Source organism: Candoia aspera, chromosome 7 (genome assembly GCF_035149785.1).
Source record: "Candoia aspera isolate rCanAsp1 chromosome 7, rCanAsp1.hap2, whole genome shotgun sequence".
NCBI lineage: Eukaryota > Metazoa > Chordata > Lepidosauria > Squamata > Boidae > Candoia > Candoia aspera.
The window spans coordinates 30,215,176-30,359,354 of NC_086159.1; the positions used below are offsets into that span (position 1 = coordinate 30,215,176).

The window sequence follows — 144,179 nt, forward strand, 5'->3', positions numbered from 1 at the left end:
AAAATAGCAAGATGAAAACTGCATCTAAAAGGTTTCAGGAAACTGAAAAAATCTTTGCTACAAACGTAAATGTCAGTTAAATCTCTCTCAAGAAAACACTTTACACTTCAGGCTCTAGCCACTGAGAATGTTTCCTTCACCATAGGCATTTGATTTAGCCCAAGTGGTGGGAGCCAACACAAATTACCTTTGGGGGAGCAGGAACAGGACTCAGTTGCCTTGACTGCTGACTTGCAATATACTAATTCCTTCTAGGCATAACTCTTGGGAATAAAGAACAATCCTACTATTTAAATGGGATAGCTGAGATTATTTTGAGATCTATTCTTCATAAAGGACTTAATTATATTGTGGGACATTGCATAAGAGGAAATTCTGTAAAGGAAATCACAGAACATGTTGCAATCCTGGGCGTAAAGAAATTTCTCAGTCTCACAAGACTGCAAAATAATGTATCACTTGACTGTCAAAAAAGGAAAAAAGAAAACCACAACTGTTAATGAAGCCTATACCCAGCACTTGAGTTCTTCCATGACTTGTGGTTTTCATCTTAATCGTATGATTGGCGGAAGCTTAAGGTGGAGGGGAACATCAGTGATAAAAGCCTAGTGTAATCATGAATGATTCTCAAAGTTATTGGTCTAAGGAGAGAAAGTTTTCTCATGTGTTATGGAACACAACCCCAATATAATTTGATATCTTGAATTCTGTGCATGTGGGATCTAATAAAGAGAAACAAATCAGAGATCTTTATTCGCCTAGACTCTTCTAAAGGTACGTGATCAACATTTGTGTAACTTCTTTAAAAATAGAACAAGTGGGACTTAATGAAATACTGCAGTATGGAGGGTCTTTGTTTGTTGTTTTACCCAGCCAGCCATTCCTTCTTTTAGAATAAGGTTCTAGAAGAAGTACTTGCAGGTTAGGACTCAAGCTTAACCTTGGTGACTACCTAGATACATCTATCCTATTTTCCTAGCAACAATATGGAAGTGGCTTCCCATTGCCTTCTTCCAGGATGTTTCTCTTTGTTCTGAATCATTTCTGTTATTTTACTTTCCTGTCTAATCCACAGCTTGAGATCTCCTGGTAATTTCCTATCCAAATCTGACTAAATCTGTTAAACATGTTTGAGATCAGCTAAAATCAAGACGCTATGTACTTTTCTCTTTCCCCAATTCTCCAACCCACAAACATTCAGTTTTCTGTGACTTTGAAATGATTTGGGGGCCGATATTACCCCTGTTTTCCTCTGAACATTTTTGTACTAAAGCAAAACTTAGGGCTTCCCTCAAATATGCTAATTCTCATCTCTTGCTTTTTAGTAGCCATGCTTTGGCCACAGAGAAGACATAATTTAGCACCTGAATTTGGGATTACTCTATAAACAAAGCCAGTTCAAGATATACGCAGGAAATGTTACTTCATTTGTAACTGGAACATCTATGACAAATTTCAAAGCATGGTATATACGGCACATTCTGAGAGGGGAAGGCAACTTCACTCTAATTTTCCTCACTTTGTTCTCATTTTGCACATCATGAGAAGATTTTTCTATTCTGTACCAAAAGCTGATACTCTTTAAACAGAAAAACAAATCCAAGTTAATTTCGATTGTGTGTGTGTGTGCACGCATATACAAGCAATGGTTCAAGGGTATACTTTGTATACTACAAAGGAAGAAAAAAGAACTAAAAAGGTGAACACAGATTATATTTTGAGCACCAGTGGGATTTATTTATTTATCATATTTTTCCACTGCCCATCTCAAAAAAGACTCTGGGCGGTTTACAAATTAAAACAGTAAGAATTAAATATCAATTAAAAAGATACATTATAAAAATATAAATATACAAATATAATAAAAACTCTGAAATATAAAATATAAAACCCAAGATGGCAAAATAACAGTCTTGTTAAAATTTCCTGGGGCCGCGTCAAGGTGCCAGCCACCCTGACAAGCTATCCCCCCTCCCACCCCAAGCAAGGTGGCACAGCCACATCTTGAGCCGCTTTCGGAAGGCCAGGAGGGTGGGGGCTTGCCTTATCTCGGGGGGTAGCTTATTCCAAAGGGCGAGAGCTATGGCAGAGAAGGGATGCTCTGTGTTTTCACTTTATTCCCAGCACTCTACATCATTAGAGGGGAATGTAACTCCCCTACCTCCTACTTCCCACCTAAAAACTCTTTATCTTTGCTTTATATATATATATATATATATATATATATATATATATATATATATTCGGGGGAGTTTACCAAATATTTATTTATTTATTTTGGTAAATTTATATAGCCACCCATCTCACATACATAACTCTAGGTGGCGAACAAAGTTTTAAAAAGAGTAAAACAAATAATGGAAAAACATAACAAAAAGTAACAAAAACATTAAAAGCAGTAAAAGCAGTAAAACCATAAATTTGCAGGAGATTGCAGTTGGTTTCCCTAACAATATAACCACCTTACAGTCTCCATACCCACTTTGCAGGATCCCCAGGCCAGATGGCAAAACCATGTTTTCAGGCCCTTCCTGAAGGCTAGCAAGGTCAGGGCCAACCTGACCTCAGGGGGAAGGATGTTCCAAAGGGATGCCACAGCAGAAAAGGCTCTCCTCCTGAATCCCATCAGATGACATTCTTCGTGGATGGGACCCGCAACATGCCCTTTCTGCCAGACCTGATGGGATGGGTAGATGTGATTGGGAAGAGGCGCTCCCTCAGATAACCTGGCCAATTCAACTGGTCTTCTAATTAGATTACCTAGTATTTTATTCTGCTTCTCTTCTCCATTGGATTGTAACAGCATCCCACCTCACCTTCCATTATCTTGCATTATTTGTCAAATTTATGTTTGGGGGCTGCTGCTATTTTTTGTCAGAATAAATATAACCTTCCTCTGTTCAAACCATTTTCTCTTGGATGACATGGTCATTCCAGAAATTAAAAGAGGACTTAGAGCAAATGGCTACCAACCATGGGAAGCAAAAGCTTCAGGATCTACTTGAAACAGAAAGATCAGAAGGCAGCATCCAGTGTTTGAGATTCTTATCTAAGCATTCATTTGCCCTCCGTTTCCTTCAAATAAAATCCAAGGTAGACATTCACACTCTATTATTAGTCCCCAACAAACTAGCCACATATTAATTGCTACTGTTATTTCTCCTCTTCCTCCTCCCCAGTTTTATAGAGTTTAAAGAAAAGGGGAGCAACTTTGAACATCTAGACTCACTAATGATTAACTAATGAGCTCACACACTGCCTAACTCCTGTCCAACTCTCTGAAGCTATTCAAGAGGTTTATCTGTTCTTTAGAAACTTCATGCCAATGCACCCAAGGAGATTTGCAGCCTCATTTTTTTTAAAGAAAAGTCAGTACAAAACCTAGAATTCTTGTTGGTCATTTGCTGTATTTCTTTCTAATTCTAGAAAGTCAAAGAAGGAAAGATTTTGGTACCTTTCTGATTTCTGCACTGGTGCAGTCTCATTATCATGATCCATTAGCCTTAATGAATTAAAGAGTATGTCATACTTTCATCTTCCTCTACTTTATGCTACACATTAGCAGTGAGAACAATTAATACTAGTTATTTTTTTCTGGTGTGTGTTTGAAGGCATTATGTGATACAACACATTCATAGAGTAAACAAGTAATTGCTCTAAATTCAAACTGCTAGACAGCATTCTGTATTTTATACTCATATTGTATGGTTTGGTATGTTTGAAAATCAGTTGTGCATTCCATGATGTTTGCATCTTACAAGGCATAGAGATAAGTCAGACATATTCCTCTTCTATGACTTATTTGAAGGAGCAGGAAAGGTTTTCTTTCTGCTTCCAGTTTTAATGGCTGATCTTCCCCATTATTTCTGCCATGGGAGCACCCAGGCCCTCTCTTGGCAAGAGCCTTTTTCTTCCCACCTCCATTTATACCTCCACTGTTAATATTATGGGTCTTTACATAGTCTGAAATGGAAAAAAAACCAATATAAAAGTTGTTTATATTAAATGGAACAATGACATAGAATAGCTAACAGCTTAGAAGCATGAGAATAGAGACTTACTCAGATAATACAAAATGTAAAGGTCTTGAAAGAAATGATTTGCAGCGCACATAAGTACGAACCAAGTACCTCTCTCTGAAACATTAGTCATGCCTTTTGCAAGGACTCCCCAGGTAAACAAAGTTAGGGGCAGTTTGCAAAGTGACCTTGCAAGCCTTACAAATGACAGAAAGGTGGTATATCACTCACAAGATAAATTAAGTTAGAGTGATGAAGTAACTTATTCAAATCAGGAATAAGCAGACTATGCTTCCTGCTGGGACCCAGAGACCTAGGATGCCCAGTTTAGTCTATAATATCATGTCCATGAAGGAAAAAAATGAGTCTGAGTAATTCATGCTTAAAGTTCATTATGGAAAGATATTCACTGAGCAGAGCCATATAATTTGCTTAGAATATATGTGCATTGGGGAATTAGGACTACCCATACCAAGCCTCCAATATGATTACTATACGAAATTTTAATGTTTAATTAAAAGCTATTTGCTGCCTTCAGGTAGGCCATTTAGTTTGTTTTTATGAGGAAAAGTCTGTGAGCATGTATTTGCTGAATAAGGTTCTTCCTCTTCCCCCCAGCCCCTGCTTTCCTCTTTAGTGGGGAAGTGAATGTTTTTTGCTAATGCAACATCTAGGCTATAATACTGTATGTTTGATTGGAAATTTTCTTCTGATGAGCTATCACTGGCCAAGAAGCTGTCAGTCAGATTCTGCTGATCAGCACACTGTACTTTGAATTAGGGACAACCAACCTTGTCAAAGGGTTCACGCTGAAATGTACTCTAGCTTGATTATAGTTTTATTGCTTTATTATAGTTGGCAATTACCCTGAAATCTATTTTACACATTGCTTTGAAGCAAGCTTAGAAGGTTGCATCTGGTGCAAAATGCAGCAGGCTAGATGATCATATAAGAATTAACCAATGCTGGTCATATTAGTTGTCAGGAGAACTCTGGATCCATTTCAGATTTCTAATATTTAAAGCCCAAATTTGTACCTTATAATTGGCCATGGAGAGTCTCTTCATATCTCTACCAATGAGAGGCATGAGACAGGCTAACAAGGAAAATGGTATTTTGGTGGTGCCACAACATTGTGGAAGACTTTCTGGGTTCCTTGTTTACAGAAAACATTAACATTTGATTGTCTGAATATTTTTAACTGAAATCAGTTTCAGTTGATTAACTGATGCAAGTCAAGATAGCATTTGCAATCTAACAGTTGAAGCCCTGCCCCTTTTTTAACATGTGTTGCTTAGAGGCAGGGTTTTGATTGCATTGTCACAGATGCCCTTGGTGGGCTCTCCTCCACTGGATGGGTTCAGGAAGAGCTCAGGCAACCATCTGGCTCAGGGGTTTTAATCTGAATTCCTGCGCTGAGCAGAATGTTAGGCTTGATGGCCCAGATGGCCATTCCCAGTTCTATGATTCTATGACTCTATGTCACTGTAATGAAAAAGACTAGAAAAACAAAGCTTTTAAATGAATTGATCTGTTAATAAAATAGCTGAAGATGCTCTGGCTTGTTAAAATTAGAATTAAAAACAAAAACAAAACAGTGAAAAGGCCTCACTGTTAGTAGCACAAAAAATGACAAAACAAAGTTGCTATTATGTTTGAGGGCATGGTAGAAATTTCTATTGGCTTAATTTCATACTGGAGAGAATACAATTTTAGAATTAATATATAAATGTTTAGTGCATGATTCATGCCCTGTAAGAATACAATGAGGTCAGATATGTATGTAGGAGGGGGTTCCTGTTACAAGTTTATATTGGGAATCTCCAAGATGATGCTTGAAGCCTTTCTAGGATAGGTTTCTATCTTGTGGCTACAATGTGAAATAGGGTCTGATAAATAAAACAGCTGCAGTTCAATTTCTTTTGCAGAAAATCATCATCATTAATAAACCAGAGTCATTGCAAAATTGTGATCCTGCAGTATCTTTAAATACCTGTAGAAGTGATTGATGATTCTTGCAGCAATTCATCATTTTTGAAAGTGTAATTGTAATCAGATTAGACAGGCATTCTGGGAACTATTTAAAGATAGCAGCAGAAGAGGTTAATCTCACAGGATTGTTGAAAAAGATGCCTTCTTCTGGTACTAAGATCACAGAGCAGCTCTTTTAAAACTATGAGAACAGATTAGTAGATTGTCCAAATCCCACTGCTGAGAAAATACATCAGTCTCTGGATACCAAACACATGTTGTTTGCAAATAGCCTTTAACATTTTATAGAGTGCTGTCTTTTCTAGACACTGCAGACTAAAAAAAGAATGGGTTTCTTTTCTTGCAGTGCCAGATGTTTCTTTTCCAATGCTTCTTTCTTAACTGCTAATATAAAGCCATTTTGAATGTCAGCTTCTCATAAAATAAACATGTATCCTATCTTTAAATCTGTACAAATTATTTCCACTGCAACAAACTATTCTTGCCATATACAGTGTATATAGAGAACCTCTCCCACAACCCCAGGGAATACAGTAAGTGCAGGGGACAATATGAATAACACATTCTTTATTGCAAATAGCTTCTTTGGGGGTTATCTATAGTAACTGTTCAGATTACTTGCTCCAAAAATAATAATGTAGGGCCAAATCAGATTGATGGAATTTGCAGTCCGTCCTTCACTGCTTGTTAAAAAAAAAAAAAACAGCTGCAGAAGGAGCCAGATTGAAAGAGTGTTTACCTACCTTCTACCCTCCAATACCCTAGTAAGAGGATCAGAATTACAAAGGAACTTTCCACATCCTTAAGAGGAAGACTAGGGATATCAATTCCATGGATCAAGATCACCCTCATTAACTAACCTCTAGTTTCCTGCAGCAACAAGCTTTTTGCAACCTCTTAGATGAGAAGTTTCTCCAAGACTGTTGACAGGCAGGAAAAAGCATGACAATGGGGTGATGGGATTTCCCGCTTCCCCATTTGCCAGAATCTTACAAGCTGCTGGTATGAATATTTTTTGTGGGGATGTACATAGCTCAGTGGAGACAAACTTGTCCATGGAGCAGGGTCAATTTCTGACGGATTGCTAAACCCCTGGGTCAAGACATTTGCCAAAACTGTCACCAGTCATAGCAGATGTGTTTTTTGCCAGCTGGTGATGTTGAGAATGGGGGAAGCAACCAAACGAAAATGATCCACCAATCTCTTTCCTTAGTATACTCTGAATGGGAAATGAGGATTCTGTCCTCCAGAACAGTGGCAATTGGGCTTGGCAGTGGTTTAATTTTCTGCTCACGCACAGATAGGTGGAGAGCACCTTAACTGAGCTATGAAGAAGATCCCTGTGTCAATTTTATATTTTTTAATACTAAACTGGCCCCTCGTTGTAGCCAGTCCTACAGTCTGCAACTGTCTAAATAAATTGAAGATTACTTAAACTGCTCAGACATGCTTGGGAGATAAGTTGGTATAAGGTTGCCGTTGGTATAAACAAGAAAACTTTTACAAGCTCTTGCCTAATTCTTTCAGCCCTCTACAGCAGCTTCTTGACAGTAGCCAAGTGTTGCTACTCCTGACCTCCATCCTTTCACGGAGCCAGCCAGTGCTTCCTTCAACTTGTCAATGTTCCAGCTTGCCAATGGAATAGGGCAAAACCAGCACCTTGCTGGCACCCCATGCCCATACTCTTGCTTCCCTGGAATGCTGGACTAGGAGTGGGGAGACCAGGTTCTAGTCCTCCCTTTGGTGCAGAAGCTGATTGGGGGGACTTTAAGGCAATCATCTCTCTCAGCCCTAGACTGGGAAGTCAAAAAACAGCTTTCTTTCAACCCACACTGGACCAGCCTAGTAGATTATAGACCATAACCTTCAATGAAGAGGACTTCATCCTACAGTGGACTGATATGAGGCAAGCCAAATGATGCTTTGTGCAGAATCTAGTGATATATTTGGCAGATTTTGAAATACTAACTTCAAAATAGTTATTTCCCTATTGCCTGTTTATACTTCTGAATGTCAAAGTACACATTTTTATCACACATTTCTATTACACTTTTCATTTCTCTGCCAAATTCTGCACAATCTAGAAAAACTCTATGCTTTCAAAGAGGAGTAGATTCTTTGCATTTACATACATACATACATAATTATTAAAGATTATTATTACCACAGTTAAAAACCAATACAAACTGAAAAAAGATAATAAAAAGAGTAGAAGGTACAGAAAATAAAAAGGAAAAAAGAGAAATAGAAATAGAAAAAAAAAAGAATAAAGAAAAGTTATATATAAAGAAGTGACTTCCCACCTTCATCACAACAAGTATAGATAATTTTAGTAACTTATCACCTTCTCTTAAAATACAACAAATTATCTCTTCTTCCATATCTCATCTCTTATCTATAAACAAATCCATAAACCTTGTCATTTCAGTCCAGCAAAAGTCCATTAAGGGTTATCAGAAATAAGAACATATCTATTTTAACCTTGATCAAATAAACAAACTTTATATTTGTTCCTTTTACTTCTAAGAATCTTAATCTTTAGTCCATTCAAGTAATGTTGTAGTACTTGATTTCTTTTCATTTGTCCCTTCTCACGAGATTCTTCAAAATTTTAACAAGCCTCTTTTATAAATCCAATATAGGAAAATTATCCAGGTCACTCTCTTAGTTTATTGTTTGTGTATCCCTTTTAATTATTAAAACATCAGCCTGTTTCTTTTGTATGTCCAGTGTAACAACTTTTTCCAGGTCATTCTTGCAGCCTGTCATTTTTAAATTCACCTTCAAATCAGTCTTGATCTTGTCAGGTGAAACTTGTTCCTCTTCCATAACATCTCTCATTGAGGCAGATATCTCCGTTGACATGTTAATATTAATTTCTGAGTCCATTTTTCAAAAATATTCAAAAATATCCTTCAATATGTCCAATGCTGGAATTTCCAAAAGGCACCCCCTTGTTTCATTTTCTTCAAGTTTTTGAGCTTTACACTTATGATTTTCAGCCCCAGACTTTTTTTTTCTTTTCTCACACAACTTCATCCAGTTTACACTGTGAAATTATATTTAACCCTTGAGTGGGGGCGCTGTTACTGCTTTTTGCTTTTTTATTATATTTTTCAGAATATTTTCAATTTTGGTGCCCCCTAAAATTTGGCACCCCTAAGCCAATGCCTACTCGACCTTAGCCTAGAGCCAGCCCTGTTTATTTATATACTTACAGTGTTCAGCATTAATTAAGGATTATTTTTGTATTGTTGGAACATATACAAAGAAAATAAATTTTAAAATCAGTATTATAGATTACCAAATACTATTACTTGGAAGGACCTACAGTATAAAGCCTCAAGACCATTTTAAATGATACACCCAACTGTTTTGTCTTACTCTTATACTCCTAAAGTAATCAACACTGTAGCATGCTGGTTACTTTTCTGTATATCCTCTTAATTCTCTATTTATCCATTTTATATCCAGCTATATTGTGTAGAGGCTTCCAGGCAAACCAGAATCCTCAGCTGTTAGCTGTGTGAAGGCCCCATTCTGCAGATGTTAACATTATACATGCATGCATTAAATGGCATACATGACGACAAGAGTGGAGCTATTTACTAAGGCCTTGCTCCCTGCTTGTTTAAATATCTTTAAACAAAAGATCTTAAAAGGGTTTTGAAGAAAATTTCTATGACTTTGTGAGCTGGCACCTGACTTTGATTTTTTCTCCCTCCTCTTCTCCTCCCTTGTTTTTCCTCTGACCCATGTTTCGGATTATAAGCCTGAGAACATGCATTATCTTGTTTTCCATTGGCCTGTAAACTTTTCTGGAATGGATCATGAATGTCTTTCCTTTTTTCCCTGGAACTCCATGCCATCATTTAAAACATACAGCTAATAATCTGTAAAACACCCTTGTGATGCTGGTGACCAAGTGATTGCACTGGCAAGTAGAGTACAAGGACCCTTCTCCCAGCACAATTACCGAAGCATCAAAGCAGAGAAGTGAAAGGTGGCAGTAAAGTGGGGTCTTGCAGGGGTTTTGTGTGTTTCAGATTGTTTACTGGGTATTCAGAGTAGGGAGTTAAAGCACAAGGTGAGATGCAAATGGACTGGCTATTTTCTCCAGGCTTTTTTCCAGGCTTTTTCTCTAACAATCTACTATTTGCAGCCACTTCTCCCAATCTCAATAGCTTGACTCTTGCTGAGAAACAAAGCAATTTAGAGACAGATATAGAGAGAAGCATGGCATCGTGGAGACCCAGGTTCAAGTTCATTCACAGGATGGAAGTTTATTGGGTGATTTTTGATCAGTCATGTCACTTGGTGCAATCTACCTCCCAGGGTTGTTATTGGGAGGAAAAATTGGAGGACGGAGTTCAATATATGCTGTCTAGCTTCATCAACCAGAACTTGAAAGTAATTCACAAATCTCCTCACCCTACGTAGCTGAGCTCCTTGGCTTGACTTGATAGAAGACTCACAAATGTGGTTCGGCTAGATAAGAATCTTTATTGCCGATGGGAATGAAGCCATACAAAACATAAGCTGTCTGGAGGAATATTCTGGAGGGAGGGTGAATTATAAATCTAATAAATAAATAAACTTATGTTCTTCTTCCTTTGCAAAATTTGGAAATCCAACACGTGAAATACAAGCCATTTTCCATGCCTAGTTATAGAGAAACATGTCTCTCAAGAGCTAAACATCTGGATGAATTTTGTGTCCTCAATGTTCTGAAATGTCTTATATTATAGTCCATATAATGAGGTATTGCTTCCTCATCTTCCTAGTTTTTCTCAGTTCACTGTCATCTCTTCTTGTTCTTTTCCCATTCTGGCACATTGTACATTGACAAGAAGAAGAATCTTTTCAGGTTTTTTTATTTTTGGGTGCTGAGATAGTTTAGTAGAGGCTTTTTTTCATTTGATGAAAATGGGGCCAAAGTTTCAGAAAGGACCACAGATGTAACAAAAAAAATATTAAAACTATCAAACTGTTACTTTTCAAGAATAACTTTATAAATTACAATCAAAACTAGCCATGATTTCTAATCATATTTGACTGGGAAAGCAAAAGCAGCAGGTGCAGCTATTGAATATTCATAGCCTAAATGCAGGCAACTAACTTATTTCAAGCCATGCACTCTAACTCATGCACTCGATATGTTGGACTTCAAGTCTTCTAATGCCAACCTACTAGGGTATAAAGTCATGCTGACAGGCAAATTATGAGAGTTGAAACCCAACGGGTCAGAATAGTATCAGTTGGGGAAAGGCTGACCTAACACAATGGGGTCAAAAAGTATATAAAATTTCAGTGTTCACAAATTTATGAAACCATAAAAAATGCCTGAGATGATAATAATATCCAGATCCAGATATATATGTATGTATGTAAGTATGTATGTATAAAATATGGTATATAACAACATTCTGGGTTCAAATTTTCATAGGAGTACTGGGGGGAAAAAAGCCTCAAACACAAAAGTGTTCAAATTGCACTCAGATTGGACATCTAGCAGTGTATAGGTTATTAGTGCAGATCATTAAAAAGGTTACAAAGCACAAATTAAAATCCAATTAATAGTTTTTGAATCAATATGCATAAAATGCTTTTGCAAATATATTACATATCCCACCAGATCTACAAATAATCAATCTTCCGAAGAAGTGCCATCTCTATTTGTTGGACTTCATATTTATTTTATTATTTATTTATTATTCAAATTTTGTTACTGCCCATCTCCCCCAAAAGAGGGACTCTGGGTGGTATAATCCACACTGGTTAAAATCCCTTTCTCACCATTACCTAAGAAACAGTTTCAAGTTAATCATGTTCATCCTCTCTATTGCCAACACTGAATCAATAATACCAATACAAGCTAGGATTTCTAGTCTGGAGGCTAGTTTGTAAGCTACTGTTGCCCAGATAGATAGATAATATTTATTATATTGTTGCCCAGACATTCCCAACTCAGAAGTTAAAGCAGTGTTCTGACTAAACTAGCTCATTACTCTTTACTTTGTTCTGGCAAAATAATTCAGTTAACATATAGATTTAGTAACTGTTTTCCAATGTGAATTGGTAAAGAGGTATTGAAACTTTTCAGAACTACTGTGTCTTTGATTAAAAGTTTGTTGCCTGTATATCCTGCCTATTGTATTTTATTCCTGCACATACAGGAGCATTACCAACGAATCATCTATAAACAGTCCTTCAAGGAGTTCCTTTCACTGATCCTTAATTTCTCTGTTAATTATTAGTTTCCTATTTTTTTTTCATTTTTAAGAAATAATGGTATTCCATGGTAAAAAAAAAATAATAATAACAGCAACTAGACAAACTAGTAAATAAAACAGGGACACACATGCGCACACACACAATGTCATTAAAGGTAACAATAGACTACAGGTATTCACCCCAACCACGTTCAACAAGAAAAAATAAAACAGTCCGGCATTTCAGCTTGCACAAATGAACTTACTTGAAGGAAATCTTATAAAAGGATGTTAGTCATGGCAGGGAGAACATTTTTATATAACAATAGCTCTATATTAAGCAATGCATATAACCATCCATTTAATTCTACTTCCAACTGATTGAATAAAAGCAGTATTTCAATAGCAGTGGTGTGGAAGGAACTATTAAGAAAGATGATACTCTTAAGGCAGACATTGATATTATTTTACATTCCCCACTTCTGTATGCAATAGGCTGTTCTAAAACAACTGACTATGCCTGTATTAACTGGTTCCCATCATCATGTAAACTCAAAATATTTACTCCGCCCAAATTCAAATTGTGTTTTTTAGATTCTACCACCTCAATTGGTCAGATCATGTAGCCCACAAGCATTAGAGCTTGTGTGTATCTCATCAGAATCATCCTATTATGAAGCATAGAGCTACCATATCTGGGCTGCAAAAATCTAGATGACCACTAGAAATTTTTGTATCTCTTTGCTGCTATCTACTGATCATCTGGAATTTTGCAGCCCAGATGTGTAAGCCATAACATATCACCTGGGTTGTAGTTGTATAAAGACTCAGAAAGAGAGAAACTAACAGAATAAATTTGCACTGTAATACAAATAAATAAGCAAAGAAAACTAAAAGCAAAATACAGCCACAGCTCTGATAGCTCTCTATGGTACATTCTTTACTAGGGTTGGGAATCAGGCAATATCTTTTAACAGATACATTTCTGGATCCACCTACCAACATTTTTATCATACTGTTTTTACCAAGCTCAATCTCTTTTTCTGTGTTAAATTTGGTTCAAGAAAAGGATTGAAAGTAAATAAATATCTTTGTGAAAGGAAGTGGCTCAGGTAGGAAAATATTTACACTAACTTGTTAATAATTGTTATATACATTTGTGTAAGAGTTGACTGGAAAAGTGATGAAATACATTTTGTTACAGTTTAATCTTAAGCAGCTCTAGAATGGTGGTCTAGTGCCAAAATTCAGTACATAACACAATTCAATTTTATCTAGCCTTACATTAACAAAAAACTAGTTGGGGAAGTGGATATAATTCAACCAGATAACATTTATGTTTGATTTTTGTGACTGAGTGTTAAATATGTACTTTACAACAGAATCTTATGCATGTATGTTCAGGAAAATGTCTCATAGAGCTTATTTCCGGTTTACCACCATTGCTTGCAATCCTGTGTACCCTTTCTTCATACTGAAAGTAATTCCCATCAGCAAAATTGAATTTACTTTTGAATAAGCATGCCTAAAATGCATGGTTTAATTTCTCATTATTGCTAAATAAATACATCTTAAAAGTTTTTCATCTTTGGCTGAATTGTGGTCAGTATTAACACAGGTAAAAACAATGACGAAATTCGAAATATAAATAAATAAAATGCCCAGTCCAGGGTTTATAGTAAATTGTCTGTATATAGATTGGAATTCCTTTGCTAACATTTTTTTTAAAAATGCTTGATTGTTTTTATTGATTTCCAAAAGAATGAAGGGGAAGCAGCTTTTTTAAAATTCCCATTTCAGTTTCTAAAAAATGAACATGACTACAGTTTGTGGCAGTTCATGCAAATACTACCCTTGGCATCCATACTGTGTGTTTATTTATTTACACTTTAGAACCTGCTTTCCAGTGTAATGTTTTCTAACATGACTAACAGCATGAATTGAAATAGTCAGGCAGACCTATGAATAAAAATGGGTGGAATGGATCACAGTTGCCCAGCTTGATGTACTAATACAGAAAACAATTTTATTTTGTTAGATTTAATTCATAGCACTTTAAGTTGAAAATCAAATGTTACTTAAAAGAAAAAATAAATCTGATATAACATGCTACAAAATGACAATGTATCAAAGGCAATGGAAGAAATACTACTATATTTAACACCCTAAACTTTCCAGACTTACCCTTCTGACAAGTCTCATTTCCCAAATACAGTTAAAGCTTGGTAATTTCAACTAACTCAACTAAGGCTGATGAGTTTTTATTTAAAAATAGTTCCTGCTTCCTTAAATAATTCGCAAGAATGGAGCCAGCTTCTTTACTGGTGCATTTGCCCATCACTATCCCATCATGAATAATTTGGGTAAAGTTAGCCAAGACCAGCAAAAAGGAAGGTTGAGGGGGAAAGTGATGGCTACAGCAAAAGGAGAGACTTCCTGACATAATCTTTCTTTATATATTTATTTTGAACCTTTATTACAGATGGCAGGGAATGAATTGCCACAGCAAGAGGTAGGAGGAGTTGGGCTGACTGTTCCAGGAAGAGGGGGAATCAGCACTTTCCTAGCCCAACTGCCTCTCCCTGGATCCATAAGATTAGATAGCTGAGTGCTTTGGTTTCAGGCTGTGTTGGTGAATGCTAGATCCATAGGTAATAAAGCCATTTTCATCCATGACCTTGTTGTGGATAAGCACATGGACTTGTCAAACTTAAGAGAGACATGGTTAGGTGAGGGTGAGTATGTGGCAGTATCCTAAATTTGTCCTCCTGGTTTGAGGTGCTTCAGCAACCACAACTCCAAGCATGATGGAATTCTCTGACCATGGGAATGAAATATTGTAGAACAAGAACAGATGGACATTTTTTGGAAATGTCCCATTTTCATTCCCAGGATCAGAGAATTCCATCACACCAAGTCTGGGGAGGAGGGATAACAATGATTCTGAGTGAGACTATGGTAGGATCAGTGTTATTGGTAGCACTATGGTACCAGTATGGTACCAGTATAGACTATGGTAGTGTTGCTTCATGGGAGACTAGATATAAGTGGCCTCTATTTGAACTTAGACTGTACCAACAAGTTAAGGAAAATGCTGGTGTACTATCCACCCTGCTGCCAAGCACTGTCCCTTCCTGAGCAACTAGATCTCATTGCAGAGCTGCTAGTTGTTAGTACTGGGGAATTTCAAACTCCGTGCCCTGAAGGTGGGATCTGGATAGGCTCAGGAATTCATGGGCTCCATGATGACCGTGGGCTAGGCAGTCATTATCTGGCTTCGGCAGTGTGACTTCTATTTTGCAGGTGCTGCATTAATTGCTAATAGGTTTCTGGGTACAATTTTACTCAACTTCACTGGTTTTTTTGGGGTTTTGTTATTATTGTTGTGAGCCACCCAGAATTGTTTTTCATATGATGGGCAGCCATATAAATCTTTTAAATAAATAAATACATTCAAAGTGCTAGTATTAGTTTTTAAATCTGTATGTGGTTTGGCTATCTGTGACCTTCAGGACCAACAGAATCTGTGTTGCCCAGAACGAATGCTTTCTATTCCCCCATCCTACTCTTGAGAGGTGAGATTGATGGGAACCTATAGACAGCTTCTCTCAGTGATATCTCAGCATTAGGAAATAGTTGGCCCCCAGAGGCCCAACTAGATCCCATCTTACCTATTTTAAGGAAGGCAATGAAGACAGTTTTATTTTGCTGGGTGGTCCAGGCTACTTGATTCTTGACTTGGAGACTTTATTTTTTATTCCTATATTCCATTCTTTCTTTATCTCTGTATTTCTATATTTCTGTATATATATTTATATTCATATATTTATGTATTTCATTCTTTTCTTTCATTTAACTAGAGTCCTTGGGAATTTTTTAAAGTTATAGGCTGTTTTACATGTACTTTTTATTCTTTATGAACCACCCAGAGACTATTGATTGAGGGTGGAATATAAATACTGTAATTAATAATCTGGCCACATAGTTTCTGTGACTAATAATATACTCAAAGTACAGCAAAAATGACTACATATTACTTGGGATGGCTAAAGGGCCTTTTAAGTTTTCACTTGAGTGCTGCCCTTTTATTCTGAATTGTGAATTTGTCACAATTAATCTTCCTGGGATTATCTGAGCCAGAAAGGGCCCAAAGAACTAACAGAGGTATCAGCCTTACTCTCTACAGAGGAAACCAGATATCAGACCAGAGGGTGGGGGCTTCCTCATCAAGTCTGATACTGTAGCTTATGGTTCCTGATAGCAGACTCTGTGGGATGAGAGCATGTGGCAACTGAACAGTTTGAGTACATTTTTAACAAGTAACTCCCTCTCAACTTATAATAATAAACTCATGTGCTTTGCCATGCAAATACTAAAATGCATCTAGGGGCATAACCAGATGACCATATTAAACTGCTAGATTTCTGTCTATGAGCTAGCAGAAAACTTTGCTAGCATAAATTGTGCTGCCCTGATAGCCAATGCCTAGTCTACCATAGCCACAAGGCTGATGATGGGTGTTTTGCCACAGGGCAAGTTAAGGAAAGTGATTGGTGGATTTCCCTGGCTTTGCATCATCTCTCACCAAGTGATCACAGTAAAACGTATAGCTGTGGGAAACTCCTTGTCATGAGAGCAGTAGCCTTGTTTTTTAAACAAGGGTCTATCTTTCATAAGATTAAATGTGTTAAATACATGTTTTAAAAATATCTATCGCTCTTTCAAAAGTGCATTAACACATGTATATAAGGAGCCTAAGAAAGACCTGATATGCACTTTGACAATACCAGTCTAGGATTATGGAGGCAGATGCAGTCCAAGCAAAAATGGCTATGGAGAACACTGCTCTGCAGCAACCTGGGCAGTTGCAAGCCCCTGACTGCCTCATCAGCTAAGTTGATGAAGCATGCTAGATGATTTCCATGGCAAGAATTGTGTCAGGAGAAAAGGAAAAACACTACTATAAAACTGGAGCAGCTAAAGATGAATTTAAGTTGCCTCCTCTGCAGGTTGTAGGGGAGACAAAAGCAACATCATGTAGATTTGGCATAAAAAAAACCAGTTACTGGGGATGTTCCTGCTGTGGTTACGGGGATGTGAGGAAGTTCCATAATGCTATTGCAATGTTAAGATCTGCAGTTTGCTGACCTCTGATTCTTTTACTTCTCGCAATCTTTCTGTCTTTCACAGCAATTTGTGCTAGTCAGTCTGAAGACTCTGTATGGCATGTTAAATTTAAACGCTACCTTTCTTTTGGAAGTTTAAGATGGCAAACCCAGTGCTCCGAATTCTCCCAGAATGTCAACCCCATGGGATACACTGGGCCAAGGGAGGAGTAACTTGTCCAGTAAAACTTGTTCCTCTTCCATAACATCTTTTAAACACAATGGCAGACACTCTTAAAGTTAACTTCTGGGTCCACTGTTCACAAATATCCTACAATACATCCAACATTGAAATATTTTGCTCCATTCGGTATTAGTAAATCAAATTTAAGTGTTCTTCTTTAATTGTAATCTTTAGTTCCTTCTGGTTCCCTCTAGTGTCTAACCTTCAAGGGTCCCATCCTATCATGTTTTTTTAAGAAAAACCCTTTTGCTGTTTATTCCAAAAAAAGAATTTTTTTAAGTCCTTAAATTTGTATTTAAAACTTCTTTCACTGAGGACTGAAGGAAACTTAGCCAGCACTATAAAACTTGTCGTTCCAAAGATTCCTAATAGCTGAAAAGCTATTAAGAAGCCATTTCCAAAAGTGATTAAGAAATGAGGCTCGGTGAACCTTATGTCCATATAGGCTGCATTATGGCTGCGAGCTTGACTGGAAGCTCTCAACTCCCAGCTGTTTGATTCATGAGCTGGCCACAAAAACCTCAGGTCCTGCAGTCTACTCGTGAGGAGCAGCTGTTCAGAGTACAAGTGGGTGATTTCACAATCCCTCCTTTTTTAGGAGAGACTTTGCTGGCTGGCCACCAGTCTCCACCACAATGCCATCCCTGCTCCTTCAGGGATGTCTAGTTCACCATGAATCCTCACCAGAAGTCTCCAAAAGGCAACATTTAACATTGTGCACTCTTTTCTATCTAGCTTTTCTTTCCAGAAAAACCAGTAGAGAGAAGCCCTGGAAACTATTTCCCAAAGAGAGCTAACAACACATATTTCCTTCCAGCGGCATCTTCTTCCATGCAGAATGTGCAGGTATCCCCCATCCTTCTGCTGTGCTTCCTTTTGTCCCTTACTAAATTATACTGTATTTGAAAACAGTAAATGCTCATCTGGTTAAATATGAGAACTTATATTTAACTTATAATTATTTTCATGATAAGCCTTCTATAGCCAGTTGTCTAACTATATTAAGTGTCAAGTATAGCAGGAAAGGTAACAAATGCTGATTTATGAGAAAGAGTGAGAGAGAGAGAGAGAGAGAACAGTATCAGCAAGTCATTATAATTATATGCAAAATGAATGAAATAATAAAGTCTAAGACAAAGTAATGAGAATTACAAGAAGATCTTGCAAACTTTTGTGATTGAGCAATAAGATGTTGAAATTGAATGTTGGTAACTACAAAGCAACTTATATTAGAAAAAATAACGAGGCATATGCACACTGAGTTCCAAACTTTCTCTTACAATTGACAGAGAAATCTTCATCTTCATTACAGATAGTTCACTGTTTTGTATGCACAGGGCAAATTATTACCAGGGGTGGCGGGGGGGGGAGGAAGACTGAAATGGCTGGATATTTCATCTGTGAGTTTTCTCTCAACATTACTAGTTTGATGATTCAGGATGTCCCATATAGTTAAGCTTTACAATACTGTTACTGCACAAATGTATTGTTTGCTTGTTTTTGTATTGTATACACAGAGTCCTTGTCTTTTATAATATTTATTATTTGTTTTCCATTGGTGAAAATAAGCAAAACCCCAGCAGGGTATTGACAGTCTTTGTCTGGGCTCAGAAACTAAGCAGGGTTGGACTTGGTTGGTCCTTGAATGGGAGATGTCCAGAGATGAGTTCTCCTTGGAGGACATTTTCCCTTGAACTAAGTTTCCTGACCAAGTTGTTAATCCCTCAGCCTTATTAGTTTGTCTATAAAATGGGTATGGGAACTGAAAACTATAGACTCAAAAGGAGAAAATTTGGAACTCCAACTCCGCCTTTGGACAACCTTCTTTTCCAACCTTTTATTTTGTGAAAACACTCTCTCAAAATCCCAAATGTACCTGTTTGGAACTAGATAACACAGGTTGGAAGCTCTTCAGCTTTTTGTATATTAATAGTATGCAGTAGAGTTTCTTCCTGCGGTACTGAATATGTGAAGAGTATTGCGTTTAGAAATAAATGTAGCAGAATTATTTCAGTCAACCTGAAAATGTCAAATGACTCATTCATACGCTTTGCACAAAGCTCCAATTTTTGTTACATGCATTCTAACAAATAGGTCAGAAGATTTTGTGGCTCCCCACTGTAGATCCTCATCAGACAAAATTCTCACAAAAGTGGTTGATTAATGGTTACTTTTGCAGCATCTGCTTCAGTTACACAATGAAGCTGCAGCTAGCTGAGCTAGTAGATGACAGCCAGACCACCACTGTCTTCGTTGTTGCCAGGCAATTGCAAACCATACCATGAATGCTAAGAAAAAAAGATCTATTGTCCTCAGGTCTGTTTGCTTTTTCTTCTAGCCCTGTGCAGTAGATTTTAAACTATTTTATAGTTTTAAGTTAATTTTCAGTTAACATTATTTGGTCTGCGTAGAGATGTAGGTTGAAACTAAAACTCATTTAAACATCTGAGCAGATTTTTAGTTGAATAAATAACCAGGCACTTGAAAAATAGAACCATGAACAAAGTGAACAGTGACTCGAAACAATGACAAAGTTGGGGGAGAGTCTGCCTGCAATCAGCTTCTTTCTTCATAATATATGTATGTTAGTAGTTGTCATGAGCACTGATGGTGAGCAGGAGGGGGCCCCTATCCAAGGGGGAAAACGCATGCGTAGTAGCGAGGAATTGAGCAGTCATTCAAAGAGACACAGAACAGACCTGCTTGGACTTTTGGGGTTTATCTGTATGGGTTTTCTCATGCTTCTTCAATTTGTTAGGATTTTCTGTCTAATGTAGCAGTAATAAAACACTAGAGACCTGTTCCTCATCTTGGCGTGGTTCCTGCTTGTTAGGACATCAGTCCTAACAAACTGAAGAAGCGTGAGAAAACCCATACAGATAAACCCCAAAAGTCAAGGCAGGTCTGTTCTGTGTCTCTTTGAATGACAGCTCAAATTCTCGCTACTATGCATGCGTTTTCCCCCCTGGATAGGGGCCCCCTCCTGCTCACCATCAGTGCTCATGACAGTAGTAAAGGAAAAGTGTGGGGGCGGGGGGGGGTTAGAAAGTAGAGATCATTCCAAGTGACAACCCAAAAAAACTCCCATATCCCTTTCTGTATACATCTGCACACAGATCAAATAATGTTAACTTAAAATATTCTCTGTCCTCTTCTCAGTCAAAACTTTAAACAAACATTATTTGAATATTTTTGTATATAAAGTGTGTGTATAAAGAAACTTTTCAGTTTGCCAAGGAAAAAAGTTATTTTAAGGAAATTTACTATTGGAAGATTTATTTATTTCTGTAATTATTTATGGACTGCCCACTTCCACAAAGGACTTGAAGCAGTTTGCAGTCAAGACATTAAAAACAATAGTCCATCAAATCTAATCTCACTAGTCCTAGGCAGTGCTTGTACCATCAGTGCCCATATGATCTGGGCAGCAAGAGAGTTCAGGGCCTTTTTGAAGGCCAGAAGACAGGGGACATTCCTTATCTCAGGAGGCAACAGATTCCAAAAATGAGGCCTTCACCAAGAAGGCATGTTCTCAAACCCCCACCCCCTCACCTCTTCCACAGTGGGTACATGGCCTGTTCAGACTATGAGGTGGCCAGACAGCAGTATTATCAAACTCTTTATTAAAAACAACTATTTATAACAAGAAAGTCTGTGAATGATTAGGCAAGCAATTTCAATCAAGACCACCCAGGCAATGGCGGATGAACAGGCAAGGCTGTGGTGTCAGACTGAGGCAGAACTGCAAGGCAGAATTCAGCTAACTCTCTGATTGAAGCTGTCAGACTTGATGATGCTAAAGTGCAAGGCAAGGAGGAAACAGAGGCAAGGTTCCAGGGACTGGCACACAGGAAGGATCAGACTGGAGCATGGAGGCTAGGCAAGACTGGGCTGGAACTTGTAGACGAGGCTTGGCTTTGGAGGCTTGGCTAGATTGGGCTGGAGAGTCAAGGCGACATTGATCTCTGGAAATGAGGCTGGGCTGGGCTGGAGGTTCTAGGCGAGGCTGAGAGTTGGAAGCAAGACTGAACTGGACTGGAGATTCTAGGCAAGGCTGAGAGCTGGAAGCAAGGCTGGACTGGACTGGAGATCCAAGGCAAGGCTGAGAGCTGGAAGCAAGACTGAACTGGACTGAAGATTCTAGGCAAGGCTGAGAGCTAAAGGCAAGGCTGGATGCACACCTAGATTGCTTTGGAACACGGCGACGAGGTCCAGAGCTAGATGCAAAGCTGTGCTCAGCAGGGACAGCAAGGAGAGGCTCGACTGGAGCAGCTTGTGCAGAAGGCAATTCCATGGAGGTAGAAGATGCTGGCGCTTATCCCATTCTGGCTACAGACAAGGCTTCTGATGCAGGAAGGACTCTTCCACAATGGCTGTAAGCTCGAAGGATCAGTTGTCTCCGGCAGCTTGCTCTTCGCACATCTGCCTTTTATGCCGATCCCTTCCGCACCTTTTCTCTCCAGCAGCCAATCAAGCTGCTTTCTGATTCGCACGCTTCTCAGCTCTCCTGTCTCGAGCGCTGATTGGAGAGTTCAAATCCCCCTCCAGAGTTTGTCCAATCCCCATTTGCAAATTCTCCCACTCTGCTCACTTCCTGGTTCAGCTTCTTCAACTCTCTCCTGATGAGTTTCGTTTTCCCCTTCTGACTCCGGATAAGTTTTGTTTTTGGAGTCAGAAGCAGGCTTAAACTTCACAGGACACTCAACTTACCTTCCCTCAACCATCACATAGGGTGGAATAAATGTAGGCAGGAAAGATGATCCCATATGTGCCTGGGCACCCTGAAGAGCTTTAAAGGTAGCAGCCAGTGTTTGAACTGGTAATCAGTGCAACAATTGCAGCATATGTGTAATACTGCTGAATCTGCTGCTCACAGTTAGCAGACTGGTCACTGCATTTTGGACCAGTTGGAGCTTCCAAGTCATCTTCTAAGGCAAGCCAGGTATGGTGCATTACAGGAATCTGTATATAAAATGATGAGTGCATGAGTCACTTTGCCATGGCACCCCAGCCCCAAGATCCACAACTGACAAACTAGCCAGAACTAGCAAAGCCCCCCTGGCCACACCTTCCACCTGCTGCTGTAGCAAGAGCCACAAGTCCAGGAAGACCCCCAGATAGTGGAGCCTTTCCATTATCTATGGAAAGTTGCTATGTGACCTCATCCAGAATCCAAATTAGAAGTGGGCTAAGGCTAGATTGATCACCAACAAACAGGAACTGTAACTTTTAAGGATTTAATCTGAGCTTGTTTTGATCCATCCAGGTCTTTACAGCCACAAGGTACCCATTGTGTTTGTCTATTGTCTAATTCCAAGTGAGGGGGGGAGGAAGAGGAAGAATCTACTCCATAACAATGTTAATGAAAGGAAGCATATTAAATTAGCATTCACCTAATAGCAAGTTATTTTTTGTGATGCTAAAATTGAGATCATTGTATATTAAGCAGTTTAAATTGCTTCATAAGCTTTCACATGAAGTGACTCAAATTGATTATGATTATCATCATTAAAACCAACACAAAGAAATGAAAATGGGATTTAGGAGAAATCATCCTTTTCTGGTGTTTAAAAGACCTCCAGGATCACAAGCCACTCATCAAAAGGATCATGTACATCTGCAAAATTAATGTATGGTCAAATGAGTCTCACTAGAATTTTAGACCAATTGAGGAAGTTTCTCACTCTCTTTCTCCTACAAAGAAAATCAACCACCCATGTAGCACATTTTAATGGTGTTCTGCTGGCCATTTTCTCACTTGCTTTGTTTAATAGAAGCTCAAACAGTGATCAGGGAACATCATCACAGTCATTACTGAAGTCTATGGGCCTTCACGTTGGTAACAGACATATCCTTTTTTAATGTGCAAGCATTGCTCTTATTTTCCTATGTATATGAATTTCCTCCTTTCCTTGTCCTGCAAAAATGGTGGTACAAGATTACTCACTGTTACTAATGATTCCCTCCCATCTTTACTGTCTGTCTGCTATAAAAAAGTGGAATTTCAAGCATTGAGAAAATATTGGTTTGGTTCACATATCATACCAACCCATAATGTGATAACTCACTTTTGCTTAACATATTGTATAAATTCAGACATTGTAGCTTATTCAACAAACCATGGTTAAAACAAGCCATGACCTAGTATGATGAGTGAACCACTTTTGGTTTTGCTTGTAATGAAAAGCTATACAGGTAGTCCTCACTTAATGACAATTCATTTAACGATGGTTTGGACTTATGACAGCACTGGAAAAAAATGACTTATGACCAGTCCTCACACTTACGGCCACCACAGCACCCCCAAGGTAATGTGATCACAATTCAGGTGCTTAGCAACCAGTTCACACTTATGATCATTGCAGCATCCTGCAGTCACTGATTGCCATTTTTGACCTTCCCAGCTGGCTTCCGGCAAGCAAAATCAATGGGGAGCCATGTGATTCATTTAACAATTGCAGTGATTCACTTAATGACTGCTACAAAAAAGATCATAAAATCAGGTCAGATTCGCTTAACAACCACATTGCTTAGCAACTGAAATTCTGGTCCCAATTGTGGCTGTTAAGTGAGGACTACCTGTATTTAATTCTATAAATAACTAAATCTCAGCCACTGGCATAGAGAATCCTAGCCAATGAAGCCAAGGCTTTTCTGTAATACATTTTTATTTATAATTATTACTAAAGCAATTATGTAATTATACAATTATGCAATTGTAACAGTTCATGGAAGTTTACTCAGTGGCACTGTTGGGGCTGAGGGAGTGACATCTGCAGGCTCTCCTAACAAAAGCAGTGTTGCAACATCTTGACACAAGCTACACCCTTTTGGATTTGTGTGTGATGTTATGATGGACAGAGAAATGCAGCAGGGCTTGCACTGGGATATCAGAATCCTGCTTTCCTCATTCTGACAACCTTTGCCCCTTCGCAGATGCCTCTGGCTGAGGACTAAGCAGAACACCCCTATTTCTGGGTCCCCCACCTCGTCTATTCCAATTCCTCAACCCAGTGCTCACTCTCACTCATTTTTTTTCTTCCCCTCCCCAATCCCCATGTGCAAATTTTCCCTCCCTCTCCGTCTTTTCTCTCCCTATGCTTATTCTTGTCCTTCCCTCCCACCGCAGTTGTACATTTAAAAAATGCTTCGAGAGGAATTTAAACATGTTGCAGATCAAAGCTGCTGTCACATCCAGCACCTTCCTTTCAGTAAGATGCCTCTTAGCCCACAGGGTCCAGCCTGCCCAAAGACTCTCTGGGAAAATAATTATCTGATGTATGACTGAGGTTTAACCACAGAGTATAGCCAATCTCTTCTGATTTTATTTTAAAAGACTCAGCACAGCAACTGGATTGGTGAACCTCAAGACTGCAGGGTTCCAGGCTTGTAAGCTATGTCCTGGTCCTAGCAGGACCACAGGGAACTTAGTCAACATCTATACGTAACAATATATTGTTGTTTTTGTTGGAATTATCAGGATCAACTCAGCATTGTCTCATAAACATAAGGGGGTTCGCTCTAGCAAATCGCATTTCTATTGTGCTTGTGGGATGTCACATGGGTCACCTGACTTCCACTTCCTCCTTCTTCTTGGGCCTGGGGATTAACCGTCTTCATTACCTTGTGGGCAGATATGCAAGCAAGGGAATGCAGCTTCTCGCCCTTTCTATTCCACATAGAAGGTGTCTACAAAGAACCTGTGATGACTAAGTGCTTTCTACTATGAACCTACCTGTATCCAGTTCTACTGAATAAAAGTAAGCTATCTCTATTCTTCTTCATCTAACTACAGTGTGAAGACTGAATTTATTTCTGAACACAAGCTTAATGTGCAAGTTCGTGCTTCTACTCTGCAAGATTGCTGTTAGCTGCTTGGAGTTCTTTTATTAACCTTTAAAAACTCCATCAGTTCTGAGATTAAAACAAGTTATTCCACAAGTTATTCTTGAAGTGTTTCAAGCTTAAAACAATTCTTTTTCAAGTTAACAATAACTGTTTTGAGTTCAAACCAAAGCTGTTTCAAAATCAAAACACTTCTGCAATGGTCAGAAAACCCTACTTCAAGTTTAAAACATTTCACATTTAAAATGTTTTGCAACCCCTAATAACAGGGAATGCAAGAAGATCCCTTGCATTCCTACTTGGATGTATTCAAAATAAAATTACAAAACAAATTTTAAAAGCATTTGTTCTTGTCTTAAACATCAAACCTGTAGCAATATGTATGTTAATCCCAGGTCATTCATCATGTTTTTAGCCAAGACTTTTTCACTGTTGCCATACCAGTATCTACTCCCATTTTATTATTCATAACAGCCATTATTCAGGGAGAGAAATAAGTGTTTTCATGTGGTTTGCAAGATACAAAGTATCTCTCCTTGCCTTCCCTAAATTCTATTGAGTAGAGGTTATTATTATACAGAATTAAAAAGGAGGACTTAAGTCTGAAAGATATAAATTATTAGATTTTTTAAAAATATATGAAGTCTGCTGTAGCGCCTGCCCTCTGGAACATCCTCCCCCCTGAGATTAGGATGGCCCCGACCCTGTTGGACTTTCAGAAGGCCTTGAAGACCTGGCTATGTGCCCGGGGCCTGGGGTCCCAAGTGTGTGAAGGACCCTGTTTCCTGGCTATACTGACACCAATGGATTATAATATCTCTTGGGTGCTATTGGTATTTAATTTTTTTGTATTGTGTTTTAACTTTTCTTATTGTTTTTATGATTGTTCGCCACATAGAGTCACTGGTTTGAGATGGGTGGCTATATAAATTGAATAATTTGGGGGAGATGGGCAATGATAAAAATTTGATAAATAAATAAATAATGCACTGGCCAGCAATGAAATTAATAGCCAGGTTTGCAGCTGAATGGAGGTGTTAATCGTGTTGTGGCTAAATGTACTTATACTTCTGCAGTACAAGGATTGGTACAAGTGAATTCATTATACAGATCTGAGTGGTATACAGATTTGAGGAAGTAACCTGATCACAGGAGCTCAGCAGGTCTTGACGAAGATATATCAGTAAAGATCTGTAAAGAAATGTACACCTGCCCTATGTTGATGCTTCTCTGAAGAAATAACACCCTATTAATGACTTCCCATCACATATATCTTAAACCAGCTGTCTTTTGTCAGAGGCATGAAAAAGGATGGATTGCTCTGTGTGTAACACATTTGAGACAGAAATAGATGGAAGATCAAGAAAACTGGACAGCTCCCATTCATAACTCTCCCCTTGTTGTGAAGTAATAGCCTGACAGTCTCATCCATTGGTTGATTAATTGATGCTCACTACAGAACATGACAACTGAAACTCTCCTCCATTCCAAAGTTACACCTTCTTGTGCACCATCTCTTCAGTTTTTGACAGCATCACTTTCTTGAGCCAAACTAATTAGGAAAAGGTTGAACCAGTTTAGGTGTGAAAAAACAACTCAGAGACAAACCCCAATTAACCTCAAATGCTAACTAAATTGGAGCTGGACAAAAGTTCCAATCTTGTTACTCTTCAAATCCACCTATATTTTTATGATTATTTTATACTGAACTTGTGGAAAGCAACATACACAAAGTGCTTCTCTGCACATATTCACAGTTTACCAAGAAATCAAAGATATTAGAAATAAGAAGTGGTGGTATAAAGATATTCTCAGCCCAGTTTTGTAGCCACAGATTAACATTTCTCAAAAGAAACTCTAGATAATGCAATTCTTTTCAAATTGGCTTACAACAGCCTTCTCACAGAATTCCCCACTAGCAGAGCCAAAGGGAATTCTGGAGTTGCAATCCCAACACAGCTGCTAGATGTCAGAATATGAGAGGCTAACTCAAATATAAAGGTAATTTGGGAGGATCTGGCTTATTGGTTTGAACCAGAATATTTATGTATCACCTCATAATTTGTCTTGCCATCAACTCTGTAATGACTTTGATGGATATACAAGTCTGGATTATGCAATACAGCCATAAAAATTTGAGGGTCTTTGAAAATCCATTATATTATAGTAAAGGGTTTGTGTCCAGTCTACTGCTTTAATTTACACAGTTTGTTGAAACCAGTTTTATTAAACTGATCAACATCCCATAAGGAGACCTTCATTTCATTTTTTCATACTGACTCTCTCTCCCTAATTAAATTGCAACAAGCTATTCTTAAATGTAACACACATTTAAAACAAATGTACACTCACTCAGGGGCTGACACTTTTAAATTATATTGAAGTGCATTTATTATTACAACAGTATTTCAGGATTAACTAATATGATAGCAGCAGACTCTCCATAAAAATGAAAGTTCTTCATATATTTCTATGAAGAGGATGGGTTTAAAAAACTGAAAGAAGGTTGAATTATTCCATTCCCCAGGTGTTTTTTGCCCCTAGTAAAGTTCTAGGACAAAATTGCCCTGTAGAAAAAAAATGATTCAGGGGGAAGAGAGTTGGTTTGGGAGAAAAGAAGCAAAAAAAATATCTAATCTGCCACTACATGGGTATGTGATTAACTAGAACAAGAGTTTGTTTTATTTTGAAAAGAGTGATTGTGGATGGTATTCTCAAACTAGGGTAGGTGTTTTTGTTACCTTGAAAATAGTATATATTCTTAATTAGCCTTCAAATTTATTAGCCTTACAATTCCTGTAAGAGTATAATATTAGGTGTTTTCAATCTATCATGCCTGTTTCTTGTATAGCTTATATATTTATAGTATATGAAATGGAGAGCTAGTTTTGGTATAATGGTTAAGGCATCAGGCTAGAATCCAAGAGACCATGAAATTAGTATATTTTATTCAGAATTTAAATTTTACGTAAGCACAATAAAAGTCAAGGTAAAAGACAAAATAAAAGTGGGATCAGTTGGGTATCTATTGATACATATCGCCATTCTAATTATTTCATTAAGAGGGAAAGAAGCTATGGGACTTGTCTATGGCTCTTTTTTTTTTCCCTGCCACAAGCAAATTTTGTAGTAGGCAGACTTGGCATGGAGAAATCCAGAGGGGAAGGGATTACTATGCAAGCAATGTCATTTGGGAAAATGCCAAAGAAGAAATGTTATGTCGTCTTGTTGGAATGTTTGTGAGAATAGGACATGTTCCTGGGACAGGGTCCATACCAGTGCCATGAGAAAATGGTTGTGAGGAAGGGCACTTATATGTAGGATGAGGTTTCTGCCTCTAACTGGTGGGTGCAGTGTTTGTATAATGTAGCTATAGCTCAATCAAAAGGACTTTCTCAAGAGTATCTATTAGTATACCTACACCTCACAAAAATATCTACCTATAACCTTATATTAAAATCTTTATTTTTGCTGTTCCTGTATTCCTATCAGGTAATTTACTCTTGTAAATTATGCTAGTTGTGAGAAATATTAGCAATTTTTGTACAAAGCTAAACATAGCATAAATTCAATCAGTTATATTTTTGCAGCCCCTCAAAGCTGACAGAATTATATCAGCCAACAAAAGGCATAATTTCATTCACAGTTTGAAAGAGGCCTTAATATTCAGTAAGATAAAAAGCTTATGAGGAATGTAAGATAAATGTAAGGGGGGCAAATCAGTCTCTAAAAACATCAGGGAGCACTGCCATACATTTAAAGAAGAATGAACCATTAACAGAAAAGCTTTCATAATAAGCCCAATGACCACTGGGAAATAAAAGAAAATACTTACAAATTACTTATATTCATATGATGAAGTGTATAAGTGTATCTTAAAACTAACATTCCTGACCAATAAGATTTACCCATACCAAGGGAACGTTTAAGGCTATGGTCTTAATGCAAAACCAATGTGTCAATCAAGGTGACTACTACATAGGACGTTTCTGTTACTTACACAGCCAGTTCTTGGCAGTGAAAAAAAAGCTAATTGTCCTAACAGCCAGGAACCACGCTGAGACAAGGAATAGGTCTCTAGTGTTTTATTACTGCTACATAACAGAAAATCCTAACAAACTGAAGAAGTGTGGGAAAAACCCAAACATATAAACCCCAAAGGTTAAGGTAGGCTCGATCTGTGTCTCTTTGAATGGCTACCTAATTCCTCAGTACTATGCATGCGCTTTACAGCCTGGATGGGAGCCCCCTGCTTGCCATCCTTACTCATGACATCACCCTCCCCTCCAGATTCACATTCCATTTCAGCCCCCTCCCTTCCAGAGGCTTGATAAGATTCGACGTCTCCTTCTAAGGTCCCATGGGAACTGGGCAACAATGGAAAGTCTTCAAAGGAAAACTCCTCCAAGGACGAATCAGTGCTGCTCTCCAGGTCTGATAACGCTTCTGGCCCAGGTGGCCGCTGCTGGAAAATAGCTAGCTAATTAGAAGAGTCGTTCCCCCTCCCCCCTGGGAAATGCACGCCTGAGGTGGAGGGCTGCGGGCCTCCCCCCCTCCTCTGTAACTGGAGTCAAGGCTTCAGGCGGGGGTGGAAGGTGCAAACTTACGAATTCCTCTGCCTGCTCATCCAAGTGAGGAATCTCTGGTAGAGTGAGAGGCTTGGGTTTGTGAGGGAAAAGCTGATGGAATCGATGAATCAGTGCTGGAGCATGTACATCTCTGGCATTCTCCCACGTGCGCTCTTCCTCAGGGTACCCTTTCCAGTGTATGAAATATTGGATGTCCCTTCCCCTCCTCCTAGAGTCCAGAATTTCCTCAACTTCGTATTCCTCCTCCCCCTCCACAATTACTGGAGGGGGGGGCAGTTGCGATCGTAAGGCACTTGGGGGAGGGTCTTTGGCTAACAATGATCTGTGAAACACTGGATGGACTTTCATGGATGCTGGTAGCTGTAAACGATAAGCCACTGGATTTATCTGCTGTACCACAGTGAAAGGGCCCACAAACTTAGAGTCCAATTTCTTGGAGGGTCTGGTAGAGTTCAAAAACTTGGTAGAGAGCCACACTCTGTCTCCTACTGAAATCGCTGGCCCCTCTTGTCTGTGAGCATCTGCAGCTCTCTTGTAAGCACTCTTTGCCCTGTTCAGCTGCTCCTTTAACAACTCCTGTGCGGCTTGTTGCTCTTTAAGAAAATCAGCTGCAGCTGGAACAGTTCCCTGCTGGGAGGAGGTGGGCAACACCCGAGGGTTAACCCCATAGATTGCCTGGAAAGGGGACATCTTGGTAGAGGATTGCACAGAGTTGTTGTAAGTAAATTCTGCCATGGGGAGCAGCGCTGGCCAATTGTCTTGCTGATAAGTGGTGTGACACCTGAGATACTGCTGTAACCATTGCTTAATTTTCTCGGCTTGCCCATTACTAGCAGGATGATGTGATGATGACAGGTGGATCTGGACCCCTAATGACTGGAAAAGGGCCCTCCAGAACCTGGAAGTGAACTGTGGGCCTCTGTCACTCACCAAGTGATTCACCATGCCTCTATACCTAAAAACATGGTCCATGAACAACTGCGCTGTGGCTTGTGCAGATGGGAGGCCCTTGCAAGGAATAAAATGCACCATTTTTGTGAAAAGGTCCACCACCACTAGTATGGAAGTCAGCCCCTGGACCGGGGGTAAATCAGTGATGAAATCCATGGAGATTGTATCCCAAGGCCTATTGGGGGTGGGTAGGGGTTGCAAGAGTCCTGTGGGCTTCCCTGGGAGAGGCTTGGCCCGTCTGCAGGTGTGACAAGAAGCAACGTAACCCTTTATGTCTGCAGACATCTTAGGCCACCAGTAGTCTCTCAGAGCTCTGTGGAGAGTTTTGAAAACACCTCCGTGGCCTGCTGTTTGATGGTCATGGCAAAGTCTCAGTACTTCTTCCCTCAATGAGGGGGAAATGTATAATCGCCCGCTATGCCAGAGGATTCCTGCCTCCACATTGAATGGCGAGGCAGTGTCTTGCAGGCCCCTCTGGAGGTCATCCATTCTGGCCCTGGCATACGGGTCCTGTTGCTGCTGAGCTCTGACTCTTGTAAATAGGTCCTCTGTTTGTCTGCCTGCTGCTAAAATCTCTGTTTGGTTCCCCCTCATAGACTGATCAAAGTTGTGAGGTTGTAATATAGTAGCCTGTACCTCCTGGTGAGTGGCGGGGGTTGCCTGAAAGGATCAAGACAGGGCGTCTGCCAAGCAGTTTTGTGCCCCGGGCACATAAGAAATAACAAAATTGAAACAGGAGAAAAACTGGCTCCATCTGATTTGGCGTGGGGAGAGGGATCTGGTGTTTTGTAGAAGCTGTAAATTCTTGTGATTGGTGCAAACTTTCACAGGAAAGGTTGCACCTTCTAGCCAGTGCCTCCACTCTTGGAATGCTGCTTTAATTGCCAGCAACTCCTTGTTAAAAACATCATAGTTTCTCTCTGCTGGTGAGAGCATGCGTGAAAAAAAGGCACACGGAAGCAATGTATTCTCGGTTTTGTTTGTATATTGCAATAACACTGCCCCAATGGCAATATCGGAAGCATCTGAATGCATGATGAATTGCTTCGTGGGATCAGGGTGTCTTAACAGCGGCTGGGATGCAAAGCATTGCTTAAATTCTTGGAAGGCTGCTTGCTCTCTCTCCCCCCCAAATGAATTTTGATCCTTTCTTCAAAAGCTGTGTGAGGGGTCTAGCCCTGTCACTAAAGTTTTTTATGAACCGCCTGTAGAAATTGCAAAATCCTAGATATCTTTGTACTTCTTTAACATTTTGGGGAGGTGGCCAAGAGAGAATTGCCTGGACCTTAGAAGGATCCATGGATATGCCTTCTGTTGATACCTTATAGCCCAGGAAATGTAATTCAGTTAAATCAAAGGCACACTTCTCTAGCTTGGCGAATAGCTTGTTCTCTCTCAGTCTTTGTAAGACATTACGTACATGGGTTACATGAGTTGTAGCATCCTCAGAGAAAATTAATATGTCATCTAGATAAATGACCAGATACTTATCTAGTAAATCAGAGAAAATTTGATTCATAAATCGGGAAAATATGGCTCCTGCATTAGACAAGCCAAAGGGCAAAACAAGGTACTCAAATTTACCAAACCTGGTGTCAAAGACAGTTAGATATTCGTGCCCCTCTTTCATCCAGATCAGATTGTACGCATTCCTGAGATCCAACCTGGTAAAAATGCGTGCTTTCTGTAAGCGATCCAGCAGATCAGAGATTAGAGGCAACGGGTAAGTTTCTTTTTTTGTTAGTTTATTTAAAAAACTGAAATCGTGGACCACTCTCATGGGTGTCTCCTGGTTTGCAGGTGCCAACGGGTCAGGCTTCTTTGGTACGAAGAAGGTAGGAGCAGACGCTGGGGAAGTAGATGGTCGGATGAACCCCTTTTGGAGATTAGAGTCCAAGTAATCCTTTAAGGTGGCTAGTTCCTTGGGAGACATGGGATATTGTTTCCTTGCTGGAATCTTGTCTCCTGGTATCAACTCAATGGTGCAATCACAGTCCCTATGGGGGGGTAGTGCTGTGGCCTCTTGTTCACTGAAAACGTCTGCGAAATCTGCATACTTGGCTAGCAACTGGACCCCCAGTGCTTCTGTGACTGCATTGGTTGCTGGAGAGCGGACAGCAGCTTGAACCTTGTGGTGCTGGCATTCCTTAGCTGGGAAGGAGATTGCTCCCGTAGTCCAGTTCAGCAATGGGTTGTGGATCCTCAGCCAAGGCGTGCCTAGGATTACAGGCACATTAAGCGATGCAGTAACATAAAGCTGGATCCACTCAGTGTGGTCTCCCGTTGTCAGTTGCACCGGTTCTGTGAACCTTCTAATCGGCCCTGCCTTGAGAGGCTGGCCGTCAATGGTCTCCACTTCTATGGGACATGGCAATTCTATGGTCGGGATGTTGAAGTCTTGTACAGTCTGCACATCAATAAAATTGGTTGAAGCTCCGGAATCCACGATGGCCTCTAGCTTGACCTGGTGCTCTGGGTTGACGTGCATTATTACTGGTAAGTAGTAAAAGGACTGCCTGGAATCCTCGGAATGAGCCCTCCTTAACTGATTGATGGTCTCCCTGCTGAGCTCTGTGGAGGGAGACCAACGGAGTTTCCCTGGTTGGAAGCAGAGGCGGAGATGGCTCTTGTTTCAGCTGCTTGCCCTGGGGGTCTTACTGAAGTTGCTTGGCTTCTCGCTGGGCAAGCTCTCACCATGTGCCCCTGGGCTCTGCAGTAAAAACAGAGGGCTCTCTCTCTCCTTCTCTGCCTCTCAGCCTCGGAAATAAGCCTCCTGCTCGCCCCGATCTGCATCGGCTCCTCTGGTCCTGAGTGAGCAGATGCTACGGAGAGAGCTGGAAATCCTGGAAGCGCTCTGAGGGCCCTGTTTCTCCCCGGCTGCATCTGTCTGAGCTCTTCTAGCCTGGCATCTATGACCACAGACAACTGATATAAGGCTTCTAGGTTAGCTGGTGTTCCCTGGCGCACTAATTCATTCTTAATTTCTTCATCCAGCCCCTGTTTGAATTGGTCTTTTAATGCACTCTCATTCCAGTCCAGATCTCCTGCTAACAACTTGAAATCAACAATGTAGATTCCCACCCTCTTGTTACCTTGCTTGAGCTTCTGAATTTCCCGGCTGGCAGTGACCTCTCTGATCGGGTCGTCAAAGTGTGCTCGGAACCCTGCCAAAACGTTCTGGTAGTCGTTGAGAATCGGGTTGTTGTTCTCCACCATGGGAATAGCCCATTTGGCTGCTGGTCCCTTTAGCAGACTTAGGATGAAGGTGACTCTGGTTCTGTCTGTGGGAAACTCTGCCGGTCTGCTGTCGAAAAACATTGTGCACTATGTGAGAAAGGTTCTCAACTGTCCTGCTTCTCCTCCAAACTTCTCTGGTAGACTGCCCTGGGATCTCAAGACTACTGGCGGAGCTGCTGCTGCTGCTGTTGGCACCGGTTGTGGGTTAATCGGAGCTGGTTGTTGTAACTGCTGGAGCATGGCAGCTTGTAATGTGTTAACCTGTAGGTCTACCTGTTGTTGGTGTTGTTGCAGGGCTGCTGCCAATTGTTGGATGGCGAGCCGAATTTCTTGGTTTTCTGAAGACATTTCCAAATGTCTCCCCTTTAAATTCTTGTTCCTCCCTCTTTCGATGGGAGTAGGAGTTTGTTAGGATTGATGTCCTAACAGCCAGGAACCACGCTGAGACAAGGAATAGGTCTCTAGTGTTTTATTACTGCTACATAACAGAAAATCCTAACAAACTGAAGAAGCGTGGGAAAACCCAGACATATAAACCCCAAAGACTAAGGCGGGCCCAATCTGTGTCTCTTTGAATGGCCACCTAATTCCTCAGTACTACGCATGCGCTTTACAGCCTGGATGGGAGCCCCCTGCTCGCCATCCTCACCCATGACACTAATCCATCATCTGCCAGATTGTTTGAAGATGGTTTGTTTCACTGAGGTTGTAAATATTGGAACCAACCCTTTTGTAAGCAAAACTCATCATTTAACATTTATCCAGAGCTATTCCTTTTAAGAAATCTAATTTCAAGTTACATGTTTTGTAGCTTGGAGGCAGCAAAAATGAAAATGTATCTACATTTCATTCCAAAATGTAATTCCAATATTTGTAGCCCCTAAGCACTTTTTTAGTTTTTTTTTTAACGTTATTGCCACAGGGATATTTGGATGTAAGAAGCTGCCTTGTACAGAATCAACCATTTAGCTCAGTATTGTTGACACTGAGAGATGGTGGTTTTCTTCCATTTCAGACTAGGTGTCCTGCTTGGCATGCCAAGGACTGAGCTTGAAACCTTCTGTAAGCAAAAATCATAAAATAAAAACGTTTAAGATCCAGGATATAGATAGAGGGTGAGCAATCTGCAGATACTTACTGAATGGAGAGCCTCTGCTTTCTTTTTGGAATCCTCATTCCCCAAACTACGTTAAGTTTCCCAAACTGCAGCTCGTATAACTCAGACATCAAACAGAAGGATTTTGCAGAGTCAGTAACTGGGCAGCAGCATGTCTGCTGAAAAACAAAATGTTGGAGCAAAGGAGGAAATGTTTATCACTCAGTTCTCACTTTTTAAAAATAACACATTTCTAAACGTTTAAAAATTATCCTGCCAATGCATGCAGATACACATATTGCAAAAGTGGAATGATAACAGAGAAAGACTGTGAGCTATTCCAGTGCTACAAAACAGTGTTCTGAGTTCACTACTGTGAGTTCAGATTAACTCATGTATACTATGGCAACTATGGCATTAATTTATAAGCAGCCCTGCTCAAGATAGCTAATAATGAAAATAAGATTTAAAAATGAATCATTTTAAACAAAATAAAAAGCACATACTTCCACTAAAACCCACCTCTGTAGAAAACTACCTTCGTGCCAAGCACATACCTGAATAAGAGTGTCTTTGTCCACTTATCAAAGGCAACAGAGAAGTAGCTATTCTGACTTTCAAACCCAGCTGAGCAGCCATCAAACGGCCCTTTTCTTGTACCAAATCTGCCTCTGATGGGGGTGAGACTGAGAAAAGGGTGTCTCCTGAAGCTCCTGGTAGGTAAGGTATTAGAAATTTCAAATAGTCTGATCCAATGCTGGTCATAACCAGCACTTTGAATTTTGTTTAAATGAGAAGCCCCCTTTTAACAAAGGGCTGCATTTATTTCTTTGTTTATTACATGATTCCTTCTTCAGAAGACTCTGGGTGGCTCATATAATTAATAAAAAACATAATCATTAAAAATTAAATCAAATATGTTAAATATTAACCTAACAACTAATTTTTTTTAAAAAAAGTAAAATGTAAAAACTCTTAAAAATAACTAGCCCAATGACATGGTGCCACCTAAGCCACAAACCCAAGACAGAAAAGCACCATCTTTGCTACCTTTTTACATGCTAATAACCACCCCAGGCTTTGTAGAATTTATAAATCAATTTTCAATAATATTTCTACAAGAGACACGGGATACTGAGTCCTTACAACTTAGAGGTGTCTCATCTCATTCATTACCAGTCCATCCAAGTCTGAAGACAGGCCAATCTTTAGGACATATCAGTATCCTATTATCTGATTCCTTGCACATCCAAATAGTGTCTGTCTTCAGATGTGATCAACTAGCAATAACAGTCTCTAGCCTAATTAATTCAGTTAAATTTCTTCTGGTAAATGTCTATTTTCCACTGCAAAGACTAATAGCCCAAATTAATAAGTATTAGGACTGTTTTGAAACCTGGTTTAGTGACCTAATTGTGCAGCATCCTGATTTTACTTTGCTATTGGTTGGTGGTTTTAATGCCAGAATGGGGCCAAGTGATAAGGCTTTATAACAACAATTTGATGCCCCATGTTCTTCCCTTTATGGGGAGGCTTCACAGAAGTCAAAACATTCTGGCATTAACATGGGAGGATGGAGACTATATTTATTGACAGTAAAATCTGATGTAAAGATATTAAATGGCTGTATGCCTGGTGACTCTGAAGAACAGCTCACCTTCTGGGCCTCACAAGGAGTATCTACCCTGGATTATATGTCAATATTGAAAAGCAGCCTATCTTTGTGTCACGATATCAGAGTAGTATTTCACAAAGAGACTGACCACCTCCTAATACTGGGCCTCATTACTCTGGCTGGTATCAGGGAGAATATAGAATAGGAACCCAAGCCCTTATCTGCCAATGGCAGTTATATCAGGCCGAAATGGAGAAACAAATTAGCCTCTGCTGCATCCCAGTTCTTTAATGTCCCCCAGAATGTCTTCTTACGGCAGTCTCTACTGACTTCGAGTAGCTATAATGAAACAGTTTCTGTCTTTCAAAGTCTTACAAGGATCGCCCAAAATTATATCCAGCCTACAGCTTCACTGTCTATGCATTGACCAGTTAGGACATCTGAACCATGGTTTGATAAAGAATGTACTTTGGTTAAAATCCAGGTAATGACAGCATATAAGAGGGCATGTTTAGCTAATAATCCCTACTCCTAGAACTCTTTTGTAAGTACTATATAAAGATATAAGAGGCTATTAAAGAAAAAAAAAAAGAACAAATATGCCCAGGAATCCTGAGCAAAGATTCAGCAGGCTTAACAAACAAAAACCATAGGTTGTTTTGACTTCTAATATCAAAAACTAAAGTTAACACAAAGCCAGAAAATGATATTAATTCAATACCCCTTGGTACAGGCATTTTCACCTACCCAAGACTGTATCTCAATCATTCTGGTATTAGAGAACCCTATTCCAAAGTGGCCATCAATAACCCCTCTGGAAATACAAAAACTAACTGAACAACAAAAAAAATAATAAAGCTCTTGGTTCAGATTTAATTCCTCCAGTATTTTTAAAATTTTAAATTTTGGTGGGCTTCAGTATTAGCCCCACTTTTCACCACTATAAATTCCTCCATGGTAATTCCTAAAAACTGGCTTAATTCAATCACTCTCCTGATATATAAGGGAGACAGACGAGAACCTGCCATTCAGTAAGTCTTCTTTCTGTAATTAGTAAACTTTATGCTAGATTTCTCTGCCACAAATTACAGGACTGGATGTATTCCGAGAAAATTACAGTGCCAGAACAGGCAGGATTTAGGGATGGACATTCAATAATAAATCAGCGCCTAATATAATATCATTTGGCAGAAAAATACTATAAACTTCCAAATGGAGCCCTGAGAAAAACTTTGGAGGAAACTAGCTAACTCATCAATTGATTGTTGTCTTCTTAATTTGATAATTCAATTACACTGCAATAATTCTGCAGCCCTAAGCAGAATTGCCTGCTCTTTATAACTTATATAGTTGCATTAGATAAATATATATAGAATTATAACTTATATTTTGTATTTTGTATTTTACTTTTTCTATTATACTTTTCTCACTTTTTAAGCACCTGTAGTTGTTTTTTTTATAATGTATGTATGTTTTTTTTCTTAAAAAAAGCAATAAAAATTAATAATAATCTAAAAAGATAAAGATAAAAGATAGCAAGCAACGAGTCTCACTCTCCGTTGCCAAAGGCTTGGGTGAAGGGCCAGGTCTTCATGGCTCTTCTGAACAACAGCAGAACTGGGGTCATCTGGATCTCGGGGGAACCTCTTTCCACATTTCCAGAAACAGGCTTACTTTTCTTTTTAGATCTGATAATTGGGTAGACTGGCATCAGTTCTACCACAATACACAGCCCAGATCTTGAGAAATTTGTATAGTAGGATTACCTTTGTTTCTTCATGGGTGAGCTTGGAGTTAAGAGAATACATAGGCATTTAGAATGATGGGAAGGGAGATAGATCTGCATAGCTTAAGTTCCTATTCCTGCTAGAAATCTTCTGTGTTATCTAGATTAAGCATCAATTTGTTTTCCTTCATCCAGTACATCAATTATTTTCTTAGAACTTGAACAGCTTCACTGGACAAACACTTGAGGATTTTAGGCACAGATGGAAAGTAATTATCTGGATTTGAAGTTTAGCCCCTAAAAAAGAAATGGTTGGCTAAAAGTATACTGATTTCTATCACACCCAGAATATTAAGTCAGCAGGACTGCAACTAACCTGCTCTCTGATACTGTCAGGTGCTTGCTTATAATTAAATGTACATGCGATGGAATGTGAGAGTGACCTTGGAAGATGGGGAAAAGATGCCACCTAGGGAATGATCAGGTAAAAGAGAAAGGAGACCACAACAGAGTAACGGCCAGAGAAAGAAACTTAGGAAGGACCTGCCTTAACTACTTAGGCGGTAAATAGGGAGGGTAGGAGGTTTGTACTTTCAGACTTGCAAGATTCTATTAATGTAGCCTTAAAATAAAGTTAACTCATTTAGTCATGTTTCCTGTCTGGTTTACCTGGGAGGGCTGACAGTGCAATTAGATACAATTCTGCAATTATATAATAGAATTTCTATTCTATTCTAAGCATACATAAAGATTGTAATTAAAATAATGTAGAAGTTGCATTATATTAACCAATGAAAAAAGTTGATCAACAATTTGAAAGAAAGTAAAATCAAACCCTAACCAAGTTGACTGATTTCTCCTCATCTCTGCTTCAAAACTCATTTCATATGGACTGCAGTGCTTCTCTACAGAATGCTCACAAATATTTCCGAGTAAGGTGGCATAATTTACATCAGAAGTCACCAGGCTTAGACTCTGACTCTCTGGATAGGGGTTCAAAAGCAGCCTCAAAAGGCCCAGTATTACGCAAGATGGACTAAAGGTTTTCATGCTATGATAGATCATGTGACCCTTCTCATGACAAGTTATCAAAGTTATGAAAATGATGGTGTTTTACAGTATTTCTGTTTCAGAATATGCCACTAAGTAACAAAAACAATAGAGATGTGTTGTAATGATGCATGCTATAAATGCAGATTTCATTCATATTCTGCAGTACTCACCCTACCCCCGCGGAAATATTCTTACAGACATCCATTGCTGAGTGTCAGGGAGATGACCTTGAGGGAAATAGGCAAGTATCATTACATAAGCAAAGAGGGCTGAAATATTTCTTAAGTCCTAAGCAAGATAGTGTCTGGAAGTGGAAGAGACTCAGGCATGCTCCTTCCTGATTCACTGGGATATAAGAGAGGGAAGATAAAGTACAATCAGGCTTGCAACATGCTGTTATTATAGCCTATCACAGTAAAGTATTGCCCTAATCTTCCTGTGGAGTCATTTTCCTGATCTGGTCTACCTCGTAGGCCTGACACCCATATATGGATCAGATACATCATCAGATACAAAGTTGATTACAAAGTTGATGTAATCCACCCAAGTTTTGTCAAAATCAACACATTAAGCATCTGAATTGCTACATTTCTTCCAAAAAGTCAAGTAGTAAAGTTATTTCCCAGTTGGAACCTACTGAAAACCACTGTATAGACTTTCCTTGTGTCATTATTGCAAGGAATATAGAGTTCATGATACATCTAGCATGTTTATTATTAATAATCTTTTTAAACAGAAAAAGAGCAAGCTGTAAAAGTATCCTAATGGTATTGTATAAGGCAGTCAGTTACTAAAATGGATAAAGGTATTTTAACAAAGAATGAAATGCATTAAATAATGGGCTGTATTCTGTAGAATTTTGTGATCTGGTGGACTATTTGTTATCTGCTCACACTGTAGCTTTGCTTTTCACTTTCTGAACTGAACCATTTCCTGTGTTGCTGCTGGGAACCTCAGTAGGGAGGAGCAGCAGCTCAATGTACTAGAAGCTGAGTCTGATCCTCCTTTCAGATCTTATCACAATCATGCTAGCAGGAAATGGTAAGAGTGGCTTATATCTACTTCTGTAATAGAACAAGATGCAGTCAGCCAGTAGTACTGTATGACATGTGTTGGCTGTGTTTATGTTTGATCCATCTCAATGCATTATTAGAAACTAAAAGTACAATTAGTAATAAAGCATATATGCATTAATATTGCTGCCTCTTGCTTGGTAAACACCTGTGCATAATACACATTTAACAATGACAATGTAGTGGGAAAAAGAAAGGATCCATCACAGACAAAATTGTTGAAGCTGCTATCAGTATCAATTCCTGTTTTGATATTTATGAGAATTGCTAACTCCTATACTTAATTATCTCTCTCAAAAACTATTTTGATAGAAATCCTATTTCCTCCTTTCATAATTTGGCCAGAGCTGCCTTTTTCTAACTTTCTAACAGTATTCTTTGCTGTGGAAATTGCTGAACACCACTGTATTTATATGGATTTGAAAGTTCAGTGCTATTGCAATGCAGTGTCCATGAAGGTTCCTATGAACACGATTCCGCACCATTTGGGCCTCTGATGGATGATGCTTAGGCACTGTGCACGGATGGGAGTTGTATTATGTTGGATGACAGAATGGAACTTGGTGCAATGTAGACTAGCCTCCCCTTGGTGCAACCCAGGCAACGTGACTTGTCACAGCTAAATAGTCTACTCATCTGGCTGCTGGACCTCACAAGGATTTCCCAGCAAGAAAAAGCAGCATGAACACCGAACTGCTATGCCATACAATTAAAAAAAATAAAACAAAACAGAATGGAACTATCCAGCCTTCACCTTGTGTTGATCTGTGGCCAAGACAGTGATTGGATTGGTGATAGTACTTTTCAGGGAAGCTGGAGAAGTACTCCTGGTGTTCCTGCATTTACCTTTTGTTTCTGTTATTGTTTTCTATTGAATTCTGCTGTTGGTTGCATTTAGGATTGTGTCTATGTTAACTGATGCTGTTTGTGGCAAAGCCACCAGTGAAACCAGATGACTGGAATGCTTCCATGCTGGTACCATAAATGACAAAATAATTGCCTTACAAATTCAACCAAAGAGTCCTGAGCAGGGAAAATTATTATTGACCAAAACTACAAAGCAGTTATAAATAGCATTCTTTATCTTCTACTTCAGCCCATAACAGGAGATATCATGGAAGCCATTGCAAAATTTGACTTTAATGCATCAGGAGAGGATGAGCTAAGTTTCCAGGCACGGGACGTTCTGAAGGTATGTATCAATTAACACTTCTTCAAAGAGCACTTCCACAGCATCACCTTTTCTATTCCCCAAATCCTCAAAAGCAGTTTGAAGCTAACGAACAATTATCTTCACTGCCAGTGAACTCAAAGCACTGAAAACGCTATCATTGTTCTCTCCAGATGACCACTAAGATAGCACAAAGAGTGGCATTCAGCCATCCCTCACCCACAGTAATAATCAAGTATTAATTTGTCTGGTAATTTCCTCAAAACAGTGAGTGTGGGCAATGAGTGGAGCTGCAATGCCACCAAGGGAAAATCCCTTGGCTACCATTAAAAATTCAGCAACTACAACAGCTTGATGCTGAACTCTATAGGGGAAGAAGACGAAGCTGGTTTGAAATGAAAAGTCAAGAGACAGGTTTCTGCCAATGGAGAAATCATATACCCAAAATACTATACAGCTTCAGCATTTCCAGTGGGAAAGGTGATTCTGAATACATTGCAAGTGAACCAGTAATAAATTGGCTCAGCTGCCAAACAAAGATGGCCTAGGTCACATAGGTGCAAAATTGATTTTGGAGTAGAGCAAAGACTGTGTATGGAGGTGTCTCCTGTGAAGAGATAATGTATTTGTATTATTAATAATCAATGCCACAAGCCATAAACTTGAACTGATTCTAAAAACATAATCTCTAGCAAAGAGATTCATTGATAATTGCCAGTTCGTAATGATTTTTTCCTGTTCAGTACAAATTTTTTGTTTGTATTTCAAAGATTAAAGAATGAAATAAATGGATTTGGCACAAGATATTACTCAGTTTCAAATTTTGGAAGAAATGTTCACAAAGCAATCTTTTAGAAAAAATTTCCAGGGAAAATCATTAATACATGAAAAAAGGTGTTTCCCTAAATATTTGAATATTCTCAGGATTCATAAGAAAATAGTATGATCACAAATGTGAAACACCTTTCTTACACACACAGTTTAGGGCAAGTTTCTTCAAGCTGGGTTCCACAAGAAGTTGATAGGGTTGTATGAGAGACTAAGGACAAAAACCCAAAATTTCACTCGAACACAGCCAATTTCCAGGGGTTTCAGATTTTTTTTTAAACTAACAGGTTCCATGGCCTGAAAAAAAATTAGCGAATGCTTTAGCGAATGCTGAATTGCTTTCAAAGCACAAAAAGAGCACAGCTTTAATATAGATGTTAACAAAGCAGGAAGGATGAGGCCCACTGACAGGAGGAAACCTGTCTCCACATTAATTTCTTTTCAAACAGATATTATCAAAAGCAGTCCTCTTTACCCCAGAGCATATTTATTTCACTGGAAATGTAATTCCAATTATACAAGGACTCATAAGAGGTTTCAGTAATGTTTGGATTTCAAAATTTGTCCACTGGAAGAAAAACAATTGTAGTCAATTTAGGCAAAAAGGAACTTTGAGATCAGCAGCTTCTTATGTAATTTTGCTGGGATAGCATTACTTTTTTGGCAGTTTGATATGAGATGAAATTACTAACACTTACAGAAATACTAATTTATGGTTGCAGAAATGAATAAGAGTAGCATTCTGATGGTGAAGTAGTAGTAGTCATTATTTTGCTAACTTACAGACTTCACACATTTAACTTGTGTAAGAAACTTAAAATGCTACCCAATTAGGAAAGAACATACCCTTCAGTGAGTGTGAAGAGATAATGCCAAACACAATTACTACAATTCAGCACAGACAATGGCTTGCTTAAGCATTTGTGCTGTCACAATCCATGAGTAATGAAGCTGAGTGTGGAGCCCTGTCTCATGAATTAAGTACCTGTGCCTCATGCAAGAATAATATGAACATTTATCCTCAATTACACACAAATACATTGTCATGTATAAGCTTGTATGCCCATTGTTCTATATACTGACTTTTCAAAGATTTCCTCCACCCTCTACTTAAACTAGAGAATAATAATAATAGTAATAATAATAATATATTAAATAATATGCTGCCTGACTCTCAGTGACTCTGGGTGGTTTACAATTGTTAAATCATTTAAAAACAAGGAACAATACAAAAAACACAAAAAGAGCACAAGACAATGGCAAACCAAACAAACCCAGAGGGGAACAGAAAGGAAGAAAGGGGCAGATGTCATCCTCTCCAGAGCCCTGGGCAAAGAGCTGGGTCTTTAAGGCCCTTCGAAATACCAGCAGAGTGGGAGCCATTTGAGAACCTCATTCCAGAGGTCAGGTGCTGCTACAGAGAAGATGCACTTTCCGAGGTCCAGACAAATAGGTGAAACAAATACATCCTCTACTATTTTACGGCTCAGGAGCTATGTTTCCCTCAACATTTGGCTTGGCACAGCTGCTATGCTAGTTAATTTCTACTGAATTGGGAGAACAGAGTTCTTTCCAGGAAAAAAATGGCTAAAGCTTGTTTCAGTCTCTGGAGGCAAACTGATAAGAGTTGATAGAAGGAAGCACAGCAAAGGAGTTAAGGAGGTTTGAAACCTTCAAAATGTAGGCTAGCAGAAGGCTCACATATACCTTCAACTAATTACAATTTTCCTCTTCATTTACAGATCTTAAGCTCTCAGGAAAATTGGTATAAAGCTGAGTTGAAGAACTATGAGGGATACGTCCCAAAGAATTACATTGATTTTCAGGTTCCCAGGTAAGTATACAATTCTACATTTATGTCAGTGTTTTAAGCTATTGGGATTTGTGTACACATTTAGTACACATTTAACGTATTTAGTATACAATTAGTTATCATTTAGTAAACAGGGGTAAAAAGAAGGAATTGGCAAATTTCTGGAAAAGAATTCTGCTTCCGGACTTCTGGGGAAGCAATGGCGGATGACAACAAGCCAGCAAACAGATCAACACCTCGGAATTCCCCTCTGGATAAAGGGGAGGACCTAGGATTGCCCACAAGCACTCCATATAGAGGCTCCCCATGAGGAGACCATAAAACAGCAGTCTCCAGCAGGTTTTAGAGCTCTGGGAACCAAGGGAAGATCAGCTTTGCCCAAGCCACATTTCAGAACAGACTCTGAGTTCGCCCACTTTATTTATTTTTATTTATTTATTTTTCAAATTTCTATCACCGCCCATTTCTCCTGAAAAGGGGACTATGGGCACTTCCTTTCTTAATCACTTCTGGAAATTGTTAACTGCTTTTTTGGATATCAAGAACCTTCGGAATAAGAAGTTTCATCACACTGGGTGATTCTCCTTCAATCCTCAGTGAAAGAAGTTTCATGTAAATTTAAGAACTTTTAAAAAAATTACTTTGAAATAAACAGCAAAAGGGTGATTAGAACATTGATTTTGGAAAGTTATAAATGGACTAAGAGGCCAGATGGATTGGAAACAATATTTTGAAATTAATTATAAGAATACTTCCTGTGGGTTAAAATCTTATTAAAAATATATGAAGATTTTGAATCTAAGTGTAAGAAATCTTCCTGTGGGAAAATGTTGTGGATTAAACATGATAAGAGGAGACTTTACAGGCTGGACACTAGACACAATCAGAAAGAACTTTAGAAAGAACTAAAGATTATAATTAAATTATAATTATAGAAGAGACCCACTAATGCAGAATGGAGAAAAATATTTTAACTTTGGAAGAATTCAAGGATATTTTGGACCAATGCACTCAGAAATTTCTCTTAAGATTGTCTGCCATAAAAATGGGTTTAAAAAGAGGAGACAGAAGAGGATACAACTGAGAATCAGGCTGTTGGGGATGTGGATTCAAAAATGACAAGTTACAAGAATATGGAAAAAGATGTTACACTGGATTTACAGATGAAACCAGTTGATGTCTTAATAACTAAAAGGGACACCAGCAACTGTTGGGCCATAAGAAATATTGTCCTTGTGGATCTCTTAGTTTAGCAGCTGGACTTTGATGATTTTCTTTCTCAGGCCCAAATCCTCTCAGGCCCTTTTCAGCTCAGTACTCATTTCCAAGCTTCAAGTCTAGCCCTTCTTTTTTATTCAGCCTCTTAACTATTCCATAGCTAAGTTACGTAAGGTAATTTTCATCTATTTATTTGATTATTTGAGATGTCATTAAATGTGCTCCAAACCTTGTGGAGGTTGGCTAACTTTGAAAATTACCATTGCATCGTAATATAGAGTGGTAGCCAACATATGACCCAGACTAGGGACTGCTCTGCTTGTCAGAAAAACATAAACCACCAATCTCATGGGTATAAACAGGCTGTATTTGCAAAAGGGCATTTTAAAAAAGAAATTGGCTGAAGCTCAAAACAAATAACACAAAATCCAGCAACAGATCCAACTGCAGAAAGAAGCAGTTAGTATGAAGCAGCTCTTTTACCCTAATGGTATACCATGGGGGACAATGTCTCCTTGCAGGAAATGTGTGTTCCCCCATGCCTAAAGGAAGCAGAGAAACCCTCCCTTCACTCAGGAGATCTGTAAATTACACATTATAGGCCAGCCACAGATTTTCTATTTCTGGGAAAAGCAATCGAGAGAAAGGCATTCCAGGTACAGCAGAATTATATTGATTTTGTGAATCCATTTTAATTGGCATTCAGCTGGAATTTGGTACTGAAGTTGCTTTGGTATCTTTGGTGGATGACCTACACTAAAAACTGGATGTGAAAATTTATGCCCTGCTAGTTCTCCTTGTGACAGCTTTCAACACCATTGGCCATGGTATCCTTCTAGACCACCTGGTGTAGGAGACCCAGGGAGATTTCCTTGGGGAAGGAATCCTGAGACCATTAAAAAACTGGTGCAGAAGAAACATGTGTTAAGTCCAGAGAGGTGGGAGAGTATTATACAGAGACTTAGACACCCACCACAACTCCATGGAGGAGGGAGGGGAGGGAAGATACAAGCAGACTTGCAAGATTCAATTATTATAAAGTATATTCTAGTCTTCCTGGGGAGTCAGTTTCCTGATCTAGTCTACCTTGTAGAGGCTGACATCTAAGAATTAGGGGCACCATTTTATAGTCTGGTGTACAGAAGATGATGTTTGGGAACTATTATTCAACAGCAGGCCTCAGGGTTCTTTCTTGTTCCCCCATGTTGTTCAACATATATGTGAAGCCACTGGAGGAAGCCATCCAGAGTTTTGGAGCATGATCAATCTATTGGTCCTTACAATCCAATTCCAAGAAAATAACTAATACCCTTGAACAACACCTACATTTGATAATGTGCAGGATGATGGAAAACCAGTAAGATGGAAGCTCTGTAGGTAAATTGGAAACTGGACATAGAAACTGAGATTTATCCTTTTCTGGATGAAGTTGCATTCTCCCTAAATGCAGAGTTGCAGCCTAGGAATGGATCCTCAGCTGTCACTGGATTTGCAGCTGATGGCTATGACAAGGAACATCTTTGAACAATTAAGTCTAGTACACCAGAAGCATTTCTTCCTGAACTACTTGGACTTGGCAGTGGTTATCCATGTCTTGGTTACATTGTGTTTTAACTATTGCAAGGAAAAGCATCCAGAAATTGCAGCAGGTGCAAAATGCAGCAATAGGATACTAACCAATGCAAGATACAAAAGATCATAAGATGTCTGTTCTGAAAGATCTGCACTGGTTGCCAGTTGCTTACTGGGCACAGTTGCAAAGGTAAATCTGGACTTTCTGCTTGACCTATCACTGCTTTCACTATGTTATTGTTAATTTTTATTTCTATTCCAATTTTATATTGTTTTTACTATGAAATATTGTTAACCAGCTTTATTGCTTGCTACAGTTGTTGCCATAATAAAGATTATCTGTGTGCTACAGCAGAAAAGTGGGATCTAAATCAAATTAATAATGTAGGAATGCTCAGCAAAATTCACATAGACAGTGTGGCTTTCATGAATATAGAAGATGGCAAGAAATCAACCTTCAACAAGCATGTGTAAGGAATGCCTAAGACCAAATAAAAGAGTCAGACTCTAAATCGAGTTTAAGCTCTGGCTTTTATTTAGAATAGAATGCACACCAGTAAAAAGCTGAGAGTGAGGGAAGCGTGCCAAAAGTTGAATTAAATAGTCTCGCGCCAAACAGCGCTCCAGCCTCACACTCCCCCGGTGTGCCCCACGAGTTCCACGGAGTGACAGGCCATCAAGACTTGATAGGTGAGAGGTCATCCAGCCCCATTTGCCCCGGGCATCACCCTGTTTATCTTCCTGCGAGGTAATGGTTCATTACCGGGCGATTAGACCTCGATATTCCTCAAAAGCCCGGACGCGCCTTTCCAAACCTCGCCCTGATCCTTTCTTTATCAGGGGCGTCAATGGCCGATTACCGGGTGATGGGACCTTGTTTGTTCAGTAGATCTCCCAACCCCATTACCTTCTTTGTCCGGTTTATCGCCTGCACCTCTCCAGCCATTGACACGCATCCGTGCTTTGTCATGCGAGCTGTTACGATGTTGCAAACATCGCAACGGCAATCATGACATACCGCCCCCCTGAAGAAAATCAAGCTGAGGGCTTGGAGGGATATGCAACGTGGAAGTTGCGGACTAGCTCGGGGGCCTGAATGTCACAGGCAGCGACCCACTCGGGGTGGGGAAAGTGTTTCCAGTGCACTAAGTATTGGAGAGAGCCACGAAGCTTGCGGGAGTTGAGAACCTCCTTGACTTCAAAGTGCTGCTGTCCGTCGATCATGACGGGTGGAAGGGGGGGAGTGCGTGGATGCCAACGGGAGGGGTCACTGGCCGGCTTGAGTAAGCTGCAGTGGAACACAGGGTGCAGCCGCTTCAAATTATGAGGTAGATCCAAATGCACCGTGACCGGGTTCACAATTTGTGTAACCTGAAAGGGGCCAATAAATTTGGGGGCCAGTTTCTTGGAAGGCTGAGGTGACTTGATAAATTTAGTGGAGAGATAAACCAGGTCCCCTACTCGAAAAGGTGGCTGTTGGCGCCTGTGCTTGTCAGCCTGAAGTTTGTATGAGGTCTGTGCCTCATTGAGGGCGCCCTTAATTACGGGCCAGGAGTCTGCGAGTTTAGAACCCCAATCACAGGCCGCCACTACTGGAGACGGGGGCTGTGGGAGCTCAGGAATGGGGATGAAGTCCCGACCCGATACCACCCTGAAGGGGGTTTGTCCCACGCTTTGATGCACAGCGTTATTGTATGCAACCTCCGCGAAAGGAAGCAAATCCACCCAGTCGTCCTGGTGGTAGTTGATGTAGGAGCGGAGGAATTGTTCAAGGGTGGCATTGAGGATCTCAGTAGATCCATCAGTCTGGGGATGCCAGGAGGTTGCCAATGCTTGCTCGGTGCCAATTAATTTCAAAAAAGCCCACCAAAACTGTGAGGTAAATTGTGTGCCCCTATCGGTCACCAAGCGAGAGGGGCAGCCATGAAGGCAGTACACGTGCACCAAAAAGAGCTTCGCCAGCTGTTGCACCAACAGGATAGAGGCACAGGGGACAAAATGAGCTTGTTTGGAAAAGTAGTCTTTGACTACCCAAATGACTGTTTTCTTTTGACTGGGTGGTAAATCCACGATGAAATCCATAGAGATTTCATCCCAAGGGCGTGAAGGGTTAGCCACAGACTGCAGCAGCCCCTGGGGTTTACCGGACAGTCGCTTAGACATTGTGCAAACAGGGCAGGATGCCACATACGTTTTGACATCCTTCCTCAGCGAGGGCCACCAAAATTGGAGTCGGGTCAAGTGGAGGGATTTGAGAAACCCGAAATGACCAGCCTGTTTGCTGTCATGAGACCGGCTGAGGATAGTTGATCGTTGCGAGTCAGGGACGTATAAACGTCCCTCCACCCAGGTGAGGTCTTGTTCCATGGAAACCTTGTCAGGGTTAGCAAGGAGCCAGGGATCAGACTTTAATGTGAGGGCAAAATCTGCACACAACCCACCCAGCATCTGTGGTTGCCTGCGGCCTGGAGCAGGCTGCGCCGGAGTCGTTCGCAGGGGGGGGGGGGGAGGCTGTTCCTGAGCGCGGCTCTGGGTGACAGTGGCCAAACCCAATTAAGACTCAGAGAGCACAGTCCCCACGACGTCAGAGACAGGCTCCGTGTCCTGGGGCAGTCGGGAAAGTGCATCTGCCAAAAAATTCTTCTCCCCCGGAATAAACTTCAGCTGAAAGTTAAAATGGCTGAAAAATTGAGCCCAGCGAATCTGCTTAGGGCTGAGGCGCCTGGGCGTGCGGAGCGCCTCAGAGCAAAGATGGAAGCACTGCCCCCATCCCACTCCCACCAGAGGTCATCCAAGAGCGCAATCAATACTGTCTCAGTCCCATATTCCTGGCCTGAATCCTGGCTGAAAGGGGTCCAGATAATCCGCTTCATCCACAGCCCTTTGAAGCTGCCAGGTGACCACTTTCTCAACACCTTCCCTAAAAAAGGGAGGTTGGAGACTGGATGAAAACTGTCCAGATTAGTTGGGTTGAGTGATGACCTCATGAGGAGGGGCTGCACCACCGCCTCCCTAAGAGCCGTGGGGACCACCCCCTCCCTCAAAGAGGAATGAACCACTGCCCAGACCCAATCCCATGTCCTCTCTCAGGCAGTCTTGGCCTGCCAGGAGGGGCATGGATCTAACACAGAAGTGGCTGAACTAACAGCTACAAGAACCCTGTTTACTTCCTCAGGTTCAACGGGCTTGAACTGTTCCCAGATAACCATGCACATTAGACAATATCTTTCTGTCATTCCCATTTTTGCAGCAATATTTTCTTTCTCCCATCCACAGCCTCTTTCACTTTTTCATTGTATATATGAATAACACCTATGCTTAAATTATGGTATTCAAAATGAATAGGTTTTTCTTTAAGCATATATCCACTAATCTATCATTCCCAATTCTCATTCAGTCTTGGTTCTCCAAATGGCCCAATCACTTTTTCTGTACTCCTGCTTTTTGTTCTCACCATCCATTCATGTTATGTAGCAGACTTGGTTTTTTACCCTAGAATGTTGCACATTTGACCTCTCAGCAGCCTTTGATACTATCGATCAGGTTATCCTTCTGGGCTGGCTTCAGAAGTTGGGGGTGGGCAGCACAGTGTTGCGCTGGTTCTCCTCCTTCCTCCAGGGTCGGTTCCAGTCAGTGTTGATAGGAGGGGAGAGGTCCAGTCCAAGGCCCCTACTGTATGGGGTGCCACAAGGCTTGGTTCTCTCACCCCTCTCATTTAACATTACATGAGACTGCTGGGTGAGGTGATCCAACAGTTTGGGGTGAGGTTTCATCAGTATACTGATGATACCCACCTTTATATCTCCACCCCAGGCTGTTTGAGTGATGCCATGGATGTCGTATCTCTGTGCCTGGAGGCTGTAGGGGCCTGGATGGGGCACAATAGGCTCTGGCTCAACCCAAAGACTGAGTGGCTTTGGGTGTTTGGGCCTCCCAATACCAAGGTTTTTCCATCTTTGGTCCTGGATGGGGTGGCACTGCCCCAGACAGACCCAGTGTTCAATCTGGGGGTCCTCTTGGACTCACAGCTCCTGCTGGTAGAGTAGGTGGCAGCCATGGCTAAGAGGGCCTTTGTACACCTTCAGGTTGTGTGCCAGTTGCCCATTCCTGGACCGGGAGGCTCTACTCACTGTTACTCATGCCATCATGACCTCCCACTTGGACTACTGCAATGCACTCTACATGGGGCTGTCCTTGAAGGGCATTCGGAAGCTTCAGCTGGTACAGAATGCAGCTGCATGGGTTGTAAATAGTGTTGGTTATTCTGCACATGTAACACCACTGCTTCAGGAGCTGCATTGGTTGCCAATGCTGGTTGTCACCTTTAAAGCCTTCATGGTTTGGGAACAGGTTACCTGAGGGACCAGCTTTTCCCAGTTGTTTCTACCCATCCAATCTGGTCCAGCAGGATGGGCATGCTCCAGATCCTGTCAGCCAAGGAATGTCAGTTGGCAGGGACCAGGAGACATGCCTTTTCTGCTGTGCCACCTGCCCTCTGGAACATCCTCCCTCCTGAGATTAGAATGGCCACAACCCTTTTGGCTGCTCAGAAGGCCTTGAAGACCTGGCTTTGTGCCTGGGCCTGTGGCCCTGAGTGTGCGAAGGGCCCCGTTTCATGGTTGTGCTGACACCGATGGATTTTAATATCTCTTGGCTGTATTTATATTTAATTTTCTGTATTGCTTTAATTGTTTGACTGTTTTTTATTATTTTTAGTCACCCAGAGTCACTGGTCTGAGATGGGGGGGGCTATATAAAATAAACAAACAAACGGGAAAATTGCAAAGTACATAGTCAAAGAAAGCAAGAAATAGTTAAGATTAAAAGAGGCAGAGAAAATGAATAGCTTTGTTTCATCCACAAACCTGGCCAGCTGACTGCTTACCCCTAAGTAATTTATGAAGAAGTTAAAAAGCACCAGTCCCAACACAGATCCTTGAGGGACTTCACCTCTTACCTCCTTCTATTGAAGAAAAAATGCCCATTTAATTCTACTGTTTGCTTTCTGCTTTTTAACCAGGTAGCAATCTATAACAGAGAGGTGTCTGTTCAGATGTCTGCTAAGTTTACTCAAGAGCCTTTTTGTCAAAGAGCCAATTCTGTCAAAGGCTTTTTGAAAATCCAGATACACATTGTCAAGAGGATCGCCTCCATCCATGGACTAGCTGACATTTTCATGTCATGCTCTAAAAGATTGGTGAGACAGGATTTACCTTTGCAGAAGCCATGCTGATTATGTTTCAAGAAGGGTTATTCCTCTCTTTCATAGTTTAGATTCTCTTTGGTTACCACTTCTACCAATTAATATTAAACTGACTTACCTAGAATTTCCTGGACCTTCTCGGGGTCCCTTTGTAAAAATTAGTGCCACATTACTATTTTCAGATACTATATTTATTTATTTATTCTTCAAATAAATATACTATATTCAGCAATGAGCCTGATTTGAGTGACAAGTTACTTATTTTTGCTAATAGGTCAGTAATTTCATTTATTTTAAGAACTCTTGGATAGGACCTGGTGATTTGTTATTGCTTAATCTCTCAAAACTTCTTAAATTACTTTATTTGTTATTTCAGTTGGCTTTACTTTTTTCTTTATCCCCTACATGAATAAGTCAGTTCAGTTTTAGGTAGCTGCCCTATAACATCTGCAGGAAGTACAGATGCAAATCATTCATTCAGTTCATCTGCAAGATCCCTATTCTTCTTGAGGAACCCTTTTACTACTTTGTTGTCTAACAGCTCTGTTGCTTCCCTGGTTGTTTTTCTGCTTTGAATATAATTTAAAAAGTTCCTCCTTATATTTTTTGCCTCAACACTCTTCAAATTCTTATTTTAATTCCTTATTTATCATCTTACACTTTTTCTGCCAGGGTGTGTACTCCTTTTGTTTTCATTAATACAAGCCTTTCATTTCCATAATCGAGTTTTCTTAATTTTTACAGCTTCCTAGTTGTTATTAGAGAGCCAGTTTGGTGTAGTGGTTAAGGCATAAGGCTAGAAACTGGGAGACCGCAAGTTCTAGTCCCACCTCGGGCATGAAGACAGCTAGGTGACCTTGGGCCAGTCACTTTCTCTCAGCCCTAGGAAGAAGGCAATGGCAAACCACTTCTGAAAAACCTTGCCAAGAAAACTGCAGGGACTTGTCCAGGCAGTCTCCGAGAATCAGACACAACTGAACGGATTAAAAAAAAAATGTTATTAGTAAGCCATGCTATTCAACTGAACTTTTCTTTCAAGAAGTAATTGAAATACGTATGACTGTGAGAAAGTGAATAGGCTTGAATTACAGGTAGCCTTCACTTAACAACCACACTTGAGCCCAGATTTTCAGTTGTAAGTCGTAACAGTTGTTAAGTGAGTCCAGACTCATTTTTACGACCTTTTTTAATGCGGCTGTTAAGCGAGTCACAGCAGTCATTCAGTGATTCAAGCTCAGAGCTTGTGGTTTCCTTTGGTTGTTAAGTGAACAGCACAGTTCTTAAGCGAACCAGGAGTTACTTTGCAGTACTGTGTGGGATGGAGTATGATAGTCATATGTTTTCCACCAAAACATGACCATGGAAATGCTTCTGTGGCTACAGTAGTATTATTTTCAGTTAATATTACTGTTATTTTCAACTAATATTATTAGTTGATTATTAAAAAAATTACTATAAGGTCTTCATTGGAATCTTTGTTCTACAGTACAGTACTAAACAGGTTTAAAGGTACTGTACAGTACTGTAACTTTTTTTTCCTGCTGTAGTAAACTCTGCAGCTTTTGTTACTGTACAGTACTGTATATAAAGCTGATTTTTATAAAACAACTGTTTTAAAAACAGTAAACCAATGTTCAGTATTGTTAAATATAATTAAAAATTAGACAGGCAGAGGATGGAATGTGCATGCTACCATACAAATCTCTACTTAAGTTAAAGACTGGGAAAAAATTAAAGGTAAGCATAAGTCAATACAGTACTGTATGGAAAAAATACTTACTTTTCCTGTACAGTAAGGCACATGGAAGGCTCCCTCTGCCAGCTGCTAAATCATAGTAAGTAGTGTGACCACGTGACCAGGCCTGCTTCCTCAGAAATATAAGCCTGGAGGACTTCCTGGTACCAAAGGGCGGTCATTGACCCAAAATGGCTGCCACTTCCAGGATGGCTGAATCTGGGTCATGCAATCGTGGAGGCCTTGTGAGGGTTGTAATTTTGGGCCCCAGTCAGAAATCTACTTTTGGGGTACCATCGTAACTTCAAATGGCCTTTAAGCGGCAGGACGGTAAGTGAAGACTACCTGTATGGAATGTTTCACCTGAATATGGTGTTGAAGGTTGGTTGCCCAATGCACAATAAGATCCGGTAGAGATCTGGGATACTGCCCTGCTGGAGTTCCACTATCAATGTAATGCCATCTTCAGGGACCCCAGGTGGGAGACTCGGTGATTGCCCCCATCCTTTGACACAAACTAACCCCAGATATTTGGACCACCTCACTTTTATTTCTGAGGAGCCAAAAAGACATGGCTCTTCAGAAAGACATCTGGGGACAAATGAAGTTCATGCTATCCCCCAAATGGTGGTATATCTGCTGACTGAATTGTTAGTAATGCTTTTGTTTTTAATCCTGTTATACTGGCAGTTTGTAAGCAACAGAAAGTCTTTGGAAATGGAGTTGAATATAAGTTGAAATAATAAATATAAGAGCAGTATACAATGGAAGCATGCATTAGAATTAATGCTCAATGTTCAACACTGAGCACAGAATAAACGAAGGATGTAAGATACAGTTTAATGTTTTTATAGATAAATGTATATGGAACTCTTATGATGTGCAAAGGCTGGGGACATGTATGCATACATTTATATGCAGATAATGACATGTTGTGGCTGAGAACCTCAGTGATTTACAATAATTGCAGAAAGAAGTATTTATCTAGAAATTAATGTATCAAAGACCAAAATAGTTGTGGAATTAATGTTTGCAAGTATATACATAGCAAAAAATTAAATCAAGTAGATGAACCTCAGTAGAAAGTTAATTAAAGTTGGGAAAATAAATGGAGAAATGTTGGGACATGTAAACGCTGATAAAAAGTTAGTGGGTAGATGTGATCTGTTGCAAGAAATTAAAGCAAAAATGACTATACACAAGTGTGTGCTTCTCTCTACTTGTTGTATGGAGCTGAGACTTGAGTATTCAGGAGTAATATAAGTTGAATGTAATAGAAATGGATTAATTGAGAAGTGTATGTGGAAAAACAAAAAGAATGTATGGATACTGAATGAATGTGAATACAAAAGTCAGTGCCCAGTACCGAAGAAATACGTTGAAGTGGCTCGGTCACAGAAAAAATGAATAGGGATTAAATTGCAAGACAAATATATGAAAAACATAACTGAACTAAGAGGAAAGGGAAGTTTGAAAATGTAGAAGTGTGCTCAAGTTGATGAATCCTCAAAAAGAGAGCAGCTGTGTATTTCTTACTGCTTTACTGTGCTTTGCATCACATTACTTGTCCAGGAAGGAAACAGCACATGAGGCCAGTCATTATAGCATGAAAAACATGAGTTTTGTGGCTGTTTTTTCCCCATTATTGTGAACCAAGCAGCATCGGCTTCTTAACAAGTAGTAGTTAAAACAAAAGGCCTTGTATCAATTGGGGTATGGAAGTGTAGAAGCAAGGATGGTTTGCAAGGATAAAAAAGTATGGAGCAATAATAATGAATGGTGTTTGGTATAAAGTAGATTTAGTTACAGATCTGTTTCTTTCCTCTTCTCTCCTGCTTTTAATTTCTTTTGCTTATGACTTCATACTCATTTCTATGCTCTGCATAAAGTTCTTACTCTTTCAAAAATTAGCATGATAGGAATGTGTATGTGTATGTGTATGCTAATATTTTTTATTTCATACGTACAAATGAACATGAACACTGTACTCATGGGCACTTCTTTTGACCTTCTGCTCTGCTGGCACCTTGGGACTCCTGAAAAAAACAAAATGAAATGAAACAAGCTGACTTATACTTCATTTTAAATTTAAAGTTGATCAGTTTTTCTTCTTAGAAGTGCCTGCCATTTAGTTTATTGCATTAGGGTGATAAATGCTGTATCAGCCTCTTGAACTGTATTATTTATTTAGTTCTCTACACATAGAATTTAATGTTTCTTCTAATAAAGTGATGTGTATTCACTGAAGAATGGGTGTGGCACATTTCCTTTTTGCATTCTGAGTGGCAGAAGCACTTTGGATTTTGACAGGGGCTTCCATTATTTTGTGCAGGATTGGTAGAAACAGGTTAGAAGGGGATGGTGATGATGATGATTGTGTTGTTTCAGAATGAATTTTGAGGAACTTCTTGCCCTTATATACTTTTTAAATTTAGCTTACTCTCTCTCAAATTGATTTTCCATTATCACTACCTATGATTTGTTGCCTTTGACAGCTGGTTCCAAGAAAGAGTATCCCGCCACATGGCTGAGACGATGCTCAGGGATAAAGGAGTTGGTGCTTTCATAGTCCGAGCTAGTCAGAACTCCCCAGGAGACTTCTCTATCTCTGTCAGGTAACTATGATTTGTTTCCTCTTTCCTTTCTCTCATTTAAGAAAGATGGAATGTTGGGAGGCAGGGGGCTTTATGTGATAGGTATCTTAAAGCAGTGTTTTGTTCTGTGTGTGCAAGAGCAATTCCTTTATTTCAAAATGTGTTCCCTACCACCATAGGGGCCTCTGGATGACCCGTAACAGGTTTTTCCAATCCAGCCCTTGCAAATAAGTTAAAACTCCAGGTTGAAAAAGGCTGGTTTCTCATATTATAAAAAAAAATCCACCAATATAATCCAATACATTGTTAACTGAGGAGTAAGTACTTAGTACTATGCATTACTTTGTCGTTGTTGTTGTTTATTCGTTTATCGCTTCCGACTCTTCGTGACTTCATGGACCTGCCCACACCAGAGCTTCCTGTCAGTCGTCAACACCCCCAGCTTCCCCAGGGATGAGTCCGTCACCTCTAGAATATCATCCATCCATCTTGCCCTTGGTCGGCCCCTCTTCCTTTTGCCCTCCACTCTCCCGAGCATCAGCATCTTCTCCAGGGTGTCCTGTCTTCTCATTATGTGGCCGAAGTATTTCAGTTTTGCCTTTAATATCATTCCCTCAAGTGAGCAGTCTGGCTTTATTTCCTGGAGGATGGACTGGTTTGATCTTCTTGCAGTCCAAGGCACTCGAAGAATTTTCCTCCAACACCACAGTTCCAAAGCATCTTCCTTCTCTCAGCCTTCCTTATGGTCCAGCTCTCGCAGCCATATGTCACTACAGGGAACACCATTGCTTTAACTATGCGGACCTTTGTTGTCAGTGTGATGTCTCTGCTCTTAACTATTTTATCGAGATTTGTCATTGCTCTTCTCCCAAGGATTAAGCGTCTTCTGATTTCCTGACTGCAGTCAGCATCAGTAATCTTTGCACCTAGAAATACAAAGTCTTTCTCTGCTTCTACATTTTCTCCCTCTATTTGCCAGTTATCAATCAAGCTGGTTGCCATAATCTTGGCTTTTTTCAGGTTTAGCTGCAAGCCAGCTTTTGCACTTTCTTCTTTCACCTTCATCATAAGGCTCCTCAGTTCCTCTTTGCTTTCAGCCATCAAAGTGGTATCATCTGCATATCTGAGATTGTTAATGTTTCTTCCAGCGATTTTAACTCCAGCCCTGGATTCCTCAAGCCCAGCATGTCGCATGATGTGTTCTGCATACAAGTTGAATAGGTAGGGTGAGAGTATACAGCCCTGCTGTACTCCTTTCCCAATCTGAAACCAGTCCGTCGTTCCGTGGTCTGTTCTTACTGTTGCTACTTGGCCGTTATACAGATTCTTCAGGAGGCAGACAAGATGACTTGGCATCCCCATACCACTAACAACTTGCCACAATTTGTTATGGTCCACACAGTCAAAGGCTTTAGAATAGTCAATAAAACAGAAATAGATGTTTTTCTGAAACTCCCTGGCTTTTTCCATTATCCAGCGGATATTGGCAATTTGGTCCCTAGTTCCTCTGCCTTTTCTAAACCCAGCTTGTGCATCTGGCAATTCTCGCTCCATGAATTGCTGAAGTCTACCTTGCAGGATCTTGAGCATTACCTTACTGGCATGTGAAATGAGTGCCACTGTTTGACAGTTTGAACATTCTTTAGTGTTTCCCTTTTTTGGTATGGGGATATAAGTTGATTTTTTCCAATCTGATGGCCATTCTTGTGTTTTCCAAATTTGCTGGCATATAGCATGCATTACCTTGACAGCATCATCGTGCAAGATTTTGAACAGTTCAGCTGAGATGCCGTCTCCTGCTGCCTTGTTATTAGCAATGCTTCTTAAGGCCCATTCAACTTCACTCTTCAGGATGTCTGGCTCTAGCTCACTGACCACACCATCAGAGCTATCCCCGATATTGTTATCCTTCCTATACAGGTCTTCCGTATATTCTTGCCACCTTTTCTTGATCTCTTCTTCTTCTGTTAGGTCCTTGCCATCTTTGTTTTTGATGATACCCATTTTTGCCTGGAATTTACCTCCAATGTTTCTAATTTTCTGGTAAGTACTTAATACTATGCATTACTTACTGAGAAGTAAATCACTCAATGGGGCTTCCTTTAAGTAAACATATATATGATTTTACCCAAAGATTTCTAAAAGCAGATGCAAAACCATCCTAAATCAGAACAGTTCAAACCAAGAAAGTAGCAGCTACAAATACTTTAAAATTAAACCTTTCCAGGAATTTACCTGCATTAATCTATTGCAGCCAAAATAACAAAGAATCCTGTTTAATATGTTATACGTATTAAACAAATATATTATGATTTAACTTTAATTCCTCTAATGCATGAAACATCCTGTGTTGGCAGATACCTACCCTCTAACTTGCTAGAGGCAGGATGGAATTTTTAGGTAGAGATTAAACACAGACTGGGAAAATTAACATTAAATTGCATGTAGAATAATTCACAAGAGCCAGTTTTGGTATAGTGGTTAAGGCACCAGGCTAGAAGCTAGGAGGCTGTGAGTTCTAGTCCTGCCTTAGGCATGGAACCAGCTGGGTAACCCTGAGCCAGTCACTTTCTCTCAAACCTAGGAAGCAGGCAATGACAAACCACTTCTGAAAAACCTTGCCAAGTAAACTGCAGGGGTTAGTCCAGGCAGTCTCCAGGAGTCAAAAACTGACTTGAAGGCACATTTATTATTATTATTATTATTATTATTATTATTATTACTGCTACTACTACTACTACTATTCACAATGACCATTCACAAAACATGAGTAATAGTATCATAAACATCCTAGATTTGATAAATTATTAATCCTGTAGAGGAATAAAAAGCCATTAGCTAGACTTAAGTGGGGGAGATGGGTGGTAATAAAAATATGACAAATAAATAAAAAAATAATTAAGTCTTTGAAGACGACAGAAAGTAATTTCTTTGTAAGTCAAAACTGTTGAGTGATTAGTTTTATCAATGGCAATACACTAATGTCATTTATTCAGATTCATACATGATCACAGTGCTTATTTCTAGGGCTATCATATTGGTCTGCAAAACTCCAGACCATCACCAGATGACTGTGAAGATCCCATATAGTGATCTTCCAGATTTTTGCAGCCCAGATATAGTAGCCCTATTATTTCAACTTGGTAGATCTTGATAAAACAGATTCCCCCCCCCCCGCTTCACAAAATGAGTGGAGTGGAAATTACCTATACCTATTTCAGACTAGAGCAGCAGAAGGGCCCAACGAGGAAAATTTGAGAGAATGGAGGTGCTTTACATCAAGCAAATACTGCCCAATAATTCCATATCCAAACAGGCACTTGATTGGATTATTTTTATTGGTGGCTGGAAGCTGTGGTTTTGTCTGCTATGCCAGGTGTCCAGTCATAAAGAAAATGTACAAAGGAACAACACAAAGGAAGAAGCTATCATATGGTTTCATAAACTTATGGAACTTCCAAGGTTTCAAGCAGAACACTTTTCATGAAATATGTTTTAAGTCTTCCAAATGCTCCCAAACACAATCAAAAGTATTGTGAAGTAATTCTTTTTTCCTTCCATAACAGATTTGCATTGTGTAAAGATAAAATACAGAGGAACAAGGGAATATTGCTTCCAAGTGTAAAAGAATACTGTATGAGTATTTTACAATATAGTTTATTCTGACTTAATGTGATGTTAAATCTGGCTTAGAGCTCCATGAAATTCAAGCCATTATAACTTTTTCAACAAATCATAGTTTAAAAAACAAAAACAAAACCCATCTTAGCATTATTACAAAGTCAAGTAATAAAAGCCTCATCTGGAAACACCACAAGTATAGGGCTACCATATCTCAACTGCAAAAATCCAGATGACCACAAAATGGCAACAGAGAAATTATAATTCTTTCGAAGTCTAATTCTTTTCTGCCATCTAGTGATCATCTAGATTTCTGTAGTCCAAATGTGATAATCCTATCCAAGTAACTTGTCTTTTATTTGTGTATGATTTAATTGGGAGAATGGATGATCAAATCATACCTTCACTGCAATTTTCTAGGCAACATTGAATGGTTTGCCATTGCCTGCTTCCTAGGGCTGAGAGAGAGTGATTGGCCCAAGGTCACCCAGCTGGCTTTGTCCTAAGGCAGACTAGAACTCAGGTCTCCCAGTCCTAGTCCAACATTTTATCTACCAGACCAAAATAAAGAATAAAGAAAGCCCCCACAAAAATAATGAACAAACCCCCCAAATATAAACAAAAATTAACAAAAATGCATGGTTGTGCATCTGCTGGACTCCAACCTTCAGTCACAACATACCCTCATCCTGTACTAGCCTAAACAACCAGGTCTTGACTGCTGTCCTGAAGCCTAGGAAGAAAGGAGCAGAGCAGATCTCAAAGGCAAAGAATTCTAATTTTGTACCAATTGATACAAAAAGCAGCCATCTGGACAGTAATGGGTGTATCCCAATACAGTTGGGTAACCCCACTATTTTAAGAGCTGCATTGGTTGCTGGTTGGCTTCTGGGTGTGATTCAAGGTGCTAGTTATCATCTTTAAGGCTCCACATGCCTCTGGACTGTTTTATCTGTGGGACTACCTCCTCTCATATTCATCTGATCAGATTGAAAAGGGCCCACTCCCTCCAGGTCTCATCTTTAGAAGATTGTCATCTGACAATCTAGGCAGCAGTCTAGAATGCCTGTTTTCAAGATCCTGTCAGATGACAATCTTCTAAAGATGAGACCTGGAGAGAGTTGGCCCTTTTCAATCTGATCAGATGGGCAGATAAATATGGGAGGAGGTAGTCCCACAGATAAAACAGTCCAGAGACATGTGGAGCCTTAAAAGTGATAACTAGCACCTTGAATCACACCCAGAAGCCAACCAGCAACCAATGCAGCTCTTAAAATAGTGGGGTTACCCAAGTGTATTGGGATACACCCATTACTGCCCAGACGGCTGCATTTTGTACCAACTGTAGCTTCTGAATGCTCTTCAGAGGCAGCCCTATGTACTGTACTGTGTTATAGTAACAGAAGTGGGAGGTGACAAAGGCATGAGTAAGAACCTAAAGATTGGCCACAGTTAGTGCAGCTGTGCAAAAGCTGTCCTAGCCACAACTGCTACCTGCTTATTAAGCAGGAACTGTGAGTCCAGGAGAACACCCAAATTGTGAATCACCTCTGACTGGGGGAACACAATTCCTTTCAAAGTCAAAGATGCTATTTCCTTGGCATTATCTATAAATACAAAGCTACTCCATCTTGGAGGGATTCAGTCAAAGACTGTTCCTGCCCATCCAAACCACGATAGCCTCCAGGCACTTCAATCATATCATTTGTTTGGCCCTGGGGCAAGATGTATAACTGGGTATCATCAGTGTGATACCAGACTCATGCTGATGGATGACTTCCCCCAGTGGTTTCATATAGATGGCAAAGAGAAGTGGAGAGAGTAGAAAGCCATGAGGAGCTTACAGAGTAGAGGTTCTAAGCAGATCTCTCCTCCCTATCCCATACCAATTGACAAGTTGGCTTCACTTTTAAGATCCTAAATAACTTAAGCCTCAGTTACCTGAGAAAACGCCTTTCTTTTATATGATCCTCATCACTAATTAATCCATCTCTGGTGACTTCACTGATGGTGACTTGAGACCAGACCTTCCCAGCCATTGTCCCCAGATCGTGGAACACACTGCCTGTAGATATCAGAGGTTTACTTACCTATCTTTTCAGTGTGGCTTTCAATGATTTTAATCATTTCAGATATTAAACTATTTAATATGTTTTAATATGAGTTGCATTAACTTTAATATGTTTAGTGTATTTAAAACATTTAAATGTAAAACACCCTGAACCATTTATGAATAATATAGAATAATTATAAGTATTAGTATTTTCACAAATAATTCAAATAATGCTTTTCATCTAAAGTATACCAATTTATGAATGTTAATACAGAGTACACAATAGGATAATGCTACTTTAAAATTAGATGATTGGATTGCCAAATGTTTTGTATTCTCCCTTGGTACCCAGGCATGAAGAGGATGTCCAGCATTTCAAAGTGATGAAGGACACAAAGAGCAATTACTTTCTATGGAGTGAGAAGTTTCAGTCACTAAACAAACTTGTGGAGTATTACAAGAGTGTCTCCATCTCCAAACACAAACAGATTTTCCTGAGAGAAGAAACCAAGAAAGGATCGCAAGGAAACCTTAGAGAGGTCAGTTTTTATGACAGAGTGGAAGATATCCAGTAAGGTGACTTTTATCCAATTAGATATCCAGTAAGGTGACTTTTGCCATGAAATCAGCCACCCTATCAACTTTTACATTTGTTGTTTCTAAATAGTTCTCCCTCCTTTCATCAATTTTATAAAGCAACCTGCCTTAACACAGGGCTCCCCAGTGGTGTTAAATCATTACACCAGCCATCCCAAGAAAGCACGGCTACTGGTCTGCTGGTTGACAATGAGACGTAAAGCCCAACACATTGGAGAAAACTGATTTGGGGAAGCTGGTTATGTGCTGTGCTAGATCCATGCTACCAGTATATGTACATCAGTACTAATGCTAGAAGGCTAATTCATTTTGGATCCAAGAACCAAGTAGTTTTAACTTTTTCTAAATCAATCCTAACCAGTCTTATGTAGCCATCTTTCTAATCTCTTTCCAAAGTTCAGATAGTTCTGTGAATACTTCATTAAACATTCAAGGCTGATTTGAGCCAGCTTTGCCCTTTTATATATATCAAGAGTGTTGGATGCCTTCATCATAGTGAAATACTTACCATTCTAGAGACATATTCAAACTCCACTCAAAATAAATTTCTGAACACCTCTGTAAAAAAGTAAATAATGCCTATCAGATTAAAAAGGTTTACAGAAACATTTCTAAAACTCTGTGGCTCCACCAATGCCCAATCAAACATACAACTATCTTGAAATAGGGAAGAGTTGTGACAATAGTAAAGTTCCCAAGAGTGGCCATCCTGTCAAAATCACTCCCAAGAGCACAGCATAAATGTATCCAGGATGAATTCCTTAGAACATCATTCAAAGATCTGCAGGCATCTCTCATCATGAGAAAATCAGTGTTAAAGACTCCAAAATCATAAAAGCACTAGATAAAAATGGGATTCATGGGAAAGTAGCAAGGATCACTATCAATACTCATTTCAAGTTTGCCAAAAAGCACTGGGGCCAAAATTCCAGTCAAAAATGGAACACTGTGGGCTATGTGGGTGTTGTTAAGTCTGGTAGCAACCAAATACTGCATTCCACAATAAGCTCAGGCCAGGTGGTCAAGCATGGAGATGGTAATGTCATGGTTTGAGGGTGCTCTGCTGCTTCAGAACCTGGACAACCTGAAGAAAGGAAGCACACATTCCATGTAGAATCAGAGAATTCTACTGAAGAATATCAGCCATGTCTCCATCAGATGAAGCAGAAATAGGTCATACAGCAAAACAAATAATGCCCAAAAATACAAACTAGTCCATAAGAGAATGAATGAAGAACAAATTCAGTGATTTGGAATGGAGAACTCAATCCAGGCTTAAACTGCATCAAAAAGTGTGGCAGTGCATGAAATAAGCAGTTCATGATAGAAAACTTTCAAGCATTACTTAATTGAAGCAGTACAATGTAGAAGAATGTGCCAAAATTGCTATACAGTGATGTGAGAAATTGATCACCAGTTACAGGAACCATGTGGATACAGCTATTGCAGCAAAAGGTGGCACAACCAGTTAATGGATTTAGGGGGCAATTACTTGTTCACATGGGCACATCACTTGTCAGATGATTTTGTTAATCGTATGAATGAAACAAGCACTGAACTCAGACTACCTTTATCAGCAAGAACCAGAAACATTCAATGGCAAAGTTATCCAAAAATTCAGAAAATCCAAAAGGGCGAACGCTGTTTCATAGACCTATATGCCTTCTTTGGCTATCCAACACTTGGTTGAAACAAACGTCAAACTGTCACTATCATTAACTGACAATGGCCTTAGGCCACTTATTCAGAAAGCTCACAAAGATCATATATTCAGGAAGGGATCATGTGTGTTCATATTGAGTAAAACCCATAATAATATATGAAGACTCATGGAGGTTTTTGCTATCTTGCTAACACCTTAAGCCTTTTATCATTCCTTTGTAACATTGGGCTCATCCACACAGCCTCCTTGCCCAGTTCTGAGTCTTCCTGCTTACCACTGGTTGAAGACATGTCATTTGAGGATACTACAGCCTCCATCTGAAGGCCAGCTTGCTGCTGAGGCAGGCTGAAGCCATTTCTCCAAGATAGTAGGTGGCAAAGCCTAATAGATACGGTACACCCTGAGCATTGTTGGAATAAGGGGAGAAATACCTTAACACTGATAGAGTTAAAGAGGACTTAGCTGGGGATGAGATGAGGTATTATCATAGGCTGTACCAGCATACCCGAACCTGTAGAATAAAAAGCTGGAAATCTCTTCTCGCAGAAGCCCATTGGATCTACATACCTTGCCCCCATCTCTTTATCATGGGTAGATGCTTGATAGTTCCTGCTGCTGCTACAACATATCTTTCAAGGATATCTCACCTGGTAACCTTCCCCATAAGAAAAAAGGCCCTGACCATCCATATTACATTGCTAGCAATAAAAAGAAAAAATGAAATATTTCTTGTAATGCAAACTCCTTGTCTTGTAGTTTAGTGTCTCCTTGTCTTGTAGTGTATAGGCATGTGACTAGAGGTTTCAACCCTTCCTTCCCCACTTTGGGGGAGAGACCAATTTCAGAAGAGATGAACAAAACCAAAACTGTATTTTTTATAAACAGTAAGAATCCTTTTAACTTTAAAATTCAAAAATGCAAACCTTCATTGTTTAAGAAGTTGGATCTGGTTTGGTGAAAAGTCAACTGACAACATAATGTAATGCACCATGTTGATCACAAGATGTCACTCCACTTAATAGAATAGAATAGAATAGAATAGAATAGAATAGAATAGAATAGAATAGAATAGAATAGAATAGAATAGAATGCTTTATTGGCCAAGTTTGATTAGACATACAAGGAACTTGACTTCGGTGGAAGAGCTCTCAATATATTTACATGACATCAAAAATAAACAATAGTGAAGTAATAATGTTATTTACTAAAACTATACAATCAAGAAAGAAAAAAAATTGAAGGAAATAATACTACAGCTATTAACTAACTCACACTCCCTTTAAATATAAGGGAGAATTAAGGGACAGTATACTGCATCTGTTCTCTAACATATGTTCACATTTAACAGAGCATTACCGGTCACATCTTAGCAGTCATGTCCTACAATACATTGTCAATCATTATATCATGCTACATTAATTAGGAGTTCAACAGAGCAATGGCACGAGGAAAAAAACTGTTTCGATGCTTAGATGTTTTGACATACAGTACTCTGTAGCGCCATCCTGATGGTAGAAGTTGAAACAGTTAATGTCCAGGATGCGAAAGGTCTCCTTTTGACCCTTGCAATATACAGGTCTTCTACAGAAGGAAGGCAGATTGCAATAATTCTTTCTGCAGACTTAACTATCCGTTGAAGTCTATATTTGTCCTGCTTGGTTGCAGAACCAAACCAGAAGTTACAGAAGAACAGATAACAGATTCAATAATTCCTCTGTAGAACTGTACCAAAAGCTCCTGAGATAGATTAAACTTCCTAAGTTGATGCATGAAGAACATCCTTTGTTGTGCCTTTTTGATGATAGTTCTGATGTTAAGCATCCATTTCAGGTCTTGAGAAATTATGGAGCCCAAAAACTTAAAGGACTCTACTACTAATACTGGGCTATTGAATATAATAAGAAGAGGGGAGTTAGAAGGATTCTTTCTAAAATCTACAACCATCTCTACAGTTTTGAGCGTATTCAGTTTCAAGTTGTTATAACTACACCACAGGGCCAGTTGTTGTACCTCCCATCTATATGCTGACTCATCTCCATTCCAAATGAGACCAATAACAGTTTTTTTCCTCCTCCTCCTCCTCCTCCTCCTCCTCCTCCTGGAACATATCTCATGTATCATTCCATACAATTACATTATAATTATATTATTATTATTGTTGTTGTTTTATCGTTCAGTCGCTTCCGACTCTTCGTGACTTCATGGACCAGCCCACGCCAGAGCTTCCTGTCAGTCGTCAACACCCCCAGCTCCCCCAGGGACGAGTCTGTCACCTCTAGAATATCATCCATCCATCTTGCCCTTGGTCGGCCCCTCTTCATTTTGCCCTCCACTCTCCCTAGCATCAGAATCTTCTCCAGGGTGTCCTGTCTTCTCATTATGTGGCCAAAATATTTCAGTTTTGACTTTAATATCATTCCCTCAAGTGAGCAGTCTGGCTTTATTTCCTGGAGGATGAACTGGTTTGATTTCTTGCAGTCCAAGGCACTCGAAGAATTTTCCTCCAACACCACAGTTCCAAAGCATCGATCTTCCTTCTCTCAGCCTTCCTTATGGTCCAGCTCTCACAGCCATATGTCACTAAGGGGAACACCATTGCTTTAACTATGCGGACCTTTGTTGTCAGTGTGATGTCTCTGCTCTTAACTATTTTATCGAGATTGGTCATTGCTCTTCTCCCAAGGATTAAGCGTCTTCTGATTTCCTGACTGCAGTCAGCATCAGTAATCTTTGCACCTAGAAATACAAAGTCTTTCACTGCTTCTACATTTTCTCCCTCTATTTGCCAGTTATCAATCAAGCTGGTTGCCATAATCTTGGTTTTTTTGAGGTTTAGCTGCAAGCCAGCTTTTGCACTTTCTTCTTTCACCTTCATCATAAGGCTCCTCAGTTCCTCTTCGCTTTCAGCCATCAAAGTGGTATCATCTGCATATGAGATTGTTAATGTTTCTTCCAGCGATTTTAACTCCAGCCTTGGATTCCTCAAGCCCAGCACGTTGCATGATGTGTTCTGCGTACAAGTTGAATAGGTAAGGTGAGAGTATACAGCCCTGCCGTACTCCTTTCCCAATCTGAAACCAGTCCGTCGTTCCGTGGTCTGTTCTTACTGTTGCTACTTGGCCGTTATACAGATTCTTCAGGAGGCAGACAAGATGACTTGGCATCCCCATACCACTAAGAACTTGCCACAATTTGTTATGGTCCACACAGTCAAAGGCTTTAGAATAGTCAATAAAACAGAAATAGATGTTTTTCTGAAACTCCCTGGCTTTTTCCATTATCCAGCGGATATTGGCAATTTGGTACCTAGTTCCTCTGCCTTTTCTAAACCCAGATTGTACATCTGGCAATTCTCGCTCCATGAATTGCTGAAGTCTACCTTGCAGGATCTTGAGCATTACCTTACTGGCATGTGAAATGAGTAGCACTGTTCGATAGTTTGAACATTCTTTAGTGTTTCCCTTTTTTGGTATGGGGATATAAGTTGATTTTTTCCAATCTGATGGCCATTCTTGTGTTTTCCAAATTTGCTGGCATATAGCATGCATTACCTTGACAGCATCATTGTGCAAGATTTTGAACAGTTCAGCTGGGATGCCCTTGTCTCCTGCTGCCTTGTTATTAGCAATGCTTCTTAAGGCCCATTCAATCTCACTCTTCAGGATGTCTGGCTCTAGCTCACTGACCACACTGTCAAAGCTATCCCCGATATTGTTATCCTTCCTATACAGGTCTTCTGTATATTCTTGCCACCTCTTCTTGATCTCTTCTTCTTCTGTTAGGTCCTGGCCATCTTTGTTTTTGATCATACCCATTTTTGCCTGGAATTTACCTCCGATGTTTCTAATTTTCTGGAAGTGGTCTCTTGTCCTTCCTATTCTATTGTCTTCTTCCACTTCCGCGCATTGCTTGTTTAAAAATAATTCCTTATCTCTTCTGGCTAACCTCTGGAATTTTGCATTTAATTGGGCATATCTCCCCCTATCACTGTTGCCTTTTGCTTTCCTTCTTTCTTGGGCTACTTCTAATGTCTCAGCAGACAGCCATTTTGCCTTCTTGGTTTTCTCTTTCTTTGGGATGTATTTTGTTGCCACCTCCTGAACAATGTTGCAAACTTCTGTCCATAGTTCTTCCGGGACCCTATCTACTAAGTCCAGTCCTTTAAATCGATTCTTCACCTCCACTGCATATTCCTTAAGAATATTAGTGAGCTCATATCTAGCTGATCTGTGGGTCTTCCCTAATCTCTTTAGTCTGATCCTAAATTGTGCAATAAGAAGTTCGTGATTGGAACTACAGTCAGCTCCAGGTCTTGTTTTTACCAACTGTATAGATGTCCGCCACCTTTGGCTGCAAAGGATGTAGTCAATCTGATTTCGGTGTTGTCCATCTGGTGAAGTCCACGTATAAAGCCGTCTCTTAGGTTGTTGGAAGAGAGTGTTTGTTATGCAGAGTGAGTTGTCTTGGCAAAATTCTATCAGCCTATGTCCTGCTTCGTTTTGTTCTCCCAGGCCATGCTTACCTGTAATTCCAGGTGTCATCTGACTGCCACCTTAGTATTCCAGTCTCCTGTGATGAAAATAACATCTCTTTTAGGCCCGTTGTCCAGTAGGTGCTGCAGATCCTCATAGAACTGCTCTACTTCAGCTTCTTCAGCATCTGTGGTTGGGGCGTATATTTGGATCACTGTGATGTTAGATGGCTTGCCCTGAATTCGAATTGAGATCATTCTGTCGTTTTTTGGGTTGTATCCAAGCACTGCTTTAGCCACTTTGCTATTAATTATGAAGGCTACTCCATTTCTTCTGTGGTCCTCTTGTCCACAGTAGTAGATCTGGTGGTCATTTGATGTGAAGTGGCCCATTCCAGTCCATTTCAGTTCACTGACGCCCAAAATGTCTATCTTTAATCTTGACATCTCACCAATAACCACATCCAATTTGCCCTGGCTCATAGATCTTACATTCCAGGTTCCAATGGTGTGTTGATCCTTAGAACATCGGATTCGCCGTTCACCACCAGCACCGTTGGCCGCTAGCCGTCCTTTCGGCTTTGAGCTAGCTGCATCATCACGTCTGGGGCTAGTTGAACTCATCCTCTGTTCCTCCCCAGTAGCATTTTGACCATCTTCCGACCTGGGGGTCTCATCTTCCGATGGTATACCGACATATCTCTGGTTGTACTGATCCATTTAGTTTTCACGGCAAGAATACTGGGGTGGGTTGCCATTACCTTCCCCAGGGATCGCATTTAGTCTGACCTCTCTGTCATGACCTTCCCGTCTTGGGTGGCCCTTCACGGTTTAGCTCATGGCATCATAGAGGTGCTCAAGCTCCAGCACCACGGCAAGGTAACGATCCTTTGCTGAAGATTATTATTATTATGACACAATAATTACTGAGTTTGGAGAGATAAAGAACATTGGACTTCGCACATACAGCAAACAATTTAAAATTTAATGCGCACTTTGTCTAAAATATTTACTGATTTCTTAGACAGCCTGAACCCCAAAGCAAAATTCTCTGCTTCTTTTCCTGGACCTCCCAAGCCACTTAGAGTAATTCCAACCAGAGTGGTTGGGGAGATGTTGGACGCACACACACACATTTCCCAGCTCAGGCACAGCAACTTTTTGCTCCATTTATGTGGAGTTCTGCTTTTAATTTTAAAAGAACATCACATTTTCTCTGTTAGAGTGAGAGGCTGGGGGAATCTCCTGAATGTACATGCTTAAGCCCATGTCTCAGAAGACGTATGTATTCAAACTTAGATACTCTCTTGCATCTAGACGGGCAGGGAGGAGGCAGTATTATTAATGCAGGCTAGCTATTTGTGACATGACTAGGGCAGACCTTATATCAAAGTCCACAAAATATTCTTTGAATTTATGTTCAACTACTGTCAGATATGTTTGTCAGAAATATAAACCAACTATTTATACACTTGTCACCAGTTTAGAAGGGGCAGGTTGTAGGAAAGATGCAGGAGTGTAATCTGGGCTTTCTGGTCCATACAACAAAATGCCTTAAAGTAACTACATAACTGAGATGTAAATCAAATATTAACTGCTCTGGAGCTATAGTAAGCACATGCCTTGCATGCTGATAATTCCTGGTTCAATCCTTGGCACCTCCAGTTAAAAGACTCAGGTAGCCAATGATGGGAAACACCTGTCTGAGCACCTGGAAAACCACAGTCAGAGTAGACAATCCCAGGCGGGACAGACAGCTTGACTTGGTATAAGGGAAAGCTGCTTCCTCTGTTCTTGTGCAGTTGCTTTGTCACTTCACTCCACTAGTACGTGGTTGAAGATCCCAAGTCATTCTCGGGAAACACAGTTTAAGGGACTGTATAGAATGACAACACACAATTTTGATTCTTCAGGTAGAACAAAACTGCCTTTTTAAAATTCTGGGTTATTGTTAGCTCCTTTAAGTGGCCTGCTTGGGCAGAAAGTTGGGATAGAAATCAGATCAAATGAATAAAGGATTGCAATTATTTATTTGTGTTGAATATGAAAGATAAAAAACTAGGGACACTGACACCAATGTGATGTAGCTGGATTGCACAATACGGGACCTACAGCAAAATAAAAGGGAAGGAAGTCACATATACTGTATGACCAAAGAGAATAGAGGAACACGATGATTCATAAATACATTCAGAGTAGAGGAGTGCTGCAGCTGACCTCTAGAAAAAGGTTTCTGCTCTTTGATTTAATATACAATGTATACTTCCACCTAGAAGAAAAAAATTCACAATGAAACAAGTCACCTGTATTTATTCACAAAGCAATCCACCTAAATACAAAGAAGGCTTTGAGCTTTGCAACGAAGGCATATTTTTCAGCATAGCGATTAAAAACGGCCACAGATATTGGAATAATTAAAGCACTAAAGAAAAAACAGGTTCTTTGGGAGAGATTCCAGACCACTGAAAATCTACTTCAGCCCATGCTAGAAAGAAAAGTTTGCAGTCATCCAGTGACTGCAAATCATTTCACCCAGGACACAGTTGAGGAAATGTGTACTAAAACCACAATAACCAAAGCCCTGTTTTAACTAGGAAGTGGACGCTAATATTAAATTACCAGGATATGAGTGCTGAGACAAGAATATGAACAGTACGTGCTCACAAGAATGTTTTTATAGGCCTCATGGTGAGGAGGAAGAGCTCTTGATAAAAGGAATGCTAAATTGTCGACCTTCTTTCCACCTGTAACCCATTTAAATGCTTAAATGTTCCAGAATATTAAAATATATCGGAAAGTTCTGTATCAGCATCAGCAACAGTACAAAAGGGGTGAAGCATCTATAAAAACAGTCAAGGTAAAGGATAATGTTTTTGACCACAAAACTACTGATCATTTTGAATGAGGTTTTTACCCTGCAATTACCATGCCTCTTTCATGGAATTTTATGAGAAATCCTGAAGACTATGTCCTCTAATAACCCTCTGGAGTTTTGCCATTGCTTCTTCTATCTTCTCTCTTTCCAGTATTTTTCTATCTTTACATACTTGTAAAGGGGAAAAATAGAATATTTGCAGTGCCTTTTGACTGAAAGCACTTGGAGCCTTCTTGTCAAAAGCACTCCTTTTTCCTCCCAACATCAGACTGTTCTGTTTTAGGAGAGCCATTAAAAGCTGTTTTTTAAAGAAAGTCCTAGAAGAGAATCTAGTATAAGTTAGAACCCTTTTTCTGAATTGTGCTTGGATATTTTGTTCTCTTTCTTAGTACTTTTTGTTACAAAGAAAAGAAATCACTTTGCATTTTGGACATAAAACTGCTGTGGCTTTGAATTGTTTACCAGCATTACAAAATCCCTTTTTTCCTAATTAGCAATGAACTTATGTTCATATAAATGAATGCCAACAGATTTAAGCCCCCAAAGTGAAAGCAGGCATAAAGCATGACTGAAAGCCACATAAAGCTAAAGAAAGCAAAATTAACAAAGAGTTGAGATTCTTTAATTCCATTATTTGCAGAATGACATAAACTGTAGGAATTTGTAGATCCACTCACTCAAAAAGTTCAATTTGTAAGATTGACAAAGATGACTAAACACAAGTGCATGAGTTTAGAAAAACCAGCTTCTGGGGTTTTGCAGGAAAGAACTTGATTTAAAAGAAAATAACACAGCCATTGCTTAATTATGGAAGCACTCTCCATGCAGAGACATGAGTCTCCCTTTATGGTCACTGCAGCAAGCTACTACATGAAATATTAAGTAGTTCCTTTTTAATTAAAAAAGCAATTCATAAATATACATGCTGTGAATATACGGCAACAAATATTAGATTTTAGAGATAAAATAGTTATGTTACTCTGTAAACAGATACTTTTTGTGTGTTATATGCAGTTCAGCTGGGAACTGAAGATTTTTTTATTGACGCTTTGGTAAACCTCATTGGTTGCTGTCAATTTCAGATGGTAGTAATGCAGGGTTACCATATCTGAATAGCAAAACTCCAGATGGAAGCAAGATATACCACCTTTCTGTTGCCAACTAATGATCATTTGCAACCCAGATATGGTAGTTTTAATTAATGGATGCTCAAGATTTCTCAATATAGTGTTCCAAATTATTTGCATGGCAGGCTTCAGATGACTTCGAATATATTCTGTGTGAATTATTACAGGTAGTACAAATTAGTATTTGTAACTAATTCAAGCACATTTCTCCCTTTAACACAGGCCAAAAAATGACCCTGCCACTCACCCACCCCCAAAGTATTTAGGATCCTTGCAGACTAAAATATTTATTATGGTAAAAACTCTGGGTCCCCAGCATGGTACTTGCAAATGCAGAAGTGTCAACAGATACCTCTTTTGGTGTAACTGTGCTCTATGCCCCTCCTAGTCTTTTAATTGCTTACAAATAAATAAATGGGTATGTTATTCATTTGCTTCCAGCTCTCTGTAACCCAATGGACATAATCTCACCAGGATCATTGTTGGTCAGTAACTGCTTCTTAAAGTTCTTAGAAGCTCCAGTTCATCTCATAAGTAGTAGTGACCAGGTACCTTGTGTTTTGTTGGCCATTTTTTCAAGTATCTTAATTTTTTCCAAGCATTAGGTTTCTTCCAGTGACTCTTGCTTCCTCCTTATGTATCAAAATGTTTAAGTTTTAGTTTCATTATTAATGCTTCCAGTTTTCCTTCATCTGATAGTGAGTGATTTGTTGTGATTTGCTATTCTTCAAGGCCTCAACAATTTTCTCTAATACCACATTTCAAAAGCCTCAATTTTTTTTTGTTCAGCCTTTCTGATGGTCTTTCACTGTCTAAGAAAACTGCATCCTTCATAATAAGTACCTAACCCACAAATCAAAGAAAAATGTCCTTAAACCTCTTTTAAAGGCCATCACATTTCCACAGAGACAAAGGGAAGAAGGGAGCTGATTCCAGAGTTACAAGCCCAGGTCCCTAAAGACTGACAACTTGGAGACTATAACCCTGGAGCAAAGAATTGAAAGAAAGCCCTGCTAATGTAAGGGCAGACAGCCACAGTCATGACTAGAGACTATAAACACAAGGGTTATTAGTTTAAATTGGGCTTTGGCTGGAACAGGGAGCCAATAAAAAACCATGCACTGTATGAAGACCTGAGACTAACAATGGAAGGTCCATAAAAGCCCAAGCAGCACTGTTATGACTAAGATCAGGGGATGGAGACAAAAATCAGAAACAACTGCTAGGAGAGTATTAAAATAATAATCAGGCATGAGACAACCAAGGCACAAACCAATAATCCTGCAATCTCCTCCAACAGAAACACCTGGCTCCTAAGAATATTTATCAAGGCAAATTAGTGACCCTAGCTATAAAATCACTAAAAGGGCAGAAAACCAGCAGGTCATCAATGAAGATCTCATGTTGAAGTGCACTGCCAATGATGCCCAAAGATAGTTGCCTAGATAACAGTATCTGATGATTAAGTGTGTCAGATGGACCAACATAAATGTAAGGTGCTAGGATTTGGCCACTAGAATATCATTTAGAATATTAGAAAGTGCCATCTCAGTTGAGTGGCCTGCCCCAAATTCTGACTGGTATAGATTGAGAAGGCTATTAGAAGACAAAAATTAAATTATGGGAGGGCAACTCTCTCAAGGATTTTAGACAAAAAAGGCACAAGCTGGTAACTTGAGCACAAAGAAGAATCCAAGAAGGTTTCTTTAGCAAAGTATAAACAATGATGTGCTTAGAAGAATCAGGAAAGCTACCAGTAATTAATGAACAACTCACCAAGCAGGTAATGTAGAACAGGAAATGGGATAGAGGAGTAACATAAAGAAAGGAGGGAAAAGGATCAGCAGGTAAAGAAGTAGAAGGAAAACCCTTCATGGTTTACCACCCTCCAAGACAGGGATAAATTCAAATGCATCCAATATTTGCTCTAAATATTGAATTTTCTTCAAAGAATCCTATTCATCTTCAGCTTTGTTTCATACCCTGAAGTCAATTTTTTCCATTATTTGCAGATGATATTTTATTTCCAACCTTAGCATTCTAGTTGCCGGTGATTAGTGTGACTATTTATTTATTTACCTGAGTGCTTGTCATAATAGAACTCACTTCTGTTCCCTCAGCAACTGCAGTTAGAGCATAGGCTTGGATTACTGTCATTTTGATTTCCTTGCCTTTGAGATCATTCTATCATTTTCGGATTTTATCGTAAACAAATTTCAGTAATGATGCCGACGTCAGTACCTTCTATCATTTTTCTTGTTTGCAGTAGATCTAATGTTCCTCTGATCACAAGTGATCCATTCCAGTCCATTTCTGTCAGAAAGTCAATGTTCAATCTTGACATATTTACTCTGACATCAAGTTGCCTTGATTCATGGTTCTGACATTCCACATAAAGAATATGTAAGGGTATACATATTTTTGCAGCCCTGAACTTTTCTTTTGGGAAGGTATCATGCTGCAAAGGAAAGCTCCACTCTCAAGTATAATCATTCATTCATTCATTTTAACCATTCAGTTGTGTCCGGCTCTTGGCGACTTTATGGAGAGCTCTCCATGCAGCCCTATCAAGCACAGCTTCTTTTAACTGCTGGATGTTCATATTGGTATCTGTTTTGATGGTATCAAGCCAGCGTATTCTTGGTCTGCCCCTTCTTCTTGTTCCACTAACAATTCCTAGCATCACCAACTTATATGGATACCAACAGTGGACCCTCCAGGCTGGATGGAACAAGCCACTGGAGAAGAGCAAGGGCCAGCACTTAGTAGTCAGGGTTTTGATGACGTTGTTCGGGGAAAGCATATAGGAAGCCCAACAACTGATGGTGCTCTTGATGAAAGGGGCAGCCTACACTGCACAAAATCTTACCAAATTGGTACAGGGAATGTCAGAGGCACGTCCCTTGGCAAATTGGAAATTGTAAAACAAGAAATGACCGAAACAAACATAGATATCCTTGGTATTAGTGAGTTGCACTGGACAGGCAATGATCAGTTCAAATCAGATGAGTTCATGGTCTATTTTTCTGGAAGTTTCAACACCAGACGAAAGGGAGTTGCATTCATTGTAAGCAAACAAGTTGCTAAATGTGTCGAGAATCCCAGAGCATACAGTGATTGTATAATATCTATCCAAATCCGAGGCAAGCCACTCAACAGCACCATTCTTTATTTCCAAGAATGTTTCTGGGCCCCACAGACCCAAAGATGTTCTTAGAAAGTAAAAAGTAATGGATAATTGCAGCTCATTTTAATTTGGAAGGAAAAAACACAGAGAATATCCTGGAATGCTAGAAACAGGGTGGCTATCCCAATGGTTTGCTTACTGGTAACTGGGACTAGTCACATTAATACAACAATCTTAAAAGGTTTTCTAGTCCACAAAAGTTTGTGCTGTAATAAACCAGTTTCTAAACACCACCATAATCTTTGTTGCTTTTGTTGAATCATGTGATTAAACGTGATTATTCATGTGATTATGACTTTGGGAAAACTTGCAAGAAATCTAAGTTGAAAATCAGGGACATCATTTATGGGAATGAATACTTATGATTAAATATGCAGCATAACAGGAAAAACTTGTTTCTTTTCAGGAAGCTTGCGTTAAGAACCAATTTAAAAAGGAGCAGGAAGTCCTCCATCCATCTATAAAAGATGCAGGGCTATCAGAACACATTAAGTATGAGGATCCTTTTGCATCTTGGCATCATAAGCAGGTAATATAATGATCAAGGGTAGGCAGAAAATAGATCTGGATCTATGTGATATATCAACAAGGATTTATTTCTCAGAATTTTTAATAATGATAGCAATAAAAATGATTACCTATCACCAACTTATCTAGACCTGTTTCAGTCAGATTTCAGACTAGGATTCGGTACTGAGACAGCCTTGGTTGCACTTGTTGATGACCTGTGGCAGAGCCGGGATAGAGGTGGCACATCCATCCTAGTGCTCCTTGATCTCTCCCTGGCTTTTTGTACCATTGACCACAGTATCCTTATGAACTGGCTGCAGGGGTTGAAACTGGGGACACCATTTTATGGTGGTTCTCATCCTTTTTTCATGGCCAGTGTTGACAGGCAGGAAAAGGTCATCCTCTAGGCCCCTATTACATGGGGTGCCACAGTGTTTGATGCTCTCTCCCCTCTTGTTTAACATCTACATGAAGCCACTGGATGAGGTCATCTGCTGGTTTGGGGTTCAGTATTATCATGAATATGCTGATGATACCCAATTATACCTTTTGACTCCAGGCTGGCCAAGTGAGGCTCTTGAGTACTTGGAAGCTGTGCAGGCCTGGTTGGGGAAGACCTGACTCTGACTCAATCCTACAAAGACTCAGTAGCTGTATTTATCAGGGACCCCTGGATCCTAGGACTTTCCATCCATACTCTTGGATGGAGTAGCATTTCCCTGCTCAAGAATGATGCACAATCTGAGGGTCCTTTTGGACTCACAGATCCTGCTCAAGAAGCAAGTGGCAGCTGTGGACAAGGGAGCCTTCACTCAGCTCCATCTTCTGGATCAGGAGGCCCTTCAGACAGTCAATAATGCCCTAGTCACCTGAAGACTATTGTAATGTACTCTACATGAAAACCATTCAGAAGCTTCAGTGTGAGCAGTGATGGGCCTTGGTATGACCATGTGACACTTCTGCTCCACAAGCTGTGCTGGTGGCTGGTCTGCTTGGCACCCACTATGTTGCTGTTCTATAAAAGCCTTGAAGATCTTGTTCTCCCAGGCCTTGCTGTGAGACAGATGGGGCCCCTTGAGAGTATTTGCTATTTTTGTTTTCTGTTTGTGTATTGTGCCCAGATATCATCTTGTTTGGGGGTTGTGTGGTTTTTTTTATGTTACTATTTGTGAACTACCCAGAGTCAGTTGGAGTTGGGCAGTATCCAAATTGGAATAAATAAATAAATAAAATTAAGTTTAATTAAGAAAGCTTAAGATAACTAGAAATGGATTTTTATGTGTATAAACTATGAGCTCCATTCAGCTCAGCTAGTTCCTCAATTTATAATTATTCTACATGCATTTCTGTGGCATTTGGCTCCTATTGGTAGACTTCAAGTACAGTAGATGCCTGATCTCTGTACTCCATAGGATGATAACGATGATGGTGATTTCTGTTGTCCTATGTGCATAACTTTAGGATTATGGCTACACATGATAAACAATGGTCCAAAGTAATGTACAAACCTGAAAATCAAGTTCTGAATCTTTAGATATTTTTATGCCTTTTAGGCATAATGTTCCCCAACTCAGAGCATAGTTCAAAAATAAAATATTGCATTTCCTTTTGAGTTTTTTTCCAGCTTATTTTTGTGAAATTTATAGTAGTGATGCATATAGAATTCTGAATGCCCTGGCTAGTTTGGGCTGCAGATAGCCTATGGCAGTACAGAGTCTGATTCTGATTTTTGTAGGTATAGACACATTGTGGCATCCGAATATCTCCAAAGATCTGAATTGAGCAGATAATACTTTTTCCTGTAACACTTTATGAAAGCGAAAGTTGAGCTTTGAAGAAGAACCGAGAGAGAATTGAATATTTCTGAACTTTGATATTGGGGACAACACCTGAGAATAACATGGCTAGCCAAGAAAACAAATAAGTGGATCACAGAACAAATAAATCCAGAGTTCTTATGTAATACACAAATGACCAGGTTCAAATTATCATACTGTATTTTGGACATAACATGCAAAGACCTAAGTGTCTGAGAAATCTATAACGCTGGGAAAAATGGAAGAAAAGAATAGAAGAGGACAACCAGAAGCAAGGTGAATGGACTCATTACAGAGGTGATGGGTGCACCACTGGAAGACCTGAAGGGCCAGGTTGGGGAGTGATCATCCTGAACAAGATTGGTCTATATGCTTGCTAAGAGCTGACACTGTCTTGATGGCACATAATTAATCCATATGTTTCTTAGTACTGAAATGGGCTTGATTTAATTGGTAGTTGACCCTCTCAACATTTTAAACAACTTGGTTTAAAACATAACATTTATAAAATTGAGGTTGCATTGTTTTCCTATACTTGTAATATCTGTCACTCTATATTAATTGTTATTAATCATTATTATAATAAATAGGTAACTAACAATGTCACTATATAAAAATTACACTATATGAGTTTATCACAAATAGCTGTTAACATTAATAGGTATCCATGAAAATCTGAGTTCCATGTTGGATCATATTCATGGTGGTGATGTTATTTTCTTTACTTCACAGAAAAGACATGGCAGGAGTTTGGATATTCAAGATCGGCCTAAGGGCCCAAAGGATTGTAGAGAACCAAATGCATCATCTATGTTCCGGAGACACACTGATCCAGCACAACAGTCACAGGTATTGTAAGCTCATCTTTTTTTTTCCAGACAGAATTTGTAATGCAACTCAACTTTGATTAAAAAAACAAAAAGACAAAACAGATCAAATTCATTTTTCTGTGTATGTCACTTGAAGAGAAAAATGACATTAAACAAAATGAGAAGCTTTGGAGAAGCTCTCAGGAACTTCCAAAGATGGTTAAGAAACTGCAATATTTAATCTGATGGAAGGGGAACTACTTAATAATTTCAATAGTAATTTAAATAATCAGAGGTATGCATTTTGATTATATTATTTTAATTAAATTTAAATGTAAATGAAATCAAACTTAGTTATTGTCTTGGTCCCACACACTATCTTTTGGAGTGCAGTCCAGCAGAACTCTTAAATATCAAGGACAGCCTTCAACCCAGAAACAGCTGAGTATCTACCTCATGGCCTTTGGCTCATAACACAACATGGTACCTACAAATTCCAGTATGCATACAGACAATTCCTTTGGTTTCTGTCAATTAACTTTGACAGAGGTTAGACTTTTTTCTTTTTCTGTGACTGCCTATGTGCCTAAGCTGTGCACCAGACAGTCAGATCACCAAGGAGAAAAAATGCTGACCTTGGCTTTTGCACATAGTAATTTTTGTTTTTGTTTCAGGGCAGTTCATCCATCCACAACAAGACTTCCTTTAAAATTAAAAATGATGTGTGTCTGTGCAACTTTATTTATTTCACAGAATTTATATGTTGCCCCAATCATGGATTCTGGGTGGCTTACAACATGTTTTCAAAATTACAAGTGTAATTTTGAGTCATCAGAAAGTAGGGAATTATATGGGACACAGAGTCATCAGAAAGTAGGGAATTATATGGGACACAAAACAGGCAGCTGGGTATGGAAACTAACCTGAGGTCCACATCTTGTTTTTTAAGGAAAAACACTGGGGAAAAATGAAGTAGAATATGAACAATTTATGAGGTGGATAAGATACAACTTCTCCATGTTACAAGTAAAGTTAGGCCATTAGAGATTTGGTGATAGCAAAATTACTATAATCTCTAAGATTTGTATTTGTGGCTGACACATTTCTTTCCCTTTGTTACTAGAGGCCACAATGGGTCCGTGCCTTATATGATTTTGAGGCGGTGGAGGGTGATGAGCTGGGATTCTGCACTGGAGATGTCATAGAAGTCCTGGACAACTCTGATGAACATTGGTGGAAAGGCTATTTACATGGAAAGCTTGGCCTCTTTCCTGCCAACTATGTACAGCCAATTAACTAGTGAATTCTCATTGTTTCTGACAGTGGTTTATTGAGAATGTTCCATCATAGCAATAGCAGAAAACTCTTAATATGCCTGGTTAACATTCACAGCTTTCACAGTCCTAACATTAATTACTGTTCAAACATACCATCTTCTTCTGCAGCTCACATGTTCAGAAAATGATGAGCTACGGACAGCTTTGATTGATCTGAAGCATGATAGCATAAAAGTCCTTCTTGGAGCTGTTTCAACTCTCACACTTATTTAGTGCTTTTAAAATTTAAAAGTAGATTAAAGTATATTTAATTGTATAAATGAACATGCAGAACTTTAACTTTTAAAAAAGGCAAACAGAGAAAGGTCAAGCAAATTATTTAAATAGTATTCAATCTGTTGATCAGTGCACCTATTATTCCATTCTCTGGAGAAATTGGATTCATCCCCCTTGAGAAAAATGTAATGTATTCTTTCTTGGTTTGATTTGTCTTTCCATACCTAATTCCCCGCTTATTCTAAGATTATAAATTTCTAGTAAGAAAGCTTCTAAAACTACTTTGATTGTCTTTCCAAATATTGTGAAATGTACATGTTTACCACACTGAACAAACACCTGAGAATATTAACATTTTGTATTTGAGCAACTGTTTCATTTTAGAGTAGATTTCTACTTCCTGATACTTGGTAAGAACGCAATGAAAAAGCAACCTGTTGAAGGATTTGAATTGTGGCCATTGAATTTATGCTAACAATCCTCTTACCATCACATCTGAGTCACAGAGCAAATCTATAAAGTAAACATATATCAGTTTTATATCTGATAATAACTTCCTTCAAAGCATACTGGGAATTCAATTATGATAATTATTCTACTGTTTTTAAATTCCTTAAAGAGGAAATAAGTATTAATCCAAGTTTCCACTTGTTTCCTTCCAAGCACATATGACAAGAAAAATATTTGTTAGTAATTATATTTACATCAACTGTTTGTGTTAGGTTTTTTTTACCATCATACATATATTTATTTGTCGTAGATACCTGTACATGTTCTTCTACGCTGCTAAAATATGCTACACTAGAAGGCACCTAAAGAATGGAGTGGTTATAGAAAAACTATATACAATAACACGTTTTTAGCAATCTAGATTCCCAAAATATACTGATCTTGCTCTCATTAGCCCTGTTTGAGTGTGATGATTTTAAAATGGGTAGCATAACAGGGCTGCATATTCTAGCTGTATCACCTATGCACTCTTAGCCCACTCAGATATAATAGCCCACTAAATTCACCCTACTCAAGGGTCTCACACAGAAATCTTTTGAACAGACCCTAGATTCTTATACTCATACTATATACTATACTTTTAGTACAGATTCCCATACATTGTTTAAAAGAAACCCTAGCATGTGAAGAAATATATTTACCACTGCTATAGCAATATCTGAGTGGAACATTCTTCTGGTGTTATCTGAAACCTTCTATTTGCATTTACCATGCCCAGTGAAAATTTCTCCCAGCATTTGCACACAGCTCTAACCACATTCATATTCCTCAAAAAAGAACTTGGAGTCAACCTTATAACTCAGTTTTGCACAAGCATTACATAGGCTTACTTTATTATAATTCTGAAGACTCTGTTTTAACTGACTTTAAAAATGATTCTGCAGAAATGGATAAAACTAGTACCTCTTGTGAATGATAGCTAAATTTTCTGAATGTTTTATAAGTCAGCCAAACCATCCTGATTACAGAGAAATTTGATTTTTCAAAATAAAAGTAGAATATGATCGTGGTAAACAATATTTATCACTGCTTGTAACACTGACAAAGCACTACCTATTTTTTTCACATTCAGAGGAGTCTTTAATGTAAGAGCTTTGTGAAGTGGCCTCATTTACATGAAACATGAAAGATGCCATTTACATTAACAGAAGTGGCAACTGGAAAGAGCTGTATATGTAGATACCAGCTACTACAGGAAGCAGACAAAAAAGCAAGAACTCACAGTGAACCTTAAATGCAAAATACAGTCAAAACATTCCATGCATTAAGAAGAAATAATGCCACAAAACGTTACAGAGAAAAATGTGCAAGATACTGCAAAAGGCAAAACAAGACAATTTTTTACTCACTAACCTTCATGAGTAGCCATTTAAAGAAATGTAGATTACCTTGCCTAAATGTCATACTGTATTACCTCCAGTTCAGCTTCCCTGTTGTTTTTGACAACTGAACAAACATTTCCAAGTGCACTCTACCTACAATATGTCCCCTCTTCCCCAAACTACCACCAAACATCAATAGTCTGTTCTGCAAGTGAGTGAATGTAGATCCTCATACAAAGATGTAATGTATCCTATTGCAATTTACAAATACCTATGGACTGAATGCTAATCCTAACCTTGGAGCAGGCTTCCCCAAACTGGTGCTTTCTTGGTATGTTGGGACTAAGACTTCAAGAATTCCCAGCCAAGAAAGCTTTCTGTACCATTGGTTAGGAATTCTATAACCTGTAAACCCAACACATCTGGAGTGTACAAATTTGGGGAACAGTGCTTTATGGCTTTGCTAGTGGGGAAGGCAGGCACTGTCTCAGAATCTCATCCTTTCCTACCCTTTTATAGAACATCAGCCTGTAACACAACACATATCCTGCTTACAGTGCTGCTAAAGGAGGTGCTACTCTCCAGTTTAAGGATCATTCAACTCTGGATACCTACCAACACACACAGGTCAGGTTAATTCGGCCATAATTTGTTGAACCATGGTTTACTGACTAAGCCACAGTTCACTATATCCATTGTAGTAAGACACCAAATATGATTTACAATCTGTAATGGTTAAATTAATAGACTGCACAAAGCTAAAACCAAACAAACCACATTATAGATAAGTGTAATATATAGATCAATTTTTATTGTTCACATGCAATAATCAGGATAAGTAAAAGTAGAAGCAGCTCCATATGGTCCTCTGTGCTACCCCCTCACAAACTACAGGTTGATGCTATCCCCAATTTACTACTACTGCTCTGATTTTGGTTCCAGACTATGAGTGCATATATTGTACCTGCTAAATACATGCCTCTTTGGTCATTTTCTGACAAGCCCTCTCTCCTGATATAGGCTATATTAGGCCTTATCAGGGCACACTGTTAGGAAATCCCTGAAAAAAATTTCTTTATTTCAGCTTTTTCTTGATTGTGATTTATTGGACTGCTCTTATTTTGAGTTGCACTTGTATCTTTGATGTTTATACTGTCTAAACTGCATATTTGTTTTTACCGTTGACGTTAATCGGTTGTATTTATTTTTGCTATTTTATTATATGGATTTTTTTTTGTAAGCCACCTTACAAAAGGTGGCTTTGTAAGATACCCTAGAATTTTTTTAAGTAGGATAAACTGCTCTAATACTATTGAGAAAATTGTTTAGGAAATAAGTTAGTTTGATATATTATTTCGTAATTCTCTAAAATTCATAAAGTATTCAAATTAAGTTTTACTGTTTTTATATGGTGTTATTTTTATTTTTATTATGGTTGGATAAGAAAAGGGGAAGTACTCTGGATCTCTCAGTCTCTAAGAGGACCAGTCCATGGAAAAAGCTGTTTGTAGTATTTATGGTCTAGGCTGTAAAAATCTGGATGAATGTTAGAAGTCAGCAATGAGATATAGAAACTCTCCAGTGATCATCTGGAGTTTTGCAGCCTAGTATGGTAGCCCTACCACAGTCCCCTCCCTGATACCATAGGATCACAATAGGATTGTAATCCCATTTAAAACACAAAATCAATTAAATCAATAGAATTTAAAACGTATTTGTACAGATGTATAGATTTCTTAGAGAGCTTCACACAGTATGTCCAAAATATTATAATTTGAGCCTGGTCATTTGCACCTTAAGTGAGAACTCTGGATTGATTTGTTTTAAGATTCACTTGTTTGTTATCTTGGCTAGCCATGCTATTCTCAGGAGTCATCTCCAACATCAAAGTTCAACATGCTCATTACTCTTTTAATCCTACTTCTTCAAAGTTCAACTTCCACTTCCATTGAGTGTCACAATAAAAACCCTTGCCTGCATCATTCTGATCTTCGTAGGTACTGACACTGATATTCAGATACACAAGGCATCTGAATATCTTTTTCAGTTCCTTTATTACTACTATACCAACTGCTAGTCTATGTCATATTTATTGACTGGTGGTTCCTTTACTGTTTTTTTTTTAATCCCTTCAAAAATCGTGTCTGATTCTCGGAGACTGCCTGTACAAGTCCCTGCAGTTTTCTTGGCAAGGTTTTTCAAAAGTGGTTTGCCACTCCCTTCTTCTTAGGGCTGAGGGAAAGTGACTGGTCCAAGGTTACCCAGCTGGCTTTGTGCCTAAGGTGGGACTAGAACTCACAGTCTCCTGGTTTATAGCCAGATGCCTTAACCATAACACCAAACTTGACTTTAATTACTAGAGTACAAGTTCATTTGCATTTTTAAGTATCAGCATAGTGCAGGTTACTGATGTTTATTTCTTCAGTTTTAAAACCACACTCTTCTTCCAATCCAGCTTCCCTTGATATACAGTGTATTCAGCAAATATGTTAATGAATAAGAATCTTGTCTCACTCCTTTACTCACCTGAAGCCAATCTGTTTTGCCATGTTCTGTCTAACTGTGGCTTCCTGTCCTGTATATAGGTTTCATGTGAGAACAATGAGATATTCTGGGATTCCCATTTTCCTAACGATATTTTACAGTTTGACGCGGTTGACACAATTGAAGGCCTTTCTATAATCAATGAAGTACATATTGATTTCTTTTTGGAATACTGTGGCTTTCTCAATTATCCAGTGTGCATATTCCTTGGACTTTTCTAAAACCAGCTTGAACATTTGGCATCTCACTTTCCATACAGGGCTCTAATCTGCATTGGATGGTCCTATGCATTATTTTGCTAGCATATGAAATTAAGTATTATACGATAATTTCTGTACTCCGTTAGTCTCCTTTTTTTTGGTATAAGTATATAGACTCATCTTTTCCAGTCTTTTGACCACTGGGTCATTCTCCAGATTTGCTGGCATACTGTAGTTTGGTTAGAATCTGTACTGATAGCTCTTTTGTTGCTTGCTATTTTTCTGGTAGCCTTGGTAATGACCTAAGTGCTGATCTAATCTCATCTTCTAGCACTAGAGGTTTTTGTCAATAGGGAATATCTGCTAAGGTACCTTGGATGTTGACATCTCTACACAATTTCAATATACTCCTTCCATCTTTGTTTGATCTTCTTTGAATTGGTTACGGTCTGTCCATTGGAACTCTTTAGCATACCAATTTGAGGTTGGAACTTTCTTCTGAGTTTGAAGATCTTTTGGAAAACTTTCCTGGGTTTCGTGTGTGTGTTTGTGTGTGTGTGTGTGTGTGTGCTGGTATCCATCTTCTATGTCTTTATAGATGTTGTTGTAATATTGCCTCTTGGCTCCTCTAACAACCCTCTGAAATTCTTTGTTAAGTTCCACCTCAGATCTTTGTCTTTCTTGATTTGGTTTATCTTCTTGGCAATTTTCACCATTTGTTCTGATATCCAGTTTGCTTTCTTCTGTTTCTTGGTTTTTGGCAGTCTCTTTTCACATTTATCACTAACAACCTTTTTGAATTCATTTCACAGTTTCTCTGGTTCCCTATCAAGGAGGTTCGGGATTTCAAAGCAATTCCTGATGTTCTCTTTGTAAATGATGAGTCCCAAAAGCTTTAATATAGCAATGTCATAAACACCATTAGTATCCTGAAAGATCCTCAGCTCTTCCTCAGTAGCATGTTGAGTGCCATCCGACCTGAGGGGTCCATCATCTGGTACTATATTGTCAATTGCTTTATCTCAGTGCTTTTCAAACTTGGCAATTTTAAGATGTGTGGACTTCAGCCAGCTGGGGAATTCTGGGAGTTGAAGTCCACACATGTTAAAGTTGCCAGGTTTGAAAAACACTGCTTTATCTTGTCTAAGCATATGGCTTTCTTGATAAAATACAGGAGTGGTTTACCACTGCCTTCTCCCATGCAATATCAAATGATGCCTTTGCCATTGTCACTACAGTGATCATTCGCCTCCAGCATCTTCCTATATCACTGCTGCCCAATATAGGTGTCTGCTTGCTTTAGCTGGCAACTGGGACCATCTTTATGTTTTGGGTGACTCTGCTGGAGTATATACTCTTACCATACACTCCCAGCATTCTTCACAAAATACCTCCCAAGAACACCCCACCACCCACCATCATGATGAGCAGCACAGCAGGATTTGGGGATGGGGTGGGGTGGGGGGTGAATCTGCTGTGCTTTTACAAATTTTGAAAGACCTGTCTTTTCCAGCTGGTTTTGGGGCAGTGTAGGTTATAATTTGCTCCCTGTTATTGGATTGGATTTGAAATTGTGTCTTGTTTTATTCTTCTCCAATGTGCTGTTAGATATAATTTTGTCAAGGTTTTTAATCCTGATATGTCACCTGCCTAGAGTTGAACTTGTGATTGGGGTGACATACTAATTGATTATATAAATAAGCAAATAAACTGCTTCTCAATTTGTCATACTTTTTCTCTCATAAACAGCAATTAGTTCTACAAATGTAATTTGTATGTAATCCGTATATGTAATCCATATACAGCTATAGAGACGATAAAGATAGGGATTGATATATTATAAGAAAGGCTATAACAAAGATTCAGATATTTGAATCTTGAACTGGAGGTCCTCAAAATTGGTCCATGGCCTTTTTCCAAATTACAAATCAGGGTCTGATTCAGATTGTGTAGTCATTGTAGTCAATAATTGCACTGAGTCTTTTTTTAAAGAAAAAGAAAAGAAGGGAAATCAAGTGATGAAATCATTCAGGACTGGCCTTTGGAACAGTCATGAAACACCTTGTATTCTATGTTGTCTTTTTTGAATTAATGCCTTCTGCATATTTTTGCGAGTGGGTGAAATTCTACTTTGATTTCATAGTATTCACTTAATTGACAGCACAGGTTTTAGTGTACAGAAGTGGGTGTTTTTGTGAAATTACTCAACAAATGTGTATTTTGAGTTTCCCATCTGTAAAAAGAAGGATAATGATACTTAATTACTTGTCATATAGCAATGTTCCAAGAGTAAATTAATAATTGGAGGATGCTGATAATAAAGCTTAAATATATATACTGAGATGCAAAGATTGTCCTGCTATTATTATTTATGAATTGAATAAAATAGAAGTTACTTCTCTAGGGTAGACACATTATTTTATGAAGACCAGGACTGAGATAATCTTATCTCTCATAGTGTCTAGATACTGGACAGAATATATATAAAAGCAAAAAGAACAATCTGCCCTATTTGACTGACAATCCTATATCATGCAAAGTCCTGCAAAGTAGAGTAAATGCCTTGAGCATCTCTGTCAATGGTTACTGATACTTTTATTTCCCATAAAATTAGACCTTCTTTCCCAGCTCTTTTGCCTTGCCTTCTTTCTACTGAAGTACCTTAGCCTAGCCATTATGAGATATGTATTTCTTCTATATAAGTCTTCCCAAACAGGAACTCTCCATTGTGTTGACCAAAAAGCCAATGATCCCTTGACAGCAGAGCAGGATAATGAGAACTGTAACATCACACATCTCATCAGCACCAGATCTGGGAAAGTTTAGTCTAAACTATAAGAATTGTTGGGGAATGAAGAGATGGATGAAGAGAAAATTCACAACATTTTATGAAATTGTTAATTATTTGCTGTTCAGCTCAGATAGCAGCATGTAGCTGTCCCAGACCCAAAAAAAATGCTATGAAGAGTTAGACTGGTTATTATTTTTGGATGCGAGACCCCCTGGAAATCCCAGAGCTGTAGGCTAGACTGGGAAGTTGAAAAAACATCCTGGAAGACAGCAGTACCAAGCATACTACATGAAGACAGGGAGTTGAGCTTGACTCAAGAAAGCATGGGCAGGTTTTACCAGGCAGAAGCAGTTTATGAATATAATCAATTCATAATTCTAGCTTTAGCTTTTAAAACATTCATACTTCTACCTGATTTGAAATGGAGAAATAAAACCTTTCCTAATGTGGAAGGATGAACTCACCACTCAGAATGAGCAGGTATTTCTCCCTCCCTCCAGATTTTCAATGCTGCCTGGGAGGAGACTTAAAATAGTCCTACCTTCTCCTTCATTGGAGAGCATGGCCCATAAAACTGTCGAGGTAACAACAAAGGAGTTGAGCCATACAAACACCTTGTTTCCTTGGATGCAACCTAGCACCCATTGACTCTGAAAGAAAAAGGTTAAAAAATTACATGTCTGTGTACAATCTGACATGTTTGATATATAATCATTATGCTATATTACTGCTACATTATATTGTTTCATAATATGCTGACTCATTCAGCTACTGGCAGCTCTCAAACAAGTTTGCTGGGTGTTCTAACTCACCGGTTACAGATGTTTATGTCTAATTTGATCTGGAAGCAATTCAACTTGATTCAAAGTCAGATCAAAGCTATGACCTATTTAACTCTCTTAAAAACGGCAAACTTAAAAAGAAGGAGAGAGGAAAGAGAAGGACAGGACATGCACATGACTTAGGGCTGGACCTGCATGAACATTTCTGGATTTGATGTTTTGGCTTCTAACTGGAAAAAAATTGAGCAATGGCACATGCAAAACCCACTGTAAAAACCCACTCTGGACTACATGGACCATAAACAGCATGACAGATGGGTCCTGGCCTCTATCTCCTATAGGTATATACAGGGGACCTCTGGATGCTTCAGGTGCTCTTGTGGCTGTACTAAATGTACACAGTGAATTTTTACCTCTTCAAATTTCCAGAATGGGAAAGAGAACGTATGTAAATTAATCTTTAATTTATAGATTGAGGAGAGTCAGGAGCAACTAATCATTTCACCAGGAAGATGTCAAAAGGAACTTCCACAGAGCCACCACTTTCACCTATCCCAGACCTGCACAACTGTATTCATACGACCCTCAAGTGTTCTTAGCGGTGCTGCTGCAGAAGCTTGTTGAACTAGCACACCCTAGCAGACCCTGGGGCGGGGCAGGGTGGGGGGATAAAAAGCAGCACTCCAGCCAGTGTCCCCCCTTTTCCACTGTTCTCTTCCATCCCCCTCCAGCTGTCTTGCCAAAGAACTAAATTTTCATTTAGTGCTAGAGCATCCTTGAGTGTAGGTAGAGGAAGAGCTGCTTTCCTATTTTTCCTTTCTTACAAATGAGTAGAAAGGGATTATATCAAAGGCTAGATCTACACCTGCACATGGGGGATTCCTAGGGGTGCTGCCACACTCATTGCTTATCTTTTATTTATTTAAGAATATTTGTAGACCACCCAAATCCTTATGGATTCTAGGTGGTGAACAACAAAGCATGAAAACTTAAATACCACAACAATAAAAATAACCAATATAAATCATAAATCTTTGATGATTTCATGAGTGTCATGCATTTAGGTCAGACTTCCCTGACCTGGCATCTTCCACAACAAATAGCAGTTGTGTTTAGAACACAACTCCCAATCACTCCCTTTGTTTACTGGGAATGATAGAAGTTCTGTTCCAAATCATCAAAGCTTAGGGAAGGCTGATCTACCTAATCTTGGGTACTCTGCAGGTCAGGGCTGCACAATTGGCAGGACCCCAGATCTTCATCATTCACCACGGCAACAGCTTATGGGAGTGCATAAACATTTGAAGGGCCCTGCCCTATGCCTTCTGCCATGGAACAAAGAACATCTTCATGTTTTGCCTAGTGAGCAGTTAATTCAATACCCATTTGAATTACATTTGTAGGCTGAACACACATATTATAATCATAATATGGCACTGCATAGGCAAGTTATTTATTCATTCATCAAATTTCTAGGCCATCTAACTCTCAAACAACTCTGGGCAGCTTATGTTGCTGTAATTAATTATTCATGGTCACTCTTGACAGGTCTGGACAGGTGAAAGAATCTGTATTAATAAATAAGCATATAAAATGAATAGAACATATAAAATACCATAAGGAGCTCAGCAGAGAAACTGCTGCTCTGTCACCATCTTAGCTCCGCCTAATAAATAAGCAACAACTTCCCATTTCTTGAAGTAGAAATTGACTCTCTAGAAAAGCTTTTATAACTCAAAGAAGATCCAAATACTTGAAAATGAATGACCAAGAAGTGGTACCTTTATGAATCCATTCAGTGTCTGTCTGGACACATTTGAGGTAGGATATTAAGGCATGACTTCAGCTATTAATAGTACATCATGTCATTTCAGTAATGAATTGGCTTTTAAAACACTACAGATTATTGTTTAAATAGATGGGAAACTCAGGAGCTGACTGTATAGTATCTACAGATCAAAAATCTTTTGACAAGAGAGCTTCTACACAGTATAAGCATTCTTTCAGCTTGGTCATCATGGACAAAGAACTAAAATCAGTTTCTTTCAATTATTTATAGAGATGGAGAATTTTGTGCCCTCCAGATATTTTGGGCTACAGTTCCCTAAATTCCTGGCTATTAGTCATGTTGGCTAGGATTTGTGGGAGTTACGATCCAAAATATGTAGAAAGCACCAAGTTGCCTATTTTTAATTAGGAAAAACAAAGATGCCATTCTGCAAAAGAAATATTAAGTTATAATAAAGTGTCTTCTTACTGGTAATTTGAAAGCTAATACCTGATTCAAAAATTCAGATCCACAACAACTATCTATAGTAATAAAAATGAATTGCCTTGAACCATAAAGTATCATCCAAACTGCACTAAGGTGGGAAATGCAGAACAGGGACAAAATGGGTAACTTGAAAATATTGACACTATTCTCCCAATATAATTTAAAAAAATTTAGTTATTTGGGTAAAGATGGACTTTCCAGCAACATATATGGACAAGTACAGATAGAACTAAAACAATACAATAGTTATATATTCCTTAATGTATAATCAAGGATGATTATACATTAACATAATTAACCCACATGACACATTTTAAAGTCTAGCAACATACTGGTAACTGGTTCAAAGTAAGCAGTTACTTCCCTCTTTTAATTAGTACAAACAAAATGAGCAAAGTCACACTAGTCTGTCAGTATTTAAAACAAAAGAAAAACACTATCTCTAAATCCCAACCCCCAGACTTTTTTTTAAACTAAACTTTAAATAGCCATGGTTTAGTGGAAATTTGTTTTCTTTTTGGCAGGATGAATCTATGAATCAGGTTTCATTATCTACATTGGTCCTGCAATTGTCTTACCCAGTATGGAATGAAGTAAAAAAAGATATATATCTATCCCTCTTTAAATAATTCTGCAAGAGTACATTTGGCATTACACATTGAGTATTAGAGGTAACTAAGAAAATACTTCCCCTTTCACATCCACATGACCTAAAATTTCATGGTCAAATATTTGATTGCAGTTATCAAATACTGGGCTATGAAATTTTAGGTCATGGCTACAGAATGACACAAAATCTTATTGTCTTCAGTTTTGTAACTTACCTGATCACCAGGAATCCTCCACTCTTTTTAACCTTTATTGTTCATTGGCCTGTGCACTAATGTCTTTAGCCAGCACAGAAACAGACTGCTGATAAATGGGAGGTGGTTAGTATGAAACAGAAAACCATAAAAGTTAAAAGGCAATAAATGAAGATTTTGCATATACTGTACATCTAGGATCTGAAATTGTGCCTTTCTTATTGCTAAGGGACTAGTCTTTCAACATTGGAAAGATAGATGTATGACCCAATTACTCAGTGGATTGAAGACCTGGTGCTACTTACAGGTTAGCCTTTATTGAAATTTTTGGGTAAAACCTTATTTTATTTATTTATATGTCAAATATACGTAAACTCTTATATATATAACTTGTCGTTGTTGTTGTATTGCTTTCTTTTTTCCTTTTCTCTTCTCTACACCATTGTTTTATTTTTTCCTTCTTATTCTGTTTTATTAAATAAATAAAGATGTAAAAAACAATAAGGATTTGTGAGAGATACTGCTATTGCAGAGGAAAAAACATTAGGAAATTCATCTAAAACTATACCATGAGACCAGCTATTTGGAGACTAAAATTACACAGCAGAAGTTCGCAAAGGATATGCATTAAAGGCAAACACAGCTACAATTAAACCTTAAATATAAGCTGTCACATCTTTTATCAAGCATACAACCCACAAAACCCTAAGTCCAGGAACCAGCATGTATGTGGGAGACATTTCATGAAGGAAGGTTCAAAGCTAACTAATAGGTATAAAGGGAAGATTCCAATCTAAAGCATTTGTTTCTTCTAAATCTACTGTCATGACTTCAAAATATACCTGAAACAAACCAAAAACATAAAACAAGATTTGCCTCAGAGAAATCCAGCATATATAAGGAAATTAAATAAGGCTTTTTTATCTCCTATTTTATTCAATACAGAACCTGTCAAAGGCAATAGGATGAAAAGTAGAGAGCATATAAAATAATTAATCCAAATAAAAATGAGGTGGGTGAAGACAGAGAACATTCTTGAGCATTTTTCATGTCAAGTCTTAAAACTTTATTTTTATTAGTAGCATATCTCTCCCTTTATTAAATGACAAACCAAATGGGACTGGCACTTTTAATTAATTAGCATTTTTAAATTTCTTTTCTATTTTTACACTTGAGCACTCATGTTGGAGTATTTCCTCCAGTGTCACTCTCGATGTGAATTTGTCAATGTATGATTGAATGCAAAAGGGATAAATGTATATAATTCTGGTTTCATTCCTGTCAGTGCAGGTTTATATTCAGAATACAAACTGATTTGTTGGAGGGGGGGTATTTTAGCCTACTGTATTGTTTGAAAAGTCTTTTAGTGTCAAACTTCTAGGTAATCAGCTTTTGTCATTCTTCCTTCACCTTGTCTTCCTCACACTGCAGAGGACAATTAGATAGTGCCTGGCAGTCTCCCTTACTTGTGTGTTGCACTAAATGCATTTCTTATGCCTAATTTTTATGGATGCCTGTCTGACTTTTCTCTCTTTTTTTCTTATCCATATAAACTCTTCAGATGTAGCTGTTTAGAATGCAACCCTTTTTATCCAGGTGAGACTGCCACAGGGAGGTATGCAAAGGTGCAGAGGGGATAAATAATTTTCTAAGGTTAGTAATCCTGAAAAAAAAAATCAGAATGATAATGAGATGAAGCTGCCATCTTTTGGTCCTCTGACAATGACTACAGTACAGGCATCTCAGCCTCTGTGCAACCAAACATGGCTGCTTTTGGGGGGAAGGTTAAGAATCATGGATCATTTAATTATTTAACTCTGTCCCCCCCTTTGTTATTTAAATATTTAACTTAAATTGCTTATTCATCTGAATATACATGTTTCTTTCCTCTTCCCCTGTTCCTGTTATGTATATAATTCTAGTTCTTGAGTAATATATAAATGCATATTTATCCCAATCAATTGCTCACTTTCAAGGAGCTGAGGTCCTGCTGGGCTGGATGATTTGCCTAGAAATTCTTCACACTACTATGGATATTCTATTATTACAAGAGCCTCAAACTCATAGTTTCTACCCAAACTGAGTTATCAGTAAGGAAGTGTAGAGGGGAAAGGAGAGAGGGTGGTACAATGTATCTCTTTTGACAATGAGATACAGCTATAGATGGCTTTCTCAACCTCCCCTCAGTAGGAACTCCCACAAATGCACAGAGGACTCTTCCATGTTAAGGAAGTGGCGGAGGCAAATGAGGTTCCCCTGATCTAAACTTTAATGTATACTTCTATCTTTTATCAATATTTCAGTAGAAATCTGGAGTCCAGTGTTTCACATTAGAATGCACCACATAGTTCTCATTAAGATCCCAAAATGGACTGTATTCTCCATGACACAGGTCTTCTTTTCTTCTTCATCTGAGTTATTAAAGTAGATGTGCTGAGTTTTTGCCACAAGTATCTGCTATCACAAGAAGACTGCATCATGTAAAACTGACAAGTAAAACGACTTTGTGGGGACTTTCTCACAACAAATTAAGTTAAAAAAAAACATCTCGGAGATGAAGGACATAGAATTGGAAAATGAAGGACATCCATGCTAATGGTTTTTATATTTTCAATTAAAGGAACAATTTAAAACTGATGCCCAAAGTTACAAATTTACAAAAGATCTAACCTGGTGGGATAACTTAGTTTATGCCAACAATGATCATATGATTTCCAAAATATATAAAATGTTATTACAAATAAGAATGGCAAATGTACAAATTAAACAATGTATGATTAAATGGGAGAGAAATTTTGGATACAATATTGACTATGATGTTTGGGAAAGAATGTGGACCAAAGGGCTGAAATTTACTTTAAATTACAATTTAAAAGATTTTTTTAATAAAATGATGTATATGTGGTACATCACTCCGGACAAAATATCCAAAATGTTTCAGAATACTTCAAATGTCTGCTGGAAGTGTAAAAAAGAAACAGGAACATTTTATCATATGTGGTGGACTTGTAAAAAGGCGAAAAAAATTTGGACATCTATACACAATATAATTTGTAAAATGTTGACTAAAGAAATTGATAGAACACCGGAACTCTATTTATTGGGCATCATGGATAAGGATTTGGAACATAAACATGGAAAACTTTTACGATATTTGATCACCACAGCTAGAATTACGTATGCATCAAAGTGGAAGGAAGAACTGACCCCCTCAATGGAAGAATGGACATTTAAATCCCTGGATCTGGCGCAGATGGCAAAACTTATGGACCAGTTAAATGACAAAAACGTGGAAGATTTTCAAAATGACTGGACCCCTTTTTTCAACTATGTAGAATCGACCCAAAAAATTAATATGAATGTGTAAAATATATAAATATAATACAAGATGTAAATATTATGTATTTGACTCATATAATCTTAATAGAACTGTAGAATTATTGAAACCAAATTAGCAAATTGTAAAAAGAAATTATTTAGTTAAGGTATAAAATTGTACTACTTAGGGAGTTGGAAATCCATTTTTTTTTAAAAACTTCTTTTTCTTCTTCTTCCTTCTCTTTTCCTTTTTCCTTTTCTCTTGTTTTTGTATTTTATGTTTATCGTTGATATGTTATTGTCTGTCTGTATTATTTGTGTAAACAATTTAATAAAGACTACTTTAAAAAAAAGTTAAAAAAAAAATCTCGGGAAGCCCTTCAGTCACTCACGCCCTGGTCATCTTCCATATGGACTACTATGGATTGGTGGACTGGTGTAATATAAATAGCTTAGTTCTAAATGCTGAAAAAACGAAGGAGATTATCATCGATTTTAGAAAGAACCAGTGCAGCCATACACCACTCTTTATTAATGACATAGCTATGGAGTCAGTTAGTAGCGTTAGGTTCCTGGGAGTGCAGATAACGAATAGTCTGACTTGGTCTCTTGATACTGCATCATTGGTAAAAGGGGCACAGCAGTGTTTGCATTTTCTGCGCCGGATGAGGAAAGCACATCTTCCACCTCCCATCCTCCTTACTTTCTACAGAGGCACTATAGAGAGTGTATTGACCAACTGTATTTCTATTTGGTTTGGAGGCTGTAGTGCCTCTGATAAGAAGTCTGTGCAGAAGGTGGTGAGGATAGCAGAGAGGATAATTGGGATTTCACTTCCTCCCATTCAGGATATAGAGTATACATGATGTCTGTCTAGAGCCTGAAATATTGTCAGTGACCCCTCCCACCCTCATTGTGGCTTGTTCTCCTCGTTACCCTCTGGGAAAAGGTTCCACTGTATTCAATGCAGACCAGCTAGATTAGGTAATAGTTTTGTCCCCTGGGCTATTAGACTCTGAACTCTTAATAATCCCCTCTTACTTCATTGTGGTACATGTTGTATGTAGGACCGTGATATTTATTAAGGATAATGATTAGGGGAGTGGAATGGTATATTATAGTAATTATTTTTTGTGAGCCAATTGCAACGAAATTTCATTTTAATGTGCACCTTGATGTATAGTGGAATGACAATAAAAGTTTAGTCTAGTCTAGTCTAGTCTAGTCTGCTGCAATGTGCTTTACATGGGGCTACCCTTGAAAAGTATCCAGAAGGTGCAGCTGGTGCAGAATGTGGCGGTGCTGGTGGTTATGGGTGCCTCTAGGGCTGCGCATGTAATGCCTCTGCTGCGCGAGCTGCATTGGGTGCCGTGTGCTTCCAGGTCCAATTCAAGGTGTTGGTTATGACCTTCAAAGCCCTTAATGGCATGGGCCCAGGTTGCCTGAGGAACCATCTCATCCCAATTACATTGACCCGTCCAACCTGGTCAGGCAGGAAGGGCATGCTGCAGACCCCGTTGGTTAAAGAATTCCGACTGGTGTGGTCAAGAAGAGCCTTTTCTGCCATTTCCCCTGCCCTGTGGAACATCTTGCCCCCTGAGCTAAGGCTGGCCCCCACTCTTCTGGCCTTCAGGAAGAGTGTCAAGACCCAGCTCTGCCATCTAGCTTGGGCATCCAAGAGTGATAGGCAGCCCTGGAGGTTGGTGGCTTGAGGATGCTCTCTCTGCCTTTTAGTTTCCCTCTTTTACCTTCTTCTATTTTTGTACTTTTTCTAGTTCTATAATGGTTTTATAACTTTTATTTGTAAACCTCCCAGAGTCACTTTTATAGTGAGATGGGCGGTGTATAAATTTAATAATAAAAATAATAATAAAAAAAATCTCAGCGACTGACAGATGATGCCAAATGCCAATTCTAGATTCTAGAGTTTGCATTGCATTCCTGCCAAAATTACTAATTTGCATCTCAAAGAACACACAGTAAGGAAAACTGAAGAAAAGGTTTTGCTGCATTCCATGGGAGCCATATCTAAACCTGCTATTTTCAAATGCATATTTATTGGATGTAAAACAGCAATGCTGGCTGTGGGCCCTAATAGGAAACAATCATGACACCTAGTTAAAACAAAAATGAAACAAGACAATATATCTGCAAAGCAAAACTTTAAACATTGCTTATTTATAAAGGTTGCCAGCTTTGCAAATACACGTTTATAAAAAAAGACTTGCACAGATCTTTAGGCAGAGAAAGTCCTCTCATGCAGTTGTGGAAACCTGAGAATGAGGAAACAGGCAGCAAATCGTATGCTGGCTTGTAGTAAAATTGCAGCTTTCCTGTATCAGGTGCTCTCTACATGTGCTGGGCTGCAGCTCTCAGAATGCCACATATGCAATTCAGGAAAGGCAGCTACAGAGATAAGCTGATTATATGTTAGCAAGAACTGGACAGGAACTGGCTGAAGGGGATACATGGACAATTATTTTTTCTATTTATTTCTGATATGAGCTGTAAAATTTTTAACACATTGTATTTTTAAAAAGCATAAGCAGTTCATTTTTGTTCCTGTGGCTTTTGGCAGATGGCAAATGCCCTTACTTCTGCAAACTCAGGAAAACAGGCAGTGGGAACAAGGCAGGCCACAGAACCCTATACCCCGAGGTCATGGCTGAGCCATGCTGGTTCTCCTCTCTGCACTGTATTTTCTCTAGAGAAAAAGGACAAGATCTCCCAGTATTCGTTCCTATTCCTCTGGCAACCCCTTCCCCTCATTTCTAAAGTCAACAGGACAGTCAACCTAAGGAAGGCAAAGAAGAAAAGGTTGAGGAAGGTGTAAGTGACGAACAGTTTAGAACAGCTCAGTCATGCTGGTTGGAGTATTCTGGGAGTTGAAGTCCACACATCTTAAAGTTTCCAAGTTTGAGAAACCCTGAGCTAAATGAACTGACAGACAGACAGAGATGAAGGAAAATATGTTCAGTTGGTTAACTGAGAGGAGGCAAAGTCGAGGACAGGAAGTAAAGTAAGAATGGAATAGGAGGCTGAAGGAGCCCTCTTCTCCTTTTAGTGTTGTGTTTCTTGCCACCAAAACCACATTGTACACTATTATATACTGCTATTAGAACACGGTTTGAGTGAATCATATGAATAATCCCTAATAATGAAAAAGAGCAAATGGAGGTGAATTAAAATTGTATCTTTATGACACAGTAATACAAGTAGTCCTTGACTTCTGACCATTTGTTCAGCCGCTGTTCAAAGTTACAGCGGCGCTGAAGAAAGGGACTTACAACCAGTCCGCGAAGTTACAGCCGTTGTGGCACTCCTGCAATCACGTGATCAAAATTTCAGCACTTGGCAGTCCGACCGCACTTACAACTGCAGGGGCACTTCAACTCCCCCCACCTGCCTATTTCCCACATCTATGCCCTTTGGGTCCCCTGCACTCTGCGGCCCCTGCCGCCCTAGCTAACCTTCTCCATCTTCTTGCTCCTGCTGCTAACCAAGCGTGCCCGGCCTGGCCCTTCACAAGGCAGCTACTGGCCGCAGAAGGCTTTCTTCGCGAGGTTGCATACTGAAGTTTCCTCTAAAAGGAGAAGAGGGCTACCATTCAAGAAGTGGAAGGAAGATTGATGTTAATACAGGAAATAGTACTGCTGGTTTATCAACTGCTTTCTGCAATACTACATCAGAACAGTGTTTAAAATTTAACATACAATAATTATACAGAATAATTTTACAGCACTTTAAAGTTAACCAATTTATGACTGAGTATTAAAGTTGTACGGCACTTTGGATTCAGTGAAAACAAATTCTTTGAGCAGGCAGAGATGCAAATGGCTGTGTTTTGAGAATACTTAAAAGATGACCAGTAAACTACTCAGAATTAAGAATTCCCTTAATGCATTTCACCATCTCACAAGAGAGACCAGCAAAAGCCAAGTTACTGCAGCATCACAGTTCATGCTAACCCATCAAATAAATGACAACCACAAATTGGTCTGTTTATTTAAGCAATTGTAAAGAGCCCTTTGATAACAAAGCTTTCTAGAAAATATTAAAATAATTATAAAAACAAAACTCAAGGTAGCAATTTTGTTAAATGCTTGTGAGCAGTTAAGACTGAGGTACTGTCTTTAGTAGATTAGTTCAAATGCATGCTGTCCCTCATTTATAGCCATAATCCAGCATGGTAAGAATTGGCAATTCACTCTTGAATTGCTACTGACACGTTATTTTCCTTGTGGAAGGAATAAATATAGCCTCACTAAATCTAGTGAACCAAAAATCAAAACTAGGAGAAGGCCTAAATTACAGTGAATGCACATTGCATAAATGTACATTGTATAAATGCATCATTTATATAGCAGTCTGTCTAACAAACTGTAAATCAATACAATGAATTGCATCCATCAAGTTCATTTACTGCCTCATTAATATTTTGACTCCTAATCCATCTGCTTCTGTATCTTTCCTTCCTACAAGCCTGTCAGAACACCACGTAGACTAAAAAACACATCTGACATAACAAAATGTTTTCTAATTCTTTTTTCTTTTCATTCTTCATCATCTTCCTAAGTTATTAATATCTAAAAATCAAATGTACATCACATATTTAATCTCATACAATACTACCCCACTATAACAGTTTATGCTGTTAAGTTAGAAATGCTTTATCTAACTATAGAAAGCAATTTGTCTAACCTTTAGCAAAATGTATTGCCATTAGAATTCCAAATCCCTTGGGTATATAGAGATATCAGCACGAACATTATCATGCTAAGATTATTGTGTTAACCACAGCACTGTTTTATCAGGCAGGTGTGGTCTTAGCATGGGTATAAGTTGTTTCTTTAGGTGTCAAAAAGAATCTTACACAGGCTTGGTTCACACATTACATTAAACTATATGTTTTCCATAGTTTACTGAACAAGGCACAGTTTGATGAATTCACACAATAGAATCTATAAACCAGCATGACTGGGCTCATACAACATGCTGTTAAAACCAAATGGACTGCATTCTGGTTTATAATGACATTATAGTACCAGACTACAGAAATACCACCATCTTGATGCTCCTAAAGATTTAAATCTTCTATGTATTAACATTCAGTGACATTAGGTGATGAGAATGTCTTCTGAACATCTGACGCAACTAGTGCTCCCCCACAAGGTTATTTGGCATTTTCAAATTTAAACAATAGAAGTTCTTGGATTTTAAAAATCCGAGATTCATTTTTAAATAACTAATTTGTTCCCTTTGTTGTCAGCTTCCATACTTTGTTAAATAGGCTGCAATGTTCTATAGAACAGTGTTTTTCAACTTTAAGATGTGTGGCTGAGGAATTCTGGGAGTGGAAGTCCACACATCTTAAAGTTGCCAAGGTTGAAAAACACTGTTCTATAGTAACTTGATGCCTAACCCACCTTGATGCCAACCATTATAGTTTGGAATGAGACACCAGAAACACCCCAAGTAAATGGCCCAAAACCCCTGAATGCCCATTCAACATAATAGCCAGATTTTGAATGAGCGGTTGAAAATAATGGGAAAAGATCCTAACTGGCAATACATACATAAAGGCTTTCCAACAGCATACTAATACCCAAGGTGGAATTCATGAAGTGGGGCTTACTCCCAAGTAATTGGGTCTAAAACTGCAGCTAAAGGCCAGTGGCAGAACCGCTAAAGTGAACCAAATATCCATTTAGGGCAGCGTTTCTCAAACTCAGCAACTTTAACTTTATAGTTATAATTGTTCTTGGCTGATACACGCACACACACAGTATATATTATGCTTGGATTTGGTTTTAACTGATTTTGTGATTGTTCACCAGCCAGAGTCATTTGTCTGAGATGGGCAGGTACAGACATGAAATGAAATGAAATGAAATAAATACATAAATAAATAAATAATAAAATATTTTTAAGATGTGTGGACTTCAGCTCCCAGGATTCCCCAGCCAGCATGGCTGACTAGGGAATTCTGGGAGTTAAAGTCCACACATCTTCAAGTTGGCAAGTTTGAGAAACACTGAATTAGGGTAATTCGCCTGCCCAGAATTTAAGTTGCTCTTGGAATAAATACCTCCGCGCGACAGAGGACAACAGCAGTAACTGCATCCATGGCCCTCTACTGACTTTGCAGATTCGGCAAACAAGTTGCGCAGGCCGAGTCAGTCTTCACTCTCCCAAGGCGTGGGCAGACGGTTCACGAAGGCTCCTCCCGCCTTGCCCGGTTCTAGGTGCCGTTGGCAGCTCCAACTCGACAGTGAGCGAATCGCGGCGACGTGGAGCATGGCGGAGTCGCAGCTGCTTTGCCTGGAGGATACTCACGTGAACGAACGGGTCAGCGAACACAATCCGCGATACTACTACAGCGAGGAGCAACGGCGGGCACTGGAGGTCCTCGTAGCCAACGGGGAGGAAGCGTACAAATCGCACCTGAAGAAAGAGCAGCTGCCCGACTTCCTTGCCAGCCGGGAGTTGGAGTCCTTGCGGGGCGGCTGGCGTGCTTACGATGCCCACCTGGAGAGTGGCGAAACGGTCACCGGACCCTCGGGAAAACCTCTGTCGCTGTCTTACTGGCCCGAACGCTCCGACACGGAGATCCCCCCGCTGGACATGGGGTGGACCCATAACTCTTTCTACCGGGGAGCCACGCGCCTGGCTATGTACACGCACCCGCGCAAGGAAGACGAGGCGCCTCACGTCAAGCAAGTGGTGCGTGAAACGATCCAGCAAGCGAAGAAGGTGGGTAGTTCGCCTTCGCGCCTTTCAGATCTGAGGGCAGCTCCCCAGCCAGGGCCAGCGAAATCCTCTGCTCTGCGACCTACAGGGACGTGTGAGCTAAGTTGCCCCCTGATTCCTCCAACTGAGCAGGGGATCTTCCTTTCCTCCACAGGCGCGGACTCTGCCTCTCTAAAAGTACCGGCTGCGCTCGTTTGCACCTCGCGGTAAATCGAAATGTCGTTTATTCAGTTTCAGCGGGTTGTGCCAACCCAGCCGTTGTGATTAAAGTACAGCTGCATAAACTATGACGTACGCGGGTCTGTGCAGCAACCTATTGTGGGGCATCTATAGAAAGTTTTATTTAGACTGACAAAACAAGCTGAATGACTCTTGTTCCAGATCTTGTGCACTAAAGTTCCTTCTCTGATAAACCAGCACTTTATCGTTTTGCTGCTTAAAGCTAACTAAGGACTCTGTTTGTTTTAAAGAAGGTCACCTAATTTGCATCGGGAAGGAGCTTAAAGATAATGGCTCATCTTGTGAAAAACCCAACTCTATGAACAAGCCCCAACATGTTCTTTGAAGTGATCTGTGTTTTCTAACTTTTCAACTGCAATTTTTTAATGATCCCATGCAAGTTTCTCTCAGTATCAATATGCACTCACTCTAAATTTAGCTTTTAAAAAGTTAGGTCAATCATTTTAACGATAACAATGTGCAATCCATTGTCCTTATGCATTCAAACCAAGTTGAACTGAATGGTAATGACATTATGAGCTCACAGATTGGGTCCAGTATTCTTTTAATTTATTCAAACTTGCTTTTATCCCTTTCTTCTGAAAGCTCAGGTTATCGTATATTGCCCATAAGAACTTTACAGGATAGAAATGATACCTTCCAAGAACATTTAATTGGGATTTATCCCACCAAGTGAGAGCATCTGGCTGATCTTGTCTGGGCTCAGGAAATAAACAGGATCAAGCCTGGTTAGTACTTGGTTAGTAAACCACTAAGTGATCTCAGGGCTGTAGAGTAGACTGGGAAGTTAGTAAACATTCTAGAAGAAGTTAAAAGTTCTCCCTGAATCTAGTACTCTAGCACTTCACCATGATTGCTTCTCTTTTAGGATTTTGGGCAAGATGATCTTGGCAATGTTTTAGTTAGGGTGACAAAAATGTCATTAAATATTAAAACAGCTTTTAAGTTCATTAGGCTGCTTATTGACAAAGCAAGCTTTATGTAGAAACTATAAAGCCTGGATTAAATAGATTTTGTGTTAGGCCGTACTAGGTGTTACAGAAGTACCAAGGGATGTTTGAACAAAGACACAATGGCTGTGTTTACACAGCACATCCACAAGGTAGCCTAATGTATTTTGAGAACCAGGCAGTATGGTAATTATTTGGCAGAAGTGTTTGTACCAAGAAATTGGGCAGTAAAACTTGGTTAAATTAACCATGGCTAAGTTTGTCATACCAAGTCAAAGAAATAATCTCATTTGCTATTTCTGAAAAAAAAATCAGTTATTGAGATCTGTTTCCACAGTTTGAATATGTATGTTTTGGATTGTGTTATGCATGTAGTCAAGGATAGACCTATTTTATTGTTAGTCCTTCCTTAGGCCATATTCTTAACTCTTCTTAAATACTATGGTTAGACTTTTTTTTAAGTTAATATACTCAGCCAGTCTCCAGCAAAGGATCGTTACCTTGTTGTGGTGCTGTAGCTTGAGCACCCCAATGATGCCATGAGCTAAACCGTGAAGGGCCACCCAAGACGGGAAGGTCATGACAGAGAGGTCAGACTAAATGCGATCCCTGGGGAAGGTAATGGCAACCCACCCCAGTATTCTTGCCGTGAAAACTAAATGGATCAGTACAACCAGAGATATGTCAGTATACCATCGGAAGATGAGACCCCCAGGTCGGAAGATGGTCAAAATGCTACTGGGGAGAAACAGAGGATGAGTTCAACTAGCCCCAGACGTGATGACGCAGCTAGCTCAAAGCCGAAAGGACGGCTAGCGGCCAACGGTGCTGGTGGTGAACGGCGAATCCGATGTTCTAAGGATCAACACACCATTGGAACCTGGAATGTAAGATCTATGAGCCAGGGCAAATTGGATGTGGTTATTGGTGAGATGTCAAGATTAAAGATAGACATTTTGGGCGTCAGTGAACTGAACTGGACTGGAATGGGCCACTTCACATCAAATGACCACCAGATCTACTACTGTGGACAAGAGGACCACAGAAGAAATGGAGTAGCCTTCATAATTAATAGTAAACTAGCTAAAGTAGTGCTTGGATACAATCCAAAAAACGATAGAATGATCTCAATTCGAATTCAGGGCAAGCCATCTAACATCACAGTGATCCAGATATACGCCCCAACCACAGATGCTGAAGAAGCTGAAGTAGAGCAGTTCTATAAGGATCTGCAGCACCTACTGGACAACGGGCCTAAAAGAGACATTATTTTCATCACAGGAGACTGAAATGCTAAGGTGGGCAGTCAGATGACACCTGGAATTACAGGTAAGCATGGCCTGGGAGAACAAAATGAAGCAGGACATAGGCTGATAGAATTTTGCCAAGACAACTCAGTCTACATAACAAACACTCTCTTCCAACAACCTAAGAGACAGCTTTATACATGGACTTCCCCAGATGGACAACACCGAAATCAGATTGACTACATCCTTTGCAGCCAAAGGTGGCGGACATCTATACAGTCGGTAAAAACAAGACCTGGAGCTGACTGTAGTTCCGATCACGAACTTCTTATTGCACAATTTAGGATCAGACTAAAGAGATTAGGGAACACAAATCAGCTAGATTTATCAGCTCACTAATATTCCTAAGGAATATGCAGTGGAGGTGAAGAATAGATTTAAGGGACTGGACTTAGTAGATAGGATCCCGGAAGAACTATGGACAGAAGTTTGCAACATTGTTCAGGAGGCGGCAACAAAATACATCCCTAAGAAAGAGAAAACCAAGAAGGCAAAATGGCTGTCTGCTGAGACATTAGAAGTAGCCCAAGAAAGAAGGAAAGCAAAAGGCAACAATGATAGGGGGAGATATGCCCAATTAAATGCAAAATTCCAGAGGTTAGCCAGAAGAGATAAGGAATTATTTTTAAACAAGCAATGCGCGGAAGTGGAAGAAGACAATAGAATAGGAAGGACAAGAGACCTCTTCCAGAAAATTAGAAACATTGGAGGTAAATTCCAGGCAAAAATGGGTATCATCAAAAACAAAGATGGCAAGGACCTAACAGAAGAAGAAGAGATCAAGAAAAGGTGGCAAGAATATACAGAAGACCTGTATAGGAAGGATAACAATATCGGGGATAGCTTTGACGGTGTGGTCAGAGAGCTAGAGCCAGACATCCTGAAGAGTGAGGTTGAATGGGCCTTAAGAAGCATTGCTAATAACAAGGCAGCAGGAGACAAGAGCATCCCAGCTGAACTGTTCAAAATCTTGCGAGATGATGCTGTCAAGGTAATGCATGCTATATGCCAGCAAATTTGGAAAACACAAGAATGGCCATCAGACTGGAAAAAATCAACTTATATCCCCATACCAAAAAAGGGAAACACTAAAGAATGTTCAAACTATTGAACAGTGGCACTCATTTCACATGCCAGTAAGGTAATGCTCAAGATCCTGCAAGGTAGACTTCAGCAATTCATGGAGCGGGAATTGCCAGATGTACAATCTGGGTTTAGAAAAGGCAGAGGAACTAGGTACCAAATTGCCAATATCCGCTGGATAATAGAAAAAGCCAGGGAGTTTCAGAAAAACATCTATTTCTGTTTTATTGACTATTCTAAAGCCTTTGACTGTGTGGACCATAACAAATTGTGGCAAGTTCTTAGTGGTATGGGGATACCAAGTCATCTTGTCTGCCTCCTGAAGAATCTGTATAACGACCAAGCAGCAACAGTAAGAACAGACCACGGAACAATGGACTGGTTTCAGATTGGGAAAGGAGTACAGCAGGGCTGTATACTCTCACCCTACCTATTCAACTTGTATGCAGAATACATCATGCGACATGCTGGGCTTGAGGAATCCAAGGCTGGAGTTAAAATCGCTGGAAGAAACATTAACAATCTCAGATATGCAGATGATACCACTTTGATGGCTGAAAGCGAAGAGGAACTGAGGAGCCTTATGATGGTGAAAGAAGAAAGTGCAAAAGCTGGCTTGCAGCTAAACCTGAAAAAAACCAAGATTATGGCAACCAGCTTGATTGATTAACTGGCAAATAGAGGGAGAAAATGTAGAAGCAGTGAAAGACTTTGTATTTCTAGGTTCGAAGATTACTGCCGATGCTGACTGCTGTCAGGAAATCAGAAGACGCTTAATCCTTGGGAGAAGAGCAATGACAAATCTCAATAAAATAGCAGAGACATCACGCTGACAAGAAAGGTCCGCATAGTTAAAGCAATGGTGTTCCCCGTAGTAACATATGGCTGCGAGAGCTGGACCATAAGGAAGGCTGAGGGAAGATAGATGCTTTGGAACAGTGGTGTTGGAGGAAAATTCTGAGAGTGCCTTGGACTGCAAGAAGATCAAACCAGTCCATCCTCCAGGAAATAAAGCCAGACTGCTCACTTGAGGGAATGATATTAAAGGCAAAACTGAAATACTTTGGCCACATAATGAGAAGACAAGACACCCTGGAGAAGATGCTGATGCTAGGGAGAGTGGAAGGCAAAAGGAAGAGGGGCCGACCAAGGGCAAGGTGGATAGATATTCTAGAGGTGACGGACTCGTCCCTGGGGGAGCTGGGGGTGTTGATGACTGACAGGAAGCTCTGGCGTGGGCTGGTCCATGAAGTCATGAAGAGTCGGAAGCGACTGAACGAATAAACAACAACAACATACTCAGCCAGTAGTTTGGTTGCCAGTTATCAGTAGTCATGAAAAGCATACAGGAGTTTATGCTGAATGAAGTATAACTTAGAAATGTAAAGGCACGTATCATCTTGAATATGTGTTCAGGAAGCAGAAAAGACAGAAGGCATGGGAAACCAGTTATCTTTTACAATTTCTCACCTTTCTTTATTATTGGTCATGCAAGCTGAAGCTGCTAGGAATATAATCCAGCAACATTTGAGGGACCAAAATGTGCCTAATCCTGATCTACAGGGAAAGGGATGTCTTCTTTAAAAGGTATCTGACAACTTGAAGAATATCCTATTTGTAAACAGCTGTCCTAGATAATTCATTCTTCAAAGCTATCTAAAACAGTATAAGTAGAACCTGAAATCTCAAGGTTGTTTTTTTTTAAGAATTCAGTTTTAATTCTCATTAACCCATTTGAAAACTCTTGGTAGTTAGTTGATTGGCATTATATTAACATGCTATAAGAGAGATTAGAGGTACTATTTCTGAAAGTAATCACCTTGATTGACCAGACTGTCTCCAGACAGAGTCCTGCTGGTCGCGACTCGCTTTCCATTTGTCTCGAATCCTGGCTTTTCTTCTCCAGGTTCAGCCAAAGTCCTTGACTATTGGATCTTCCCATCTCTTTGGAGGTTGGCCAATAGGTCTTTTTACTTCTCTTGGATACCATTCAACAACTGCTGTTGTCCAACGGCCATCTGACATGTGTGTGACATGTCCTGCCCAGCATAGCTTCCGTTTTCGATATTCGACAATGACATCATTTATTCCACTTTGTGTTCTAATCTGGCTGCTTGGGATGTGGTCTTGGAGAGAAACTTTCATAATGGATCTTTCCATAGCCCTTACTACCCTTGAAAGTTCTTCCTCTTCTGCCTTGGTTAGTGACCATGTTTCACTTCCCTATAGCACCACTGATAAGACAGTTGAATTAAAAAGATTAGCACACAGTTTTCTGTTGATCTCATTCTGTAAGACTTCCCTAATGGAGTTGTATCTAGCCCATCCAGGTTTCTTTCTTCTGACCGGTTCTTCTCTTTGATCATTGTTCAATTTTGATTAGCCATCCCAGGTAGACATAGTGGTCAACCTCTTCAATAAGTTCATTCTGAAGCCTCATTTGGAATTTTGGAAGGTTCCCTGTCTGCATATATTTTGTTTTAGTGTGATTCATCTTTAGATTGAATCTGCTTTCGGTGTCAAATTGTCAAAGCATTTTTTGCAGCTTTCGAGCATCCTTTGTGATCAGTACAACATCATCCACAAATCTGAGATGGTTTATCTTCTTTCTCTATTTTAGTTACTGGAAGTAATTCTTAAATTAACTTATAGTGACCTGATTGCTAACCCACAGGGTTTTTTTTTACTAAGTCGCATTTGATAGGGTGTACACATTGTGCTAAGACATCAACTATGGCTTATAGTCCACAATAGCTGGGTTCACATAACATGTTAAACAAGACCAAACAAACTATATGTGGTATGAAGCCTGTTATAAGATTATACTGGGAGTGAATTAGCCAGAGTCACCTTGATCAGGGATTTGAATCCTTGGCTTCCTGCTTCTACAAATAACATTACAGTACAATTTTGCCACTCATGTAATTAGAATTGAAGTTTCTTCATTAAAAGTATGAGTAAAATAGTAAAGTGATCTGTGAACTACAATCATATGCTTGCCTTCTAAACAAGTCCTGTTTATTCAGCATCATGTAAAATAGCTGACCATCACTTATATGTTACATTTTAATCAGCCTTTCACAAAAATTTAGTAAGCACATACACACAGAGGAAAATGAGAATTTTATTCTACTTATATGGCTGTAAGTATGGAGTAAGATATGATAGGTATTCTGGATTAATTCTGGTTTAATTTATTTGATTGTGTAAGATATAATTTAGAAAGCAGTCTTTTACATTTAGAAACTACCATTGTACTCTGTGTTGTATGTATAATTTTTTATTGTTCGTGTATTGAAATTAATATTTCAGAAGGTTGATCTTGTATATTTGTACGTGCAACTAATTCCACTGATTTCAGTGGGATTTCTCCACCTCTATAAATGCAGTTGCCATTGAGTTGGACCCAGTGTTAATGACTTCCAAGGGCATCCTCATGGTGTGCTTGATCCTGTTCATTCAGCTTATCCCTTGTCTTCTCCTACTTTTCTCAAAGACCTTGTGTACTTTCCATTACTCCCTTAAGTTAGCTGCCTGAACCTGCTGTTTCTGAAATCTTCCTGTTCATTTGGCATCTCTCGCTTCATGTCTGCCTCTATTCTTTTTTGTAAGATCTCAGAAAAAATGTTGTTTATATGAGAAATTATGTAATGATGTAATAATTTGTACATTGTCTTGCATCTCCTTCAATATAAATATATGCACCAACTGCCTCTTCTCCTGCAGCTTTAAAGAGTATAGGTATTCCACATGCACCTGGTGTTTTACTATTTGATAGCTGGTCTATTGACAGTTGTGTGTCACTTTCTAGGAGAATAGGTTCCTGAATATATTTTCTTTCTACAAATGTTTACGTCATTCTGTATTCCCTTTTGTAAAGGGTTAGTATAGTATAGGCTTTTCATTTTTTAAATCTTCCATTTTCCTTTTCTTGTTATTTTTCTCTATTGTATTATATTCTTTATTGAAATATATTCCTAGTCCTTTCTTCCTTGATATTGAGCTTGTTTATAGGTTCTAGCAGGGGACTACAGCTATTGTAAAGCATTGATGAAGAATGGTACATTCTATCTGGGATGGTCTACGTTTCTAAATTTTACACCAATAATACATAGTTGGCTCCACAATATTTAGCTGGAAATGTCCCAGCTATGTCAACCCTTTGAGGTAGGCCAGATCAGGAATCAGACTCCACAAGTTTCACAGGAACTATACTTTATTGTTTAAGCTATAGCAATGTAATCTTAAAAACCTGACTGTGTTTCCCTTCCCTCCCTCTTATACCCCGATGAATTAGGGTGGAGCCAATCTGAGTTTCTTTCTGTTTGGTTTTATTTTTTTCCTGGTTCCTGGGTTTAAAGCATGCATTTGTTTTTGTTAAATTTCTGCATAGTTTCTTGAAAATCATCTCCATTGCTCTCTACAGCCTGAGTTACACTTCTAGCTCATCTTGCTTGTTATCATGCTTGTTATCATGCATTAGCATGGAGACATTTAGATAATGGGTTAGACTCCGTGTTGAGTCTCCTTTTTCCTTTATTCCTGTATTTCATTTCTTTGTTAGTTAAATTTGTAATTTCTAAAATACTTGATTTTACTGCTGTGTTCAATCCATTACTTACCAATTCATCACTCATCTGTGATCTTATGATTCCTATTCCCTTGAATTCTAGTTTAAAACCTACCTGATCAGATTAGCCAGCTGTCATCTAAATCTGTACTTTCCTTTATTAGTAAGATGAATTCCATCTATGGGGTTCTTTTGTAGTTCACTCGTTTGTATAGGGTTCCTCAGAGACTAGAGGTTTGAATCAGTTGCCAAAGTCTAGGGGAATGGCCTACTTTGCAGTCATCTTGCTTCTGAAGGTGACATGTTGCTGCACATTCATTCACATCGTTGGAGAAGTTATAAGCTTCACACTGCTACTGTATTCAATGAGTCTTTGTCTTGACAGATGAGGTGCAAGTATGATAACCTGGCCTCCAGTTGATCAGTCTTTGTCTTCAGAACTTAGAAAAGTTCTGCTTTTCTGACACTCTGCTTTGTCTTCTGGGAAAAAAGCTAACATGTCACATCAGTTGAAGGTGACTTCTACAGCTACATTTCTGGCTGTAATGTCTCCCATACACTGTGGAGGAGAAAGATAAGACAAGTTGCCCCTTCACTTATTGAGATGATGCCTATCTTCTGCCCTTGGAAAGCTCCACATGTGGAAACAACCACTGAGAGTCTCCAAACAGGGTGTTTTGAGTGTCGGATGCTAACACCTTATGATTTGCTTGATATAAAGATTCTATGATTCTAAAGCAGGGATTCATTCATTCATTCATTCATGGAATTTGTATGGCTGCCCATCTCACAACAGTAATTTTGGGTGGTGAACAGAAGATTAAAGCCAAAAACCACACCAACAAAATTTATGAAAAGTAGACAGCCAAAACTCATCAGTATAACAACATCTGAGGTCTAAAAAGAATTCCATATTTACAACCAATAACAAGACAACAGCCCAAACAACCAACAGGGCTTGCTTAAGATCCTGGCCCAAATGTCCAAGGGAATAAGATCTTTTATGCCATTATCCAAATGGGAGGTGATTAAGGGATCAGTTGTTGTATAGAGCCTCTCAGTTAAGAAATGGGCACAATTGGCATACAAGGTAAATTTGTACAAAGGCCCTCCTTGCCATGGCTGCCACCTGCTCTTCAAGCAAAAACCATTAGTCCAAGGGGACCCCCCCCAAATTGCACACCATTCAGAGTTACCCCATTCAGAGCTAAAGATGGAAAGTCTACACATGGGAGGGCAGCAAAACCCACAGCCACTTGGTATTGCCAGGGTTGAGTGAAGCGTATTTTCCATGCAGACCCCCACAGCCTCCAGACACTGGGAAAGAAATTTGATGGCATCACTTGCCAATCTGGGGCAGAGATGTATTGTTGGGTATCATCAGCATGCTGATGATACCTTACCCCATGTCAACAGATGACCTCACCCAGTGGCTTCATGTATATGTTTATTTATTTATTTATATTAATTAGAAGCAGGGAGAGTGTTGAGCTATGAAGAAGCTGGGATCTTGGACTTGATCTCTCCTGCCTACCAACATGAATTGGAACTGGTCCTGGAGAAGGAAGGAGATTCATTGCAACACCAGGATTTCTACTACCCTAAGCTGGTCTAATAGGTTCCACGACTGATGGTTTTAAAAGCTGCTGAGAGATCAAGGAGGACATTACCCCATCTCAAGCCTGCCAAAAGTCAAGAAGCACAATCAGTGCTGTCTCTGTGCTACAATAAGATAAATTTAATAACAACAACCATTCACTTCCTTCAAGGCCCTCTAGAGTTGCAAACCAACCACCTTCCCTAGAAAGGGGAGGTTGGAGATTGGACAAAAATTTTCCAGTTCCATTGGGTACAGTGAGGTCTTCTTGAGGAGAGGGACAGCCACCTCTTTTAAGGCAAATGAAGCCATCTCTCCTGCAAAGAAACATTAACCATCACATGGACCCAACCACACATCACCTCCTGGGAGACTTTAATCAACCAGGAGAGACATGGATCTCAAATACAGGTGGCTGAACTCACAGTAATGAGGACCCTGTCCACGTCTTCAGAACTAATAAGAAAGGTCATGCCATAGGACTTGTAAAGTTAGAATGCAACTCTGAGCGAAACAAAGTGACTTTTATCCAATAGATGTGTAGAACTGTATTCACAGTGGTTCTGTAAATGCTTCCTCAGTCTTCCCTTACCTAGGAGGGATCTAGTCACCTTAAACAAGGCCACTGGTCAGCTTTCTGTGGAAATGAAAAAGGCAGAAAAATAGCTATGTTTTGCATAATGAACTGGGAAAATCAGTGGGGGTAGGTAGGTAGGCTGATTGGAAGGAGGAGGGGTGTAGGTGCTCCAAAGATTGGTAGATGTATGTTGGATTGATGATCTTTTAAGACACACACACTTAAGGCTTAAGTTTTCCAAAATAAAAGCTATACCTTATAAATATTACAAAATCAATAAAAGTTAAGGTTTGTGTAGGATTCTTTCTCATTATTTGTGTGCATTTTGTATTCCTAAATTGGTGTTCAGAGAAACCTCAATCTTTTGCCACTTCATTAGTAATAAAAGAGACTTTTAAAAATCAGAATGACTCTGATATGAATATTATATCCTGGGCAGATCATTATGCAGACAGCACAATTAGGGATGTAGGATGCTGCTTTATAGTGAGTCATTTTTAATCTGACTACTTATATTGCCTGCATCTGATAGTGGCTTCCTGCAGTTTTAGGCAGATGACTTTTTCAGCCTTACTTTGGAGCTTTCAGACTGAACCTGGGAATTTCTATATACAAAATATTACTTTCCACTGAGTTGTGATCTTTCTCCATTGATGGTTATTTATTTGCATTTTTATATTTTATGGATCTGCAATGGATATATGAAATCCTTTAATTTTCAGAACATAAAGAAGGCTTTATCTAAGGGTTTCTATCATTTTCCTGATAAACTATATGTGACTTTCATACTGTACAGGCCAGCAGGGAAAGCAATGGATTTAGAGGATATCATGGTAAATATATTAGATTTGGTTAAAGTGACATTACTGTGAAAATATATGATTTATAGCCACAGTCCTATTGGAGTCTGTTTCAAAAATCGCCTCAGGTTAGTTTGTATATTGACCAAACTTGCAGTGCCCATCCTTGGTTCTTTCTTTAATTTAGGAGCAGAAGGACCTAAGTCTTCAGCTTGTTTTCTATAGGGAGTTAACATTTATTCCAAAATGTAATTAGTACTTTGAAAACCAAATCTGTTAAAAGGATGAAAATGTTTACCATAGTATTTTACATGGTAATACAGGTTTTCTTCTGTAGGCTTTTTTTCACCTTGTTGTTTTTCTCTTAGTTCTCGTTCTTCCACGTCTCAATCTGTGCTGTGTCCTTGGAAGGAATGCAATGGAGATAAGCATATCCGTAAAACTAGTATATTATTGCTCTGGAGGAAGACAAATATTGTCCCTGTCTTCAAAAGAATGAAAAGAGAAGACCCACAGGACTACAAGCCAGTCAGTCTGATACTGATACCTGGGAAATTCTAAAGCAGATGATAAAGCAATCAATCTGTAAGCACTTTGATAGCAGTGCAGTGCTTGCTAGAAGTCAGTATGGATTTGTTAAGAACAAGTCTTGCCAGAGTAATTTCATCTCATTTTTTAAATAGGGTAACTTATTTAATAATTTTTGAGAATGCTGTGGATTTAATATATTTTGATCAGCAAAACGTTTTACAAAATATTCCATGACATTTTGATTAGCAACTTAGTTAAATATAGACCGGACAGCATATTTACCAGTTGGAGCACAGCTGGCTTGAAAATTCTATTCAAAAATGCACATCACCGGTTCCTTATCAAATTACAGTGAAAATGCTACAAGATTTAGTCTTGGGCTCTTTATTCTTCAACGTGTTTATTAATGCCTGGATGAAAAGGTAGGGGAAATGCTTATCACATTTGTAGATGACACAAACCTAGGTGTGTTACTGTAAAAGAAAGAAAAATCAAAACTATTTTATTATTTATTTATTTATTCAAATTTTGTTGCTGCCCATCTCCCCCAAAGAGGGACTTCTGAGCGGTTTACAATAAAATTAATACAATAACAATACACGTTAAAATCCCATAAAAATACAAACAAGTTACAAATATAAAATACAATATAAATAAATATGAAATCCAAGTGGTTCTAAAGATTTCAATCCAGTGGGAGGGGCTCTAAGGGGCGAGCCACCCCCAAGAATGGCTACCCACCTTCCCGCCCCAAGAAAGACGGCAGAACCAAGTCTTCAGGGCCTTCCGGAAGGTCAGGAGTGAAGGGGCCTGCCTCACCTCTGGGAGAAAGAGAATTCTAGTTGAATGTTGAACAATAAGAGCAGTTTGACAATTAATTACTGAGGAAATGGTGAGCACTCCTTACTGGATACATTGAATTAAAGGCTGGACATGTCATGAGCACTGATGGTGAGCAGGAGGGGGCCCCTATCCAGGGGGGAAAACGCATGCGTAGTAGTGAGTTGAGCAACCATTCAAAGAGACACAGAACAGACCCGCCTTGACTTTTGGGGTTTATCTGTCTGGGTTTTCCCACGGTTCTTCAATTTGTTAGGATTTTCTGTCTAACGTAGCAGTAATAAAACACTAGAGACCTCGTCTCAGCATGGTTCCTGACTGTTAGGACAGGACAGCCATCCGACAGGGATGCTTTAATTTGGATTCCTGCACCAAACAGCAGATTGACTTGGTTATTGCAACTGCCTCTTACCTCTTCATAATGCTAAGGTAATGTTGTTACCTAAACATTTTAATATATTTTTAAGAGGCAGCATAATCATAAACAAGAGTTTATGTCTCAATAGCTGAGTTTTCTAGTTTACATAATGTGTTAATTTGCTTATTCTTTAATTTTGTGCTGACTCGGAAAATAGGAAAATCACCCAGCCGAGCCTGAAGCTTTTAATTTAAGTGAGTCATCATCAGGTGTTTTAATAATGTAATAAAACCCTTGGGCTCTTTATTCCTGTATAAGAATAGGAAGTTTTTTTCTCATCCCCAATTACCCCCTGCACTAGTAATTTTTAAAAATGAAGATAGAAATGTACTATAGACAATTAGCATAATCTGTTCTTCAGTTCGGAGACAGTGTTATAAAAAGTAATATTCTGTCTTGAAATTCAAGATAGGCCACTTAGAGGTACCTATAACTGAGACTCAAAACTAATCAAAATGCCTTCTCTCTCTCTCTCTCTCTATATATATATATATATGTATGTATGTATGTATGTATGTGCTGACAGTAACAGAAGATGAATATTACATCTCAGTCCTATGCCTAAAAAAAATGATTGCCTTTCTTGTAATCCAACAGTGAGAGTTTGTTAAAACTCTAAAACAAAGCTGTTTAACAATCCTACCATTCATCAGGCCAAGGAAGTGAGCTTCCCTAGAAGGCAGAACTCAAATAACCATCTAGCTTAAAGAACACCTCCCTTTTCTTAAGTTCTTTTCGATTTCAACTTTGCTTGTACAGTCATGGTTCTACTAGGGAATATTTAACAAATTCCAACCTTTTTAAAATGCAGTTGATTTCTTGCAGAACTGGTGACACTGCAAAAGCCATCTATGATATGAGGAAGGTTTCCAGAAACACTCAGTTGAAAATGCATTAATTTAGAAAAGTTGTAATATTTATTGTCTATCTACCTAAAAGCAGGACTAATATTTAAACAGATATTACCCATAGTTGATTTAAATACAGTATATAGCCCTTTCCAACTTTGATTTTAAGTATGGCTTCAAATCCTAACTTGGCATTGACTTCACTGGCTGACCTGAGGCCATGTGGAGTCCTTGGTGCTCTCTAAGCCTTGTTGTTTTCTTGCAGATGTTCACTGCCAGACTAGGCAACATCTTCAGTGCGAAGCGGGAGTGGTCCTTGCTCTCAGTTTCGCTTTGATTGGACCTGAGGCCAGTAGTTAGCTCTCAGACAAAGTTATCTGGGTTGTTGTTAAAAAAAACAATCATGTGGCACCTTAAAAACTAAACAATTTTATTACACTGTAACATTTTGTGAATCATAGTCCACTTCTTCAAATCTATTATTGTGAAAATAAAATTTAGGAAACCCATGTTTGAATTCCCAGACAAAAGATGGGAAATGAAATGCAAACAGACAAATCATTTTCCTGATGTTTAAGATTGGCCAATAAAGCAAAAAAAATTCTCAGGCAAATAACCATTCTAATAAATTCAAAGTAGTATCTTATGAAAAATAAGGTAAACTAAGATTATTAATTAAGTTTATAAATACAGCTAACTTTAAAAAGTAAAAAATAAATAAATAAAGAGCCAGTTTGGTGTAGTGGTTAAGACACCAGGCTAGAAACCAGGAGACTGTGAGTTCTAGTCCTGCCTTAGGCATGAAGCCAGTTGGGCGACCTTGGGCCAGTCATTCTCTCTCAGCCCTAGGAAGCAGGCAATGGCAAACCACTTCTAAAATCTTGGCAAGAAAACTGCAGCGGCTTGTCCAGTCAGTCACCAGGAGTCAAGACTGACTCCAAGGCACCACCACCCCATCTTTAAAATAGAGGGGGGGTATTTGAAATTCATTTCATATATATGAGAGTGCCTTCCACTGCAATACAGCATCATCCATATTTGTTTTTGAAGCTGCCTTACATTGTTCAGATTATTTGTCCCATCTGTCCCAGTACAGTGTATAGAGTAACTGGTAGTTACTCTAAGGCCAAATATCTTTTTCATTACCTGTCACTGATTATTTAACCGTGATACTAGAGGCAAAGCATGTCCTCTGCCATTGTAACTAACCTGTTATTGACAATGTGTATAGCCATTGTTTTATCTGAGGCAAAATGAGAGCCAAAATATTTTTAAACATATGGTTTATTTTTTTAAAAATAATAATAATCATTGTTAGATGAATGAGTACCCAATTGATATGTTGGTGAATGGAGGAAGGGATCTTCCCAAATGTATGTTAAATCATTCTGAGGAAAAGGGTGGGATGGGGTTGGTGTGTATTGCAAAGGGATTGAAATGTATTATTTTATTGTTCTTTAGACGTTATTTAATACAGAACACTCCATGAAAGCCCCAGGGTGATTCTTAACAAGAACGAACAAGCTTTCTGGTCTCTACACGCAGGAAGAGTTATGCTATGAAGTAATGGGCTCCATGAAGTAATAAGTTAAAGCATTTGTTTCTCATAGCACAGAGTGTGCTGGGTGTATATGATATGACATGCCTACATCAGTACCTTTTTTCAACATTACATTTTAAAATAAGCGTTCTCTTCCTCTGCATGTTCAGATAATTGCAATAGTCATGGACCAGTTCACTGACAGAGACATCTTCCGAGATATAGTAGATGCAGCATACAAGCGTCGGATCCCAGTCTATATAATCTTAGATGAAGAGGGTTCTGCATTCTTCCTGGAGATGTGCAAATGCATGGGCCTAAATGATTTCCATATCAGGGTAAGATTATATTTACTGTGAATTTATTTATTTTTATTTTATTTAATTTTTTTTCCTGCCTTTATTATTTTTATAAATAACTCAAGGCAGGGGGGAACATACCTCATGCTCCTTCCTCGTCCTCTTTTCCCCACAACAACAACCCTGTGAGGTGAGTTGGGTTGAGAGAGAGAGACTGGCCCAAGGTCACCCAGCCGGCTTTCATGAATAATTTCATAATATATATAATATAATTTCATGAATTATTATAATTCATACCCAATTAATATTGAAGCACATAGTTCATGTGTATCTGAGACAGACTGAAGAACTATTGCCTTGACAGAGGGTGTGAATCTTCTATAAAATTATATAGATACTTTGATGGCCAAATATGCTTATTTAATACAGATAAATACAGCAACTTCAACTTTTTTTTAGAATTGCAATTCACCATTAACCAAATCTATTGTGTGGCACTTACTTGTTTTAAATTTCTCACCTTGACTTTCGAATTTCCTCCTTTTGCCCTCTATTTTTCCCTTCATTTTCTCCCCTTCATCCTTTTCCTTAAAAAAGAAGAAGAAAATTGTGATAGTGACACAGATATGATGTACAATATTTCAATGTATAATCTATTTTTAGGTCAACCATAAGGTGAAGACAAATATTAAATACAGGGAAAATATCAGGCCTTTTAAAATCATGAAGTTATTTCAAATTCCAGGACTAAAAGCAAATATACTATTTTATTGATTTGTGGGAATTCACAGTTGATTTCGGTTAATGAAAGGTTAGCTGTGATCCTGAGATTTAATTGCAAAGATAGTAAGAATTCTCAGTCTTTCATTCCCCTGTTAATCGCATTAAGTTAGTTTTTAGAAAAAGGAAACTAGATATTTTTTATGTCAGAGTGGGTTTTGTAGGCATCCAAATTGTTCTTTCATGTCAATATTTGATATGATAACTATCAAGTATCAGTTGTATCAGCTTTCATGTTAACAGCATTTGATGTGTGCCAAAAATGAGGAAAGCTTCTACAGTTAAGAATCATTCAAACAGCTTTTTGTCACGTTTTATCAGAGAAAAACATTTAAATTTTACACATGCAGAGGTCCAAAATAACCCTGATGATAGTCAGAAAGTCTTAAGGCATCTTCCCTAACGAGAGCTTGAAAGAAATAGCAGAAATCTTTTGAAACTGTTTGATCATTAACCACTGGTCCTAAACTCCTGCTTCATCTCCTATAATCGATAGACTAAACTCCTGCTTTGTCTTTGTGTGCTGAAAAATCCTAGTTTGTTGAGAGACTACATGTCAGGATATAGAGCAAAGAACCACGCTGAGATGAGAAGATTTGAATCTAGTGTTTATTGTTCTACTCTACAATGCAAAATCCTGCTAAACTGAAAAGTTACCAGCAAATCCTACTATTAAACCCCAGAAAGCTAAGGCGGTTCTCTTCTGGTCCTCTTGATTGGAAACCAGAGAGATCCAGTACTGCATGTGCATTTTCCCCCCTGAAGGGGGCCCCCTTCTGCTTCACCAGCAATTTCCATAACACTACATGCTTTAAATGAAAAGATACAGGTTTAATTTCTGGTATATCAAGTTCACGATTTTACTCTGAAGGAAGATTTTGGCTTGAAGTGATGGATAGCTGGTGTCTGTGAAAGGAAACCTACCTGATTGGAAACCTACCTGAGTTAGAACTCAGGGAGAGAGTGGAGGTTGTAACCATCTTGGGGCTAATTTTGCAATAGAGGTCAATTATTAAATTGAACTTTAATCCCAATAAGACAGAATTGGTGTGAATTTAAGGATTTGATAATCTTAGGGTAGGTTTATAGCTTGTTTGCACAAGGCAACAAGGTCATAACATGCTTCAGAATCTAATAGGGTTTTAGGATAGGACAGTATCTGTGAACGCCTTTTACCAATTCCAGTCACAGTTCCCAGCACTCTCCCTACAACTACAGCAGAGCATAGTGCCACCTCCATTACAGATAATGTACCTGCAGTGTATTTCATCTACTTTTTTCAAACCACGAGAACAGGAGTTATGGTGGCTCCTTTCCACTGCCTTTCTTATTAGGAATGAAGATGGCCAAACAGGAATCCAGAGAATCTTATGTCAACTCATTGATCAGGACACTGAATAAATCCACATCTGCTTAGATATAAGATGATTTCTGGGAAAAAAAACATGTAAGAAGGAAATACACCACTATTCTCCTGTTCTGCTTGAGAAAAGTTGGGGACAGGTTTTCCATAATTTAGACATAGGACACTTTGCACATGAATGTCCTGCTAAGACCTCATGCACCTTCCCCTTTTCTCAAAGCAGCTACAAAGTTCATTCTTTGGGGAAGGGGGACATTTTGCAAACAGATGTCCTAAATGTTCCAAGCTTGGCTTGTAAAGAAACAAGGCAGTCTTGACCCTGAGAGGCTTAGAGGCTGGAGCAAACAGAAATTGAGCTGCTCATCAACATCTAGTCATTCTTATTACTGTAAAGATCCAAAACTAGTTCTGAAATATAACCACAGGCCTTAGTAGAGTCTGGCATGGACAACTAAATAGAAACCTCCATCACATGTAGCTATGCTCAACCAATTCAGCCCCCTTAATAGTTAAAGGCCTATACAAAATGTTTTAAAAGCCTCTTAAAAAGCTAATACATGAGCTGCAGCAGTTGTAGAAGAACCTCTTCTGCTTATTTTAGTAAATGTAGAGGTTTAAACAGAATGATAAGCAGACTGGATTTAAGCCATGGAGAGTTTTAAAGATAGCAGCAACCACTTTAGATTTTGCCAGAAATGAACTGACAGCAACTGCAGTGCTTTAAGCACAGGTATAATCTGGTCTAGTTGCACTTTTTCCAAAACCAATCTGGCTGCTGAGTTTTCTACCAAACAACTCAGCCCCAGGTAGAATACATTACCACAGTCAAGCCTGAAGAGTACTAGCATGCATCACAGGTTTAAGATCATCTTCCAGAAAAGGATGCAATTGGCATATAAACTAAAACTGTTGAAAGATGCTTTGGACTGTTGCCTCAATCTGGGAAACCAAAGAGAGGGATTTAGGTCCAGAAATACCCCAAATTGTAAACTTGCTCTTTATGAAAGGTTGACATTTATTCAGAACAAGCAGATTTAGTACTTTTCCGGCCTAATTGCTCTTCACAGTTTTGTTTCATCTGGATTCAGTTTCAATTTATTATCCCTCATCCATCCCCTTACTGACAACTGAAGACATTCAGGGAAGCATTACCATTTCCTGAAGATGTCATAGAAAAAGAGACATGGATGCAGCAGCATACTGATAGCCCTTAGCTTCAAATCTCCTGATCGTCTAGTTCCATGCAGATATTGAAAGACACTGCCAGCAGCATGGAGCCCTCAGGGACACCATATAATAGCTTCTGTTTCAAGGAAAAAGAGTTTCTGATACTACCTGATACGTACCTGAGAGAGAGGAAGGGAACCACTCTAATTACCAAATCTATCCAGCAGAATATTATATCTGAAAGGTCAATCAGAGCCAAGAGTCACACTCCCTCTGTCAGTTCTCAGACCATCCATTAGGCTAGCCTAGGCATTCTCACCCCTGTAGCCCATCCTTAAGCCAGTTTGAAATGGATCAAAATAACTTTCTTTCTCCAGGATTCCCTGCAGTTGAGAAGCCACTGTTCTCAATCATCTTACCAAATCATAGTTAGTTAGGTACTGGCCATAATTGCTTGTCTCTGGGGGAATCCAAAGCAGGCTTCTTAAGAAAAGGTCTAATGATTGCCTCATTTAAATAAAAAGGCATCCTGTCCTCCCTCAAAGAGACATTTTATGATCCTGCTCAGAAAGTACTAACAGGACTGGTTAATTTTGTACCTTCACGCAACTCTCAATACCCACTACAGACCCTAACCTACCTAAGTCAGTCTGATGTTGTAGTTAAGCAGTAAGACTGGGAAAACTAATTCTGATAGATGGGTATTTAGTGAATAGCCCTGTCTACCATGGCAGTCATTTTGTGAGCACACCCACATTCTCCCAAAATTCCAAATGTGCCCCCAACCCAAGATGGTTGCCTACTTCTAACATAGTAGATCATAAACTCCCTCTGTGTGCTATTTATTATGTCTTTTCTTTCCATCAGAATATTCGTGTACGTTGTGTGACTGGAGTTGGGTTCTACATGCCATCAGGGAAGATCCAAGGCAATTTAGCCTCTCGTTTCTTAATGGTAGATGGTGAAAAAGTCATCACTGGATCTTACAGGTATATATGACTTGCCCTCTGTAAACCAGAGCTTAAAACTAGATTTTTAAACATAAAACATTAGAAACTTGGCATTTTCCATTTTTCCCTAAAAATTTAGCGTTTAAAATCAGACAGTTATTCATTTAGCCCAAAACAATATTTCGTCTTCCCTTCCCCCTCCCCCTTTCTGGGTTTTCCAGATTGTTTTGGGCTGCAACTCCTGTTATTTTTATCATTGGCATCCTGGCTGATGCTGATAGGAGTTGAAATCCAACAACATCTGTAGGATTCCAGATTGTGTACCCTGTGTCAAGATCTTTCCTAGTCCTGTTATTTGAGATCTCTCAGTTTGAGAATGGACTTAGAACATTTTTGCTTGTTTGTTTGTTTGTATGTATCAAAAGCTGTAAGTTATGATAGTTCTTTATTGTTTCCATTTTCAAAAATAGAATTCTTCCCAGTATCAGTTTGTAGGGTACAGATACATATGCGTGTTGTTACTCTTAAGTCCTGCCTATGGACTTCCCTAGTGCTTGGGAGGGTCAAGTTTGCAATATACATGTTTTGCTACTAGCTCCAACATTTCTGCTGACATTGTTCCTGGAAAATTAATGTAATTTTAAAAAACTGAACCCAGTTCAAATAAGAGAGCACTGTGCAACCATGCAGGACAAACATTAAGAAAATAAGTTTTAATATATTTTGCTATATTTGTAGATTTTATCATAAACTTAAAAATTAAGCTTTCTTGTGAGAAGAAAAATAAATAGATGTGTTAGATTTCTCTATGTATGTTAAACTGAACATCAAGTTTTCTAGAGAATATTCTATTATTTACATTTGATAAGTATATACTAGGCCACAATACATAAAAATCCATTAAAAATAATAGAACAGATATACCCATTCACATAAATGGAAACACTTTCATCAAAACAAAAGCCAAATATGCAGCAAAAAGTAGATCTAGAACAGCAGCAATCAATATTAAACACTGCACAGTCTAGAAAACGTAACTGAAAATTTGCAGTCACATCTTCACTACATAAGGGTGAAAAACACTGATTATCTCAAATTTTGGATAAGTTGAACTTCAAATAATCCAAAACCAAACTTTAGAGCAGAAAACAGCAGCATTCTGATTTCAGTATCCCTAGATGCCTCCCATAGTGCCCTAAAACTAAATAAAAATTAATTTTAAAGAATTAATAAATGGTAAAATTTCAGATGATTTTAGTGTTCTAACATTGAAATCTTACAAAATGCGGCCATAATTATTAATTTTAGTTTATAGGTAGCCAGGATCAGTAAGCATGCCTGCTGCCTGAAAAGGCTATCAATCCTTGCTGCAGCGATTGAAACCTATTATCACACCTAGCAGTATACTAGAGCCAGTGCTGAAAATGGTTGGGGCACCATCTATGATATATACATTTATTAATATATAGCTAAAAGCACAGAAAGTGACACATAGTAAAAACACAAATTTAAAATCACAGTTTAAAAATCAACTGTTTAAAAATAACAGAAACTAAAACTCAAGCAGGCATTACAAGAAGATACAAAAGTGTAATGGAGGTAAACTACTGAAAAAAACAGGATAACAGAAATGTAAAGACACAATATCTTTCTTCCTGCTGTCATATTCTGTATTAACTGTCTTCAAGACAGCCCCTTGGAAGGAATGTGGATTTCATTGGTGTCAAAAAAAAAAAAAAAAAGGAAAGACGGAAGCATGGAAGAGGGCACATAAAGGCATTCCATTTTTGCATTTCTTTCTTATCTTGGGTTTTTTTTCTTTTTGCTAGCTAGGTTCAGATTATTCCTAGTGGTGAAGTTAGATACACTAATTTGAATACCACACATCTAGTCTTGTGAGACATCTTCTGTGACTCTTCAGATAATAAATATAAAATCAACAAGTTTTCCTTTACTGTTATGTGTCCCTGAACAGCAAGAGGTTAAAGTTTTAGAAAATATTGGTTTCTGACGGCAGTTCTATAACAGCTTATTCCCTGTTTTACAGTTTCACGTGGACCTCATCCCACATAAACAGGAATATGATTTTGTGCTTGAGCGGACAGCATGTTGAAATGTTTGACACTGAATTCCGTGAACTCTATGCCATTTCAGAGGAGGTCAGTCTCTACAAGGAACTGAACATTCCCTGTCCTTTCCGTCACGGTATTGGGAACCTTGGTTTTTCTTCCTCTACTGTGGCCCGGAAGGTTATCAACCCAAAATATGGACTGGTGGTAGGTATTCCTCCAGGAGAAATGATGCGCTGGGCTTCTCGTCAGAGGCATGAGTCACAAGAGAAACTAGAAGGAAGAGAAGAAGAGAATGAATCAAATAAACGACTAGATAGTTTTCTTAATGACCTTATAATGGTCAAGCAGATGCTGCCGGATATTGAACCTCCACTTGAGGACTTGAACAGAGCAGAATGGAGCCCTCAGAAGTTATTATCCCAGTTCCATTTCAACCTGGAATATAAATCCAAGTCCAAAGAGTCTGTCTGTGACCTTAGGAAGAATGAAGTTGCCAGTAGGGAGGCCAGTTCCAAACAGGGTAAGAGGTTTGGCAGTGGATTTTTCAGAAGGGCCAAGCGACCTCCACCCTTGAATGCTGATGCCAATTCTGCTACTAGTGAGACTGCTGAAGACTTGATGGGTGTGAAGGTACCAAAGGAGTGCCATGCCAGTTTTCGTAGTACTGGAGGCAATTCAGGTAAATCTTCCTAGAAAATATTCTTTTTTTTTTCTACCAATGAATGCATGTCACACAATCAGGATTTCATTCTGAAAAAGCATACTGTTTCCTTCCTTCTTTTCTTCCTCTCTCCCACCCTTTCTGTTTCTAAATTTATCTTGCTGAGTAGTAGGAATGTAGTACTGAGTATCCTTATCTACATTATGGATCCAAAATAGTAAGAGGGTAGCTGTATGAAAGTATATTCTGGAAACCTGGCACTGTTATGTGTGACCTCATTCAACAACTTTGTTTTTAGATGAGTAGGACAAATACAATAACCATCCTTTTGGTTTCAGGAAGGAAGTAGACTGTCATCTAGAGTTATGTGAATATGAATCATATAGTATGCAATATCTCCTTAAACTGCTGTAAAGGACTCAGATTAGAATTGCTGACATAGATTTAGGAGTTATTGGCATTCAGGATGTACCTGAGGTACTGCAGCTGAATTTTAAATAGATTCATCTTCTCTTTTGCTTTCTCACACCCAACTGAATGTGTGAGTAAGAGAATTTTGGCTTCTTTACCCATTGTTAATGGCAAAGGGTTACATGGGATTAGAAGAAAGATAAATCAGGACAGGTTCACACCTGGGGAGACTGTAACTCTCATGTGCTTTATCCTATGATGAACAGGACTCCAGCAGAAAACAAATCCTCTTTCTGCTGTTCTATTTTGTATAGTGGCTTGGAGAAGATAAAAAGAATACTGGAACAGATTCCCTATTGTCTCTTTAGCTTTCCACAATCCAATACAAATGAGATAATTTCCTTCCTAACTGCCAAGGCATTTGTGCAAGGGACAGGGAAAAAAATCAAACCACAAATGAGCTAGTAGCTAGCTAGTAATATATTAACTTTTGCAAAAACCTTTTAAATGGCCTGTGGAACCCCTCACAACGTTTAAATTCTAGGGCTACAAAAAGAAGCTATTTAGCTGATCTCATGTCTGTAGCAATCTTTCAGCAGAATATGAGCACAATAACACTCTGTTACTATATTCTAGTTACCGATATTCAGAGACATTTTGCCTCCACTATGGAAGGTAATATCATGACTAATAGCCATTGATACTTTATCCTTCATGAAATATTTTTCCTTCCTTGTTAACAATCAGTAGTTGTATATTTTACAACAAGGGTGGGCCAAAAAAAATACATTCACTAGGATTTGGGACTTCTAGTTGCTTAACAGCAGCAACAAGAAAAGGATATTTTTTGCATAAAAGTTGCCAATGTTAAATAAAGGATTGTGAACTCAGTTTAGATATGGCATTGAAGATAAATTCATATGATCAGAATGTACTCAATGACATTCTATTTTTTCATTCTTAACAAAGTTTTTTTGTACCTATTTTGGCTGATAGAGCTTTGTAATAAATGACAAGAAATGTCAATCATTTTTTGATAATAAAAATTACAAGGTTGTGTATGGGAGGTAGCTGATACAGATCACAGGAAAAGCAGGCAAGCGGGTTAAGTTCCCTTTACATTACAGTTTATTCTCATACAGAAAATATTAAAACTTAAGTGAGTTGCAGAGTTTGTATTTCAGTTGATTGCTGTCGAGGCCTTTTGGAGACAGATAGTCTATCTTGCTTGACCAAAAATCTTTATAGCACAAGCTGTACACAATTTTAAGTAAATGCATTTTGTTACATTGACCAGAGGGCATGCAGCAACCCCTAGTGACAGAATTAGAAAATAACAGGGGCTATGTCCCTATGTCTACCTAGCTTTCCTGACAAATTTGATATTTATCAGATAAGCTGTGCTGCTTTCTACTCTAAAGCATCTTCTCATTGCTTTTGATATGTACATAATCCAACCTTATCTAAGATCAGAAGCTGAACATGGTTATGTCTAGTTGGTGCTTTGTGGGAAGCTTTCAGGAAATACCAGGGCTAGACTACTGTAGACCGGGAAGCAGAAAAACATCCTGGAAAAAGTCAGTGCCAAATTATTTCTACATTGATGCCAGAAAAAAAATACATGGATATGTCCACAAAGTAACCAGTGATCAAGTTGAAGGAGGAATCCATAAACTGGCATTACATATAGTTTTCCTCAATGCTACTCTCTAGTGGTTAAGTTTATGTAACAGCTTAGGTGCTTAATAAATATGTTGATATAAAAAAAAGGTGTCAGGTCATCCAGAGTCGAATTGCCCAGAATAGCTGAAAATATTGTAGGTGTCTGACTATGAGGAAGAAGTCTTAACAACTAAATACTAACACTCCAAGGTATTTTTTTTATTAATCTTTGATTACAATATTCAAGAACAAGGTGTGAAAAGTTAGAAAATTTTCTATTAGACGTCACAAGATTGCTTGGTTAGTAATTACATTTGTATCATAGAGGAAATTATTGTATGTATCTACTTAATCCATCCTTGCCAATCTAGTGCCTCCAGATGTGCTGAATTTCAACTTCCATAATTCCTTGTCATTTCCAAGTCGAAAGCAGCAGGCAAAGATTAGCTGGAGTAAGACCTGAGGGTCAAAGCATCACAGGTTTGTCAGCTGGTCCAGGATCCAAAGTCAAAGTCACGGGATTCAAGTGCTAGTATCTGAGGCATACAGAGTCTGGGTTAGCAAACAGCTGTTTCCAATGGAGAGGCTTGAATTTACTGCTCTACTTAAGTAGAACCAGCACTGGTGTTGCTCACTATGGGAGGGTGTAGCTCCTTTCTTGCAAGGAGCCTTACATAGTGCCTTTGCTCTTCTCTGTATGGTGAGCCCTTGCACTGGGTGGAGCTCAGTGCAGCTCAGACTTCTCATCTTTGAAGACCAACAGCAGGCGCTCCTGTTGATTACCAGACAGTCCCACCTCAACTGCCTGCAGGTCCTCTGGCAGTGGTTCATCCATCAACTTTGGAGCAGGCTGCTCACCTGAGTCTAAGCTTGCCATGATAGTCAGTATGGTTGGGGAAAGCTGATCTATCTAGCCTGCTGTTATTTACTACTAAAGGTACTCTACAAGTACTGCAATCTTTTGCCTACTGTATGTCCAAGCTGATGAGGGAAGCTGAAACTGAAAACATTTGAATATCACTAGGTTGCCAGTGTTTGCTCTATTGTAACAGGCAGAAGCTGCGCAGGGCTCTTCAGCTAAGAAGTTCTCCATTAACAGATCCTTTAAACTGGATGTCCCAGGGAGGTGATTCAGCCATTATGCTTGTTTTTGATTCAGCCATTATGCTTGTTTTAACATTGAGCTATGATCCCTCCCCATCACTGAAATTCCAATAAGTCAAACACTTAAATTAGCTGGATAGGCAACAATATAAATCAGAGGGGATGCAGAATAATTTAAGGGTTTACTATTTAGAGTGTGAAAATGGCAAACAAGGAAAACAGTAAGCATCTGCCTCCTCTACTCTACTCTTCTCTTTCCAAAACTAGTTTTGAAAAGGATCTTATTCTATGCATTTACCTAGTTAATTCCCAGAGGCAACTCTGAAATATAAAAAATAAGCTTTTTAAAAGAGCTGGCCCAGTTTACTGCCTTAGGTGACCAAGAGAATAGAACTCCTCCTTACATGTACAAAAACCTATTGACTGGCAATTTAATCTTACTTAATTACTGACAACAGATCACCATTCTATACTGAGAATGTAGACTAATTTGAATGTTACACGCAGTTCTGTTCTCTATTACCTGAACACGTCACTCCATAAGCACTGTAGTGAGGAGGGCCTTTGCATAGATTCATCTGGTATGACCTTTCCTAGACCAGGAGTTGCTTCTTATGGTCACTCATACCATAGTTACCTTGCATGTGGACTACTGCAATGGGCTCTACATAGAGCTGATTTTGAAGACCACTTGAAAGCTACAGGTGGTCTAGAATGCAGCAGCACAAGCAGTTGTTGGTACACTTTGGTATGCCCATGTAACACCTCTGCTATGTAAGCTGCATTGGATACCTGGGTGCAATTCAAGGTTCTAGTTATCACCTATAATGCTCCTTATGGCATGAGGCCTAGTTATCTGAGTGGCCACTCATCATTTCTGCCTGTCCCACAAAATCTGACAAAGGGTGCGCACTTCATATCTCATCCATTAAGCAATGCCATCTGATGGGACCCAAGAAGCATACCTTCTCTGTTGCAGCACCTGCCCTCCGACTGTGCCATCCTTTAAACAAGCCTTGCAATAAGCCTTATAAATTTGACTTTTTCCTCAAGCTCTAGGATGGTTAGGCAGCGTCCACCCAGATTGTATTATATCATTTTTTATGGTGCATACTTCCCCATGTTGTGCTCATTTGCTTTTTATTTTGGTTTCAGGTATGTTGGTTTTTACTTATACAGTTTCCAGAGTCATTGCTGAGTTGGGCAGCCTTACAAATCTACATTATAAAGAAATAATCTGCTTACAGTCTTTTCAAACAAATGCTGCAATGCAGTAGTAGTGGCACTAGTGTCACAGGTACAGCTTGCTGAATGTGTGGTTCAGACTTCACTGCCTCTCGTCCTGCTTGCTCAGTTGGGGGCCTTTCCCAGCACCAATGCCTGTGACTTACTTGTAGGGAATAATTAGGCAAAATTGTTGGCAGCAGTAAGAAAACATCATTGTTGCTGGGGAAACAGCTCAAGAGGAAAGGAACAGCCTGGGGTGATCTTAGGTGGAACTATTGTGGGTGGGCTGCTGCTGTCTTTCCTCTGTTTGCTTAGCTAGCATACCCAGGATGTCCAGCAAGAGAGGACAGGTGTTGAGGAGACATCAGGTTGGAAAAGTTTGGTCTAATGCTTAAACATGTTTTAAAATAACACTTCAGAAGCAGAGAATTATATACTCTGTCTATAAAAGTTTTATTCATTAAAGAGTGCCTCAAAGGTACTTACAGTTCTAGTGATGAGAGCCAGTTTGGTCTAGCGATTAAGGTTCTGAGCTAGAAACCAGGAGTCTGAGTTCTAGTTCCGCCTTAGGCATGAAAGCCGGCTGGGTGACCTTGGGCCAGTCACTTTCTCTCAGCCCAACTCGGTGCAATGTAGACTAGCCTCCTCGTGGTGCACCCCAGGCAACGTGACTTGTTACAGCTAAATAGTCTACACATCTGGCTGCTGGACCTCACAAGGATTTCCCAGCAAGAAAAAGCAGCATGAACACCGAACTCCTATGCCATATAATTTTAAAGAAAAGTTCTAGTGGTATTTTGAAAGATTTTAAATATGTATTAATTTACAAATTAGGAATACCTGGGAAAAAGATGCACAATAGTGAAATTATTTCTAAAGTTTGCTCCTCTTGCTGTGTGGGGAGTATCATGTGCATAAACGAAAAGTGAGAATCTTGCCTACATGCTATAGGAGAGCAAAAATATGAGTTTTCTTTTTAAAACATATTGTATATTTTTACAAACTTTATGTATATATTTTCTACTACAGGTAAAATGAGTCCAAGTTCTCTCCCAGAGGGGAAAAACAAACAATCAGTCTGTGTGGTCTCATGACTGAAAAAAACTACTGGAATATTAGAATTCAGAGGGCATCTCCTGGAATATACAATAGTGCATTCTTTCAAACCTTCAGTCTGACTTCCTCGTAATGCTGCATGTAACCCCTGCAGTGTTCAAGACAGAGCTGGTATTGCCAGTTAAAGTACACCCAGTGAGTAAAGAATATGTTCTGCAAGATCCATGCATGGTGGTAGCAATATTAATTAAATAAACATGACAACTGGATTTTGGATTAAACTCTATTGCAATGTAGTTGTTGAAGCCTTGGGTGGCCTTATAAACTTCTAAATAAACAAAATATGTCAAGGAGCTTTCCTCCTCTTTGTGGTGCTGTTTTAGTTTGTCAGGCTTAGACTTAAAAGAATGTTGCATCATTGATTACTGCACTGTATTAATTTGTTGGGATAGAAAATTAGTAACTCCCCTTTTTGGGGGGAGATGGGCAGTGATAGAAATTTGAAAAATAAATAAAAGCAAAATGATTATCAAACTTGTGGATATTGTTTGCATAAAATATGTTTCTTGAAATGTATAACATCTCTATTTATACGTTTTAAATTTTATTGAATCTTCTGTCCTTTCTTTCATCTTTTTTAGTAACTTAATGTATGGGTAGTCAGCCTTCCCAAGAGAGTGTACCATGCTCACAGAGTAGCAGGTGGGCCCACATTCAAAGGTATGAGGGCTATAAATGATGGGAAAATGTAACAGTGAAATTACCATGCTAATTCCTTTCTTTCTATATAGAACTTGACTGTTAAGCCAACATAGCATGTAGGAATGGCTATTTAAATGAAGATTAGTATGAGGGATGCCTACTGAGATGTACAGGCAAAGTTCCACATGGTTCTGTATGAAGAAAGACTAATGGAGTTTGTGTGTGTGTGTTTTACATATGTGCAAAATGGATGGGCTTTTGCACAAGCATAAAGTATGTTTTCTCAGGGTCTCATTATCCAGTTTTGTTATCCATGGCTACAGCTTGGTTGCTATCCATGATTAAGGCTGTACTGCCTTAAACACTTTTTTTGTTTGCTAATGTCATAGCTGGGATTGCCTACCTTTTTTGCATTCTGTTTATTAAAGATTACTTATCAACTGAAAGAGAAGTGCAGCATTTGCTTTTTCAGCACAAGTTAACATACATTCTGATTATTCAGTAAGATATCCAGAAAAAATGTCATCACATTTTGCTTTGCATTTGATTTATGTACTGTCTCTATTGCAAAGGCACTTTAACTTACAATTTTAAAACTTCTGACAATTTATTAAAGTAGTGGAAATAGGGGGTCATGTTTCAGCCAGTTATCTATTTATTGGTACTATTTAAAACTGACTTAACAGTGTGATGGAAACATGCCATATTCTTTGGCAAAACTATTCATTACAGTGATTCCTTTCTGCTGTTAAAGTAGCCTGTTATGCTGCATGGCAGCAAGATTAGCACTGTGATGAAAATTGATAATGCACTAACTTAAAAATTGTCTCTGCTCATTGAAAAGGATAGTCTGCCTATATGGATCTGTGCCTCTAAGAAAACATAAACATATTAAAACGTTTAAGCACATTTATTTTTATAAAGCCATTTATTTTATAACTATGTATTGAAATTCCACCTGTATATTACAATATGATTTTTGCATTCCAGAAAATATATATTTTGTGTATTATTTTATATGAGTTCTAATATTCCCCATGAATCTTGGAAGCATCATGTTTTTTCATCTTTCAAGATACTTGATAGCAAACATAAGCTTGATTGTGTAGCCTGCCTCATCTTAGTTTCCTGTTTATTTTTTAAACAAAATTAAAAACCATGATAAAATATGTGCATTAATTTAATTGAATATATTACTTCAGGGAAGAGAGGGAAATAGACTTACCTTATCTTTGTCTCCAGCCAAATAGTGCTGTTCACAACTGGCTTTTATTATCAATGCACACATTTGAATTTTCCAAAACTTAATTTAAAAAAAATACCATGTGTTAACAAAATGTATGTGTTTCTACAGCAATCTTATAATCCTGTTCATTTCTATTCACCCTTACTTTCATACTGTATGAACAGTTTCAAACATCATCATATACTCCAGACAGATATGCCAGGGGCTTGTACTTCTGCAATCAATTTAAAATGGAAATTCACAAAGGAAAATGTACCAACCATATACTGTACATGTGTAATGTTTGCATAACTGACCACACAAATGGCCCTTTGGAACCTCTAATAATAAACATTATTTTGCATTTTCTGCCATAGCTAGGTGGTGAATTCTTCCTTTTAATATAATTTTATTAAGTTTAGAACAAAGATAAAAACTACAGAAAAACAAAAAACTACGTGAATTCTTCCTTGACTGCATCTTCTGACAAAATGTTAACCAAACCACAGGATGAAAAAAGTATATTGAGTATCATTTATTTTCTGCCTACCATAGTCTGATATCAAGTATTATCTTTCCTAGTCATATGAAGACTTTCTACCACATATCTTGGGGAGGCATCATAGCTGTTACAGAACCTACTGTAAATGCAAAACATTCTAGTTCCTGACATATCTATTATACTTTGAGGTTGTATGGCAGCCAATGGCACAGAAAATATTGTGTTGGTGGAAGGAAGAATGGATTCAACTAAACATCAATATATCCTAGAAGATAATGTTCAAAATCAGTGAAGAAATTGAAGCTGAAAAGAGGTAACAATCTAAAACATATCCCCAAATCAATCGTAAACTATGTACAAGAAAGATAAAGGTTTGGAACTGCTTTCACAATCCTCAGACTTGAACATTACTGAAAATCATGGGGAGATCTCAATCATGAGCTAAAAAAGTTCTGCAAGGAAGAGTGGGAAAACAATTGAAAAGCAAAAATAGACTCTTAGCTGACGAAGTGTTACAAAGTACTGAAAAGATGTCCAAATTTTTGCACTTGCCATATGAAATGGAACTTTTCAGTATGTCATAGGGTTTCTTGAAAGAAAGACTGGATGTTTTTTGGACAACAATGAAACCACACGTGAATCCAGCCTACTGTGTCTTTGGCATGTTAGGAACATTTCAAATTCTGGAAACAGATTTACTGCTAGTCAAAGTGATTAATGCTAGATTTCATAAACCAATGCTCTGGTAATATAAGACAACTCGTTTTAATTTTAATTTTACAAGCATGGGGGTGGGGGTGGGGGAATGTTGATATGGCCCTAGGTTATATTGCTCAATAGTGTAAGCCACCTAAACCATAACATTGGAGAGGGTGGTATATTATTTTTTAGATTAGAACATGTGACACAAGACAGTTTATAAGTATGAAACAGATAGGAATGTTTATTAATAACAGATGAACAGACAGCATAGTGTTTGGGAAGTATAAATGGTCTACAGGATGGAAGTGATTAATTCACCATAAGAAACTTACCCAGATGACCATTTTTAAGATCTCTGTCTTTAGTCATGCCTGCCTACAGCCAATTCTAAAGTGTGACCAGACTCAAATTCATCCTAATTTTGTTTCTGATATACTGCAAGAGTTTTCAGTATGGTTCCCCCCATAAAAAGTAGGGGGGCTACTAATCAGTGGGAATGAAGTTACTACAGCATGGGTTAACATATATTTTGCTATTTTCATTCTCTCCTTACTCCCATCTCTGAGCTACAATTTCACTGTACATATTCATACCCTGTAATTTTCTATTAGTGCAGGAACTTGAATACTAGTTTGCTATACATGTAACAGGTTATATATGGGATTGTAGCCTTTCCTTTTGTGCCAAATAAAGTGTCCTGTAAATCTTAGAAAGTTTGCACATCTTCAGGATAAAGATTTAGTCTATTTATGATGCACTACAGCTTAATACATGTTGTGCTGAACACCTGAAACAATGGTGAGAAGCAGAACTCCCTCTCTAGCTGCACTTCTCTCTGTTACCAAAACACTGGTGATTCCTTCTTCTCTTGTCATGAATTATTTTCAGTCACCACCAACAACATGGTTTTGGAAAAGCAAGAATGAGTTATAAGGACCTACAGGATTAATTATGTTTTGAACTGTAAAAATTATTTTCATTTTAAATGGGTAATCTTACTGTTGGCTACTTAGAGCTCACAAGAGTAAAAATTAATACTTTTTAAATAGAATATGGAGATACATGACATAGACCTAAAAAAGAAAAATGGTAAAAAGTACAATCAAAATTATAATGAAATCCACAAGACAAGGTCTGTGACCATATTATGCAACCCTTAATTTGTACAAGATTGCAGGTTGTTTTCACAGCAGCAGTTAACTAGTGATTGCACCGTAAGTAAAGTAGAATATTTACAATCTTACTCAAACTTACTAAAATATTAGTTCAGTGGCATTTACTCCCACATAAGTGTGGACTGGATAGTTTTAATTAAATCCAAAACAAATGATAAACTTGTTCAGTAACTTCATGTAGGTGTATCTTGGGGAAATTGATTTGAAAAATGATGACTATTTGAATCCACTTCACCGACCATTTTCAGTCACATAAAAATCCATTTTTCATGTACAGCTTAAATGTAAATAATATGCAAAAATACTACATTCAAAAATAAACTAATTGTCCTCAGATAAGTACAAACAATTGTCAGTTAACTGTGGGTAGGTCACATGATTGGTCCTTTGTTCTATGTTCTTCCAGGTTTTCTCCAAAGTTTTTTGGTTCAGCTATTTCCATTTTGATTGCTTCCTTTTGCATTAATGGCTTCAAAGACTATGGTTTTCGTTTTTTCTCAGTATGGTCTGCAGCAGCATTTTATGAATTCAGCACTGTATACGTATGTGTTTTGGTTTCTCAGTACATTCCAATATTCTGCTAACCTGGCCTTCAGTATCAGCCCTGTTTTTCTTACGTATGCTTTCTTGCAGTGTGACATGGGGGATCTGATAAATGGCACCTTATTCCACTTTTAGTCTTTGGGACCATACTTTGTTCAAGCATTTTTGTATTATATTTTGATTCACTGCTACTAGGCAAATTTTTGTACTTATGGCAAATTCCCCTGAACTTTTCCATGTATATCCCACTTCATGATATAGTGACTGTCATAATGCATTCTTTATTATTTTGGTGTTGGGCCTTTTCATGTCCTCTTAAATTGTCTTTTAATAATTTTTTCTGAAGCCTTATTTCATGTTTTAGTTTCCCATCTTTCTACATGTTGCATCTGATCTTAGCTTCATGCCTACTATCCCAATCATGGCTCTTTCTGGGATGAGTGACAGCTGAGGCATTGGGCAATGTGGGTTGCTTTTTCTGGACACTAAGCATTAGTAGTACTTCTTGTTGTCTGATAAGGACATCGAGGAAATGTAGGATGTTATTCTGTTCTTTTTCCATTTTAATGCTGGCCTTTGTGGATTTCAGTGTTGCAGGACTCTTCTAGATCTTCTAACTTATGAGTTCAGGTTAGAGCAATATATCTTGGGAGACTGAAATATCCAGTTTAATATTTTAAATGTCAGGTCTGAATCCATTATGTTATGTAACAGCTGGCCAATTTGTTCTAGAGTATATAGCTAGCAGTCAGGCATTGTGGGAGCTATTGTGCTGCTACAGTCAGAACATCAGACTAAGATTAGGACCGAGTGGCATTCAAATCTTCACTCAGATGTCTAGCTCACTTGGTGGCTTTGAGCCAGCCTCTATCTATCATTTGTATCTACTACTCAGAGTTGTTACAGTGACAGAAACAACAAGGGAATTTCACATATTGCCTTAAGCATATTGGAAGGAAGGTAGCATTTAAATATCATAAACAAACTGTATAGTGTTGTAAGCTACAAGAAAACTATCTGACTAACCCAGGCTTAAAAAAACAAAAGTTTTCTTACAGAGGAAGGCTCATTTCCTCCTTGTACAGTATTATAAAGCTTGTCAGTCTCCTTCACTGGTGATGTTTGGGTAGTCTGCTGCTCTCATTTATTTCAAGACAGGTTAAACCACAAATGATTTGAAAATGTAGCAGTTACTATCCTATAGAACAATAGTGACACACAGTGGTTAAATAAAAACCAGCATTTTCTTCTTCCCATGAGCAAAAGGAATGCAACAAATACATCAGACTGTTACCATATTTCAGTGGCATCAATCTTCAAGCTACTGGCAGTGTAAAACTTTAAGGTTACACAAAACAATTCTTCAGGCACAGATTAAAAAAACAACAGCAATAGTAATACACAATAAAAACTACTTCCCAGTAGGTTTTATTTAATATGGAAAGCAACTTTTCCCAAACTGATTTCCTCCAACTGTAGGGATCATGACTTCCAGAATTTTCAGCCAGCACTGTCAATGTAATGTTAATTGGGAATTATGGAAAAATGGCTTAAACCACTCTTCACATAGTAGTCCCAATGGAAGTTGCACCCATTCTCTATATCCATGATGATATTTCTGAAAAAATTCCAGAAATGCCTTCAATACATACAATTAATGTAAAATGCAGTTAGGTCCTTAGGTTACCAATGTCACCTACTCTCCACATAACCTCAAGTAGTTTAACAAAGGCATGCTGATAAAGTAATGTTTTTACCAGGGATTGCTGGACTCCGGGGGCAAGCTATTTTACAGAACTGGGGAAGCCACAGAGAAGGATCTGGCCCTTCTCGCCTGTCAAAGAACAGGGATCCAAAGCATCCCTTCTGGGCTGATTGCACATAACAGGCAGCCCAAGCCATAAAAGGCTTTATAGGTCATAACCAGCACTATGAATTGCATTTGGAAATATACATGCAGCCAATGTAGCACCTACAATACAGATGTAATGCTATGATTCCCAGCCACAAGCAGCTTTCAATTTCAAATTTCCAAGTCACCTTTAAAGCTAGCACCAACAGAAATGCATTGCAGTTGTCAAACCTGGAGATAATGACTACTGTTGCCAAGGCCATCTGATAACTTCTCACTGGCCCATATGATTTAGTACTGCCCTGCCTTGTTCATGCTGAAGAATACTATTCATAAGTCATTTCTTATAATAACTAATAACTAATAATTTAAATAAATAAAATAACTGACTCTTATCAATGCCATCTCTACTACAAAGCTCCATTACACATAGGGGTTTATGTTATCTTACTCTATATCAGTTAAAATCATGGTTAGAGCAGCTCCTTCTAGGAATAGAATAAATCTCTCAATTTTAAGACTTGCAGTCCTGCACTAACTTTTTTACCTCAACCTGTTGCCTTGGAGTCTAGGAATCTCTTGGTTACTTAAGCAAACTAGTACTGTTATTTGTTCCTCCAGCCTGAATTCTCATCCTTCCATTTCTTCACCTGTTGTCCTTTCAAATAATTTACCTCTATCTTTTTTTTTTAATGGTGGAGTTTGAGGAGTGAAATTTAAACAATGATTGATTAGAAAAATGGTATATAAATCAAGAAGATCCTATTGCCTAGAGTTCAGATTCTGCAACTTGTGAAGGAAAACAAATATGTAGGCCTTCTTAGTGATGTAATGGTTAAGGCTTAGGTCTAGGACTTGGGAGACCCAGGTTTAAGTCAACCCCTCACAATACAGCTGAGCCAAATAAAAAAAAAGCAAGAATTACAGATTTCAGTATGGTATCTTTAATGCTAGTCTCAGATAAATGCAAAATCTTGGAAGCTGTAAGAGGAACTTCCAAGCCTCATTAATAGGTAGTTCATTTAGGTGGAATCTCTTTGATCTCAAATGCTTCTTTCCATGTATTTTGCCACCTGGACTGAATTGCCATTATGAGATAAGCTGCCAAAAGATTTTCCTTCCATCTCTTGACTGTTTACTCTGCCTTCTATTCATTTCTAAACTTCTCCACAATCTCACTCTCTCAGCCCAACCTACTTTATAGGGTTGTTCTTAAGGGAAAATATTGCAGGACAAGTGTTATATACAGAATGATAGCTTGAACTCATGAAGGAAAGATGGGTAATTACATTTTATTTTTAACAAATAAAAAGAAATTGAGCAGGAACTGAAGGAACAAATTCCAGAGATGAGCTCACATGTCTGATTGTTGTTTCTGGGTGCAATGACAGACATCATTAATGACATCAATTAAATCTGCTTAACTAAATTTGCAAATACATGAGATTTTTGACTTAAGCAAATAATGTACAGTATCTCAAATGTTTCAGTTTAATTGATTAAGCATATACAGTATCAGCCCTGCTTAATCCAAGCAATACCAAACTATAAGAATGTACACATTCAAGATTACTCTATCTATATACCATTAACACTACGTTACATTTAAACTGAATGACTGCCATCAACAATGAAATAATTTTTGCAAGTACTGAAAAAGTTCTTCAACAGACTTAAGTGAATATTTTGACCAATAACTACTTGCAACAATGAAAAAGAGGATTTCAAATGAAAAAGGCACAAGTTCTAAAGGCCTCCAGTAAATTTCACATTTCTTGTTGGTTCTTCTGATGCTGATAAGCATTTTATAAAAGTCTTCAAATTTAAACTGCTAATATTTCAAAGTAAAAGCAAAATGTTATAAACACTTGGATTTATGTAAATACTTTATTCCATCTTTAAATAAAAAGGAGAGGGATTCTTTTGAGGAGAGGAAAGTTCTGGATTTGGGGATAAGGAAACTATACTCCTAAATACTTCACACTTGAAGCTTAATAGTAAAAAAATAATAATGCTTATCATGCATTATGGACACCTGTTATTTCATGATAAATTTGGCCAGTGGAAAAGTCATGAGGATCCAAGAAGAATCATGTAGCATAGCAGTCCATAAGAAGGGGTGAGAAAATGTCAAGGTAGCAATGGTCTGATCAAAGACCTGTATGTTATGCACACATTCAACCACATGATTGCCTCTTGACTTTTCTGACACACCCTGCAGACACCAGGGCCTTCAGCTACATTGGACTTAGTATTCTATGGTCTCATTTCCATTTAGGTGGTAACAAAATTGATCTGGATTGTGACGTACTGTATATATTAGCATACAGCGACCAAAACCAATTTAATTTTAGTTGGTATTAATTGAAATTGGACTGATTTTGGTGGGTCTACTCTAGATACTTTTTGGATCTGACCTAATGGCCATGCACATAACATGCTTTAAAAGCCTTGTAAAACCCTACCAGATGCATTTACATTACATGTTAAACTTTGTTAGTGTTTACTTTTGTTAGGTTTTTTTTTGTGTGTGTGTGGCTAGGCAGCACTGGGCAACCTTGGCTAAGCAGCAAGGAACCTGACTAAAATGAATGGGAAACTATCAGAAAACCCAAGCTCTACAGACCAGACTGAGAAGTTAAAAACCATCCAGAAAGGCGGCAATGGCAAACCACTTCCAGGCTGATACCTATGAGAGTTCTCACACCATCAGTGAAAAACAGGACCAAATCTGGCAATTACAAAAACAGGTGCAAAAAGAGCAGCCAGCTCAAGAGTGGGGGTCAAGCAATGAATTACATAGGTAGAGGAAAATACTAACATTGAAAATGCTCAAAACATTAAACTTTCAAAACAATGAAAATGTTCAAAACACTGAACACTGTTTCTATATACAAGGCTTACTGAATGAAAGCAATTACTTAAATTCTTTTGGCTATTGGCTTCCTAATTTTATTTATTTTATTTTATTTATCATATTTTTATCACCGCCGATCTCCCTCATACGGATTTTCCTGTTGTTTATCTTGTAGATTTCTTGTAGGCTTCCATGAATACCGTAGTTCCAGTGCTTGGGAGTACTCACATCTACCAAGTCACTAGAAGTAAAGCTCAACTCCAGATGCACTTTACCTTTATGTTGTACAAATGCATCCACTAGAGGAATTTATGGTTAGGTTGCTAACTCAGAACATGAATTAGGGAAGACACTACCTTGGCTTTTTTCCAAAGGTAACATGCCAGCTCTGCTGCACTTGCGCTCCCTCCTGTTTGTTCTGCTGAGGCCCCTCACCTCTGCCCTAAATGTTGCCCTGACGGCACCAACAGCCGCGACTGATCTCACGAAGTAAACCCAAACGGAGAGCGGGAGGGCGCGAGCGGATTCCCGCCAGTCAGGATTACACCGAAAGCGGCGCTCGCCCTAAAGGACTCCTACTGTCATCGTCACGCGGAGGCTGCCTGAGGCCACGTGCCGCATCGGCAACAAACGCCCACGTGGTCCGACAGCTGCGCAGAAGAATTAGTGCTGCGCCTGCGCGAGCCTGACCAGGAGGAGAAGGTGTTGGAAGGTGGTTTAAGAATTTGAGCGAACAAAATGTGTTACGGAATTGCATGTTGCCTTTTAATGCGAATACAGCATAGCCCCCGTCAGGAATCAAGTGATTAGCGCCACTGCTTTACTTAAGCCTAGAGAACTATGCTGATCTGCGTTTGAACGTAGGCGTATAATGGTGGCAATTTTATTTTCTTATTGTTTCAGGTGGTTGATGAGCGGACGCATATAAACCATCCGGCTATGATATTTATGAACGCGATGGGAGACACCAAAAGCAAAATGTTCCAAATTGTAAGCCATAAAAGCATACGTTCTAGGCGTGTTAAAAGTCCTTTTTCTGATTTTATGGTAGGTTCCATGAGTGCTATAGGTTATAGTGACGAAATATATAACCAATCATCTCGGTTTAAGAATCGAATGGGTGGGACAATACGCTGTTTGGCTTGACGGGCTGTGTTTTTAGCGAATTAGAGAGAAGCCACGAGAAAAAAAGTCGAAAGGTTCAAGTTTAAAGCAGTATACGTAGTCAGCTTCACCAGTAAGAAACCGGATGGTTTACACGCTGTCCAATTATTATCACAAGCTTGGGAGGCGGAGTTTAAATTGATAGACACAGACTTTTAACCAATGTATCATGGGATAGTTGAGCAGGTAGCCAATGGAAAATGAGGAGAGGCGGGAGAAGGGGGAAGGTTGTATTAAAGACAGCCAGGAAACGAAACCAATGGACTCAAACGTTATTGCAGGGCTGCCAATAGGCGGCTCGGAAGGCGGGCTTCTATGTGTTTGGGTTCGTGCTTCTGCAGGGAGTGAGACGGCGGCGACAAGGAAAGTTTATTTTTTGGAGGCGGTGTTTCCCTCCTCCCCCTGCCATTTGTTTGGATCTCGATATAAGCTGATAAGGCGGGTAAAGCGGCTCCTGCAGAAGCTCCGAGGAGGAAGCGGTGGGCTTCGCGGGTGCACCGCGGCGAACGGAGAGGCTACGATCGTGGCTTCTTGTAGGTGAGTGGCGAGGCAGGCCCCGGGGATATGGTCCGTTCTCGTTTCAATAGCCGGGCAGCTTGAGGTGACGCTGCGGAGCCTTTCCTCGGCATCCTCACCATTCCGTCGGGAACGATTATAAATCCTGAGGGGAAGGGAACGGCTGCTTCGGCCCTCCCTCGGCTCTACTTAGTCGCGAGTCTTATTTTCAATCGTTTTTTTTCCCATCTTGGGGAGATCTTTCTTATTTCGCAGCTGTAGCCGCAAAACCTCCCCTGAATAGTGGAATCGGAGCTATTTGGCTATTGCGGGTTGGGGGTGGGGGTGTAGAGGCGTTTCCACAGCTGCGCGTGCGCGCTGGCGGCTCATCTGAGGGTATTCGTAGTAGATCGTCGAGTACTTAAAGGAATTATTCTCCTCCTCTCGTGACACCTTGAGGGCGTGGGGGCGGCGGCGGCGTGAATGAGCCTGAACATAGAGGGGAAAGTTTCCCACAGCGCCCATGGTGCGATTTCCGTAGCGCGCTGGATAACTTTCCGCTCAGAGGAGGAATAGTGAAAGCGAGAGGCTTGCAAAATCGTCGGCAGCATATCGGCTCCTTTTCGCTCTGAAACCCGCTTCTGGAGCCGGCTTTTGCGTGTAGGGCTATCAGTGAAGTCCGGGAGCTGTTTCTGAAGCCAGCAGAGTACCCTGAATGTTGGTGTAAAGTCTTATTTATAGCAGCCTTGGTTGTAGCAGTTCCCAGTCCTTTAAATACAGCGTGAAAAACGATCCTAAAGATATAAATAAGTGTAACCGCCCGGCTGTCTTTCTGTTTCCTTCTCCCCCTTCCATCAGCAGGACTCTCGCTCCACCAAAGGGCTAGTCGCTGCCTCGAGTGTAGCTAGTTTTGAGCATTACATTATAAATATTTGGTGCTGCTAAGAAATTGGAAGTGGTACATTGAAGGCAGCATGTTTCCCTCAGTAACACTAGCTACGGATGCAAGAATATGCTTAAATAAAAGAATCTTGAGATGATTTTGATGTAGCGGGATAAAGCCATGCTGGATTAATTTATGCATATAATGGGATGATTAAAAAAAAAGGTGTAACAAACGTTTGAAGAGTTCCTTCTGACAGTGTTTTGTGAAGAGAACTGTAGTTGCTGGAGCAAGATTAGTACCTGCCAAGAAGAAAACTACAGCTTTAGGTGCTACTTTCCCTTTCTGATGCATAGTATGGTGCTGCATCTTAATGATATAATCATCAACTAGTATGAAGAAAGTGTAGTTGGGATGAAGTTACTGGCTGCATTGGCTAACTTAAGAAATTTTAAGGGAAGGTTATCCTGTAGTTATGAATTCAGGTTTTGTTAGGAAAAGCATTTAATATTAGCATGGGTTCCCTGAAAGCCAGAATGTAAAACCAACATTCACTGTTAGCAATGATTAAAGTTGATGTCAACTTTAAGGGATGATACCAACATCCCTTAATTATTGCTAAATATGGAATGAGAGATTGTAGAAAATAATACACATTCACTAAATTGGATCCTACTCTCCTGTGTGGCTTAGATACTGTGTACTGTGCTTGCATTCATGTTATCTGCCATAGAATATTGTAATTGTCCTTAGTCATTTAGAGTAACAAATAATTTGAGCCACCATGGCAGAAAATACCTTTTAGAAACTTTCAGTAATGTATTTCTGGAATGCAAAATACTTGTTTCCTAAAAAAATCAAAAGATTTGGTTAAAATAAGCAATTTGCTTATGATTCTAAATACAGATTAGATACGGTATCTAAAGCTCAACATAGAAATGCTCTGCTTTGAAACTACAGTTATTTTTCTTTATTCAGGATCATCTCCCCTCCCTTCTTTTACTTGCTCCACATTCCCAATTCACAATCCCCTCTTACTCCCATTTGGAATGTCCCAGAGTTGTCCCTAAATCATCTTGTTCTGTACAACACTCCCCATCCAAACCCCACTTTTCTTGCTTATGCTTTGTATGGCCAATTATGTCATACTGGACTCCTTGGTGCTCTCTGAGCTTGGTTGTTTGCTTGCAGACATTTCATTACCCAACTAGATAACATCATCAGTGAGAGTGGGGTTTTGCTCCCTGTTTATATACAGTAGCTTGCCTTACCAGTGTTGGTGGGGGTGTGGTTTTCATCTTGGTAGTCCTCCTACTGATACATCAGGCTTACCTCCCAGCTGTTTCTAGTTGCCCTGATACCATCCCAATTTACCCTTCTTCCCAAGCAGGAACAATAGGATTTTTTTTCTTTTTGTTGGAGGAAAATGAGATTTTCACCAGGAATCATTGGTCTCTACAGATATCTGTCATTTTACTTTCTAAGCATCTGTATGGCCTTCATGGATTTTGAGGCATTCTATGGGATGATTGGGTTTCTGCAAAAATCTCTTCAGTT

The 144,179-nt window shown here is 39.0% G+C and overlaps 3 protein-coding genes across 6 annotated transcripts in view; all 3 read left to right on the plus strand.

Annotated features, from left to right (window-relative positions):
* Positions 1 to 622: 622 nt before the first annotated feature.
* Positions 623 to 81,598, plus strand: GRAP2 (GRB2 related adaptor protein 2). 2 transcript variants are annotated; one of them, XM_063308677.1, is made up of 9 exons: positions 623 to 774; positions 18,308 to 18,418; positions 41,864 to 41,949; positions 44,499 to 44,590; positions 56,793 to 56,912; positions 62,918 to 63,104; positions 76,892 to 77,014; positions 79,545 to 79,661; positions 80,745 to 81,598. In XM_063308677.1, exons 3-9 carry the CDS (start codon positions 41,872 to 41,874, stop codon positions 80,919 to 80,921), a joined length of 894 nt encoding a protein of 297 aa, XP_063164747.1. In that variant the 5' UTR covers positions 623 to 774; positions 18,308 to 18,418; positions 41,864 to 41,871; the 3' UTR covers positions 80,922 to 81,598. The 2 variants fall into 2 exon arrangements, with proteins under 2 accessions (XP_063164747.1, XP_063164748.1); XM_063308678.1 differs by lacking the exons at positions 623 to 774; positions 18,308 to 18,418 and having other exon boundaries at positions 41,858 to 41,949.
* A 20,413-nt stretch (positions 81,599 to 102,011) lies between these two features.
* Positions 102,012 to 130,875, plus strand: FAM83F (family with sequence similarity 83 member F). The gene is made up of 5 exons (XM_063308161.1): positions 102,012 to 102,472; positions 117,941 to 118,108; positions 122,247 to 122,368; positions 124,377 to 125,080; positions 130,496 to 130,875. The coding sequence occupies exons 1-5, from the start codon at positions 102,017 to 102,019 to the stop codon at positions 130,558 to 130,560; spliced, it is 1,515 nt and encodes a 504-aa protein (XP_063164231.1). The 5' UTR covers positions 102,012 to 102,016; the 3' UTR covers positions 130,561 to 130,875.
* Positions 130,876 to 141,496: 10,621 nt separating this feature from the next.
* The window catches only part of TNRC6B (trinucleotide repeat containing adaptor 6B), a 133,401-nt gene continuing 130,718 nt past the window's right edge, over positions 141,497 to 144,179 (plus strand). For 2 of the 3 annotated variants that reach the window (XM_063308035.1, XM_063308036.1), the window contains exon 1: positions 141,497 to 141,781. The gene's annotated coding sequence lies outside the window, so the exon portion shown is untranslated. The remainder of the gene's footprint in view (positions 141,782 to 144,179) is intronic. The other variant, XM_063308037.1, reaches the window with a different exon arrangement.

Bases quoted from the DNA above. Each gene is read 5' to 3' on its own strand.
- GRAP2 (XM_063308677.1), top strand. From the start codon at position 41,872: ATGGAAGCCATTGCAAAATTTGACTTTAATGCATCAGGAGAGGATGAG. The intron at 41,950-44,498 runs GTATGTATCAAT...CTTCATTTACAG, and splicing joins AGGCACGGGACGTTCTGAAG to ATCTTAAGCTCTCAGGAAAA. The intron at 79,662-80,744 runs GTATTGTAAGCT...CTTTGTTACTAG, and splicing joins ATCCAGCACAACAGTCACAG to AGGCCACAATGGGTCCGTGC.
- FAM83F (XM_063308161.1), top strand. From the start codon at position 102,017: ATGGCGGAGTCGCAGCTGCTTTGCCTGGAGGATACTCACGTGAACGAA. The intron at 102,473-117,940 runs GTGGGTAGTTCG...CTGCATGTTCAG, and splicing joins CGATCCAGCAAGCGAAGAAG to ATAATTGCAATAGTCATGGA. The intron at 122,369-124,376 runs GTATATATGACT...CCTGTTTTACAG, and splicing joins GTCATCACTGGATCTTACAG to TTTCACGTGGACCTCATCCC.